The sequence below is a fragment of the Xenopus laevis genome, chromosome 5S (assembly GCF_017654675.1).
Source record: "Xenopus laevis strain J_2021 chromosome 5S, Xenopus_laevis_v10.1, whole genome shotgun sequence".
NCBI classification, from domain to species: domain Eukaryota; kingdom Metazoa; phylum Chordata; class Amphibia; order Anura; family Pipidae; genus Xenopus; species Xenopus laevis.
Window position 1 is genome coordinate 21,825,659 of NC_054380.1, and position 111,665 is coordinate 21,937,323.

Genomic DNA, 111,665 nt, shown 5'->3' on the forward strand with positions numbered 1-111,665 from the left:
CGAAGATCACATTAAGCCAAATAACACACACCTTGGGTGAACATATCGGGGGAAAGGTCCACTTGTTTGGAAACCTTACCAAATGAGCGGATCTTAGTCTACGGCCAGCTTCAGTCATTGTATTCAACAGCACACAAGGCGTCCTACAGGCAACTGTTTTCATATAGTTCAGTCATTTTCCTTATGTGTTGTACTACTGAGTGTTTCAGACGATCACTTAAATGAAACACTAGGTTGCACATTTAGCCTGTCAGCAAAAGTCAGATGCAGCAGGGGTTGTATTTCTATCTAGTGATCTTATTGGATTAGTCAAATCTGTCCACCTGCTGAACAGTGTCTAGTTATGTTACCCACATGCCAGTAAAGGTGGCCAAACACAAGAAGACTTTCTGGCTAGTTAGCAAAAAAAAAAAAATCAGACAGATATCTGTTTAAAAATCCTGTCTGACGGGGACCCCATTGGTATGTTAATGTGGTCCTCACCAGATGGGACCCAATTATGCATGGGATCCAATTATGGTCCAATCGTTGATGATCAGACCAACCCAATTTTGCGTAGAATATAGGTGGCCAAATCGGACAAAGATCAACTGGTTTAGCAACTGAAATTGCAGAGACTCAAGAAGATTTCTCCATGCACCAGGCTCATAAAACAAGTGTTTATTGGATAATCCAATAGGTCTGTGACTAAGTGCTTAATGAAAGCACAAAATGTGTCATGCTAAGCCACTGTAAATTCTGACTAACCTTGCTTTATGAGCCTGCTGAATAGAGAAGGCTTTTTGAGTTTCTGCAATTTGCAAGTGTTGGTGAATCCGTTCCCCTAGCTGAAGGCTTAGGGTGGTGCAAATGAGCCCTCAAATTACTATTGTAGGGTGGATCCCCCACATTTCTTTGTGTTGTGTATCATTCAAATCCAATGTATTGCAAAAACATCAGAAAAGCCTGCAATGTATTCATTTACATATGTCAATTTTTAATTGGCCTTATTTTTTCTTTTTTTGGAGCTTTTGAATTATTTACCTTCTTCACTTGACTCCAACTTTTAAATGGACACTGACCCCATCTACAAAACACAAATGCTCTGTAAAGCTACACGTTTATTGTCTGATCTCGGTCTGTGGATACTGGTGCAGGCAAAGAAAACAGCTAATGTCAGTGTTGGGGGTGGTTCTTGGCCTGCGCTTTTCCACAGGCCAAGACCAGCACAAGTCATACGACTGAGGGCACCTGAAAAGTTAAGAACATGTCTAGCTACAAAAAATGGTTTCTCTTTTGCAAAATGGATTTTAATTCAGGAATCTTCTGGAGGAGCTCTATTAACTGATGAATTTTATTACAATGTTTTCCAGTGACAGAATAGATAATATATCATCCAAATTGCACTGAAAATGCCTTTAATTGCAGAATGGTCACATCTAAAAGGTTGCTCTATAGGAAGCATTTTAATTACAGTTGGGGTGCTGTCTTCGTACAGAAAGTTTCTTTGGAAAGGACCAGTATATGAAGACAAGTAACAGTTTTAATGACCATTTACAGCTATGGGACCTGTTATCCAAAATGCTCGGGATCGGGGGCTTTCCAGATAAAGGATCTTTCCATAATTTGGATCTTCATACATTAAGGGGCACATTTACTAAGGGTCGAATATCGAGGGTTAATTAACCCTCGATATTTGACCCTTGAAGTAAAATCCTTCAACTTCGAATATCGTAGTCGAAGGATTTACCACAAATACTTTGATCAAACAAACAAAGGAAAAATCGTTCAATCGAATGATTAAATCCTTAGAATCGAACGATTCGAAGGATTTTAATCCATCGATCAAAGGATTTTCCGTCGATCAAAAAAAGCTTAGAAACCTTATGGGGAAGGTCCCCATAGGCTAACATTGAAGTTTTTATCAAAGAGACAGTACTTTGACTATCGAATGGTCGAATAGTCCAATGATTTTTAGTTTGAATTGTTCGAATCGAAGTCGTAGTCGAAGGTCGTAGTAGCCTACTCGATGGTCGAAGTACCAAAAAAAAAACTTCGAAATTCCAAGTTTTTTTTACTTCGAATCCTTCACTCGAGCTTAGTAGATGTGCCCCATAGTCTACTAGAAAATCATGTAAAAAGTAAATAACCCAATAGGCTGGTTTTGCTATTAATAATGATTAATTATATCTTAGTTGGGATCAAGTACAAGTTACTGTTTTGCAGAGAAAAAGGAAATCATTTTTCAAAATTTGGATTATTCGGATAAAATGGTGTCTATGGGAGACGGCCTTTCCGTAATTCAGATCTTTCAGGATAACGGGTTTTTGGATAACGGATCCCAAAATCTGCAGAATATGTTGTTCCTGCTGCTTTTTTTCTGCAGCTTTTCTCTCCTCTGTACTACTGTGTCCTGCAGAGCTGACACTCTATGTGCTGGTAGCAGCAGTTCTGGGGAAATAGATGGGGATCTGATATGGCTAGTGAAAACTAAAGCTGTAAAGACAAGAGAAGAGTCAGCAGCCAAGGTAAGTGCAATAATGATAATAATCATTTTTACAAATTCGGATTATTTGGATAAAATGGTGTCTATGGGAGACAGCCTTTCCATAATTCAGAGCTTTTTGGATAACAAGTTTCCAGATAACAGATTCTATAATTGTAAATAACCTTGATACCTCATATGTATCTGTTCAGGCTGAATATAATATCAATATAAATATTAAAATATTAATAAATATTAATATATGATATATAATATTAATATATTAATAAATATTATAAATATCCTACTGGTGCTAACTATGGAGCAAACATTTTCTCTGTTTCTCTGTCTGTGCTCTACTTGTGTGAAAAATAGCTTATCGCTTTAAAAAAATAAGTAAAAGTAAACTTGCCTAAAATAGAATATTTATCTTTAATTAATGTTATAAAGGACAGATACACACTGAAAGTCATACAATAGATTTCAAAAAAAGGAGAAGGAAGATATGATATAAAGTCAGGAAGTTACACAATGTGTTTGTTAGGCAACGAGATATCGAAATGAGAATTAAAAAAAGAGAACATTTTATTACACATATATATATATATATATATATATATATATATATATATATATATATATATATATATATATATATATATATATAATATCAGTAAAATAATAACATTCTCTAGTAATCATTATGGATGTTATACTGTATAGGTATGGGATACATTATCCAGAAACCCATAATCCAGAAAGCTCCGAATTACAGAAAGGCTGCCTCCCATAGACTCTATGTATAATCAAATAATCTAAATTTGTAAAAATTATTACATCCAAATTTTTGAGAATGATTTCCTTTTTCTCTGTAATATTAAAACAGTAGCTTGTACTTGATCCCAACTAAGATATAATTAATCCTTATTGGAAGCAAAACCAGCCTATTGGGTTTATTTCATGTTTCCATGATTTTCTAGTAGATTTAGGGGGTTATTTATCAAAGTCCGAATTCATCTCAATAGTTTCTGAAAAAAACTCTGCATGTTTTTTTAGGCTTATTTATTAATATACTTTTCCGAAAATTTTGCTTGTGGGAAAAAAAATCCCAAAAAATCCGATTTCATCAGATTTTCACAATTTTTCCGGATTTTTCAACCAAAAACTAAGAATTTTGCCATAAAACTTCGGGTTATTGCCAAAAACCCAGCACACTTCAAAAAATCATTCTCCCATTGACTTATATGCAACCTCGACAGGTCTGAGATGACGGATTTTCTGATTCTGACTTTTCCATCCTATGGGTTTAATAAATTCCAAAAAATTTGTGATTTTTTTAAAAGTCCAATTTTATATTAAAATCACAGTTTAATAAATAACCCCCTAAAGGATGAAAATCCATACGGAAAGATCCTTTATCCGGAAAACCTGGTCCCGAGTATTCTGGATAACAGGTCCTATACCTGTACAACTTTTATACCATTAGTATCAATTTAATTATCCTCCAGGTAAACATTTTTATGGCAAAATATGTTTTTCTGAGTAAACAAACACACAAACAAACAGAAACAAAACATTTCTACAATCATTTTGAAGGCATTACTGAGGTCAGAGTGAGAAAATAATTTGAGGTGAATTAGTACATTTGAAGAAAAAAAGAACAGCGGACACTTTTCTTGTTACAGATGGATTTGAAACAAAAGAATGAAGAAAGTTTAAGGATTTCTGTATCATTCAGCAATTTGTTTGAAAGTTCACTAAAGAACATTTGCTTTTTCATTTTCAGAACAATCTAGAATCCCTGGGGCAGCAACGTTACACAAATAACATATATTCAAACACATACTATAGATAAGCAGAATGTTACATGTTAATTGAAATAAATACTATTTTGTGGTCATTTCAGTTTAAACTTTGAAAGAAAAATGAGTTGAATATTTAGGAATGAGGTTCCTCCAGCTACCTTACCTGTCTGCCGAAACTGACCCTGGGGACGGGGAACCTGCTTTTGCCCCAAATCCTCAAAAATGTAAATTTGCTTTGTTTACAAAGTCTTTAATCTTGTTGTACCTTAATGTTTATCCACTCTGAGAATGAATGGACTGAAACCAATGTAAATGCCACAGTTTAGGGCAGAGACACACGCCGCTATTTCGGGAGATTAGTCGCCCATCGACATATCGCTTCTTCTTCTTCGGGCGACTAATCTCCCTGAACTGTCTTCCCGCCGGCAGGATGGCACTCAGAACACTCCCTACTATACATTTGAAAGCTGGAATGAGTCAGAAGAAAAAGGAGGCAAATACTAAATTTATATATACTAAAAATAAATAATGAAGACCAAATGAAAAGTTGCTTAGAATTGGCCAATTTAAAAAAATACTAAAAGTTCACTTAAAAGTGACCCCACCCTTTTTAGTAAACTTTTAGGGGCTGATTCATTAAGAGTCGAATATCGAGGGTTAATTAACCCTCGATATTCGACTAGGAATTGAAATCCTTCGACTTCGAATATCGAAGTCGAAGGATTTAGTGCAAATTCTGCGATCGTACGATCGAAGGATTATTCCTTCGATCGAACGATTAAATCCTTCGAATCGAACGATTCGAAGGATTTTAATCCAACGATCGAAGGAATATCCTTAGATCAAAAAAACTTAGGAAAGCCTATGGGGACCTTCCCCATAGGCTAACATTGACTTCGGTAGCTTTTAGCTGCCGAAGTAGGGGGTCGAAGTTTTTTTTAAAGAGACAGTACTTCGACTATCGAATGGTCGAATAGTCAACGATTTTAAGTTCGATTCGAAGTCATAGTCGTAGTCGAAGGTCGAAGTAGCCCATTCGATGGTCGAAGTAGCCCAAAAAATACTTCGAAATTCAAAGTTTTTTTACTTCGAATCCTTCACTCGAATTTAGTGAATCAGCCCCTTAGTATTTTTTTTTAAATGGCCAATTCTAAGCAACTTTTCAATTGGTCTTCATTGTTTATTTTTAGTATATATAAATTTAGTATTTGCCTTCTTCTTCTGACTCTTTCCAGCTTTCAAATAGGGGTCACTGACTCCATCTAAAAAAACAAATGCTCTGTAAGCCTACACATTTCGGGCCTTATTTATCTAAATCCAAATTTCTCTGAGTATTTAAATAAAAAAAGTCCAACCAAACTAAAATCCACGATTTAGTATTAAAAAAGCACAATTTAATCGGGGATTGGGGACAAACTCACTAAAATCGAGTGAAAAATCAGAATTGTATGTTTTGTTCTAGGTTTTTTCCCGAATCGCTAGATTTTTTTGGGCATATTGCTGAAAAGCACAAATTTTCGGATTGTGGCCCAAAATGTCCGAAATAGTCAGCTTTTCGGGCTAATTCTAGTGCAGACCACAGAAATTTCCAAATAAGAAAGGAACCTCTCCCATTAACTTATACAGGTATGGGACCTATTATCCAGAATGCTCGGGACCTGGGGCTTTCCGGATAATGGGTCTTTCTGTAATTTGGATCTTCACACCTTAGGAAAATGATGTAAACATTAAATAAACCCAATAGGCTGGTTTTGCTTCCAATAAGGATTAATTATAACTTAGCTTAGATCAAGTATAAGCTACTGCTTTATTACTATAGAGAAAAAGAAATTCGTTTTTAAAAATTTAAATTCTTTTATTATAATGGAGTCTATGGGAGACTGCCTTTCCGTAATTCGGAACTTTCTGGATAACGGGTTTCCGGATAATGGATCCCATACCTGTATACACAAACTCGGCAGGTCTGAGATGCTGGATATTCGGATTTGGACTTTTTCCAGATAAATAATAAATCTCGAAAATTTAAGGGGTTTTTTTTCACTAAAAATTTGGATCTTATCTTAAAAAACCCTGGAATTTTTCAAGTTTTTGACATTCAGATTCCTTCAGGGATAGTAACTCATAGTAACTAGTGTAAATACTAACTGCTATGCTAATTTGTTTCTATGGGTTACTAAACCTGGAGCAAAACCTTCTCCGGTTACTTCCTATGGCAGAAAAATGCAACTTGCTGGGGCAGTAAAAAGACAACAAAGGGATAATCTCCCTGATTTTTGCAGAGGGTTTACTATACCTGCTATCCCATAGTCACACTCCCTTCCCAGAGACTATTAACCACTGTTACTATAGACACCATCTTTCCCTACTATACCTGCTATCCCACAGTCACACTCCCTTCCCAGAGACTATTATCCCACTGTTACTATAGGCACCATCTCTCCCTACTATACCTGCTATCCCACAGTCACACTCCCTTCCCAGAGACTATTATCCACTGTTACTATAGGCACCATCTCTCCCTACTATACCTGCTATCCCACAGTCACACTCCCTTCCCAGAGACTATTATCCACTGTTACTATAGGCACCATCTCTCCCTACTATACCTGCTATCCCACAGTCACACTCCCTTCCCAGAGACTATTATCCCACTGTTACTATAGGCACCATCTCTCCCTACTATACCTGCTATCCCACAGTCACACTCCCTTCCCAGAGACTATTATCCCACTGTTACTATAGGCACCATCTCTCCCTACTATACCTGCTATCCCACAGTCACACTCCCTTCCCAGAGACTATTATCCACTGTTACTATAGGCACCATCTCTCCCTACTATACCTGCTATCCCACAGTCACACTCCCTTTGTATCAACTCACTGTGATATCCGTGACCCTACATACTCTAAAGAAGAAGCTTGAGCACATGATGGCAGCTACTACTCTCCCATTACAAATGCCATGCTTATTAAGAGGATCTCTGTGCCAGAATTACTTTGTTGTTATCTGAAAGGACAATTTGCAAGAGTTGCCGTCACATCTCTGATTTTGCTCACAGGAATAACCAGTTCTACCACTACTCCTGGATAAGGGATCAAGTAAACAATTTACCTACGTAGGAAGGTTTTGCATGTTATTTGGGATGGTATCTGATTACAATAATATATTAACCTTAAAACCATGGACAGTGGAAATTGATATTTATAAATACACCCAGAAGGAGAAATGTTTTCTTCATCGCAGCGAGTGAGCAGAATACGATCTGAGGCTTCTGACACTAAGAGCAAAGTCACCCAGGACAGTACAACATGCAGCGGCGCAGTTTTATTGTCTATGAAACCAGAACTGTTAGTCACATTTCCACTGAACTCACTTAAGTCTGAACCATCTGTACTGCAATGCAATGGGACTGGCCCATGTGTTACACCCTTCTGTATCTCCTTAAACAAAAGGCTTAATTCTGGATTTTAGCAGGAGCTAACATCCCCGGAATGGGATAATTAAACGGAAAGTGAACCAAGTAACTCCAGGGGACATTTGAGGCTTATGTCACATGAGAAGATCATGAGCTGTTACTTGTAACTGTCTTTTATTTATCCAGTTTGGGACAAAGCCTAGAAACCACAGTTATTAGCACAAGCACCAGCTACTTTAAACAGATATGCATTTTATTTAAAATATATAAAAATGAAAGTCTAAATTACTTATTAGCTATTAGTTGTTGCACATGGGTTAATAGATTTTTTTATAAAAAGGAACTGGGCTGGAAATAGTTGCAATCTCCTTTCCTTTTCATATTTCCCTGCATAATGAAATCTACTTTTATTGTGGCAGAAGGAGCATTTAGATATAGAAGGCTCATTGCACTGGAAGGAAGAGTAGGAATAAAGAATTCTCTTACCCAGTGGAGCCCAGTGTGAAAAGAGTTTCTGCCATGCTTCATAAAGGTTCTATTATCCAGAAGCCTTGGAACCTGGGTGCATGTTGTCACCCCACTGCCCAAAGGATTCCATGGACATGTATTTCAAGTAGGGATGCACCTAATCCAGGATTCGGTTCGGGATTTGGCCAGGATTAGCTCTTTTTCAGCAGGATTCGGCCGAATCCTTGTGCCTGGCCAAACCGAATCCAAATCCTAATTTCCATATGTCAATTAGGTAGGAAAATCACGTGACTTTTCATCACAAAAGAAGATTTTTTTTCCCCTTTTTCCTTTCATGCCCCTAATTTGCATATGCAAATTAGGATTCAGTTCGGTATACGGCCGAATCTTTCACCAATTATTCGCGGATTCGGCCCAATCCCAAATAATAGATTTGATGCATCCCTAATTTTAAGGCTGTAGGTCTAATATAGTGCACGAGTTGCCATGTGCTGGGTATTGCTTCCTGGGGTCAGCTCTGCAGAAATACTCATGTTGAATTTGTGGCAAAAAAAAAAAAAAAAAAACCTGCCCATTCCCTTGCTCCATAATCACTTACCTGCCATCCAGGCCCAGACTGGCAATCTGTGAGTTCTGGCAAATGCCAGAGGGGCTGCTATAAGGTCCCATAGAAAGTCAGTATTTAGTGGGCTGGTGGGGCTGTTTGGGCCTGTATGAGGGGTGATTGGGCCTCTGTGTACCTGAAATGCCAGGGCCTATTTTTATTCTCAGTCCGGACCTGCTGCCATCTGACGGTGAGCAAAAATGTCCCATCTGGCAAAAAATCCTGAAAAACCACTGGAAAATTTGTGAAATGACAAAAAATGTGCAAGACGTGTTGCACTCAATGGGAGGTTGTTTTACAACAACTGGCAACTTTACTTTGTGGCAGATCCATACCTGGCCTCCATACCTGGATCATAAGTAGCTCCAACCGTTAGAAACCTGGATTTCTTGCATTTTGCATGTTTTACATTATTTATTATTTCTTACAGTCATTTCATATTCTAAAGCATTTCACTGGGACACTGCCTGGATTTTAAGCAATTCATGTAATTTTCCTTAAAAACTCATCCCCCCTCCATGTCAATGTGACTTTTCTTGCATTTTTTTAAAATTGTTTTTATAGAAAAACCCATATTTTATGTTTTCTCAGATTTTATTTTTTTTTCCCTGTCCCTGGAAAATGAATAATTCTGGTCTGACTGTGTAACACTTGTAATTGGTAATGCAGCTCATGATTAGAACTAGCCAGATCATCAGGGGAGTAACTACAGAAGAAGCAGACCCAGCGGCTGCAGAGGGGCCCAGGCAGTATTGGGGCCCCATAAGGCCCTAATTAATGAGCAATTTCAATGTAAATATTGGTAAAACAGGTCAGCCTCTGGACATTTTGCAGCCCAAAACTTAATTTGCTGTGGAGCCCAGTAACATCTAGTTACACCCCTGCAGATCATAAGTGGAGGAAAGGCTTTCCATGCTGATATTATAGGTCTACTATGTTATATTTACAGGTATGGGACCTGTTACCCAGAACCTGGGGCTTTCTGGATAAAAGATCTTCTGTAATTTGGATCTTAATATCTTAAGTCTACTAGAACATCATGTAAACATTAAGTAAACCCAATAGGCTGGTCTTGCCAATAAGGATTAATTATATTTTAGTTGGGATCAAGTACAAGCTACTGTTTTATTATTATAGGGAAAAATGAAATCATTTTTAAAAATTTGAATTATTTGGATAAAATGGAGTCTATGGGAGAAGGCCTTTCCATAATTCAGATCTTTTTGTATAATGGGTTTTCGGATAATGGATCCCATACCTGTACACTGATTTGGGGGAAATCTAGCTATGATCCCTACTTTATTAGGTACAGCTGAGCTGCAGGCAGTGTAATGTGATTGACTCTGATTTCTGTGACTGTGGGCATTGTAGGTACAATATCTTTATTCCTAATTAAGTGCTTACAGTTCTCTTTAAAGTGATCATGTGGTTTAAGGTGGCCATCGGGCAGATAAAGCTGCCGATGTCAGTCGTTTAGACCAATTTGACAGCTTATCTGCCCGTGTATGGGGGCATCTAACGGGTCTTCCCGATCGATATCTGGCTACGATATCGATCGGGAAGGTTTGATTTTTACTTGACCGACCCATCGGAGCCACTTGGCGTATTGTAATTCGACCATACGCCCGAAAATCCGAATTACCCCCGATATAGCCATGCCGTTAGTGGCATATCGGGGAAAGATCCACTCGTTTGACGATGTCGCTAAACAAGAGGATCTTTGAGTCTATGGCCAGCTTTACTGTCACTACCCAGCAGCCTGTGGAGATTAACCCTGGGGCCACAAAAGGTTGACCCTTAGGGCCCCAGGAACACAACTCACTGAGACCCCAGATCCAGTGTTTTTCTCTAGTAAGGGAACTCATTTGTTTTGTTCCTGCACCAAAAAAAAATATCAAAATCTGCAGAATATGTTGTTGCTGCTGCTTTTTTTTCTGAAGCTTTTCTCTCCTCTGTACTACTGGGTGCCCAGAGCTGACACTCTATGTGCTGGTAGCAGCAGTTCTGGAGAAATAGATCGGGATCTGATATGGCTAGTGAAAACGAAAGGTGGCCATAGACGCACAGATAATATAGTAGGAAAATCTTTTTGCACAATATTCAGTGCGTGTATGGCGGGAAAAGAGCCGACTAATATCGGCAGAAGACTTGGATACCGGTCGGCTCATCGACTTTTGATTGGGTGCCTTTTAGTGATGGGCAAATTTGTCCCGTTTCACCATGAATTTCTCGAATTCCCCGTGAAATTCGCCAAACGATAATAAAACTAATGATCATGATAATAATAATGATAATAATTATGATGATAATCATAATTATGATTATCATAATAATAATAATAATAATAAAATAATAATAATAATAATAATAATAATAATGATAATAATAATAAAATAATAATAATAATGGTGATAATAATAATGATAATAATAATGATTATGATAATAATAATAATAATAATAATATATGTTAATATGTTAATAATAATATGTTACAATAATAATAATAATAATAATAATAATAATAATAATAATAATAATAATAATAATGCAATAATAATAATAATAATAATAGTGATGATAATAAAAATAATAACATAATAATTATATTAATAATGATAATAATGATGAAGATGGTGAAGGTGATGATGAGAGGCAGGTGAGGCTGTAGGAATGACAAAGTAAAGTCTGTAGGAAGAAGAAGAGCAGCAGCAGCAGCAGCAGAGAGTGAATAACATGTGACCCTGGAGGTCCCCAGACCCTGCTCCGCTGCACTGACCGGTCCGACTCTGATCAGAGCGAGAGGAGTCGCTGGTGTGGGCGGGGCGGCGGCTGGGGAGTCGGCGGAGGCCGCCAATGAGAGAGGCGCCAGATGCAGTTGTACCGACAGGACGAGCTGTAGGAAGGGACCCGGGGACTGAGACTCTCCCCCACCCGCCCGGACACCAGGGGAAGCTGCAGGAGCGCAACTCTGTTTTACCTTGTGTCCGACTGAGGATTCACTGCGCGACGGTCTCTGAGCGAACTTGTCTCCGACCAGCGCCCACCGAGCGGCTGTACAATCCTCAGCAGTGACCTGAGACTGTATTGCCTGCCCCGGGCTCTCCCACCGCTGCACTTGCCCCTCTGCTCCCCGGCTACCAACTCTGCGCCCCGGCTACCAACTCTGCTCCTCGGCTACCAACTCTGCTCCTCGGCTACCAACTCTGCTCCCCGACATTTGGACTCTCCCTCTGGGATTATCCAGCACCTCTCACCATGACGGCCGATAAAGAGAAGAAAAGGTAAGATCGCTGTGTCTGATCACCGCCTTGTCCTTTGATCGCCATCGGGATCACTTTGAGCTGTGTACGATCCCTTTTATGTACGATCCCTTTTATGTACGATCCCTTTTATGTACGATCCCTTTTATGTACGATCCCAGACTCATTTGGGTTGTGTACGATGACTGTAATAGACTCTGGCTTATGTGATCTCTATAACAGACTCACTTTGGGTTGTGTGTGATTTCTAGAATGAATAGACTTTGGCTTGTGTGATCGATGTGTCTTTAGACTTCACTTTGCCTTGTGTGCGACCACTATACTATCTATACAATCTTCCCATTGGGTTGTATCATTGTTACAATGTAAAATGGGCTGTGGATAATAAAATCTCTGCACCATCAGACTCAGTGTTGATAGAAAGGTCCTTGTCGGCTGACACTCACTGTGAGTTGGATGATTCCCTTCACATCACATTATCAACTTGCAAAGATTGTTCTTTTATCAGACTCACTTTCTGTTGTGTGATCCCTGTAATTGCCTCATTCTGTTCCAAGATCTCTGTCCTGTCAGACTGAGGGTTGTGACTGAGATCTCTGTCCCATCAGACTCCTATAAGATCCAGTCTGTATGTGGGAGACCAGGAGAGGAGACGGATATCTGCCTTGGATATCAGTTGTCTTGTCAGAATGGCAAAAAGAGGCGCCTGGAAATTGATATAAATGCTGAATTGTCAGCTTGAATTCTATCGTTTGTACCTGTGTGTCTCTTAACATCAGTAAAGAAAACAAAAGATTGTAATTGTAATGTGTATGGCCAACTGAATTGGGCAGTAATTGGGCAGTACAATCTCTGTGATCACTATGGGTTTTGTCGGCTTCACAATGTATATCGTGTAAAACTTAAAAACAAGGGCACACGCTAAGATTCGGGGAAATTTAGTCGTCCGAAGAAGAGCCGATTTATCACCGGGCGACTAAATCTCCCCGAAAAGCCTTCTCACAGCTATAATCTAAATCTCCGGCTGATTGGCACTCGGAGCGATTCGTTTTCCGAATTGGACCAAAGTTTCCTTATTCGTTTCAGAAAACGAATCACTCCGAGTGCTATCCCGCCGGCGATTTAGATTCTAAAGGCTTTTCGGGGAGATTAGTCGCGCGAAGAAGAGGCGATTTGTCACCGGGCGACTAAATCTTCCCGAATCTTAGCGTGTGTCTTTCTTTACCCTTAAAGTAGCAGCGCCAAAGACTTTTGCAGATAATAGGTAGAGAGTATAGCCGAGTGCATAGAGAATGTGCTGCACATGGACCTTAATCATAGGGGGGTTATTTATCAAAATCCAAATTGATCTCACTATTTTTGGAAAGCCTCTCTAACCAAAATCCACACGACTTCCCCCCCCCCCATTTATCATTAAAATTACCTGAAAAATTCTTGTGCGGAAAAAGTCTTGATAAGTTGGAAAAAAATCAGAATCCACAAGTTTTTCAGATTTGACACCCAAATACCGCGACTTTTTCGGAAACCCAGCACAGATCAGGAAATCTTCAGGACGTCTGCCATTGACTTCTACATGATCTCTGCAGATCTGGGTTGGCGTATTTTTTTATACAGACTTTAATAAATCACCAAAAAAAATCAAGGTTTGTTTTCCCTCAGACTTTAATAAATAAGAAACAAGACCTAGGGGGGGGGGGGGTGTTTTTCGGAGCTATTTGCAGTACAACATTGGGTGCTGGTACCTCAGCTTAGTGGTTAATAGTCTTTTATTTCATGATTTCAAATTTGTTGTTTTATGAATAATAAAAACCTCTATATTACATTGTGATTAGAAATGGAACTTGGTAATTAATACACCAGTCTGTATTGCCAAGTTGATTTGCTTTGTGCAGATAAAATAAAATAATTGTTTGTAACTGGAACATTTTAGTCAGTTTGGGGCGAAACTGCTGCCAATAGTTTTGTGAAACAATTTGTATAAATTTGACATTTAACATTGCAGATCACCCCAAACCTGTACCTATTATGTATCTCACTGAGTGAGACAAGAGGGGTTGGAAAAGCAATGAATTGGCCTTGAGCTGCTCAATGTCCTACTGTCTGAGACTTATTCATATTCATGAGCATCGCAAGTTCCTGGGCATTTTCTGCTTCTCCTGTTGCCTAGTGGAACATTTTCTATAACTGATATGGTGGCTCTGGAAACTGAGAACTGTTGCTAAGAGTCTTCTATGACATTGGAACCCAGAGACATTTGGGTTACCCTCTGGCCCTAGATAGCTGGATCCCATTGTTTGACACAATTATCAGACCTTGATCTGTTCTTTCAGGCAGGGAACCAAATCAATTAGATTGTCTGAGCCAGAGAGTAGCTTAAATACAAGGGTCTCACTCGCCCACCCAACAGGGTTTTCTAGTCTGGCTGATCAGTATCTAACCTAATCATAACCTAGCAACTGGAGGGCATCAGATAGTTCAATACAACAGCTAGTGGGTTGTCAGTTCAGTAAATGGTAACAGAGGAAATTTGCATTGCGGAAGGGACTGTGACTGTGGGATAGCAGGTATAGTAAGGAGAGATGGTGCCTATAGTAACAGTGGGATAATAGTCTCTGGGAAGGGAGTGTGACTGTGGGATAGCAGGTATAGTAGGGAGAGATGGTGCCTATAGTAACAGTGGGGATAATAGTCTCTGGGAAGGGAGTGTGACTGTGGGATAGCAGGTATAGTAGGGAGAGATGGTGCCTATAGTAACAGTGGGGATAATAGTCTCTGGGAAGGGAGTGTGACTGTGGGATAGCAGGTATAGTAGGGAGAGATGGTGCCTAGAGTAACAGTGGGATAATAGTCTAAGGCAGTGATCCCCAACCAGTAGCTTGCGAGCAACATGTTGCTCTCCAACCCCTTGGATTTTGCCCTCAGTGGCCTCAAAGCTGGTGCTTATTTTTGAATTCCAGGCTTGGAGGCAAGTTTTGGTTGCATAAAAACCAGGTTTACTGTCAAATAGAGTCTCCTGTAGGCTGCCAGTCCACATAGGGGCTACCAAATGGCCAATCACAGCCCTTATTTGGCACCCAAGGAACTTATTGAATGCCTGTGTTGCTCCCCAACTCTTTTTATTTTTGAATGTGGCTCACGGTTAAAAAAAGTTTGGGGACCCCTGGTCTAAGGGAAGGTACTGTGACTGTGGGATAGCAGGTATATTAAGGAGAGATGGTGCCTAGAGTAACAGTGGGATAATAGTCTAAGGCAGGGGTCCCCAACCTTTTTCATCTGTGGGCAACATTCAGAAATAAAAGGAGTTGGAGAGCAACACTAGCATGAAAAATGTTCTTGGGATGCTATATAAGGGCTGTGATTGGCCATTTTGTAGCCCCAATGTGAATTGTCATCCTACATTGAGTCTATGTTTGGCTGTGCACCTGGTTTTTATACAACCAAAACTTGCCACCAAGCCTCCAATTCAAAAATAAGCACTTGCTTTGAGGCCACTGGGAGCAACATCCAAGGGGTTGAAGAGCAACATGTTGCTCACAAGCTACTGGTCGGGGATCACTGGTCTAAGGGAAGGTACTGTGACTGTGGGATAGCAGGTGTTGTAAGGATGGTGCCTATAGTAACAGAGGAATAATAGTCTCTGGGAAGGGAGTGTGACTGTGGGATAGCAGGTATAGTAGGGAGAGATGGTGCCTATAGTAACAGTGGGATAATAGTCTCTGGGAAGGGAGTGTGACTGTGGGATAGCAGGTATAGTAGGGAGAGATGGTGTCTATTGTAACAGTTGGATAATAGTCTCTAGGAAGGGAGTGTGACTGTGGAATAGCAGGTATATTAGGGAGAGATGGTGCCTATAGTAACAGTGGGATAATAGTCTAAGGGAAGGTACTGTGACTGTGGGATAGCAGGTGTAGTAAGGATGGTGCCTATAGTAACAGTGGGATAATAGTCTCTGGGAAGGGAGTGTGACTGTGGGATAGCAGGTATAGTAGGGAGAGACAGTGTCTATAGTAACAGTGGGATAATAGTCTCTGGGAAGGGAGTGTGACTGTGGGATAGCAGGTATAGTAGGGAGAGACAGTGTCTATAGTAACAGTGGGATAATAGTCTCTGGGAAGGGAGTGTGACTGTGGGATAGCAGGTATAGTAGGGAGAGATGGTGCCTATAGTAACAGTGGATAATAGTCTCTGGGAAGGGAGTGTGACTGTGGGATAGCAGGTGTAGTAAGGATGGTACCTATAGTAGCAGTGGCTATGGGAGTGAATTAGGGCTGTGCGAGAGGAGGTGATTGGCTACAGCAGTGTGAGTTACAGCCATTCAATCACTAGAGACATTATCTACCTTTTTAGTAACTAATGTAGTTGGCAAATTACAATTAAGAAATTAATTTTTGATAAGAATTGCTCAGGTGCAATTAGCCTTACAGGTAAATGATAATTATACATAAACAAGCCCATAATATTTACCCACCTACCACAAAAGTTACACATTCGCCTCTCTCGCTGCTTTATTCATCCTGTTACCGAGCGTTCAGCCAGGATTTAATTTTTTCAAAAGACCCAGTTGCCAAATGCAGAGACTGAATATTAAAATTATTGAGAAACAAGTTCTTTAACAGGAATGTCCCTGTCAGCAGAGGCTGGAAAACACTTAAAGGGATACCGTCAGACTGATGCTCTGTATATGTGCAAAACAAGTGCAATACCGGTATAGGATCCGGATCTGGAAACCCATTATCCAGAAAGCTCCACATTATGGAAAGGCTGTCTTAAGAAGTGAAGATCCAAATTATGGAAAGATCCACTATCCAGAAAGCCCCAGGTCCCGAGCATTCTGGATAATAGGTCGCATTCCTGTATTTATTTTGACCGAGCTATAAAGGGATTGCTATGGAGCCGTGTTCAGGGTTGGACTGTCCGGCAGGACACCAGGCAAAAAGGCCCAGAAGGGAAATATGACCATGTGGTTTGAGTTTCTGTTTGTCACTTTGCTAAACCTTCTGCATTTTATTTGCAAACAAGCAAAAGTGATTGAATTTGTAAGATCAGCGGGGTCAGTGTCAAACGTCAGCAGTTAAAAAGATGAGAAATGTGACTATTGAATGGCAGGAATTTGTATAATAATTAACCAGAGAGGGTCGCTTGGTCCGTTATGTAGTTTCCCAGCTGATGGTGAACTACTGATCCCAGCATGCTCAGCTACACAGTACATGTTTAATACAAGTATGGGTCCTGTTATGCTCGGGACCTGGGGTTTTCCAGATAATGGCACTTTCCATAATTTGGAAAACCATGTAAACATTAAATAAACTCAATAGGCTGATTCTGCTTTAAATAAAGGTTAATTATATCTTAGTTGGGATCAAGTACAAGCTACTGTTTTATTATTACAGAGAAATCATAATTGAACATTTAGATTATTTGGATAAAATGGAGTCTACGGGAAGACGGCCTTTCTGTAATTTAGAGCTTTCTGGATAACGGATTCCCGGATACGGATCCCATACCTGTATATTATTAAATATACATGTATGGGACCTTTTATCCAGACTGTTTGGGACCTGGGGCTTTCTTGATCACTGATCTGTCCATAAATTTGTTTACTAGAAAATCATTTAAACATTAAAAAAAACCCAATAGGCTGGTTTTGCTTCCAATAAGGATTAATTATATCTTAGTTGGGATCAAGTACAAGTTACTGTTTTATTATTACAGAGAAACAGGAAATCATTTTTAAAAATTTGGATTATTTGGATAAAATGGAGTCTATGGGAGCCATTCCATAATTTGGAACTTTCTTGATAACGGGTTTCTGGATATATATATATATATATATATATATTTATTTATATATTTATATATATATAGGTATTGGATCCGTTATCCAGAAACCTATATATATATATATATATATATATATATATATATATATATATATATATATATATATATATATATATAGGTGTTGGATCTGTTATCCAGAAACCCGTTATCAAGAAAGTTCCAAATAGGCTGGTTTTGCTTCCAATAAGGATTAATTATATCTTAGTTGGGATCAAGTACAAGCTACTGTTTTATTATTACAGAGAAACAGGAAATCATTTTTAGTTTCTGGATATATATATATATATATATATATATATATATATATATATATATTTATATATATATAGGTATTGGATCCGTTATCCAGAAACCTATATATATATATATATATATATATATATATATATATATATATATATATATATATATATATATATATATATATATATATATATATATATATATATATATATATAGGTATTGGATCTGTTATCCAGAAACCCGTTATCAAGAAAGTTCCAAATAATTTTTTATTAGATTATATATATTTTTATATAGATTATATATATTTATTAGATTATTTCCTAGCACTGATCATAAATGCAAACTAATTTATAAGGGGGAATTTGGGGACGAAGCACATGGGTGATCATTAAAACTAATTACAGGAAATCCCATATCCTATACTTGTGTTTATTTATATATTTGGCCCTTTATGCACTTTGTGCCGTACAATCACCCGCTGAACCTCTCGGCTGCTCATGTTCCTGCGACGTCTGAACTTAATGGCTGTGCGGAGTTAATTGATGTTGTGCTACTTTGCTTCATAATGGATAACTGCTTAGTGTTTCATTTAGATTTGCCAAGTGTTTTCCAGGACATGTACTTAATTAAATCTGCTTGATTTTAATGGGATCCATTAATGGAGCAGCAGACTTGAAGCAGTGCAGGTGGCTACTTTATTCCTCCAACAGTGACAAATCCCAGCCTGTTCCTCTGCTGGTTATTCCTTACATCACACTGCTGCTCGCACTTCTAACTCATTAGTCAGCATCGAGGAATATTTTGTAGTTAGTTTCATGATATACAGGTATTGGACCCGTTATCCGGAAACCTGTTATCCAGAAAGCTCCAGATTACGGAAAGGGTGCCTCTCATAGACTCCATTATAATCAAATAATCCAAATCTTTAAAAATGATTTCCTTTTTCTCTGTAATATGAAAACAGTAGCTTGTACTTGATCCCAACTATAACAATTAATATAATTAATCCTTATTGGAAGCAAAGCCAGCCTATTAGGTTTATTTAATGTTTATATGATTTTCTAGTAGACTAAAGGTATGGAAGTCCAAATTACAGAAATATTCAGGGCCCAATCATTCTGGATAAGAGTTCCCATACCTGTACAAGGATATTATACAAAGTGCGCAAAGTTAAAATCAGTGTAAGCTGACATTTCTTGATTTAGCTCCTCCCATATTAGCCCAAAGCAGGCTGAGGTTTGTGTTTTATCAGTAGTCATAGTATGTAGGTTTCAGTGTTGCCACTTATATAAGGGTGGGGGGATGAACAATGACCTATAAACGTTTGCTGTATTATGCAAAATATCATGAATTTACCAACATTAACTGCTTTTGCCATATTTAGCAACAATACCACTAGTTTACAAATTAAAGGGTAATTCAGATGGATGCAAGGGTGTTTGTGTCATTTAAAATGCCCCACGGGCATTTTTTTGCACTCTGCCCACAGTGTGGGGTACAGTACTCTGTGCAAAGAACAACAGCCCAGGGTGCACAAGTGCTGGCAATTGAGCACACTAAGGGGTGCAAGAGATTGCGGCCTCCGGGGCAGTATATGACATCTTGTGACTCTACTCATTATAGGTACCTGCATTCAAAAACTCCCCTACTAAGGGGTAGATTTATAAAAGGCCGAAGTGAAAATTAGAGGTAAAAAAAATATAATCGAATTTCGAGCTACTTCGTACTTCGACTGTCAAATAGGCCAAAATTAGATTAGAATTTAAAAAAAAGTCGAAATTTATCATATACTAAAACCTATATCTAAAATCTGACGAATTGCTGTTTTAGCCTATGGCAGACCTCCTAGAACCTATTTGGAGTCATTTGGTGGTCTTTTAGTTATAGTTATAAATGCATTTAAAACTAGAAGATGCAGTCCTGGATTGTGGAGAAAATCAAACTTGACCGATCGATATCTGCCTGATTTTTGGTCTGATATCGATCAGGAGGACCTGTCGGGAACCTCAGCAGCTTTAATCTGCACGTGTATGGCCACCTTTACATAAAAACAAGATGTTGGCATGATCTAAAGCTTGTCTTTATTAACAGTTTCCACAAATTGATTGAAATAATTTATTTAGTGTAACTTGAGTTTATTTTACTTGGCTAACATCATAACATAGGATCTAGTGTCGGACTGGCCCACCGGGATACCAGGAAAACTCCCGGTGGGCCCAGGTGTCGGTGGGCCTCTTGCTTCTAATCATTTGGTCTATTTCATGGTCATTCCCTATTTATTCATGGGAAAAAGAGGCTTAATAATGGAAGAATAGATTATAGTATGTAGAGATAAAAGACTAGGAGAATAAAGAGGTTGAGTGAGAAGAGGAGGAATAATAGTTTGGAAAGTGGGCCCACGGTCTAAGGTTTTCTGGTGGGTCCCTGGCATCCCAGTCCGACACTGATAGGATCTGGCATTGTTTAATAAGGTGACAGGTCCCCTGTAACACCATGATCCCCATTCCAGCTGAAACGTGCTCCCAATTTACAAACAAATGCATCCGTTTTAACCTATCAGTCAGCACACTGCTGCTCTGGAAATGTTATAATGCCACGATTCTGCTGCAAATACCGGTATGTGGAAAACATTGCATTTCGGGTAACAAACACAGTCGTTTGCATCTGAAATTGTACTTTGCACACTTGTGTATGTTTTGTCCACTGGCGGAACTAGCTATTACTGGGCTCCAAAGCAAATTATTTTTCAGGCCTCCAAAATGTCTAGAGGTTGACCTGTTGTACCAATATTTATTGAAATTTTATATGAATTAGGACCTCATGGGGTCCCTATATCTCACATATTCCCAAGTTTCCATGTTTGCTTAATTCAATGTAACTGTACACAAACCGTTGCCTCGAGAGGAGCAATAAATCCAGAGTCTCATCTCCAATACAGTGAGGATCATGGGTTTTCATTGAGTTCTCCGGCCCGCGACATGACACAGCAAATCTTCTATAGACGCTCATCAGATGTTGCTTTAGTTGAATTTTTGTGTCTGATCTTCAGTCAAAGGGATGCCCTAACCTTGACCCGTCCTGTGTATGTGAATGTGCCCCGTCAGCAGTTTGTCCGGCCCGACCTCCCCGCTGTGATGTCTGCAACACAGTGTGTAAAGCGATGTGATTGGAATGTTATCTTTTTGAGTGACAAAAATGTACATGTATGTAAAATGTATGTGTTTAAAATTGTTGGGTGTAATTTGTGTAGAGTTATAGTTTAGTTGAAGTGTAATTTCTACCCCGGCCACCAGAGGCCAATGTAGGACACAGAAGGGCTATAAAAGGAGATCCCCCGCCCAAGGTCACCTGGCTGGTGAGTGAAGACCCCAACGGTAGACAGGAAAAGTTAGAGAAGGAAAGATCATAAGTTGAGCGAGCACTAGTTGCACGAGATAGTGAGGATATTTAGCAAGGGCAGTTGTGGCCCCATCAAGGAGGAAAGTGGAATTAGTTTCCTACGGGAACTCCGTAAGTGAGGGAACCAGTGATAGTTTAGGACTAGGTAGGAAGGACAACGAGGCTACAGGCCAGGATTTGGATAAAAAGGGCCTAACCTGGAAGAGTGGAGGGGTATCACCCTGAAGGTATTGGGCCACTATTGGAGAGTGGGGGTATACGGGTGGAGTATATACCGGACCACTAGTCGGTTAGGTGGGATCCAATGTCCCAAGGAAGTTGTGCCTACTTAAAGGAGAATTCAACCTGTTCGTAAAAAAACCTGTACCCCCCACCCCAGGTAGACCCCCTCCCTCCTCCCCCCAGGCTAACTACCCCCCTGGGGAGATCCCCCATACTCCATACTTACCCCTTGGCGCAGATTCTTCCAGCGGAGTTCCACGCGTCCATCTTCCACGATCTCTGTAAGCTGACGGAGAGATCGGTATTTCTGCTCATGCGCAGTTGGATCAGTTTGCCGGTTTGCAACATGCGCGAAATTACACAGAAATTGACGAATTACAAATAGGTTGAATTCCCCCTACAAGAGAAACTGGAAAGAAGAAAATTGTGTAACAACATGTTTAAAGGAGAACAAATGCTGGTGTGTATGTGTGCCTGATATGAAAAGCCTCTGGTGTGCCTGTAAATAAAAATCTTCTGTTCAACTTTTCCATTGAGTTCCGTGCGGTGAGTAACTGTTGGGTTTACTTCCCCTTTAAAATCTGGAAGCCCCTCCCACAAGCTGCCAGCGTCAGCACAAACAAACGAGCAATTCAATGTTTTAAGCAAACTGAAGATTTAAATAAAAATGTAAAAAGTGACAATGTATTTTTCATTGTTGGACTTGTGCTTTAGGAAGATTAGTGGGGAAAGCTCAGTAATCCTATAGACACAGCAGCATTTGTGTGAAAATATTCCCAATCCTTCCCTGATGCAACTTGTGCAGGAATCAGTAATTAGAAATGTAGACTGGAATGAATGAGCCTCTGGTCTGGTTGACCCTTAGTTTTAATGCCATTCCCTGGTGTTTCCCTGGCACTGCTCAGCGGAATATGTTGGTCCTTTATAAATAATAACAATACAATATGCAAAAGGGAGAGACATTATTAAAATGCATATATATATAGTGAATAAAGTACCCCCTCTTGTAAAATATAAGGATATTATAAGTTACCGAGGAGTTTCATGACCATATAAAAACACAAGGCCGAAGGTCGAGTGTTTTTATACAGGTCATGGAACTCCGAGGTAACTTCTAATATCCTCATATTTTACAACTGGGGTACTTTATTTATTATAATACACAAGTTTTAGTTAGTCATGTGACAGAAATGACATCAGAACTCGCCGTTTATAACTGATGACATCAGAACTCACCGTTTATAAGGATATAATTTACAGGATATTCATGGCTTTTGTGTATTATAAATGCATACGTTTCTTGTGTTCTGCCTATTTAATTTTGAATGGTAGCTATCATCCCAAATAGCAGGTCTTCTTCTGTGGTTGCAGACCTAGCAATTTGCCAGAGGCTGTGCTATGCACCCAGTTAGAGCCTCAGATGGGGGCAGGGAGAAAAAAACCCTTAACATTACAAGCCTTAGACTCTTTCATAGCATGCTGGCGGTATTTGAGCTGACATCTGTCTGTCAACAACAGTGACAGGCAGTTTCCATTAATCCTAACGACTGGTTCTTCAGCAGGATTTATGACACAGGTGTAGAACAATATTCCCCAAGCAACAAATTTGTCCCTCGTCCTCACACTCCTGTGGTAGCTGAAAAATGCCATTGGAGAATATGTTCCATGTGACACAAGCCTTACATTTTACTGGAACATACTGCACAATTCCAAGAGAACTAAACTCTACTCAACTCTATTCTCCTTAACTCAACTGTACTCAACTCTATCCATCTCAACTCAACTCTGTTCTACCTAACTGAATTCAACCCTATTCTTCTCTATGCTACTCAACTCTGTTCTACTTAACCCAGCTGTACTCAACTCTGTTCATCTCTACTCAACTCTATTCTATCTAACTGAACTGTACTCAACTCTATTCTAATTAACCCAGCTGTTCTCAACTCTATTCATCTCTACTCTACTCAACTCTATTCTGCTTAACTCAACTGTACTCAGCTGTATTCATCTCTACTCTACTCAGCTCTATTCTACCTAACTCAACTCTATTCATCTCTACGTGACTCAACTATATTTTACTTAACCCAACTGTACTCAACTCTATTCTACTTAACTCAGCTGTTCTCAACTCTATTCATCTCTACTCCACTCATCTCTATTCTACTTAACTCAACTGTACTCATCTCTGCTCTACCATATTTAATGTGCAACTGTTCTCACATATAAAACTCAGGGAATATTTTAAGGGTAGTCAACATGAGGTTTATTCTGGGTTTGTTAAGTACATTTCCTTATAACGACTGTATGTTCGCAAAATTTGTACTGTAAAAAGAAAGAAGAAAGGGAAAGTGAAAAGCAACAATAAGAGTCGGCTTGTTTGTTATAGCTAAGATGCCTCGTCACAAAGGAGTAATAAGTGTTCAAAGTGCATTCACCTTTAGCCCAGTTAAGACTGGATTGTCTGGTCTCCTAAATGCTATAGAGGATATGTTATAAAAGTCAATAGAGAATATGTTATAAGGCTTGTTTATTTGGGTGTGGATAAGAACCAGATTGGCTTTGGTCTTTTGAGTAGACACTGTAGAACTGTAGGTTGCAGATACACTGGATGCAGTCATGCAAGCGGGATCCATTGATGCATTGCATATCTATGAAAATCTGATTTTGTCTTCTGATGGAACAGGTGGCCGTTATAATTCATTACAAACTAAAGTGCCTGTTTATAGACTTATTTTAAACACTTACCCTTACCAGTGATATATACAATTTGCAATAAAAACAAAAATCCCAGCTGCATATATATTCTAGCTCCATGACAGATACATTATGGTGTCAGTTTACATTATGGAATCCGCATTGGTTCAGCTTCAGCCAAACCAGTGGCAGCACAAGACCTGCTAAATCAGTGATTGGGGTCTCATTATCCCACTGACAATGGCAATTAAGGAGAACTAAACCCTAAACATGAATATGGCTAAGAATGGCATATTTTATATACTAAACTTATTGCACCATCCTTAAGTTTCAGCTTGTCAATAGCAGCAATGTTTCAGGACTTAAACCTGTGACACTCACATGCTCAGTGGGCTCTGAGCAGCTGTTGAGAAGCTAAGCTTAGGGGTTGTCACTAATTATCCAGCAGAAAATGAGGTTGGTCTGTAATATAAGCTGGTGCTACAGGGCTGATTATTAAATTCTGATGCTTATTGCACTGGTTTATGTGCTGCCATGTAGTAATTATCTGTATTAATTACTAATCAGCCTTATATTGTGACATTTCTATTCTATGTGTACTGTATATTGTGAGTGGGTCCTTAAGCTCAGTAAATGACAACAGCACAAAGCATGTGCAGTGAATCAGCAGAAAAAAAGATGGGGAGCTACTGGGGCATCTTTGGAGACACAGATCTTTACTGCTAAAGGGCTGTGGTTGCCTTGGGCTGGTACAGAAGCACAAAACATAATGTACAACATTTCTAGCTACTTCTTTAGACTTTAGTTCTCCTTTAAAAGGAGAATGGGGAATTAATTCAGTTATACTCATAAATGGTACCATATAGTATATTTGTACAAAGGCTTTGCAGGAGTCTAAAGCAAAACCAACCTATTGGGTTTATTTTAGGTTTACATTATTTTCTAGTATGAAGATCCAAATTACGCAAAGATCCATGATCCGAAAAACCCCAGGTCACAAGCATTCTGGATAACAGGTCCCATACATGTATAACTATTGAACCCTTTCTAATAGATTTACTCACATTCAACCTTACTTGGCAGCTGAAGAAAGGCAAAGTTAAATTGGTTTCTGTTCTATCACTACTGTACTTTACTTGTATCCATTTTTGTTACAAGACTTTAAATACAAATATCACATGAGGTTTTGCTACTACTTGTTTTGTTTGCTAACTTTGGTATAAATAACATGAACTTTGTGCTTTGTAACGTTTTGCACAGTTGCACTGTGTTTGTAAAAACAATAACATTGTTTTGATTTGTTATACAATTCTGGTCAATCTCTAGGGAATCTTCCCGTGTCCCCAGGAAGGTGCAGGGCATGCGACTATATGGGACCCACCAATACACGTAGGTCACAGAGGTCACATGTTATAATTGCACAGAGCTTTAGCGGCAAAATTGGGTGAAAATTAGAGTGAATATTCCCAGTGCACCACTCTGAGAAATGAGATCTAATATTATTAAAGGCACACTCATAGTAACGGGTCTAGTAACCCATAGCAACCAACCAAAGGTTTCCCTTTAAACAATTGACCAGTAAATGCTACTTGCTGATTGGTTGCAACGGTGGGTTACTAAAATGAGCAGCTACAGCAGGGGTAGTGGGGCAGCAGGGATGTCCACCGTCTCCTCTTCTGTCTGCCACATCATGTCTGACACATGCTCGCGCAGCTTGTGTCACGCTTGGAGCCAATTTCAAATATTTAAAGGTACCACGTCCCTATTCACATTTTCCAATGTTGGTCTATTTTCTAATAGTTCCTGGGTTTGCTCATAGTTCTGATCTTTGTTATTGACCCTGGCCTGCCCTTGACTTCTACTAATTCTCATTCTTCGGATTCTGACTTTTTCTGCGCTACTGATTGGTATTGACCTCGACTATTTCTGTCTGGTTTGACCCCAACCTCTTTATACTGAATATCCTGATTGGTGCTGACCCGGCCTGTTCCATGACTACTCTCCCTGTTCCCTGTCCTTCCTGTACACGTTCGGTTCCCTAGTCTGCCCAGAACTCTCTCCCTGGTCCTCTCACTTAAAAGGTGGTCATAGATGCACCAATAATATTGTATGAAACTTTGTTTCATATGATATTCAGTGTGTCTATGGCGGGAGACAAGCCGACTGAAGACTTGGATATCAGCCGGCTCATCGATCGATCTGGCTGGAAAATTTTGATTGGGTGTCTTTGAAGGCTAGTGCTGAATCATCACATACATGTACAATTCTATTGTTTCTATATGTATATCTGAACTCTAACTCAGCTCTAGCAGTTAGTATTGAAAACAAATAATCTTTTGGTCGCAGGAAAGATCGTAATTGTAATGTTTATTGACACCTTAAAACCTGGAGGCATCTGAGTACTGGAGGGCTCCTCCCGAAGTGAAAGGTGGCTGTTACAGGCGGAACCATGAGCTGTGACCGGGACCTTGGTATTAGTTCTGGGTTTTGGGATACCTTATGTTACAAGTCCTTATGTTGGATAGCTCTGATTTATGAACACCCCCATTTATGGTGACCCCAAGAGTCATGCATAGCCAGGGGTCTAACACTGTCCAGTTTCAGGCATTACAGACCGTTCAAATGACCCAAATCAGTGTCGGACTGGCCCTCTGGGATACCAGGAAAACTCCCGGTGGGTCTAGGTGTCAGTGGGCCTCTTGCTTCTAACTTGCTTAATAATGGAAGAATATAGTATAAAGTAGATATAAATGACTAGGAGAATAAAGAGGCTGAGTGAGGAGACGGGGAATAATAGTTTGGAAAGTGGGCCCATGGTCTAAGGTTTTCTGGTGGGCCCCTGGCATCCTACACTGGCCCAAATCACCCCCGATAGAGAAAAGGGAAACAGAGATCATTGACGGAGATCATTTTGAATGAGAGTCAGGCATTTTCAAGTGATTAAAATAGGCTGCAATTCTAGTTCCCTTATGTTCTTTTTTGCCACAAAAGTTTCATTTTGCCATTTTTTATTGCTCTGCTGGTAAGAATGTTGTGAGCGACGACATGCAAATATATTCCTAGTAAATGATTCATTGAGCTCAGGGTTATATATATATATATATATAATAGCAGCAGTGGTGGCAGTGAGAGTTATATGTGAAAGGTAAGCAGCTGCGAGGAGCAGTGAAAGAGCCTCTGTTCTTTTATGTCATTGTTTGGATAGACAAACACATTGGCCGATGCTCAGCTTTCACTGGTTCAATGTGTAAAGGCTTCTCTGGCTTGGCAGGCTGCGCTTTGCTCAGATCGGGGCTGACGTTTCTGCTTCCTATTTACCAATGCAAAAACCATGACTAAAATGCAAGCTGTTCCTTTACTAAAGGGCCTCTGTAGCCAACATTTTCTTCTTAGGGAATAGTGTCCCTTTAAAAGAAAAAAAAACACTTCCCTGGTGGAGTTCTATAGTCTTTTTGTAGGTCTTTAGAAATTGTATGAAGTTGTCCTTGCTAGTGTTCCACTCACCACTCTATTCAGTTAGCCATGCCCCTTAATTTAAAGGGGTTGTTCACCTTTAAGTTAACTTTCAGTATGATGTAGAGAGGGATATTCTGAGACAATTTGCAATTGGTTTTCGTTTTGTATTATTTGTGGTTTTTGAGTTATTTATCTTTTTATTCAGAAGCTCTCCAGTTTGCAATTTCAGCCATCAGGCTCTTAATTACAATAGCAACCATGCACCAAATAAGAGACGGGACTGAGGGGCTGAAATAGCTAGCAATAACATTAAGTTTGTAGCCTTACAGCATTAAAAAACCATTAAAAAAAACGATGAAAGATATATAATGAAGATCAATTGAAAAGTTGCCATTCTATAACATACTAAAAGTTAACTTAAAGGTGAACCACCCTTTAATGGGAACCAACCCATTTAACTCATGACCATGGGAAGTGACATGAAAGAGACTTATCTGTTTATGCCCCATTTTGTTGTCGTGTGATTAGGTCCTCCTGGTTCATAGCAAGGTTACCGATGTATAAAAGCAAGGTAGTAAGTAAGCACCCACCCTCACATTTCACCCCTCTTGGCTTTCAGGCTGAGTTCACCCTTCCATTGAATTCAACTGTGGTCCCCAACCAGTAGCTCGTAAGCAACATGTTGCTCTCCAACCCCTTGGATGTTGCTCCCAGTGGCCTCAAAGCAGGTGCTTATTTTTGAATTCCAGACTTGGAGGGAAGTTTTGGTTGTATAAAAACCAGATGCACTGCCAAACAGAGCCTCAATGTTGGTTGACAATCAACATAATGGCCAGTCACAGCACTTGGCACCCCAAGAACAGTTTTCCTGCTAATGTTGCTCCCCAACTCCTTTTACTTCTGAATGTTGCTCACGGGTTCAAAAGGTTGGGGATCCCTGAACTAGACTAAAGGGACATTTTGGTCTGTAAATGTGACTCTCCAGTGCCTGGGGACAACTCAACTTCAGCGACCTGAAAAAAATGGATCACTGCTTTGTGTTGTCCTCCATGTGAATGGTCAATATCATGCAATAACTACCAGATAAAAGGTGTCAGCCCATTGCCCCGGGCACCTTTCCTCTGTTTTCTGCCACTTCATTTCTCATCTGTTGTCTTCTTACATTTATCTTCCCTTATCTACCCCTGCCGTAGGTCCCCTTTAAGTTTAGTTATCCCCAAATAAGGAAGGACCTGTGGCCACAGCCTGGGGGCTTATGGAGTTCACTTGAAAGCAGCCAATCATTCCAATACCGAACAGGGGCATGACCAGCCCCCTTATGTGCTCACATGTCAAACATGCATCAGTGTCTATGATGTCACTAGCAGTTGCATCAGAAACTCGTTTAGTGACATCAGATATGAATGAATAAATGTTTGCACCATATAATGATCAATAATCCTGTCCCAGTTCATTTGGGTGTAGTGCACTCCCTGCAATAGGAACTAAGTGTATGCACTAGATATGTCCATTGCTCACTCGCTGCCATGGCACAAGGAAATACTTCACTTCCTTTCTTGCACTGTTTACAGTTTTATTTCCTTTATTTAAGTGGAAAACATGTCGTCGATGTGGAGTCGCCTTGTTCAGTATGATGACTGCTTCATTTTTTTTTTTGGCAAGTCAAAATAATAATGATTATGCTTTAAATAGTGCTGAAATCAGATTTTTATTTTCTTAAAGGGGGCGTTTGCCGTAAAAAGAGAAATTTAATACAGTACTTTATATTCTTTCTCTCTGTTTCTTTTTGTTTACATTCTGTTGGTTCTGTATAGTTTTACTTTCTTGTTCAGCTGCTCTCCAGTTTGAAATTAAAACTGTTATCTGGTTGCTAGGGTGCCATGTTTGGTTTCAAAAAACCAAAACCAAAGACTGATCAATAATTGAAGGAAAGGTCCTGAATAGACAAATAAAACATAAAAAATATAAATAACAGAAACAATAATTCTAAAATTTCCAAATAAACCTGTTATAAGGTTGCAGGCATCACTGACCAGAGGCAAATACAAAGGCATATACAATAGGGATACACCAAATCCAGGATTCGGGTCGGGATTTGGCTTTTTTCAGCAAGATTCAGATTCGGCAGAATCCTTCTGCCTGGCCGAACCGAATCCAAATCCTAATTTACATATGCAAATTAGGGGTGGGGAGGGAGATTGCGTGAATTTTTGTCACAAAACAAGGAAGTAAAAAATGTTTTCCCCTTCCCACCCCTAATTTTTCATGGTCACTTTTTTTATTGGAAAAAATGAAACATATAAACACCTCCATAGGGTCTACCTGTTTCATGCCCAATTTTTTTATTGGAAACAATGAAAATATAAACATCTCCATAGGGCCTACGTGTTTCATGCCAAATTCTTTATTTGAAAAAAAAAATAAAAATATAAACATCTCCGTAGGGCTTACCCATTTCGTGCCCAATTTTTTATCGGAAAAAAAATTAAAATATAAACATTTCCATAGGGTCTATGTTTTCATGCCCAGCTCGTAGGCCCTATTGATATGTTTATATTTTCATTATTTACAACAAAAAATTGGGCACGAAACGCGTAGGCCCTATGGAGATGTTTATATTTAAATTTTTTTCAAATAAAAAATTGGGCACGAAACGCATAGGCCCTATGGAGATGTTTATATTGCCATTTTTTCCCAATAACAAAATGTACATAATAACTTTTTTTATTATTTGTAATCCTTCAGTGTGATAGATGGTTTTAAAAGAAGAGAAGGTTAATGATGAAAGGTGCATTCACTTGTCTAGGCTTTATCTTGCGACTATCAGGTACATGCCATTCTGAATTATAGAACATGGACACAAACATGTGCAGCGTTATCCCCCTGCAGTACTGGGAATGTTCTGTGATGAATTTGGCCTCGGTGACCGCGCACTGCTTGTTAGTTGAAGTTCACACAGACTTTTTGCCAGGGCCTGCCCAGAACCCTGTCTCCTCTGACTTCCTGTGGTCTTGGATACGGTTTCCTCGCTCCTTGAATAAGTGTGTATTTAGCCTGGTCACTACCCAGTTATAATTGAAGGAGGAGCAGAGAACATTTACTGGTTAAAGCCGGGCTATTGTTTGTGCTCTGCGCCTCTCAGGATGCACGTAGTGCACAGAATACAAGCGTCAGACAGGAATATGTTGCTTTTAGTAACTCCATACCCATCTGTTGGTGCAGCACCAAATTACATTAGTGCCCTGTGTGTGTTAGTGATGGATAGATTAAATGCAACCTCCACCCACATTTTGCACAGAGCAAAAGTCAGTTCTCCTCCGGGTCTGTGAATCATCAGGCTTCTACTACATTATTTCAGGAGTCACAGCCAGTGGTGCAGAAAATAGCAACAGCTTGACAGATGTTGCCTTCAGTTGCAGTTACCTTCAAAAATTTCTTTAAAGCCATTAAAAAGTGATGACTAAATGTAAAGTTTGTTTGGAATGAAATCTAAACCGAAAAAGTTCTCCAAAGTCCCAGATTATATCTCATATATTCGCTCCTGTGGCTCTGCCGCTAAGTGGTATGTTGCATAAGAAATATCCAGCAAAAATGAAAGCAATGGGTGCGTAAAATAAAATTTCTTTCTTGAAATTGTGTTGATGTAGGGAATTTTATTTCCTGGTGCTTCTGACACATTTGTGTCTATCAAAGGAGAACTAAAGCTAGAGATGCAATACAGGTATCGGACCTATTATCCAGAATGCTTGGGGCTTTGAGTTTTCTGTATAATGGATCTTTCTGTAATTTGGATCTTCATACCTTAAGGGTAGGGGCACACTAGGCGATTCAGGGAGATTTTGTTGGCTGGCGACTAAACGCCTCGTCTTTGCGGCAAACTCCCCGAACGCCTTCCCTCTGTCTTGCGCCGGTTATAATGAAAAGTCGCCTGCGCCCACGATAAGATCAGCAAGATATCGCCCACCTCAGTGTGGGCATATTGGGGAGAGATCCGCTTGTTTGACGACATCGCCAAACGAGTGGATTTCCCTGTGTATGGCCACCTTAAGAGTTACGTTTGGAAAAAATGCCTATTTTCTCATCTAGATACATCTCAAAGCCCAACTTGGAGCCAGAGGTGGTTTAGAAGAAACAAATTTGTTGTTCTGGAAACTAAGGCTGATACAGGTCCCATACCTGTATTTTAGCTTCAACATATTCCTGATGGGATCTCATAAAAACACAGTTAAGGTGGCCATACACTCTACAATTACGATCTTTCCCACTACCACTGGTTGTAAGATCTTTCATCCACTCTACTAGTTTAAAGCTGAATCGTCAAACATGCAGGTAAAAACAAAAATAGTTCTTTAGATCTTTCTGACGATTCAGCATTAACGTTTCAATGTTCAGGAACCTTCAAAGGTGCCCAATCAAAATCTTCAGTCCAGCCCAATGGACGAGACGACCGATAGCCAAGGCTTTTTACCAATATTGGTAGCCTTGTCTCCCGCCACACACGCATTAAAAGATCTTTTGTACAATAATCTTGGTGTGTGTAGGCCACCTTAAAGGATAAGTAAAGCTTTAAAATAAGTGAAATTGATGAGAGTGCTATTGAACTTTTGCTATTTACATTCATTATTATTCATATTTTATTTTTTTCCCAAGATATTACGGGAAATATGTACTTTTGAAATGAATGAATTTTGTTACAACTGCTGGTCAGTTTCCCACCAGTCTGACTACCAAGTAGTCAAGGAAGTTGTCAGGAGAAAGAAAGAAGCTGCTCTGATGTTCTTCTGCTTAGGAAAGATTTGAGAAAGGTTTTTAATTTTTTCCTAAGCAGAAGAACATCAGAGCAGCCTCTTTCTTTCTCCTGACAACTTCCTTGACTACTTGGCGGTCAGAAAGGTGGGAAATTGTTGTAACAAAATTAATTCATAGTAACAGTACATATTTCCCTTAATATCTTGGGAAAAAAAGAAAATAAAAAATGAATGTAAATGGCAAAAGTACTTAGAATAGCATTCTCATCAATTTTACCTTTAATTATTTTAAAGGTTTATTTATCCTCTAAGATTTACCCACAACAGATGTCAGGCTCAGTAACCAGTAACTGAACCATACACATTAAATCGTGACTAAAAATGAACAAAGCCCTGTGCTTGATATTACATTTATCTTCATAGTTATGGGCAGCAGAAAACTAGTTTACTAGTGCAACCATGTCCAACATGGGCATATACTTGGTACAGCGAACGCTGCTTTGCTACCCAAATTTTTAAGGACAATCTATTTATGTTATGCCTTGAGTACAACTACACAAACACTTGTCAATCGAATTCTGGAGAAGTTACTTGGCAAATATCTAATCAGAATACAATGTAACCAACATTGACAATTCTGCCCTTGAGGGATTAGTTTTACTCTGTTCAGCAATTTGTTCCACTTTTCCTCTTTGCTAACTTCGCAACATTTGTTTCAATCTTTTTTTGTGGATAAGGTACTTGCGGGTCTGGTAGCGGGTCCAAGTGGGTAAGAATGCGGGTTGCTGGTCCGGTTTGTGGATTGCAGGTTGCGGGTACGGGTCGCGTACGGGTTCCAGAAAATGGACCCGCGCAGGACTCTACGGGAGGGCTAGTTCTGAAGCCAAAGGCGGCTGTTATAGGCGGAAGGGTGAGCCACGACTGGGTCCTTGGAGTCTGTTGTGAGTTTGGGACACCCTGTCCTACACTGAATCAGCAGTAAAAGCACATGCAGCATAGTCCCTTCATAATATTCATAATATGGGGAAAAGGTCTAATAAATAATATAATTGGCAGGGTTATTATAAAAGGTAGAAGTGTTACCTTGCTGTGCCCTTAGTTGCTGGAGAAATAGGTTATGTCCCCTATAAGCCCACCAGCTACACAAGCTGCAATCATGATCATTATGCCTTTAATTGCACTGATAATCTTTCATTATGGTGTTTATAACCTCATCACCTGCTTGCTCCAGGCGCTCAGAATGTAACCACTTCATTGTGACGGGTTTTATCTGTATATAATGTTCATTTGCTTATAATCCGTAGAATGAACTGTACAATAAGCAGCCCCCTACAAGGATAACAGTTGGGCAGCAGTGGTCTATAGAACCAGATATTCCAAAAAACAGGTGCCTCTCCCATGCTACTATTCTTCGACAATCCTATAGAACAGTGAACCCCAACCAGTGGCTTGTAAACAACATGTTGCTCTCCAACCCCCTTGGATTTTGCTCCCAGTAGCCTCAAAGCAGGTGACAAGCTGGCCTTTAAATGACTACTATCATCCTGACATATAAAAACGGCACAATGAAGGCAACCCAAACTGTGAATTTTGTGCACAAATACAGGCCCCTGTCTCAAAACTGAGCTTCTTTCCCTGGTCTGATCTACAAGTGTGAACAATGAATACTGCTGATTGGTTCACTATGCCAAAATGAAGCCCAATGAAGCTCAGTTTTTCCTTTCTAGCCAATAAGATATGGCTTGCTCATAGGAACAGCCTACATCGGTGTTTGTCAGACATTTTTACATTTAAGCTCAGTCTCAGTTTATCTCCAAACCTAAACTGCCCACTCCCCCTTTGCGCACAACAAGGTTACATGTACTGGAATATATTGTATATCTTAGTTGGGATCAAGGACAAGCTACTGTTTTATTATTACACAGAAAAAGGAAATCATTTTTAAAATGTTGAATTATTTGGTTAAAATGGAGTCTATAGGTAGGGTTGCCACCTGGCTGGTATTTTTTTTCCAGAAAAGGTGGCAACCCTATCTATAGGAGATGGGCTTCCCCTAATTTGGAGCTTTCAGGAGAAAGGGTTTCTATTTATAGATATAGGTATGGGATCCGTTATCCAGAAAACTCCGAATTACGGAAAGGCCATCTCCCATAGACTCTATTTTATCCAAATAATCCACATTTTTAAAAATGATTTCCTTTTTTCTCTGCACTAATGAAACAGTAGCTTGTACTTGATCCCAACTAAGATATAATTAATCCTTATTGGAAGGAAAACCAGCCTGTTGGGTTTATTTAATGTTTAAATTATTTTCTAATAGACTTAAGTTATGAAGTTCCACATTACGGAAAGATCCGTTATCCAGAAAACCCCAGACCCCGAGCATTCTAGACAACAGGTCCCATACCTGTATATGTTTGCGTTATTGGCTGTTAAACCTTTGAGCCGAGCCCTCCAGTAACAACAATAAGGAGATGGGAGATGTCCTTATCCTATTTGGAAGTTTATGTGGTCTGCACTGGAATAAGCCCGAAAATCCGACTATCTCGGGCAAAAATCCGAATTTTTTTTGCCTTTTCAGAAAAAAAAGATTCTGGAAAAAAATTGAGTTTATTGAGTTTTAATGAAATCGTGCTTTTTTAATATTAAATAAGGTCCAATCATGGATTCTAGTTTGGTCTTACTTTTTTATTTTAAATAAGGCCCCAAACAAACCCAATAGGTTGATTTTGCTTCCAATAAGGATTAATTTTATCAAGTAAAAACTACTGTTTTATTATTACAGAGAAAAAGGAAATCATTTTTAAATACTTTAAATATTTTTCTCAAACCAAATGGGGTATATAAATTCCTTTGAATTGATAGACCTTGACTCTAGCCATATATCAGTTGGCATGTTAATCTGAAAATGTAAAGAGAAGAAAGTTAAAGTCATTCAAGCACAGGATACACAGTGGATAACAGATAAGCACTGCAGAATACAATTGTGTACTACAGGGCTTATCTGTTATCTACTGTGTATCGTGTGCTTGAATGGCTGCCCCATGGCTACACAGCAGCTTGTTTATATAAACTATAGTAGTACTTAACTGTTATCTACTGTGTATCCTGTGCTTGAATGGCTGCCCCATGGCTACACAGCAGCTTGTTTATATAAACTATAGTAGTACTTATCTGTTATCTACTGTGTATCCTGTGATTGAATGGCTGCCCCCATGGCTACACAGCAGCTTGTTTATATAAACTATAGTAGTACTTATCTGTTATCTACTGTGTATCCTGTGCTTGAATGGCTGCCCCTATGGCTACACAGCAGCTTGTTTATATAAATTATAGTAGTACTTATCTGTTATCTACTGTGTATCCTGTGCTTGAATGGCTGCCCCCATGGCTACACAGCAGCTTGTTTATATAAACTATAGTAGTACTTATCTGTTATCTACTGTGTATCCTGTGATTGAATGGCTGCCCCCATGGCTACACAGCAGCTTGTTTATATAAACTATAGTAGTACTTATCTGTTATCTACTGTGTATCCTGTGATTGAATGGCTGCCCCCATGGCTACACAGCAGCTTGTTTATATAAACTATAGTAGTACTTATCTGTTATCTACTGTGTATCCTGTGCTTGAATGGCTGCCCCCATGGCTACACAGCAGCATTTTCTGAAGCTAAAGCACCAGTTTATCTTAGTACATTATATTTTCATTACTTTAAAAACTTTTTTCATGTTATTGTTCCTTTAAATGTTCAGGAAGGTCCATTGCATTAGAAGAGGGAGAGGCTCCAGATCTCTGTTTTCCTGCTTACTATGTCACCGTGTTCAGAGCGCAATCTCCTATTCCCAAATCAGACATTTGCTAGGAAAAGATTGTACAGGGTGGGGAAACAGATCCCAGCAAAGCAAATAATAGATATTTTGACATCTTCTTAAAACGTGACCGAAATAACAAATCCTAATACTTTCCGAATAGAAAACAAATGTGAATTCTGTGCCGTGGCCGGCTTATCTGTTCCCAAGGCAGTTTGGAAGTGGGCCCGGGTTGTTCAGGCACCAAGCACTGGTGGGACCATCTCTGTGATATGAAACAGATGCTGATGCCCTGGTGGTACACGTGAAACTGTGACCTTTTGGTTTGGTAGCAGAGGCAACTTCGGGCAACTGTAGTGAACGCATCGCCGCGTGTGCAATAGCGATTAGTCGCCAGGCGACAAAATCTCCCCGAATCTCTTCGTGTAAACTAACCCTTAAGGTAAGACAATCCAAATTCCAGATAGCCCCAGATCCTGTGCATTCTGGATAACAAGTCCCATACCTGTACTAAACAATAATTAATTCTATTCAGAAGGGAATTGTTATAGCTCTAAACATGTACCCATGCTGTAACAGAACTGTAACATACTGGATTTTAATATGAATTTCACATAGTATTTGAGATATTAAATGTTATATTCATTTGGTAATGATTAGTTATCTGCTGCAATCAACCCTGACATGTGGCAGCTGGACATTGTAGATCACTCACTCCTGAAATCTGAATTTTAGATCTGAAAAAATAACCAATAAGCGTCCTGTTGCCCTGGTCATTTTATCCAACTAAATCCATTTACTCCTGCGGTGAGACTGCCACTTTAACTGAACTGTACAGCACGGCTTGCAGCAGGAAAATGCTGACAGGTTGAATGAACTTGCTTGCTTACCATTAAATATTTTTTAAAAACCAGAAGAATAGATAAAAAAGGAACCAGTGGATTCCCGGCATCTACATCAGTCCCATGTTGAGAATAACCAGCAGCACATGGGCGACGTTTGAAAGAAAAGCCTGTTTCAGTTGCTATTTGCAGCTGTAGTAAAATGTTATAAATCTTTGCATTCGAGCATTTATTTAAATGCGAAATTACCAGCGCAGCAGTTAAAGATGGAAAAATGCCTATTTCCCACAGTCTTCTCATAGGTTCAATTCTGTTTGCAAAGCCCTTGTTTACAACGGGACGGAACAGCTGAGGATCCTCACTAAGGGATTTGCTGGAGTTATTCTGACATCGCTGACTGGACTCTTCTTTACACAAATCGTTTATATTACATGAATATAGTATAGTTTATAGCTGTAATGCCTGTGGAGATACAGCCTGGAACCTGTTATCCAGAATGCTCGGGACCTGGGTTTTTCCAGATAATGTATCTTTCCTTAATTTGGATCTCTTTATATTAAGTCTACTAGAAAATCATATAAACATTAAATAAACCCACTAGGCTGGTTCTGCTTCCAATAAGGATTAATTATATCTTGGTTTGGATCAAGTACAAGATACAGGTATGGGACCTGTTATACAGAATGCCCAGGACCTGGGGTTTTCCTGTTAATGGATCTTTCCCTTAATTTGGATCTCTGTATCCTAAGTCTACTAGAAAATCTTGTAAACATTAAATAAACCCAATAGGCTGATTTTGCTTCCAATAAGGATTATTTATATCTTAGTTGAGATCAAGTATAAGGTACAGGTATGGGACTTGTTATCCAGAATGCCCTGGGGTTTTCTGGATAATGGATCTTTCCGTAATTTGTATCTCTGTATCCTAAGTCTAGTAGAAAATCATTTAAACATGAAATAAACCCAAAAGGCTGTTTTTTCCTCCAATAAGGATTAATTATATCTTAGTTGGGATCAAGTACAAGCGACTGTTTTATTATTACAGAGAAAAAGGAAATCAATTTTTAAAAATTTGGATAAAATGGGAGATGACCTTCCTGTAATTTGGAGCTTTCCAGATCCCAGATACCTGTATTTGGAGTGAGATGAGAAGCACCTACATTATTTAGCACTGCTTTCACCTTAAATGACGTAATTTATGTGAAATGTCACAGCAACGTGAACATGTTCTTCTTCTCCCTGATTGGTCATTTATGTTGGGAGTCTCACTGGCCCTTCCCCTGTCTGTTACTGTTCTGCTTAAAGAAATACTAACATCAAAAAATGAATGTGTTATAAGGTAATACAAATAAAATGCAGTGTTGCTCTGCTCCGGTAAAACTGCTGCGTTTACTTTAGAAACTCTACTATTGTTTTTATATAAATTAGTGTGTAGCAATTGGGGCAGCCATTCAAAGGAGAAAAGGCTCAGGTTACACAACAAAAACTCTGTGGAGTATAATGGTGTTATCTGTTATCCACTATTTAACCTGTGCCATATAAGCTTTTTTCAATTTCCGCCATTGCTACACAGCAGCTTGTTTATATGAACTATAGTAGTACTTATCTGTTATCTGCTGTGTATCCTGTGCTTGTATAGCTGCCCCCATGGCTACACAGCAGCTTGTTTATATAAACTATAGTAGTACTTATCTGTTATCTACTGTGTATCCTGTGCTTGAATGGCTGCCCCCATGGCTACACAGCAGCTTGTTTATATAAACTATAGTAGTACTTATCTGTTATCTACTGTGTATCCTGTGCTTGAATGGCTGCCTCCGTGGCTACACAGCAGCTTGTTTATATAAACTATAGTAGTACTTATCTGTTATCTACTGTGTATCCTGTGCTTGAATGGCTGCCCCCATGGCTACACAGCAACTTGTTTATATAAACTATAATAGTGTTTCTGAAACAAACAGATCAGTTTTACCAGTGTAGGGCAACACTACATTATATTGTCATTACTTTAAAACACTTTCTTTTTTGCTGTTAATTTTCCTTTATTAAATCCAAATAGGTCAGTTAAATTAGAGTGTTATCTGATAATCCCCAAGCCAACAAAATAAATTAAGCTTGGCTTCATTGGAACCACTTCAACTGGCGCCAGCTCTTTGTGTTCATAGGGGTGGCATGGTTACTTAAGGAATGGTGAAACTTTTAAAAATGAAATACAAAATTGTCCAGGTTGCTAAGATTGCGTCTTTGCCCAGACTGATCTGACTAGTGATGGGCGATTTTATTCGAATTAGCTGCGAATTTGTAAGTTTCGCCGCTGGCAAAATAAATTTGCGAGATTGCAGCAAAAATTCGCCAGTGAATTTTCGAAGGTGTCACATTTTTTGACGCTGGTGACAATTTAACTATAGAGGAAGCAGACCCTGTGGCTGCAGGAAGGCTCCATGAGGCCCTAATTCATATGCAATTTCAATAAATAATGGTAAAACAGGTCAACCTCTAGACATTTTGGGGCCTGAAAAATAATTTGCTGTGGGGCCCAGTAATATCTAGTTATGCCACTGCTAGAACAGAACTCTGCAGGTTCAGCATTCCCCTACTCTCACTATTAAAGTCATCCAGGTGAGAAATAGGTGTGTCTCCATTATGCAAACACACGAGTTATGCCCTTTTTGACTTTGTTGTTATCAGGAGCCGCAGTCCGTGTCAAAGTTTGTGTTGATGATGCAGCGTGGATACCTCCCGGCATGGGTGTTTGTTTGCACACGCCTCAGGGGGAAAGTTGCTACTTAATGAGAGGACAAGATGAAACATAAACATTGTGGCAGATTCCACACTTAGATGCAAATAGAACATTATCTGGGCTATTTATAAGCCACTTGGAGGAAATGGTTTTGCTTGTGTTTTTCTTTTTGTGCCCACAAGCGTAAATATTGCAACAGTCTCTATTTGTCGCACTTGTGTGTATTTAAAGGGGTACTCCGCACAAACATAACTTAAGCTTTTTGAAAGGTAAACATAATTTCAAGCAACTTTGCATTATACATCAATCAAAAAATATGCAGGGTTTTCATGATTTTTAATAGTTTTGAAACAGTTCCCTAAGCCTAGCCACCTGCTCTCTCTGTCTGACTACTTTGCTGAGCTGGCTGACTACTGTTACTTTGTATTAACAGCCATCTGTCAGCCATCTGTCAGCCTGCTTCCTCCAAACTGCACACATTCAATAAGGAATGGAACATCATAGTGCAATGCATTGTGGGTTATGTAGTTCCTGCATGCCGTCTTTAAGCTGTGGAGAAGTTGTTACAATTTGTAACATCAGTGTTTTTAGTCCCTCCTTCCCTGCCAGGATTTCAAATGATGTAGAAAGAGAAGAACTGTTAAACAGCTGGATTTCAGCATAGAAAATGGCATTTATTCCTACTTTTTGAAGAAACTGGTAACTGTGATGGGTATATGAGGGGTTTCTGTGTTATGTGGGGCTCTTTATCAAATTTTGGTTTGGAAGCTGGAGTTCCCCTTAAAAAAATCATCAGGCTCTTGTCTACGCATTTCACCGCCAGAAAAAGAAAAGCAACATTGTTTCATTTCTTAATACAATGGCTTCTATAGTGGCTTCGGCTTTACTGGATCTTTTCTTTTCAGCTCTTAAAGGGACACTTCATTTCCTTTTTTTCCCCCTTTTGTACAGTATTTGTTTAGTAGAAATAAGAGACAAGGACATTATGATGGTTCCTTTGGGGTGTTTGTGGGTCTGGTGGGAAGAACCAACAATTCAGAGGAATTCAAATGAAAGATAAATAGATTATATGTTACAGCATCGCTTCTGAACTGTGAAAGTGGAATTATTTTGATCATTTCAATCAGTACCATCTGTTGTTTAGGCTTTAGCTGTTTGTATTGATGGGTATGAGCAGACATGGGTGAGGGTGATCCCTGTATTTTCCTTAGTTCCATTAGGAACATTGAGAATAAGGAGCTTAGGCTAAACATCTAGCCAAGCCTACTTAAGGTGGCCATAGATGTTAAGATTTTTAAAAGATCTTTTCGTTGTCATAAGCTCAAGCATATCTTGAAACCATAGTTTAAAAGTCCATCAACTAAAAAGACCATTTCAAGAGATATTGACTACTTGAAGCCAAGAAAACTGTGGGTAGCCACCTGCTTGGCCCTGAAAACAATTGAACAATGAATAAATTTCACTATGACCAATTAAAATTTAATAACCTGCCCGATCGATTTTGGAGGCAAAATCGTTAGATGCACGATCGCTCTGTGCCCACTAACCTAACGATAATTTGATGGATTTGTTGGATCTTCAAGGAGAGACAAATCTTAATGTCTATGGTGACCTTTAGCTAGACAGAGCTGTTTGCTGTGATGCTTGCTTGATCAACCAATTATTTCTTTACTTTGATTTGTTTAACTGAATTAGACCAATGAAAGATAATTCATGATTGGCTGCTCTGATCTACTGTACTGATCCTGGTCCTCTCTATCTAAACAGTCCTATGGTAGAAATATAATAGAGGCCACCTCAGATCCGGGCATGTCAATTTGACCTTACCCACCATATCTACTTGTTATTTAGCCCTGATACGAAGCATATGATTGGCCCTTGTTTTTGTGACCTTTTACGTGCCGCTCTTGCTGTTGTGTGTGTTTGAGCTTTATGGAGTGATTTTACTTGCAATGGTTTAGCAGAAAAGACAGAATAAACGTGAGTAATGCCGCAGCTAATGATTAACATATGGGAGATGCTGTAACAGTAGGGTTTGGAATGAGTACAGTAGCAGAGGGTTTATGATCGGGAAGTGTTTATTCTCAGCCGGCAGCCATGACATCTTCAGTAAACTGTTATTGGAATGCAGACCTGATAAGAGCCTTGTTCCAAAGCCCACATGCCCTGACCTCCTCTCTTCTGCTTGTACTGAATACATAATTCCTTTACATATGCAGATCATCAGGTTCATTGAGTTTGTGTTCTGCAGCTGTATCCCTATACTGTTAGCCATGTTCTGCACTGGTTGTATGTTAGTGGCCTAACTAGAGTGCGCCGGGCCCCCTGCAAAAAATTCTTCCGAGGGGCCCAGCGCTCTCCGATCAACATCCTTCTGCCTACTTCCAACTTGTGTCCCCCCTAAGGGAGCGGCTGGGGAGGAAGGTTTTTCATTAGCTATAGATGAAGCAGACCCCACAGTTCCCTAGGCTTTTTCTATAGTAACACCACTGCTGTATATGAACTTATATAAGCTACTGATGTGGCCCCTCCACATTGAGTTGGCAGCTTATTACTGGCCCATGTATGGGGCATTCTCAATCAATATCTGGCTGAAAAACAGCTATATCTATTGGGCAGGATCAGAGAGGACTAAGTCTATAGATCTGCATAGGCAATGGCATTATGATATGATCGTTGGCAGGGGCCAAAGTATTGGTTCAGTCTAATTTAACCAGCAAGTGATTTATCAAATGTGTGCTAGGTGACACTCTGCCCAAATCTGTGGATGTGCCTGCTTTATACCCACCTCTGTTCCCACCTATTTTGCATGCAACGGGCAGCAGGAATCTCCTATCATTTTTTCCAATATAAAACATGGCGAGGCAGGTCTGTGAAGTTCAATACACTTTCAGCGGGCATTACATTACGTGACATTGGCATACACTCACAGCCTGTCCCTGCCTCAAAGCACATATTATGGCCATTATGGTTATACTAGATGTTGTAGGCAAATGGGGGAAAAAGCTGCTGCCCTTAAGAAGAGAACATTTCCCATGACCTCCTGGAGTTGTTGACATGGGCAAAGGGGCGTGATACTGACCAGTTTGGGGTTTATTAATGACTTATTGAACTCAATATGTAGGGGGTTATTTACTAAACTCCGAATGCAAAAATCACGAAAAATTCAGACTTTTTCTGAATTTATTAAACCCAGAGGATGGAAAAGTCAGAATTAGAAAATCCGGTATCTCAGACCTGTCGAGGTTGCATATAAGTCAATGGAAGAAGTCCCAATGATTTTGTGATGTGCACTGGGTTTCGTGTAATACCCCGAACAAAAATAAGAGTTTTCGGGTGAAAAATCCTGAAAAAATCCTGAAAACTGGATAAAATATCTGAAAAAATCATGAAAATCTAATTTTTATAGCAGAAAATATTTTCGGGAAAATGTAATAGTAAATAAAAAAATCCGATTTGATTGGAGTTTGTAGCAGAAAATATTGAGATAAATTCGGACTTTGATAAATAACCCCCATAAACTACCAAGTGTTGTTGCTTAACCACCAGAGGTCCCTGTTTTATTGGAGTCAGTGGATTATCTTCTATTCTTCCTCAGGAAGGAATTAATGTGGCAGCTCCCAGTCATGTTAATTAAAACATGAATATAAATAAGGCATTAATGGCCGTGTGCCCATAGCCTGTACCTAATGCAACTGCAAATAAATCATGCATTAAATGAGAAGGAAATGCTAAAATTAGGCAAGCTTTATCAGAAAGGTCTATATAAATACACCAGTAAACTCTCAAATTAATGCTGCGCTGAGGCCTCTGTCAAAGAAACACCACAGTTCTTTCCTTCTATTGTGTACTCATGGGCTTCTGTATCAGACTTCCTGTTTTCATCTTAAATCTCCAGGGCTTGGGCTTGAGCATGCTCAGTTTGCTCCTTCCTCTTTTCCTACCTGCTGTAATCTGAGCCCAGAGCTATGAGTGAGCAGGGAGAGACTCAGGCAGGAAGTGATGACACACTAAGCTAATATGGCAGCTGCTATCCTAAACAAACAGAGAGAGTTTCTAGAGCTGTTTACTCAGGTATGGTAACACATTCTGCAGAATAAATATAGTGTTACAGCTTTACTATTGTGGCTAATCTATTGGCAATAAACTGCTTCTGTAGCTTTCCTTCTCCTTTAATAATTGTATATTCCCTATAGTACATTACTTTAAAGGAGGCAAAGAGAATAAAAAGAATACAAGTGATAAACAGGTTGCATAAACATAAAGAAGGGGTCAGCCAGGGTCTGGGCATTTATTTCAGGTAGCAGAATAGGCAGCTATCATACATAACTGCTTGACTCTAATCTGCTTCTTATCTCCTGTCAAGTTCTATCTCTCTCGGCCTACAAGCTCAGCTCCCACTGATTACAGTGCAACACAGCCCAGCAATGGGAGAGAGTTGCCAAAACAAGCCATGGAAAGTGAGTGCTGTGCTGAGCTTGGCACGACTAGCGTGCATTAACCCCTTCACACCCATTTGCTTGCGCCTCTATCACAAAGTAAATATTTCTCTGGCTCCTGGACTTCTGATAAATTCACATTGTGGTAAAACGCCTGCAGTGCCAGGAAATCAACAGCCCCGGATGAGCTCTGTCATTGCAATGTTGTTCTGCACGTTTGCATATATATAAATATACATGTAGGTATTGGACCCATTATCTGGAATCCCGTTATCTAGAAAGCTTCGAATTATGGAGAGCCTGTCTCCCATAGACTCCATTATCAATCAAATAATCCAAATTTTTAAAAATGATTTCCTTTTTCTCTGTAATAATAAAATAGTAGCTTGTATCTGATCACAACTTCAAGGGGTAGTGATGAACCACACAGTGGCTTGTGTTTAGATGCTATTTTTACCTTGTTTTATCTAATGGAAATATCAGCAAATGTGTAGTTCATTTACTTTTAAAATTTCAGGACATGCCTAGCTTCTATAGGCTTCTATAAGGAACTTGATGTCACATTACGTGTGAAAAATCCATGGACTAGAGGTGGTGGGGAGCTGATTTAGGGAATTCCAGTGGTGGGGTCAATAAGTGGAAGCAAAAGTGGTGGCCAAGCAATGCAGTATCAGCTATCACTGCTATATAAGTGGATCTTTACCCAATTTTCACACTAACATACCCTGTTATCTGAATGTTTGGCCCCATCATAATGGGTGCTCAGGGTGATAAGGGGAAAATGCCGTGTGGTCTTTGCCCAATGGGATCTTCTAGCCACCTTGATAGATATTTGGACGGTTTCAGCCAGATATTTCTTGGGCAGGCCTTTAGGAGGACCCAGTTGACATGACAATAAGCTGAAATCTGTCTTAATAGGACAAGTTTTTATTGGCCCAAGCCAATCCACAGATATGCCATTATAGTCATCACAAGGTTGCACAGCTGGAGAACCTCAGGAGCGGCTTTATGCCCCAGTTTCCTCAAGGCTCCTCTTTACATCATATATTGTCTAACTGCCCAGCACTCATAAGGTTTATATTGAACCTCACTATTGTTACTGTGTCAAACCGACTTTAGATTGTAAGCTCTGCTGGGTGAGGGACTGATATGAATCAGTCACTGTGTAAAAGCATTGGAACCTTGTGAATAAACGATATAAATGGAATACAGCTGGGCACTATCTAAACATAATTTGGTAAATCAAAATTCTGCTGCATAGGAAATATAAATAGTTAGTTGCAGCACAAAGTCACTTTATTTTCCCAATATTCAGCTCTTAAACCAGTTACAGTAAGAGTAAGCGCGGGACTGTCAATTGGTGAGTCTAGACTGGGGCCACAGGGGTTTCTGGGAGCTGAGCATATGAATAGACTAGAAGAGGATGCACATACCTGCCCTTTACATTTCCGCTGTTCCGATTAATTTTATTGTGTTTGTGTTTCCTGGGGAGTCCTCCGGTACTCTTACTAGCGCACGTTCCTGGGATATTCCAGGCCGGTCACGCTGAGGACAGTCGGTGGCCCACCTATGCACACACTCACAACACTCACAACACTCACAACTGGAGATGGAGCCTAAATGTCTGCAGGTGCCAGTGCTAGAGAGAGGGGGCCCGGACTGAAGCAGTGAATATGGACCCAAGTAAAAAAAAAAGGGAAATCAAGTGTGCCCAAACATGCTATTATTGACCTGCTTCATCTTCCCTGAAAGGAACAATGGAGAGTCATTTGTTTACATGGGGCTGCTGTACATGGGAAATCTAAAATATAATTTATTGTCTAGAACCTTTAAATAATATTCAAAGAGTAGGAGTTGTCTCTACCTCTATGCATACGCCAGCAAATGAACATATAGCAATGCTGACTGTGTGCTCAGTGTGATGATGGTGGTAGTTGGGACAATAGTAACTTGTACTGAGTGTTTGCCAGAGGAACCCACCTGACCCCACCACTTGCAAATTTCAGGGATTTATTTATTAATGTCCAAATGCTAAAATGCTAAAAACTCGAAAGTTTGATTTTTTCCCACTAAAAATTCTAGTAAAAAAAACCTAGAAAATCCAAACAGGCCCAAAAGGCTACAAAGGCGTGGGCCTAGGATGGCAAAGTATTAGGGGTGGCATGGCGCCCAGCTGCTTTTTGGGGAGCACTGGGGACATGCAGCTCGCGCGGGGGGGGAGGTAGTGCGACCGGGCGCTAGGACCATGTGGCTTAGTGGCGCCTGTCCCTTGAAATTTGGCCCTTAATCTGAATTTTTAGTCGGAAAAAAACTTGAATTCGAAAAGTTTGAGATTTATTATATCCCAAGGCTGCAAAAATCAGAATCCAAAAATCTGGCATCTCAGACCTGCTGAGGTTGTATATAAGTCAATGGGAGAGGTCCCTATCCTATTTGAATGTTTCTGTGGTCTGCGCTGGAATTAGCCCGAAAATCCAACCATTTCGGGCTTTTTGGGCAAAAATCTGAAAAATTAGGGCATCGTCAGTGTTTGCCCTGGCTGTGCCGCCTTTCAGCATGTTGATTAAAGGGTAAACTCAACTTAAAATGCTGTGATATGCTAGGAAACATTGCATCTGCATCTTTTTAGATTTTATTTGGATGTTTTTGTCATTTTTATTTTTTTTAGCATTTACAGTAACTCTTTAACTTTCCAGTTTTTGATCTGGTGTCTGGTTGTTAGGGCCACGTTTACCATACCAAAATAGGAAGTGGTTAGATTGAAAGACTGCACAGTGAAAGTCATGAAGCTGCTTGTCTGGTTGCCACGGTGCGACCCTAGTAACATCACAGACATTGTTTGAGACAAATATAAATGTGCTTGAAGAGACGAGGCTTCATCCTGAGCTTAGTCCCATATGAACAGAACCGCTCTCTGTCGTCCAGACCATAAAAGTACAGAATTAATGGGCTTCATTTTAAATCATCTCACTTGACCTTTTCCTGAGACCCATCCCTTGCCAAGTTTAAAACAGTGAGCTACAGTGCTAATACGTCTCATTAGAGAGAGAGCACAGGAAACCTGTCAGCCTCCTGTTGTTAAGTATACTACAATTCCCATGAGCCTCAGCTGCACAGGGATACATATATCAAATAGGGCCCCCTGCCTTTCTGCACTCTACAACTCCAGATGTGATTGACCTGCTCCTTAGGGGTAATGTAATACCTTTAACCCCAGACTCACTGGTTGAAGAGGTTTCTCAGAAAGATTCGGTGATATTCCAAAATTCTATTCCAAGGGTTGAGTTTCATTAGCGCACAACTGGGTAACTTGGGTGGGGTTCAAATGTGCAAAGCCAAAGAGTCCGGCTGTATTTCTCTTTCACGTTTAAATGTCATGATGGGGAATTGGCTCTGCTCTCGGCATTCCCTCATTTCTACTCAACGCTTGGTAGAGCGATCGCTCATGGTGTTCGGGATAATCCATCAATTTGGTCTGAGGCTGGAAAGCGTCTGAATTTCTGAGGGAGTGTTTGCTGAAATCCTGACTTCACTATACTTTCCCTTAAATAGTCAGAAAAGTGTAAATGCCATAAAGCATGCAGTGGCCAAAATATAGAATGTGATCCACGAGGGGATCTGTACTGGTAACCAGATGATCTCAAGAACAGAGCACTGGAACAACCCCCTAGACCTTGTATAGAGAGATACCTGAAAACTATGGCCACAGTAGGTATTCACATTCCTGCAGGAACAGCCTCCAAGTTTGCTTGTAGCCTCACAGAGAGAGAGAGAAAGAGCCACCATTGGGTGTTGAGCACTCAGGGTTGCTGTAATGGGGACATGTCCCATGCAGAACAGAAGCTGGCACACACTGGAGCTTAAAAAGATTTATTTACAAAAAATGTTACATCTTATTGTGTTACAAACAGCCTGACGCGTTTGTGCCCCTCCTGAGCACTTAATCATAGGCTGATGTAATGGGCACCTTGTTTTTTAGATAAGATGTGATTATTCTTTTGTTTTGTTTCTTACTCATTATCTGGGCCCTTCCCAGGAAGCCAACGCAATATCTGTGGATATGGAACTTAGAAAGGACCTAGGACTATTTAACTGTATGGGCTTCCATGAATTTGCCAAACAGAGCGACACCATGACTCCATGCCATCATTTGGACAGAACTATTTAAAGCTATTGTGCCCTTTTTTATACAATTTGGTTCTTTTAATTGATTAATACGATAAAATAATAATGACTGTTAATTTAAGGAGCACTGCACCCCCTTTTCAACATGAGTGCAATGAATACGGCTTGTGCTGGACATACTTTTTTTCCTACTGTTTTAATCACATCAAATCTAGGGTTTTTTTGTGATTTCTTGAGCTAAACAGGGAAAAGAAGAAAACAGAGTCCATGTTTTGTCCTTGAGGTAGAGTACCGCTACCTTGCATCCTTTGTTGTGACTGTTTTGTTAGCAGGAATCCATTATGTTGAAAGATATCTTTGAACTGGTAATTCAATTATCTGCCTCACAAGGACCAGATATGGAGTACCCTAATTAACAAAAATAACAAGAACTACAAAACCCTATTCATTGAACTCCTGTATACTGCCCCTTTAATTTATCTCCATTATAATACACAAAAGCCATGAATATCCTGTAAATTATATCCTTATAAACGGTGAGTTCTGATGTCATCAGTTATAAACGGTGAGTTCTGATGTCATTTTTGTCATATGACTCACTGAAACTTGTGTATTATAATAAATAAAGTACCCCCAGTTGCAAAATATGAGGATATTAGAAGTTACCTCGGAGTTCCATGACCTGTATAAAAACACTCGGCCTTCGGCCTCGTGTTTTTATATGGTCATGAAACTCCTCGGTAACTTAGAATATCCTTATATTTTACAAGAGGGGGTACTTCATTCACTATATATTTAAACGCTGTCTTCTGACTGTGCCAATATATTACAGTTAGTAATTTGGTCATGTTTTGATGTTCAAGGGGTTGTGAACCCAAAAATGACATTTTAAGGAAGGAAAATGCAATCAGTGTTTATTATTTGCAACATTGTTTCCGTTGTATATGCAGAAGCGGCAGTGCAGGGGGTAGCAAAGCACAGACAGATATAGCAATTACATTTTAAAATCATATAAAAGTTGTGTAAGAATATATATATATATATATATATATATATATATATATATATATATATATATATATATTTATAAAGGTAAACTTTAATTTTTGGCTTTGCAACCCCTCGAATAGACCTCATGGAGACAATTTGCACACCCATAGATTGCGGTGGAATTATAATAGAAGATATAAAACATTACTAGAATGTCGAAAGCAAGTTTTCTACATCATAACTGGACCATTTGGGGCATTTTCTCATGACACGTTATTTTTCTTGGCTCAGGCAACCGTCCCCTGGTATTAGAGCTTTTGGCCGCGGCCTCCCTTCTTGCATTTCTCTGCGAGGAGAAACATCAAATCAATGAGTTGCAGGCCTTTCCTGCTCTTAAGCCTCCAAAAAATAGTCAGCTTCCTGCACTAAATTAAAACAAACATATTTCAATTATGCTTCGTGTTGTTGCTTATTGTTTAATATCTATGTTGTAAAGGGCGATGAAATCCCAGCTCCTTTTTCAGCCAAGGCCAGGGGGAGTCTGAAATAGGAGAACTCTCTTTGCACCTATTAAAATATATTTGTTTGTTCTGTGTCTGCGCGTAATTGACTATAGTCACACAGTCCACAGTTTTAAACTTAAAGAAGAAGGAGAGGTCTTTTTCCATACACTTCAATTAAGGTGCCAAGAGTTAGGCACCCCCAAATGATTGTATGTACCTACCTGAAACCCCGGGCCGATGCTCCTATAAGGAGAAAACTGCACCAGCCCGGGATTCTTCCAGTCAGCACCACAGAGCGGTCGTCTTCCGGCTTCTCCTTTCTTCCAATTTCCTGGGGCAGAGGCATGCGCAGTAGAATTAAATAGCAACTTAATTAAAGTTCAGCCCGGGGTTTCAAGTAAGTACATGCAATCACTTGGAGGTGCCTAACTTTTGACACCCCCAAGTTAAAAGACCTTTCCTTCTCCTTTAAAGGGCTCCTCCAACCGTAATGCAAGAAAATGCCATTCTAAGCAACCGTCCAATATACATTCATTATTAAACAATATTATTTGTAAGTGCTGTTGAAAGCAGTATCTAACCGATTTCTTATACAGTATTCCCAATGTTGCATGCTGTGCTGACTAAAAGACCTGGAGGAGAACTGGCCTCTGCTACATTGTTTCAAGGGACAGAACCGGAGACTAGAATAACAAGCACTGCTTCAATAGCAATTAAATTAAATTAAAATGTAGCATATAACTTCAAAAATGATTGATGTAACAAATGTATATTGGATGCTGAGAAGTATATTTTTATACATTCATTGTGCAGAAAGAGTTCCTCTTTAAAAGAATAATAGCAAAAACAAAATATAAATAAAAGGGGTGTCCAGGGTCAGACTGGGCCGCCAGCCCCACCATCCAGACCCGATCCCTGCCGACGCTACTCAAGGCTGCTGATCTCCCCCCCCACACCCTGCACCCACCTGTCTGATTCTGTTTTTTTTTTTACCATGTTGGTAGTTGCTATGTGGTTACTATGCTGGTAGTATAGGGCTGTCAAGTCAGTAGTGTGATTGGCTGCTGGATAGTACAGGTATGGGACCTGTTATCCAGAATGCTCAGGACCGGGGGTTTTCCAGATAATGGATCTTTCCGTAATTTGGGCCTTCATGCCTTAAGTCTACTAGAAATTCATTTAAACATTTAAAAAACCCAATAGGCTGGTTTTGCTTCCAATAAGGATTAATTATATCTTAGTTGGGATCAAGTACAATCTACTGTTTTAATATTACAGAGAAAGAGGAAATAATTTTAAAAAATTTGGATTATTTGGATAAAATGGAGTCTATGGGAGTTCCGTAATTCGGAGCTCTCTGGATATCAGGTTTCCCGATAAGGTATCCTATACCTGTACCATGGGTGTGCCACCGTGTGGGTGTGGCTGTTGACTTGATTACTTGCGTCTTCATCTCTCCTTTAGCTGAATATTGTGTGAACATTATGTGTAGCATGGTGCCTTGCAGTGCTGGGGTCTTAGGTTCTGTTCCATCTAGACATTTGTTTGTTCTTCCCATGTCTATTTTACAACATACAGGTAGATTAATTGGCTCCTGATAAAATTCATAGTGTGTGTATGTGGGAAAGTGATAGAGACCTTAGATTGTAAACTCCACTGGAGCAGGGACTGATATAAATAATCCATAATCTCTGAAAAATGCCAAAATATTCAATATAAATAAATACAAATAATAACATTATTTTGTCTGCATGTTTATACATACATTATTGCTTGCCAGACATACTACATAGACTTTACAAGACATTTCTGTCTGTTTACTGTTTAATTGAAGTGTATGGAAAATGCAAAAATCAGCTATTCCCACATACTTTACTGTTGCTTTAAACAACTATCTCCAAAGACCCCTCTTATAACAACTGCATTTCTCTTTAAATATGGCACATCCCTGGCACCATACTCCTTGCACAGACTGATCTTGGCATCAGGCCCCTTTTTTTGGTGAGGCCATAAAGGCCCGGCCTAGGGTGGCAAGATTTTAGTGGCGTCATGCCGCCCAGCTGCATTCCAAGGAGCACTGGTGACACTGTGGTCAAGATGTGCTGGTACTGACAAATGCCTACTGTAGCTATTGCAACCTTGGCATCTCATTCCAAATAAAATACATATAGCTTATTTAGCCATGTGTGCTTTACAGACAATTTATGGATTTTGGGTAATAGAAGGAGGAGGAGTAGCAACTTCACTCTAGTAATTTGTTTATTGTATTTGGGCCAAAAATCAGACCATTGTATGTTCCCTTGTTGGTGTAATACAAAAGCTCCAGTCCTGGAGATACCTGATTCCTAAAGTACTGCAGCTACAAAAGAATGTTTTAAACACTGCTGGGTGGAGTGTTTCTTGTTGCCTTTCCTTCTTATAGGGATATCTGTCCCCTGTTTATGTTGAACAAAACTATTGTCACCAACAGACGGTCCCCAGAGACCTCAGGAACAACAGCACCACCACAAAAAGGAAAAGCTCGGAAAACACTTCACACGTCCTCCCCTAAGGTTTCCATTTGAATTGGTAGAACTGTTGAAAGACACATTTTCCTAGATTGTGTTCTGTTCAAGTAATTAAGCAATGCTTTGAAATAATGAAATATTTACAAAAGGGCAACATTTTATGGATAACATTATATTTTTGTTACCTGGCTAGAGCTGTACTGGTATAGTTGGTAAAAAAAAAACAGTGCTGGATTAGAAAAAAGGGGCCCATAGCAATGTAAGAACAGATGTGGCCCCACCTGATGCTTACAGTGTGGACCAAAATGGGAAAGTACTTGTGAGATGCATTTAAAACAAATTATGAATGTGTGTTTTCTCTGTATTTAATTTCTAAGTTGTTATTAGCAGTCATGTGCTCCCTACCACTAATAATTGATCTGCTTTCCTTTGTTCTGCTCTGAGAAAAAAATAACAGAAATATTATACACTAGATAGTAGTGTGTTGGAGGCCTCCCTTATTAGAAAGGATTGGGGATTTCATTGGACAACAGACTGTGCAGCTTTAGGCAGTGTCATTCAGTTGCCTTGGGTTAATGCATAAAAAGATTGCATGAACTCAAAAGCATCATTTTGCCTCCCTAGTAATGCCTCGCCTTGTTTATTCAGTGCAGTCCCAGTCCTTAAAAATGATGGAACAATTCAATAGTGAGGAAAGAATGTCAAAGTTGGGGCTGTTTTCCCTGTAGAAAATTATCAGTACATAAGAGATGTTATAGATATAGTAGTGGGGGATCTTTTTTCACATAAAAAATTTGAAATAACCTGACACCCTGAACTTGTTTGGAAGGGTTGAACTGATTGACTGGGGGCAGCTGGGAAACTGACAATATGTCTAGCCCCATGTCAGATTTCAAAATTGAATATAAAAAAATCTGTTTGCATTTTGAAAAAAAACATGTTTTCCCATGACAGTATCCCTTTAATGGACTATTCCCTTTTTTCAACCCAGATTAACTAAATAACCATGTTCCTGTCACATGTCTGTGCTCTTCAGACAATTCAATTTCCATATAAACTTCCATCCTTGAAGAACTTGGTGCTATGCATCCCGTCCTTATAGAAGATTCCCTGATTTTCAGAGATAGACATTTACACCTATGTATAACTTTAATATATATATATTAATGTTTGATGGTTTAGAACTTTAGTTTAAAACTTACAACTCTCTAAGAATCCAGTATCACCTGATGCTGGAGGTATACAGATTAGATGCCCCTGGCCAAGTATTTCCCTATTAATTCCTACATCCCCTAGAAGACAAAGCCTGGAGATAGACCATTTGACCAAGACTAGACTCTCCAAATCATAAGATCCCCAGTATCCAGTCCTGCTCCAGCAGCTTCTCATCTACACACCATATATGAGGGAAGAATCAGGCTAGGAAAGTAAAAGTGATATACAAAATAGTTGCTGATTTTGGGACTATGGAGCAGAAGGGCCATAATAATGTTCTTCATAGTGGACAATGCTTGCATAATGCTATATTTGCCCCAGCCAGAACTTTTTCTTTCATGCTGTGAGGTACAATGAAACTGTCAAGACAACAGCTGATTTGTTGGCCTTTTAATTTAAAATTATGGAGAGATGTAAATAATATGAGTAGCACCCCCAACCCTCAGTTATATGGGGGGAAACATTTGCATTAACTTCATGGTGAAGTTTTGAAGATTACTGAATGGATGGAGAACACCAAATGTAATGAGCCACTATGCTCAGCCTTATAGATGCTGGAGAAATATGATTTACCCACCATGGAACTCTTTCGCTTTTGATCACAAAACTATTGACTCCTGAGTGGACACTGAATAGGGAAAAAGTGGTTCCTTTTCCAATCTAACTAGGCCATGTTTGGAAATTGATTAGGAAAATCTTATTGAATGAGGACTCCATCTGATCTGTAGTTCCATTAACATTTTTTTAAATTATCATACTCTGTCAGTTTTTGATTTCCGTCTTACAGGGTCTACTCTCGTTGTCTAGGTCCATATTTACTCAAGTCTTCTGGTTTGGTAAAACCAAGTTTGCAGATTTTCATAATAACGGGGGTTTACTGGATATTTAAGTATATTATACATTATGCAAGTAATGAATGTCATAGGGCTTAGTAGTAACTGATGCAGTTTTTCCAGGTGTAGTAAGCCAGGGCAACCAAATGCATTGATACACCCCAACTGCCGCTTTGCTGCCATGCCTTATGAAGTGGGTCAAATATTGCCCATGTTGCTGCCCCAGCCAGAAACAAGCTATATCCTCCAGAAAAAGAAGTGAATAGAAGAGATGCCCTTATTGATAAGTTATTGACATTAAACATGACAGATTTGGCTTAGTGGAACACGGTTCCTAAGAAGCATCGAGTGTGACTTATCTCTTTGACATAAACAGGAGTGAGTGGCTACTTGCACAAGCCATTAGACCAAGTTCCTTATGGATGCATGATTCATCTTCCCATTTTATGAAAACTAAATATAGTTTATAAATATTAAAATATGCATCTAAAATGTATCTCTACATACCACTTTTTGTCTCTCCTAAATCTATAGGCTTACGTTTGCAATCCCTCCACCATATCATAGACACCTGTCTTTCCTAAGTCTATAGACTTACGTTTTCAATCCGTTCACCATAACATAGACACCTGCTCTACTCCATAGCATAGACATCTACTCTACTCCATAGCATAGACACCTACTCTACTCCATAGCATAGACATCTATTCTACTACATAGCATAGAAATCTACTCTACTCCATAGCATAGACATCTACTCTACTCCATAGTATAGATACCTACTCTACTCCATAGCATAGACATCTACTCTACTCCATAGCATATAAACCTACTCTACTCCATGGCATATATACCTACTCTACTCCATAGCATATACACCTACTCTACTCCATAGCATATACACCTACTCTACTCCATGACATATATACCTACTTTACTCCATAGCATATATACCTACTTTACTCCATAGCATATACACCTACTCTACTCCATAGCATATATACCTACTCTACTCCATAGCATATACACATACTCTACTCCATAGCATAGACATCTACTCTAGACAGCACAGTTACATTGTCAGTGTTGGAGGCAGTGACTAAATGAAGCTCTGAGTGTGGTGCTTTCAGCTGATGTTTGTGGTATTCATTGTATGATATATATGTATGCTAATGGAAATTGGAGCTTCTTGGACTTTTCTGTTAGATGACCATAGAGAAGGCCCATAGCTACACATTCCTCAGTGTGCAAGGTGCCCACCATGCTATAATGCCACAGGGTTCTCAATGTATTCATCAGTGGCAGACAGGGTAGTCAGTCAACTCTTCAAATCAAATTCCTCGTTTCCCCACTAAACTTCTTCTTCTCCCCTTCTTCCCTTACCACTGCAACCCTCTCTTTAAAAATGTCTGGTTCCCTGTCTACTTCTCCTTTCTCCTTGTGATCTGTCTCATGTTTCTCCCATTTCAATTCTATCCCTCCTTTTCTTTGTTTCCTTCATTTTAATTTTGTTTCACTCTGTGGTTTTCTTACTCCTGCCTCCATTTCTCCTCTTATATCTCATATAGGAATGGGCAATGGTAATGATGCAAGCATTGAAAGACAAAGGGTTGGGTGAACAGGAAGGCCCATTGATGCCATTTTATTGTGACAGTGCATGTGTCCTTAATTGTACTTGGTATTTTTCAGGAACAGCTCAGAAAGAAGAAAGGAAAAGTCCAGAGATGCTGCAAGATGCCGGAGAAGCAAGGAGACCGAGGTCTTTTATGAACTGGCACATCAGCTACCACTGCCTCAAAGCATCAGCGCACACTTGGACAAGGCCTCCATAATGCGCCTGACAATAAGCTTTCTACGGACACACAAAGTCTTGTCATCAGGTATGGCATGGGATCCTATAACCTGTTGACTTTGCCCAGTCATTAAAACTATTTTGTGTCATCTGTGTTGGTGTAGTAGCTATCAATGCTATAAAAGGATCACCACCAAGATCCTCTGCAATAATGAAATAAAATGTGGATGTAAACATTTTATGGGCAGGCTAGATGGTTTTCTGCTTTTAGTTTCTCTGGGGATGTATGGAGGCAGTGGGATGTAATGAAAGCCAAGCCTGTTTCATCCAGAATGCATTGGCATGGCTTGTGCTCTACACTTGGCACTGCATTAAACCAAGAGATTTTGAGCCTCACTTGAGAAATGGGCAGAGCCATGTGATTTACTCCTTTATGTCCCTGTGGTCAACTGTACAACAAGAAAGGTTGGTGGTTTCTTTATAAGTCTCTGTTATAAATACAAAGGGTCTTTCACTAAGTCCAGGGTTGGTTGCAACGCTTTTTGCATTTTGCACTTTTCAAATTGGAGCCATTACAAAATAAGCCTTGCAGAGCACTTTAATGTATCAGGTAATAGTGCTGCTCCAGTAGACTTCTGCACTGAAAATCATTTTTATTGTGCAAAATCAATGTTTCAGTCACATAATCAGACCCTTATGAAGATTTGTATTCCCCCCATTCAATTTTGAAATCTGACATGGGGCTAGACATACAGTATTGTCATTTTCCCATGTGCGCCTAGTCATGTGACCTGTGCTCTTTACTTTACACTGTACTGCAAGTTGGAATGATATCACCTCCCCCAGCAGGCCATCAGCAGAACAATGGGAAGGTAACCAGTTAACAGCTCCCTGGTAAATATAAGAACAGCACTCAGTAAAAATCCATGTCTCAAAGCGACACCTTCAGTTACATTGAGTAGGAGAAACAACAGCCGGTCAGAAAGCAGTTCCATAGTGCAGCACTGGCTCTTTCTGAAAGCACATGACCAAGCAAACCTGAGATGCACCTACACACCAATATTACAACTAAAATAAAATACACTTGTTGGATTAGGAATGAAATTTTACATGTTAGATTGAATTATTTGCAGTATAATTCTTGTTTCAGCCAAATCTCTGATGTTTGTGTAAATTTGCTTGCTTATGTAGCCTCTGGACGAAGCCATGTTTGCTCTGCAGTTTTTAAATCCTCATCCCATGTTAGTAGTTGAATTTTGGCATTGGGGCAAAAAACTAAATTAAGCATAAATATTAATAATATTTTTGTTGTTTTCAGTGTTATTTATAAACGGCACTTTCATTGGGCCCTTGAAATGACGGCTAAAATGATGTGTACATGATCAGGATTCAGGTCGACCATATTGTATATTATCTATATTTAAACATTTCCATGGATACTTGGGTTGGGCAGCTCTCGTGCTTCAGTTTCCTCAAGTCCCACATGTGACTTTTCTCAGAGTAGTATCTTGTACCTATCCATCTTCATTTGTGTAAACTGTTTGCTCAGCCCTCAGAGCAAAACTGTGCAAAGCCCGAAGGAAAGAATGTTTGACGGAACTTCTATTTACAGAGTCTTCTGTAAACAATTTCCTGAGTAGAAAAGTTGGCTTGCAGAGGGATTTGCCCTGGTAAGCCTTGTAATGGTTGGAGATAGCAAGAGCCTAATCATGTTTAGCTAGCGCCCAGGCGAGATGTTTGGTGTTTGCATGGCATTTGTTGCCGCAGAAAACCTCTCTGGTTCATTTACGTGTGCCCCATGTGTAAGGGCACTACAGGGTGGAAAATCCAGTGCTTATTTACACAGTACTTGCGTACAGGGCATTGTTGCCAGATTAAGAACCCGACACAAGGTGCGGAGTGTAATGCAGTCAAGCACTCCCTAGGTGTAAATACATATTTTGTATCATGTCTTTTAACTGCAAAAGTAGCATGGAAAGTCTGCAAGGCCATTAACTGTCAGTTTTAACCCAGAACAGTCCTGAATTTCAAAGTATAAGGGGCGGGGCTTGATGCAAATTGTGTGGAAGCAGGTGGATCATCAGGAGCTTGGACAACGGTCCCCCAACTTGAATGGTCTATTTTATTTACATCTTTTTATGATTTTTTGCCTCCTGTACGTTTTCCAGCTTGGTGGGAGAGGGGACAAAAGGCCTACATTGACCTCGTTGATAATTGCCCCCTGGGGAAGCTGTGTTAAAGGGGTTTCTAAATTAACTTTTAGTATGATGTAGAGAGGGATACTTGAGACAATTTGCAATTGGTTTTCATTTTTTATTATTTGTGGTTTACCCTAGCAAACATGCATTGATTTGAATAGGCGAATGGAATATGAATAGAAGAGGCCTGAAAAGAAAGATGAGTAGAAAAAAAAGTTGCAATAACAATAAGGGGGTTATTTATCAAGGTCCGAATTTATCTCAGCATCGGCTGCTACAAACTCCGATCTAAGCCGCTCGGGTTTTTAACGCTTATTTATTATTAAATTTTCCCAAAAGTTACCTTTGCGGGAAAAGTTCAGATGTTCACTATTTTTTCAGGAATTTTCCCCAAAAACTCAGATTTTTTCTGGGTTTTCACCCAAAAGCCCAGAAAACATTGTGGAATTGCCCAAAACCCCAGACACAACCAAAAATTGATGGGACTGATCCCATTGACTTTTATGCAACCTCGACAGGTTTGAGATGCCGTGTTTTTATATTCTGGCTTTTTAGCCCTCGGGGTTTAATAAATTCCGAAAAATTCGTGATTTTTTTTAAAAGCCTATTGTAACACAAAAAATCACGAATTTTTCAGATTCTGGGTATTCGGAGTTTAGTAAATAACCCCCTATATGTGTAGCCTTACAGAGCATTTGTTTTTGTAGATGGGGTCAGTGACCCCTATTTGAAAGCTGGAAAGAGTCAAAAGAAGAAGAAGGCAAATAATTCAAAAACAAGAAAAAAATGAAGGCCAGTTGAGAAGTTGCTTGGAATTAGCCATTCTATAACGTAAAGATGAAGCACCCCTTTAAAACTGGTATGTTGTGGCTCTTGGAGACTACTGAATCAAATATTCCATGTTTGAGATATGAATTCTGTATTTAAAAAAGCAGAAAGAACCCCCCCCCCAGCACATAATGGCTTTCTATGAATTTCATGTGGTGCCTTTTCCACTGCCCTGAACCTTTTCAAATGGATGTTCCTCTGAATATTAGAGATTTGTTTTCCGTCGTTCTACATGTGCCCCAGACTTTTCCGAGCAGCGGTTTTACAAAAGATTAATTAGGTTTGGTTAGAAAATCTAATGGATTCAAATTAGGAGCACACAATTTAGATGGGAGATAGCCAGTAGCTATTTATCTTTGATTTTTCCCAGAGGCTCACTGTCACATAAGAGCCGAGCATGGTTCAAATCAAAGCTAACCCAGAATACATTTACTGTGGTGCAACATGTCTTTGAATATGGGCCTCTCCATATTCAGAACTACTCTGTGTGATTTCATACATACAGTATCTAAATGTATGCTGTACAGACCTGCACAATAAATATGTGTTAATACAGAAACGTAACTAGAGGAGGGCGGGCCCTGGAGCAGGGCGCGCAGCCGGGCCCCCCGCCCCCCTTCGTATTTAGGCAAGTGGTACCCAACCAGTGGCTCAGGAGCAACATGTTACTCACCAACCCTTTGGATGTTGCTCCCAGTGGCCTCAAAGGAGGTTCTTATTTTTGAATTTCTGGCTTGGAGGCAAGTTTTGGTTGTATAAAAACCATGTGTTCTGCCAAATAGAGCCAACGGTAGATTGTCAGTCCACATAGGGGCTACCAAATAGCCAATCAGAATCCATACCTGGCATCCCCAGAGACTTTTTTCATGATTGTGTTGCTCCCCAACACTTTTTTAGATTTGAATGTGGCTCACAGGTACAAAAAGTTGGGGACCCCTGATTTAGGCAAATATTTGGTATTTGTTCAAATCCAAAAATGACTGATTCATTACATCTCTGTTATAAAATTATGTTAAAATAGTTTTTCTATGAAATCTACATGGCATGCACAGTAGGAAGCTGTATACAGGGCATGTCCGGGCAATCTCATGTGTATAGCATTGTCATAAGAGCAGAGTTGGAGTTTTCCTGCTGTAATGGCCTAATACAAACCAGCCCCCCCCCTCCAGCAGGCTAATTGGGGGTGACCAAGAGGTGGCGCAATCTGTTCCTGTTAACTGTAACTGTATGTACAAGACATTATTCATGAACATTTCATTTTTATGGATTGTGAATGGAAGATTACATTACTGTTTAGGTAACAACGGATGTGTTCTTTTTGCGCGGTCAGTTTGGTTAACCTTCCAACCCACGCAGAGGTAAAAGCCCCGGCTCAGCAGCTTACGAGGCCTTTAGCACTTGGTGTTTGTGTTACTCCTGCTCCTCATAAATCCATCATAAATCCTTTCTGCCCTCCCTTTTTGGACAGTGATGATCTTTATATAGCCTTTGTCTATTTTAAGGTATTGACTTCCAATGGCCTAAGGGACAAAAAGTGGGTTTTTTTCATGTTATGCAATGGGTCTAGTAGCCTACAGCACCCAAATACATGTTTGCTTTCATATAGGCAGCTAGGAAGACAATTCAGTAGTACTATACATGGGCATTTGGCCAGATTTTTTTTCAATCATATAATAGCTCTATATTATAACTCATATGGTGCAATCACAGGTATTTAATGTACAGTAAAGTCTAAAGTCATGTTAATGTCTCCATAGACCAGAGCTTCTTTGGACAATACCTGTGCTTCACCATATCGGTGCTCAAACAGCAAGTTTATAGCTAATGTTACACAAGTTCTATTTTGTGTAATAGTTGGGTAACAGTGGGCAGTCAACGTGCCAGCAGCAGGCCTAGTGGAGCTTTTGTGAGCCTTTCTACCTCAGAGATGTCATTTTATAACTGTTTATAGAATTCAGCACAATAGCATGAAGAACTGGAGAATTTTACAGAATCGAATGTCTAATAAAACCTCAGCCCAGCTTGATTGTTTGGATAATTCTAGTGCTACACTTGTCATGTTTCAGTGGAGGATCTGGAGTAAGACTAATGAGTAAATATTGACTTATCTGACTATTGTGTCCAAGCCCAGCTTTATTGGAAACTGAACTCCAAAATAAACATTTCATTTTTATGGATTGTGAATGGAAGATTACATTACTGTTTAGGTAACAACGGATGTGTTCTTTTTGCGCGGTCAGTTTGGTTAACCTTCCAACCCACGCAGAGGTAAAAGACCAGGCTCAGCAGCTTACGAGGCCTTTAGCACTTGGTGTTTATGTTACTCCTGCTCCTCTGCATTGGTCGGGAGCCTCTACCAGTTCAAAGATGAATTCATCACATTGTCCTTTTATGTCCCTTGTCCTGAAATAGTCCTCCTTTTGATTTTCACAGTGGGCAGTTGTGTGTGAAAACTCCAAAAAGGAAATCTTTAACATTCAGACATTTTCTCTGATTGAGATCAGTGGTTCAGGAAGCCGTCAGAACAATGGCACAGCCTCTTTTTTCATGTTGCGCTTCTGTGTTAAAGGCAATGACTTGCTGCAAACAAGAGTATTTCCAAGAATGTGAAATACTCAGAAATTGCTCGGTAGGTGGAGAATAATGAAGGTTTAGAGAGGCTTGGGGTGGTGGCAGACTCTAGTCGCCCAGCAACAAATTGCCTCTTCTTCAGGTGACTAATCTCCCCTAAATGCCTTCTCAGAAAGGATTAATTTTCCGAAGTTGCCTCACGAGGAAACCTTGGGCAACTTTGGAAAGCCGAAGCAATCCGAGTGCCATCCCGCCGTCAATTTACATTGTAGCTAATGGGAAGGCATTTAAAGGAAGATACGATTTATCGCTGGGGGACTAATCTCCCCCAGTAGCCATGTCTGCCACTACCCTTAACCTCCCCAATAAGAAACCAACTGCCATGTATAAGTATATACTTCTAACTCTACCATGAAAAGCATTTAATTGGTAGCCTCCTTAGACAACAATTTCTCCCTCGTCCCTACACTCAACCATACAGGGTTAGATTCGCTCTTTTGGCAGTGTCGCCAAGTGAGATGATCTTTGCCGTCCAAGCTGCTAAGCCAACGATTATATCTTATAGGACCAGTGCAGGCCCATTGGAGGATTTCTTCCAAAATCCAATTTATTTCCTTGTCTGGTGGGATTGTCTATCTTTTTCCGTCTATATATGACTAAGCCCTGATCAGCTATCAGTTAGAGACGTCATTCTTCCACTTGAGGTATCCATTGTATTCAGGCCTATGATATTATTTAGGATCTCTGATAGATTTATTAGAGTAGGCAGCTGTAGTCAGTTCAAATTACTACAGACAAGTATGCAGATAAATAATAGTACAGGTGTCAGATCTGGTCCCACCGGTATCCTCACCACAAAACAGTCTTGAGTGGGAAGCAGACCAGCTGCAATGGGGCCTGATAGGAATGAGGTTCACTTGGATTTAGTGCATGAACAAACCAGTCCAACCCTGGATGTGGAATAGTGTTAAGCTGAGATCAAAGGAAGGTTCAAGGAAATTGGTTGCACTCATGTCATGTATTGCAGTCCAGCAAAAAACTCTTATGATGGACATTAAGATGTTGCCTAAGTGACTGGACAGTGATACTGAGCAAATGTCACTGGAGACACTCCCCCATCTGACTAAAGCACAGTTGCAGCCATGGGGCAATGAGATTTGCCCTTAGCTCTTAAGTCTGTTGTGTGGCCTTGACTATATAGGTGGGAGCTCTGGCTGCATTGCTTGACTTAGTTAAACCATTCTCCACTGTCATAGCAAGAGTACCATGTACATATGACCAATAGTGATGCTGTTGTGTTGTTGTCTTGTATGCAGAATTCCTTAACTATAATTTCCAGGTGTTAATGGTAAAACTTATGAACCCAGCCTTAGCATAGTGTGACCCATGCTAGCCCTGCTCTGAGAGGTAATAATGAGTTGATGAGGCCATGCTCTTCAACTGGAGCTCAGCACATATCCTGACACAGGAGATTCATGGAACTAGAATTATTTTTAGCTTGAACCTAAGTATTGTGCTGAGAGGCTCTCCAGTCATTCCCAGTTAATTTGCCAACTGAGAACAAAGATAGGCAGAAGGAAGTGAATTGTTCAATTTTGTTTTGTTAAGGAAAACTTTATACAATTTATAAACGGTTGTTAATTACACTATAATAATCAATTGCTCCTATCCAGAGTGATTAATCTAGAAAATATAGCGTAAGGGAACTAATACCACAAGGTGGATTTATTATGCTGCAAAAGGTGTTGGGCACCCCCTAATGACGATTTTAGCTGATTATCTGTTCTCACGGGTTGGAGCACCACCATCTTGCTCCAGTTACCCAGGCATCCCTTGCGCTATAAAGCGCATGACTTCACCCAGGGTAGTTCAGGGATCCCTGGAACACCGAACAACAGTACATCTGAACCAATGGATTAAACGTTTACTATGGATTTTTAATAAAAAGACATCTGATTAAAAATATCTTTTTTTGACCCACAATGGAGCTTGAGGCTGCATGTGACCAACTGCAAAGCTTGCTTTCAAACCACAACTTCCGTTAGAACATAACACTGTATGGATGATATTCTTTAAGTATAGTCCCAATATATATATATATATATATATATATATATATATATATATATATATATATATATATATATAGCAAATAACTCTAATAATAAAAACAAACAGAAAATAATTTCCCTTTTAAGCACGAGAGAAAGAAGAAGTTGAGAGAAAAACAAGTCTGTGTGCTATGGGAAGCAGGATGCAGAGTCCATACACAAGGTCAGAGTATTGACCCCGGGCCACTCGCTCTGTTATTTTCTTCTGGAAAAGTAAACGTCCTTGGAAGTTTTGTAAGAGCAATTACTGCAAATCCCTTGATAGACATGAGGCCAAGCTCATGACTCTGCAGATCTCACAGTGAAACATCCACACAGCTACAACCAAAGCCTCAAGCACTGACCCTTTTTCAAGTGTCCTTGTGCCTGAACACAAACTGTCCATAGGTAGATTCATCCTGAGTCACTTGTTTCCCAATAGCCACAGATTTGTATTGTTGGTGTAAGCAGGCTTGCAGCATCTAAAGGTGGCCATAGACACACAGATCCTATTGTATGAATCAAGGATCTTTCGTCCGGCGGAGATCGGTCGTTTGGTCGATTGGTCAGGGTTGATTTTGACCCGACCGATCCTGCCGGAGCCCATTGCGCATCGTAATCGGCTATATCAGATTACACCCAATATAGCCATGCTCGTTAATGGCATATCGGGGAAAGATCAGCTCGTTTGACGATGTTGTCAAACGAGCGGATCTTTGCGTCTATGGCCACCTTAAGCATTTCCAGATGCATCATTTCTATACTATATGCTGGAAGTGTAGATTTGTCATTGCGCTGAAGGACTTCTATAAAAATCTGAACTTTCAACAAAGCAACAGTGGCACAAAGGCTTGTGGGTTTAGATCAGGGGAACAATTGTGAAAATTTAATTTTTATATTAGCTTCAGCATACTGAAATAAGAAACTTTCTAAATACAATCAATTAAAAATACTGTACCGTTTCAGAAATAATCAAGTTTATGGTCACGGTCCCTCTATCAGCATCTGTTTCTCTTCATTCTGTCTTCATTCAGGAGTTGGATGTCAGATGAATGATCCAATATATCCTATAGGGGGCTCCTTTTGCCTAGAAGATATATTAGAGCTCATTCTATTAAAATCTCCAGAAATCCTGCCTCTCTACATGCAGAATTTGTGCAAAAGGCAGTTATTTTGTTAGATTTTTGTTTGTACTGGAATCAATTATTTGAATGAGCTCTAATTGTATTGTGTATTGTATTGGATCTACAGTAACTGCCATCTGACACCCAACTGCTGTATGAAGACAGAATGAAGAGAAACAGAAACTTGATTTATTCAGAAACAATGCAGATTTTTTAAATTGATTGTATTTAGAAAGTTTCTTACTTCAGTATGAGGAAGCTTATATTAAATTTTCATTTTCACGATCGATCGTTCCCCTTTAAGAAACATCAACAAGCAGTTCCACTGAGTGTATCCGACCATTTATTGTTCTTTATCCGTTATGTTGCAGTGTGTGTAGACCGGAACATTGACACAGATTCAGAGAAAGAGATGGATAACTTGTACCTGAAAGCTCTGGAAGGTTTTGTGGCGGTGGTGACCCAAGACGGTGACATGATCTTTCTGTCGGAAAATGTCAATAAGTACTTGGGTTTAACACAGGTAAGAAGTTGCTGTAATTGCCTTTTCTTTTGGTGCTTTTCTTTACATTATCCAAATGGATACTAACATGCTTATACATGGAGAAGTTGCATATTCACCGACTGTCAACCATGGAGAAGTCACAGATTCACCGACTGTCATTTATATACATCAACCCAACTGAACTCCTCTTGGATGAAATATCAATGCAAGCCAGGCCTGACTGCCCAATCTGTTCTGCATGAATAGAAGAAAATCCCAGCAACTATGTTCCAGCCTTTAGGGTAGAGGCACACGCTCAGATTCGGGAAGATTAGTCGTCAAGCGACAAATCGCCTCTTCTTCGGGGGTGACTAATCTCCCAGAACTGCCTCCTGCCGGTTAGAATGTAAATCACCGGCGGGATTGCAGTCGGTGCGAATCGTTTTCCGAAGTTGCCTCACGAGGAAACTTCGGGCAACTTCGGAAAATGAAGAGCTCCGAGTGCAATCCTCAAGGGATTTCGATTCTAGCTGGCGGGAGGCACACCGAAGAAGAGGCGATTTATCGCCGGACGACTAAATCTCCTCGATTCTTCAAAACCCTTAGTAGAAAGCCTTCCTAGAAAAGGGTAACTGCTGTTCTAACATAGAACCTTTGGTTTTTGAATGTTGGACAAACAATGTGCCGTATAGTGTGTATCCACAATTCCATGCGCCCAGTGAAAGAACCTTACCAAGAGGAAGCACGATCTCCATTATATTTTGAAAGCCTGTTGTATGCGTGCTCTACATCTGGGTCATTTAGCCAACCAGGTCCATCAACATGATTTTTGAGCTAGTTTTACAGTTCTATGCAAATGCTTACAGATTTGGAAGTAAATCTTTCACATCTTGTCCATGCATTTTAATCTTAAAAAAAAAGAAAAAACTAAAAACTTTTGTGATATTGTAGGTGGAGCTGACAGGACTCAGCATCTTTGACTTCACCCATCCATGTGATCATGATGAGATTAGAGAAAATCTAAGCATGAAAACAGGTATGCACTTTTATTTTAGTTTTTGATGCCATTAATCCTTATCACATCACATCATAGAATCTGTATAACAAATTGGATATAACTCTTAATAATTAGATTGCTATTTAAAAATGTCTTCACTCCCAACTCTACACTTAACCTGCTATTAAACCAGTGGATCAGCTCATCCAATGTAATTGAATGTCCAGCCAGCCTACAAACAGCTTTAATCAAGAGCAATTCTATATCTTCACATATCCCTATATATTTTATATGAAATATGTACACAGGTATGGGATCTGTTATCTAGAACCCCTTATCCAGAAAGCTCAGTATTACAGAAAGGCCATCTCCCATAGACTCCACTTTATCCAAATAATACAAATTTTAAAAAATAATTTCCTTTTTCTCTGTAATAATAAAACAGTACCTTGTACTTGATCCCAACTAAGATATAATTAATCCTTATTGGAATCAAAACCAGCCTATTGGGTTTATTTAATGTTTAAATGATTTTCTAGTAGACCTAAGAGATGAAGATCCAAATTATGGAAAGATCTTTCATTCGGAAAACCCCAGGTCCCCAGCATTCTAGATAACAGGTCCCATACCTGTTTTTGATTTCCTTGTATGTCCTAGCTAGTGGAAGGTGAATTAAATATACAAATTGTAAGCTAGGGCTTCAGTTTGCTGTTTGTTGTGTCATCAGAGCACTAGGCGAATGCTCAAAAATAGATGAAACGGAAATAGTCTTTTACCCTTGGTATTAGTATAGTCAGCCAGTAGCTTTTGAAGCTGTACAAGAATTTTATGCAATTGCGTTGTTTAAGTAATAATTCACTTGTCAAGATAATGGTGGGTGATCAGTGGCAGGTGTTTTGACCCTTCCTAAACACGTGACTCCCATTTCACTTAATGCCACCACCCAATGAAGATAGGAATGCTCGATGTCTATACACCATACATTGTACTTATGGTTCCATGTGATGTTGCAACAATAGAACTTTTTTTATGTAATTTTAGGCTCTGGTAAGAAGAACAAGGAAGCAAATACAGAACATGATTTCTTCATGAGGATGAAATGTACAGTTACCAACAGAGGAAGGACCGTGAATCTAAAGTCTGCCACGTGGAAGGTAAGGGCTTTGTCTATGGAATGGGAATCCTTGTTCTGTTATCTCATGGAATTCAGGATTGGTTCAACTATAAGGCATGCCGGCGATTTACATTCTAGCCGGTGGGATCGCACTCGGATTGCTACGTCCTTCTAAAGTCGCCTGAAGATTCCTGGTGAGGCAACTTTGGGTGACTTCGGAAAATGAAGCGATCCGAGTGCCATCCTGCCTGCGATTTACATTCTAGCCGGCGGGAAGGCATTTCAGAGAGATTAGTTGCCCGAAGAAGAGGTGATTTGTCGCTGGGTGACTAATCTCCCCAAGTAGCCATGTGTGCCACCACCCTAAGGGTTAGGGCACACCCAGAGATTCGGGGAGGTTTAGTTGCATTGGTGCAGGCGTTTTTTTCATTAAAGCTGGCGGAAGCCACGGGGAAGCAGTTCAGGGAGATTAGTTGCCCCAAAGAAGAGGTGATTAGTCGCCGAGGGATTTAATCTCCCCAAATCTGCAGGTGTGTCCTTATCCTAAAGGGTAAGAGGGAGCAGCCTGAGAAATAAGATGAGATTCTGGGTACCATCAATGCTGCTCATATTGGGACAACCAGTGGTACAGGGATAAAGAATGGTCACCAGGGCATAGAGTACTGAGTCGTATAACTGTACATTACAGTTGTTTGCAATCTGGGTTAGCAACACCTTCACAGAATTTAGAAACGGGAACAATTTTATATTTTCATGCATGGGAACAATTGAAAAAAAATGTACAATGTAGGTTTCACTTGATTTACTGTAGTTTCATCTGTATCCCTTGCAAGGTTCTACACTGCACTGGCCACGTGAAGGCATACAACTCCTACCATCCACATTCTCTTTGTGGGTACAAAGAACCCATACTCAGCTGCCTCATCATGATGTGTCAGCCTATCCAGCACCCATCCAACATTGACATCCCACTGGACAGTAAGACCTTCTTGAGCCGCCACAGCATGGACATGAAGTTCTCTTACTGCGATGACAGGTGAGAGAACTTGGGTGTTAATAGTCTTTTGCTTCGCACTGGGGAATTATTCTGCTTCTAACTGTGCTTGAATGTGAGGGAACGTTCTACAAAAAAAGCTAAATCAAATATAAAGGGCTTTTCATTGCCAAAATGGTCATTATTTTGCATTTTTCTCATGAAATATTGTCCTTTATCCTTTTTATTTTCTTTCCCTTGGGTAACTAACAACTTGATTGATATGGTCTGCTTTCAGCAGTACATAAATACAAATAAGGTTAGGTGCACCTCGATACAAATTCAGATGGATGAATGAATTGCCTGATTTGGGACAATCATTTCAGAATCCCCCCCCCAACAAAAACAATGCTTAACCCAACATGAATGGGGTGTTGTAATTGGTGGCAACTAAATCAGATGATTAGAGACTTAATCAAGCATATAGTGGGCATTATGCATTAAATTTGCCTAATCTGTATGTAAATTTCTGACCACACCAAAGATCTTCAGTTAAATCCATAACACCACCCATACAGAGGGGTCTTTAAGTCACGAGGGCCAGCTTGAATCACAGTACAGCAAAGCAACAATTCATGTTGTACTCGGTAAAACAGCATCCTCTAATGGGGTGTTTTATAGCATGCAGAAAGGCTTTCAGTAATTATCTTACCACTAAGCAGATAATCTATGGCATTTTACTGCAGGTGGTAAAGGTCAGTAAGCAGATATGTGAACAAGAATGGGCATGTAGGTAATAGTGTAATCTGAATCTCACATCTCATCAAGTTGACATGTCCAAGTATTTACATGTTCTTCTATAATCGTCTCCATATTAAGCTTTGGCTCCAGTCACTGGGGCAGATTTACTAAAGGGCGAAGTGGCTAATGCTAGAAATTACATCCGCAGGGACATCAGCAATTTACTAAAAGGCGCAGATGACAATTCACTAGCGAAAGAGACCGTTGCTAGTGTTTGTTTCGCACTCTATCGCAATGCGACTTTTCACTCTGGAATGGTCGTTGCTCCGAAAATTCACTAAAGTGCGGATTTTACGGAACGTTACCTCTTTCGCCAGAGTTGACTTCACCACCTCAGACCAGACGAACTGTTAAAATGAAGCTACATCTTCCTCAATCTTATGTCGCTTACATCATATCTTGTCTGACGAAAATGCATTAAAGTTGAAAAAACACTGTTCACTTTTCCTTTTTTTAAGCGGGATTGCCTGCAAAAGTGTTAAATTAAACTTTTTTGGGTTAAGATTTTTCCCCAGACATTTGAGGGCCATTGTTTGAGGGCTATTGTCTCATGTCTAGGGCATTAGACAATCTCTTTTGTCTTTATTTCGCTTTCTTGGACGTTTGTAATAAAAAGTGGCCACTTCAAGAATTTGCACCAACATCTCTAATAAAGACGTCCATACAACTTTAATGTACCCGCCCTATTCAAATTGACCTAAGCATAAGATCAGTAGAGACTTTTCGCTAGGCATAAACAAGTGCCAGCGTTCGGCGCCCAGGACGCAACTTCGAATTTTAGTGAATCAGCATAGTGGTAACAAATTTGTGCCTGGTCGCTGGTGACAATTCGCCCTTTAGTAAATCTGCCCCTGACTTGAGGTCAGGTTTATCGTAGTTGTGCTGGGGCCTTGGCGAAACAGGCATTGTAGGGCCCTGTAATTAATATAAAGTAGCCTTAAGCTCAATATGGGTTGCTGTAAGTTCTATTTCACCATCAAATAAAGGACTGAAGATTGTTTATCATTGACATATAGTGCTACTGTTACCATGCCCTTTTTACCATCATGAACTATCACCATCTTACTAAACCTGCCTTGTCCCACTCTTTCCACTATGGGGGCCCAGGGAAGGCATCCCGGTAAGTAAAGTCAGCTGTGACTGAGGTATAGGGAATGATCCCCTATGGCTGATATGCACAACCATAAACGTGTCTGTTACTGTATGTAACTCACTTATGACAATTAATAACTATTTCCTTTATTAACTTCTTTTTAATTGGGTTGTCCATGTCACTTTGCTGTAATTCATGCCTGCGGTTGAGCAGCTGCTCTTTGGCTAGACCATTCGTGTTCATAATTGTGAGGCAGCCACAGAGCAGTATTTACAATTCACAGGTCTATGTCGTCCAGCCCTGATTTTACCCTCTCCTAATTCTGTTACCCTTCACAACATGGTGCTCATTATTATCTATAGTATTACTTGCCTACCCCTATCCAACCAGGAAATATTTAGGGCCCTTATTTGTAGAAGTTATTGTCAGAGTATGTTATAATCCAATCCTGAACTTGGACACAGTTCATTAAAGTGGAACTTGTGGATCCAAAATGCTGCCTTTTTGATTTTTATATATGCAGCTTATATTATCTGTTTAACAAATATTATGAAAGATGGTACTGTGTTTACCACCAGATATAGGGGTAATGAAATCCAATACGGGTTACTAGACCTTGGCAAGCCAATCATCTACTCGGGTTTTTATTCTAGAGCTTAGTCCAAACCATTCATTCATAGGTAACGTATTGATTGCTGCCTCCACAACTTTTTGATCACCACCTCCACTCAACAGGCAAACGGGTATTCCTTATGTGGAAATACAAAATGTATTTGGATCAGTGAGTGATCCCCAACCAGTGGCTTGGATGTTGCTCCCAGTGGCCTCAAAGCAGGTGCTTATTTTTCAATTCCTGTCTTGGAGGCAAGTTTTGGTTGTATAAAGAGACTCCTGTGGGCTGTCAGTGCACATAGGGACTATCAAATGGCCAATCACAGCCCTTATTTGGCATCTCCAGGAACGTTTTTATGCTCATGTTGCTCCCCAACTCTTTTTACATTTGAATGTAGCTCACGGATAAAAAAAAAAAGGTTGGGGACCCCTGGTGTAGATCATACTGTGGCCCACATGGGACTATCTTGTATCATTGTGTTCATTCTCAAAAATGTACATTTAAATGCTGCTCATTGTATATAAAGGATTGTGTATCTCAATACCTTGGTACATACCTACCTGCTAATAGTAGTATTAGTAGTACTACAACACCTAGCCTAAGGTTGTCAGTGAGTGCTGGGAGATGGTTGGCAGCACACTGTCATTGCCTGGTTCTAAAGCCAATTCTAAGAGTCAGTTTTATTTAAATAAAGGCTTGTGCTCTATTGAAGTACAGCTGTACTGAATTCAGTTAAATCTTTGATTTAACCCATTTTCCTAGAGAAAAAGGACATGGAGTTTCATATTTGATCTAAGAGAAAAAAAAATGGTTTGTTTATGCTGTTATTTTGGTCCCTGCTGTTGGGCTGAATTTGTTGATGAGCTATCATGTGACAAAAGCTATTTTAATGAGTCAATAATTAACACATTTTAGTTAACAAAACACGATGGCCCTGAACAAAGAGCCTTGTTTTTTTTATGATTTTTGCCTGGGTGCACCCTCTTACTGTAAACTTCATTAGGACACAAGAAAATTCTGCAGATTTTCAGCCAATGGATTGCCTGTATTGTTCCACACCACCCATGTAAAATTCCCACCCGTTTGTGAGATGAAGATCACGGGACTTTTATATTTCAAGGGGCTTTGTGTAAATTGTTTAAATTATTTAACATTTATAAAAAGCAGCATATTTATCTAGCCCCAAAATTATTAAATAATGAGAAAATTCTAATTACATTAAAAGAAGTTAGAATGAAGTCTGGGTTGAATGTCTTCAAACCCATCATGAAGGTGAAACTAGGGTCTTCATAATTTATAGACTTTTATAGGTCTGTAACAATATTATTAGAACAGTCTGAGTATTGGTATTTGTTTCCCTTTTTAGAATAACTGAATTGATTGGATACCATCCAGAGGAACTGCTTGGACGGTCTGCGTACGAGTTTTATCACGCTTTGGATTCCGAGAGCATGACTAAGAGCCACCAGAACTGTAAGTTGCAACAAATATTCCTTTGTATCTCTTATTTCTCTTTTCCAAAACTTAGATGGACCCAGGCCCAGATATTAGCAACTCATCCACAGATTTCTGGGGACAACTTAAATGCAGTCATTATCACTGATCTGAGACACGTTGTAACACATGTTATTGCTTCACAATTAGTGTGTCGGCTTTGATACCGGGAAGCATCACACCTCATTTCATTTACATAATGCTCAAATGTTTCATCATCATATTAGGCTATATTTGTGTTACTATGGTTTCAATAGGTTAAGCACTTTATGGAGCTGAGGTTGATACTTCTTTTGGCATAAGGTTTGCTTGTATGTCATCAATGTATCTATTCATAACTATCCATAACAGTGATTTTCAGATTTTCCAACCAGCTTTGTTGGCTCCATTGGCTGCAAGCATCAATAGTGCTTTCTAAATTGTGGGGCCTTGGAGTGGAGGAAGGCTTAGCCTGAATGCTAGTTACTATGTTTTATTTGCGTGTTTAGATACACCTGAAAGCCCAGGTTAAAGGGAGATTAGAGTGACATAGTAACATAGTAAATTACGTTGAAAAAAGATACAGGTCCATCAAGTTCAACCTTTTATGTTTATATATAACCTGCCTAACTGCTAGTTGATCCAGAGGAAGGCAAAAACCCCAATTATAAGCCTCTCCAATTTCCCTCGGGGGAGGGGGAAACATACTTGACTCCAAGATGGCAATCGGGCCAGTCCCTGGATAAACTTGTACTATGAGCTATCTTCCATAACCCTGTATTCCCTCCCTTGCTAAAAAGCCATCCAACCCCTTCTTAAAGCTATCTAATGTATCAGCCTGTACCACTGATTCAAAGAGAGAATTCCACATCTTCAAAGCTCTCACTGTAAAAAAAACCCTTCCGAATATTTAGCCGGAACCTCCTTTCTTCTTATAGGAATGGGTGACCTCTTGTCAGCTGGAAGGACCTACTGGTAAATAAAGCATTAGAGAGACTATTATATGATCCCCTTATATATTTATACATAGTTATCATATCACCCCTTAAGCTCCTCTTCTCCAGCATGAAGATATGAGGAGAAAGGCTAATTGTTCATGCTATGCTTCACATTATGAAAGACCCCATACGTTCATTGTGGATAATACTGTATATCCCATAGCTGTTTCCTTTTGGTTAGGCAATGCACATATACAGCAACCATCTTATCCACAGTTGTCTTCTTACTGCCTTCACCAACAGTCTCCATTGAATGTGCCTACTTAATACAAGAACTTAGCTGAAAGGGCACCAAAGATTGTTCCATATAATGAATTTAACATGAAGCAAAGCAGCAGATATCAAACACTGATAACTAATGCAGAGTTGCAGAAGGGTCTGTGTTGTTTATGTTGCTCCATGAGAACATTGTGTACTTTTTAAAGAAAAAAAAAAGTGAGAGATGAAAGAGGTAAAAGCCATTATGTAATCCACCAGAAGGCCCCCTTGCTAATGACTGACGCTGACACCGTGCTTATTAGAAGGACAATTATGTGCCATAAAACAGAACAGAGCATGGTTGCTCCATGGATTCTAGATATACTGAATCACAGAGGTCCAAGTTTAACCCGTCATTAGATGGAATAACAGCTTATTACCAAAAAAGAAATCAAAACATTTGAAAGAGTTTTAGTTCATTGTGTCCGTGATTGTGTTATTTTGAGAATTAGTATTATGAATTCTGTTGGAAACTCTAGGAGGACTTTGTTATTCTTTCTTTTGTTTTGTTTCTATTTTGCTGGCACATAGAATACCTGTAGTTAGGAGATTAATAGGGGAGGGTCTAATGACTGAGTAGAGGATTACATGCATTTAAAGTAATTAATTCTGTTTGTTATACATGAGTAATGCAAGGAGAAGTATTACATCTGCGCTGTTAATTGTTGGCTTGCAATAGTTTCAACTACACATTGGAAGTCATCAAAGTATATTAAAGTGGCTTTTACCTCCTCCTTAATATCCCAGGTACAGCATGCTGGGCTTTTATGTTTTCAGCTTCTGTACCACCCGAAGACCAAAAGTTCTTTAGCAGTGAATATCTGTACCTCTCAGCTTCCCAACAGCTGCCCAGAGTCCACTGAGCAAGTGCAATGCCAGTGACACTCAAGAAATGGGTTTACTAGATCCAAGATGGAAGCTGCTGGAAAATTTGAAGGCACTGGTCATTTTTTACCTGCCCAAGACCAAAAGATCTGTGTTTCTTAGCTTCCCAACAGCTGCCCAGAGCCCACTGAGCATGTGCAGTGTCACTGACTCTCAAGAGATGGGTTTACAAGATTCATAATGGGGAGTTGCTGTTAAATTTGAATGCATTTGTCAGCCCAAGACAAACAAACCCTTTAGCAGTGAAGATCTGTGGCTTGTAGCTTCCATACAGCTGCCCAGAGCATGTGCAGTGCCACTGACTCTCAAGAGATGGGGTTACAAGAGCCAAGATGGGGAGCTGCTTCCACATTGGAAGGCTTTGGCCATTACTGTTATAGGGATACTGAATCTATGAGCTGGTACAGCAAGTTCAATGTGTAAAATACAGCTTTTGTAGCCATATTTCCTTTTTGGTTCTACAGGTACTTTAACAAAAAATTAATTTGGGCACAAAAGCCCCTACTTATATTTGGTAATAAATGGGTGATGTTTCCTACTCAACCCCAACCTTTTCTTGATATGTTTGTTAATATAACTCATACAAATGTGATGTAAGCTATTTTTGTTCTCATGTGGGTGGGGGCATAACAATAAAAATTACTCTGATTTTGTCAATATGGTTGCTTCGGCAACAGCTAAATCTTATTTGCTTGGTTAATCTGTTTATCTGTTATTTTTTCCCTGGCCTCCTTGCAGAATAAACCAGAGACAAGTATTTAGGTCTTGCATAGAGAATGTGTGCCTTAGGTAGGCAGTATTATATAGATTATAGAGCAAACTCCCTTTACCTATTGCTGGACTAACAGTCCTGGCATTTTAAGCGAAGAAGAACAAGCTGAAGGAGATAAAGTGTGTAATTTATCTATGGAATTGCCAAGCTTACTATTCTGATAAGTAGTAAAAAATAGACTCCTGTGCCTTTATTTCAGTGGTAGAGCCTAAAAAAGACAGTGGACCATTGACTGCTGCATTGGAACACTGTGTAGAGAAAGGCAGACAATTTACAATTACATTCATAATCTATGGGCTCACAATCTGCCTGCAGATATCTCAGAAATATCCTTACTAGATCAATAGTGATCACATCATCATGGAATAATATTAGCAAATACATTATCTTGTGTTATCTTTGAATATCTACACAAAGCTGACTGTAGACATCCCTGTCTCTCTGTATATTTTTCATAGTTTTTACCTAAACTGCCTCTTCAGAATTACAAATAAATACATTTATATGTTAAGGTGGCCCGACAAAAAAAAATGCCTACTTGGCCCCAACAAACCAAGTCTGGCCTTTATGTATTGATATGGAGGACAGCTCGTTGCTTGATGAGTCCCTGTAAGCCTATAGTACCCAACCAATGATATAATCAGACAAACTGGACAGCCCAGGTGTGGGTGTCACCTGTGGGTGAATATTTCAGTGTATGTTCATCTTAATTATAAGGTTTCTTTTATAACACATGTGGCTCATTTTGTTGTTTTTTGTATTTATTTTAGTTTGTGTATTTTCATTGCCTTCTCAATGTATTTTATTAGTGTGTACCAAAGGCCAAGTGGTCACTGGCCAGTATCGGATGCTTGCAAAACATGGAGGCTACTTATGGGTGGAAACTCAAGGTACAGTTATATACAACACACGCAACTCTCAACCGCAGTGCATCGTGTGTGTCAACTACGTTCTCAGGTAAGACAGCAGTCAGTATAGGGCATGTCTGAAGCTCATATCTGTAGCTAATAAAGAATGCTTCTTTATGAAAGAGTATACCATTTGGGTAGTAGAGAGACACCTTTGGGCTTCCCTACTGCCACCCAAGTGTATTTTATTTGCTAACAAAGGTGCAAAACCTTACCCAATGAAAACAATAGAATTTGCTTTGACGTAGTAGTCTGATTTCAACGGATTGTTCCAAAGGGACAACTTCAACAAAACTTCTTAGACACGGTGTAATCACTGGTGTTCTCTGTGGGTTCACAGATATAACAGGAATGTTTGTTTTATCTGTGTGTTTAAGATATTTGCAGGTGTTCATTTTAAGACATTTGTAGCCTAATAGGTATATACACAATTTTCCAACAGTGAAATTGAGAAGAATGATGTTGTGTTCTCCATGGACCAAACTGAATCCTTGTTCAAGCCCCATTTTATGACCATGAACTCCATCTTCAGCAGCTCCGTTGAAGAAAAGAGTGACTTCCTGTTCACTAAACTTAAAGAGGAGCCTGAGGACCTTGCCCAGCTGGCACCCACACCCGGGGATGAAATTGTTTCATTGGACTTTGGTGAGTCTGAGACTTAATCAGTTAATTTGATGATTATGACACATCTGTTCTAAGTGAAACTATGCTTAGTGCCACATCTTAAGCTGCTGATAATCATTATGACTTGGTCTTGTATATTTGTATTATTTTGGTATTCCAATAAAAAATGATCTTCTATCTTTCCAGGTTCACAGCCATTTGATGAATCAGCTAGCTTTAACAGTGTCCAGACAAGTCCAAGCAAGCAATGGCCTTTGGAAGTCAAGAACCTAAATACCCAGGTTGACATAATAAATCTTCCGTGCTTCAAAGCACCTCAAGTAGCCCCAGGAAACAGCACCCCCAGTGCTAGCAGCAACAGCACATGTTCTACGGTGAGATCGCTTACGTTCTATATCTTTTAGACCAACAACCAGTCTTCAGATATAGCCATAATTACTGTACATTCCAAATCATTTAACATTGTTTTCACTCTATTGCAGGTTGGTTGGTTTTGATTTATATAGAACCACCATGTTTTGCCGTAATTTAGAATTCCAAAATAGGGACAGATCTGCCCCATTGTTACAGTTGAAACATTATAATATAAAAGCATGGCATTTAACATCCTTGACCAATAGATTTTTAGCAGTGACTATGATGATGGGGGGGGCACTTTTTGGAGGAACAGTTGACGATTGTTTTTTCAATCCCGAATCTGAACTGAAACATTATTCACGCACCATTTCTGTTTATTTATTTGGAGTTGTAAGTCTCATAATCTAAAATCTAGGTCTTGGCTGCAAATAATTGTCTAATGTGTAATAATCATGTTGACCTAGTTATATTGTAAAGGCTTCACTGTAATGGGATTTATCTCTGAATTTAGGAAATAGGCTTAACAGCTGAGTTTGTTGGGCGGTTCTAAAGTACACAAATAGCAAGCCTTTCATAGAGAAAAGCCATAGATTCACTGTGCATATTAAAACTCAGAAGGGGTCACATTATTAGCCCTGATATTTATTCACTGTTGTTCCGGATCATGGCTCGATACATAGTAATGAGCAGATGTCCACCAGAAAAACTTTCTATGTCTGGGGACCTTCAACTTTGCAACGGCTAGAAGTGGAGCAGATAAACATTTCTGCCTCTAATTATGTACCTAAGCCCCAGTTTTGCTTGTTGATATAATACAGAACAATTATTTAACTAAGTAGGTCACTCATTCCAAAGGTCTGTCCATATCTCCTCAATAAACCTCCAACAATTTCCTTATACATCATTCTTGTCGTATAATCAAAGGGAAAACCCCCAGCAACAAATGGGAAGCACTTTACGTCATGACCAGTCTTATATTTTCTCTTGCATTTCTAAATCATAGATTGTGCTTCTCTTTATAACACAGACTCTTTTCAATTTTAGCCAAGCAGTCCAGAAGCATATTACTCGTCTTTGGATGAAGATCTCAAGATTGAATTGATTGAGAAACTTTTTGCTATGGATACTGAGGCAAAGAATCAGTGTAACACCACTCAGGTAGAACCATAGTAGCATATTTTGTCTCTGTATTAACTTTACCAAAAGGAAGCTGAAAAACTGCCCAGAATGGGACGATTGAGCTGAACCTGGTTTTATGGATCTTCTACGTAATAAAAAAGGCAGACTGACACAACAAAGCCATAAACAGTCTATTATGTGATGCGTATATGAGCAGCCAATCAAAAAAAAACCTGATTAAATTTAAATGTCCAAATTAGATCATTGGGTCTCAGTTTCCCCCCAAAGCTACTGATCCGCATTTAACTTCAAAAAGCTTAGGTTTGACATTATCATAAAACATTTTGGGTTGCTGCTGTCATACTCATGCTGTTGGGTTGATCAGTCTTTTTATTGATTCCTCTAGAATGACTTTAAAGACCTGGACCTGGAAACCCTCGCTCCATACATTCCCATGGATGGTGAAGACTTCCAACTAAATCCTATCTGTCAAGAAGAAAGCACAATCAATGACACCCCTCAAATCACCCAGCAGAATTTAAGTAGCATAAGCTCGCTCTTCCAGCCAAGCACCCGATCTCCCCAGAATCAGTTCCTTCAACAGAAGATTTGTCAACCTTCAACAGCTAAAAGCAATAATGGTAGCCCAGACCCACTCCCTCCCATACTTTTCAACAATGAAAAAAAGGCATTGCCCCTAACAACATACCATAGTGGTGCTAGTACACTATTACCTCCAATGGGCGGGAGGCCTAGTGTTCAATGGCCTCCGGACCCGCCTGTTAGTTATATGTCTAACAAGTGGCGGTTTGTGGAGCAGTATAATGGATCTTTAACCAGCTTGCCTACTGGACCACCAATTCATTTGCACAATGTGCCCTTATACAAACAAAGGTAAATATGCGTTAAAAAACATTATCAGTTGAGTGCCCCATATGCAGTATAGATCCTATAAGAAAAAATGGAATTGTGTATCCTACCTATTTGCAGCAGAAGAGAAAGAGAGGAAGGTAGATGAGGAACAATCGTGGAGGTGATTAATGGATTAGGAGTATAGTAGTAACATATTCAGTATGATTCCCACACTTTGTCCATTGAAAGAAGCCTAACATTACATTTCATAGATCGATGGCCTTAGTTGAGGGCATCTAAATTTATTTCTCTTTGGCTTGTTGTAAACTGAAGCCTGCAGGGCCCAAAGCACATAGAACCGAGTAAAAGGAGCTTATATGTTAGCTGAGCTTGACACTGAAAGGATCTTTCCAAATATAAATCTATCAGTATTAAAAGCAATGTTGATGACAGGTCCCTGGAGAGTTTTGGGCAGCGTGGCAAAGACTTACACCCTGCAGAGATTCCTTTCTGCAACAGTATGAAACGGAAGCGGCCACTCGATTATGGAGAACATGGATATCCACAGATCGATGTGGTAAGTCCTAGAATCATTTGTTTCTTGCAAATTGTTCTAGTGAAGTTAGAGATCACCACAGTCCTTTAGCGTGAAATTCATTCATTGATAAATACTTTAAGATCCAATAGAAATTAATAGAGAGTAGTGGAATTTCACTCTATAGGACTGTGGCGATCTCAAACTTTGATAAATATACTCCATTGTCTAATGAAAGCAAATGGAAAACATAGTACTGCAGATTAGTTCTTGTTCTGCAATGTCCGAGCTGTAGATGACTTATGAGAGTGTTGTTTCAATTAAGGTACAGCAAAAGTGTCTAGAAAATGTTGAGAGCGCACCAACATGGGGCAGTTGAAGACAGGGAAGGGCAGCACTAGGCAGGGAGCAAGTGTTGAGAACAGCAAGAGGAGGAAGTATTAGAATACAACAGTGATATTGGGGAGAAACACAACATTAAATAATGCAAGATAAAGTAGCAGCAATGTATATGTGCATGGCAGGGTACATTTACTTTAGTGCAGAGCAACACTTGTTTTTCTCTAGATTTGTGTATGAGCATACAGGTTGTGCACTAAAGCAGCTTAAATCTTGTTAATTATGGTCTCACAGTGCAATGTGGATTGTATATTTACAGGGGGAATTGCGAGAAGGCAGCAATGCTCTGTTAATGTGGAAACGAATGAAAGCACTCAAGTCAGGGAGCTGTCCGCTGGTTGCAGAAAGAAAGTCCCTCAGTACAAGTGTCCTTAATGGTGAGTCTAATCACTTTCATCCAAAGGTGCAGCAATGGTTAGTGCTTTGGAGTACCACGCCTAAATAACACTGGTAAAATTCACACATATTTATGAATAAATACTCTTTCTGGGGTCAAGTCTGCTCCTGAGAAGCTCAACAAGATCTGGAAATTCTAGACACAGAATTTGCCTTTTACCCTACTTCTGATAAACCAAATGTAAAAACTTCATGGATCACCTTTACCATCTCTCTAGATGGAAAAATATGATGAAAATATCCTAGCTGTCCTTACTGTAACTCATTCAGTGCTTATGGTTGAAACCTCCTTTTTTTATCTTTCTTCAAGCCCCAAGGAATGGCCTCCTGGAAAAAAAAGTCTTATTAGCAAAATTATTGTTTAACTGTGTATATATTTGTGCATCTTGCTGAATTCTTCTACAGCCAGATATATAGTCACTCTGATTACATGGTCGGACATACCGGACATGGTCGGGGCAAATATTTAGTCTGAAGCAAGGAAAAATCAGTTACATGGAGTAATGTATTAGTAATGTATAGAATCCTTGACAAAGAATACAACTTTATGCAACTACATGTTTACTGTTTTCAGATGGGTTCATATGTAACCGTCACAGAGAGCTAAACCAACCAATCAATCAACAGCAACAGCAGCAATGTGTAGCGCCACCCAGAGACGGCCGGAAACCTGCTTATTCAAATCCATTCTTCAACTGCAGTTACCATGACTACAATGTGCAGCAAACTGAAAAAATGAAAGGTATATTTTTTAAGTAACTGTTCTTTTATCACAGCAGATGACCTTGACAGTTGGTAGAACAAGTCATACCCCGGTGCCCCACAACTTGCAATAGACTTAGATTAGGTATGAATACATTTAATCTGTTTTGAAGCAGATATCGTCACCATTTGGTATATATCTGTATATTTTAGGCATTGGTCTTAACCTGTAAATATGTCACTAGTCATCAACCAACCATTTATAATTTTAAGACAGTTTGGCAACTTGGGTCACCAGTTTATTGAAGTTGATACTGCCTCTTCTTATTGGGATCTAGGAGGCCCATAACATTTTTCGTAGCCCTGCAACACCTCACTCCATAACTTTGACGAGAACTTAGCTGAGGCATATATAAGCTTTGTTTCCCCCAGTACCATAATCACATAACAGTTAGCTTTGATTGTGTAAAGCAGTAAAATGGCAGTGAAATGTCACAAAACCGGGTCAAATAACCCAAAGCAACCAATCAAATTTTTGCTTTTAACTGCTGATTAGTTGCTATGCAAACTTCATGCCTTTTATTATAATACTCCACTGGAGTGAAGAAAGCAAGTAACCGGTTACCATGGCTTACTGTATGGGGCAAACATCATGTACGGGGCATAAGCTCCACTGGATTTTCAGTATAGTATAACCTAATACAGCTAATTATTATACAGACAGTTTTTTTTAATAGTTCTACTATTTTCTTACCCATCTGCAGGTCTGACCTCGTGTCTCATTGGTCCATCTTTCGAATCATATCTGTTGCCGGAATTGACGCGATATGACTGTGAGGTTAATGTCCCAGTTCTGGGCAACTCAAGGCTTCTTCAAGGCAGCGATCTGCTCAGAGCTCTCGACCAGACAACTTGAACAGCGCCAAGACCGTCATTGGGTTGTTGCCATTACAAGCCGCTTCACTTTCTAAATCCTATTTTATTTTTTTCGAGTAGAAAGTTTCTGTCACTGATAACACTTTTACAAGATTTACTTACTCAATGAACTTGTTCACCGTACCAAATAGTGGCCTTCTTCTTGGAATGACGTGATATTAAAAGATGCTCCTGTATGTTTTTACCTGCTGTATTTTTCCTTCTTTGTTTTTAAAGGAAGTGTATAGTTTAGATTTTTTTTTAAAGACCCTTCTCGATGTAAAAGTAATTTATATTTTTGAAATGGCCACAGACAATCTTTTCTGTATGTGTGGGTTTCTTATGCAAGGTTACAAGCCTTAACAACCTGAAAGGAAAGTTCTTATTGTGCCTTTAATGAGGTGTTTGTTAGGCAGGGTCGGGCAAGGAGACACCATCACTTGAAAAAGGACAAGGAAAGGTGCAATTTTTTTATGAACCCCCACACCAGTGATTGTATTTGGCTGGTGCACCTCTTCTCTCACTATGCTGCCATCTTGCTTCTGGTCTCTGCAATCCTCACTGCTGCCCTGGGCACTGCACATGCTCAGTAGAGCAAAAGCAGGACTTAGAAACAGAAAGCCACAGTTTTTGCTCTATTGTGCACAACCCAGAGCTACAGCAAGAAGAAGCAAGATGGGGGAGCAGCACCACCTACAATCATACCCAGAGCTAATGCATTTTCAATGAGGAGGATCACCAACCCAGGGTCTGAGATTAGTGATTATAATCAGTGGAGAGTGCCTTGCAAATGTCATTTTCCTTTAAAATGCAAGACCAGACAATAGACAGCAATATAAGTGTTGTTCTCAGGTCTTTAAAACACTGTGGGGTGATACCTCATCATCTGGTATATCCTAACCAAATGTATTGATTGCTTTGACTAGAACCGCCATATCCCAGGCTAAAATAATTGCTTATTTAGGCCAAATTCACTTTGTTTTTATCTCACATCATCTGCACAATGAACTAAAATTCTACTCCATCGTTTTTCCTTTATTCCCCCACCCCCCTTAGCTCTAGTGATCACCAACTCTATCCCCAGAGCTTTCAGGGGAATAATGACTGACAATAGTAATATTCCTGTGGATTATTGCACTGATGATATTATGAGGTCATGAGGTTGGTTCTAGATCTGATTCCAGGTTCGCATGATTGTTGGTGTTCCTCTATTTAACCTACTGAGTTATACTTAAGGACGGTGCTGAGGATCTAAAATTATTTGGCTTCTCCTAAAATGATTATTTAACATAACTTTTAGATTACTTTTGGAAGTGGGCACCTTCAAGATCTGTGTTTATTTCTTGCCACCCCCAAACATAGTTGGCCATATCTGAGTATGTTTTATCGGTTTTATGGAAACCTGAGCCAAATACCAACCTGTTTAATGCACTCAATTAGCAAACTATCCCTTCTTCTTTTTATATCTCGGTGCTCTCATTATGTTGTTACTAATAAAGTGGATCACAAAGCAATATATGGAATATGATTGTTAAGTTGCACAGAATGTTGCCTAACACTGCTTGATGCTGCCTATGTAGCCTCCTATTGGCTGTAATTATGCCTGAAAATGCTTTTCTTACTGAAAAAACTGTTTAGTTGTATTTTTATTACTGGCACTTTCAGGCGGTTCACATTATGGTCAGTTGCGGCAAGAACCATTTCCAGTGATTCTCCGCTCATGTGCCTTCAGCCTTAAAGCTTTGAACCATTATTTCTTTTGGTGGTACTTGTTTTTCAAAGTTAAAGAAACATATGGCATTTATGTCTCTAGTGGCACTAGTAATACTTTTTACCCATTCTCCATACTACAAGTGTATTAAAAAACAATAGAAAAACCATTTGTACTAACCATACAAAGCACCAAACCTTCATCCAGCTATGAAATAAAAGGGGCCACCATGCAGGACCCATGTTTAGATCAAGTTACTTTGACATTGGAAATCTGTTTTTTGTTTATACATATGAATTGTGACTGTTTATTTGTATAGCCTGCATTGTCTGTCGACAGCTCTTCAAGTGCAAAAAAAAAAACCGACGTAAAAAAGGTTACCGGTATAATCCATGGAAGGGCATTCCGATTGATCGACCTTTGAGTTGAGGTTTCTAGAGAAGGGCCACCAAAAGCAATATTGTATATGGCTGCCCATTGTAGCAATAGGAAACGGGCAGATTCCTTACAGACAGAATTCAGATCAATTATATTATTTTGCACTTTGGATAAAACTTTAGGACCAGTCTTTCGGGGAGGAGTGTTTGTACATATGTATATTTTATCTTCTGATTCCTCCCCACACCCTCCTCTACCCTTTTCCCTATGTTTTTGACTACCTTCCAACAGCTTCATGTGCAATCTTTTTGATAGAGAAGAGCCAAAGTTTCTTGAAGGCGAGATTACATGATTATGTTAGATGCACGATCACAGGGTAAATTCTTATTGAGTTAAAAGGAAGGTTCTCTCATTCCGTTATCAGTTATATGGAGATAATCACCAATTTGCTTTGTTCCCTGCTTTAGCACTAAATATTCGGTTGGGATAAAACCCAAATGTGTCTAAAGCAGTTAACATCCAACATTTAACTTGAATACCTGTAATGCCAAACGGGGCTGAAATCCACAGGCCAATCTCAGGCCCTGACCAAAGTCAGTGTTTCATTTTTTTGCTTCCGGAAGCCTTGTGTAGGCTTTGGCATGAACACACTCACAAGAAGTCTTGTGTTTCTTCACTGAAATCTGAGTGTGTTTGTGATGGACACTAGGCTTCTGGAGGAGAAACAAGAAGAGGACACTGCTGGTGGCCGTGGACTGAAATCAGCCTAAATTTCAACCCCAGTCTGGCTCTAGCCAAAGGGCTAGTAAAGCTTAAACAAGATAATGTATGTGTTGTTGGTTAAAAGCAGACATATTAGTCATTAGAGTGGGACAGTAGGGCAGATCCTCTGAGATGAATCCAGCCTCATGGTAATTCGGGGTGATTATTTCTGTACTGGTTACTATGAACCATTGCAGGGTTACAGCTGGCTCTCATGAATACATCTCTACCAAACACAGGGTGCTCTGTATTCATAGGGCACACACACGGGTCTCTTAAACCCATGTTTAGAGTTGAAAAACCTGCAGCAATTCATTGAGGGGCAGTACAAGGAGCAAAGTGAAAAACATGGTGGTTTGTCCACAGTTGCACTTGTAAATGACCGTAAATGCGACTTCCAGCAACTCTACAGACAGGTCTGTCTTGGAGTGCCTGGCATTTATATAACCCATGAAATTGCCCCCTAAAAAACATATATATTTCAGTCTTTCTTAAACCTATTGTGATGCTCTCCATTGTGTTTCGTTCAGAAAAGCAAATCAAAGACATCTTTGCACTTGTGTTCTATATATATATTAATAACCATATAACATACATAACTGTCTGTGATTATGTGTACTCATTAGTGTTCTGCTCATTTTAGTGAGTTCCTGTTTGCACACACCCACAATTCCACACTGTCTTGTACTCTGTGCACTCGGTTTTATAGCAGTGCGCAGAAAACTGACAGTTTGTGCACACAGCCTGCAAGAAATGAATGGGAACCCTGTTGCCTTTAACCCACAAAAAAACTGCATTTTAGGTTTGAATGTCTCCATCATTACACAGGTGTACAAGAGAAATGTCTCAGTGGAACAAATTATACTTTTAATTTTGCAAATTATTTTGCGGAGAAATGTCACATCAGGCCGACAGTTAAAGGGACATTATCACTTTGTATTTAAGTGCTTTATAATGTATCCTTCATTTAGCATAAACAAAAGTATATATAGGAAAATAAAACGAGATTATTCTGATTAAAAAGCTGTATTTTTGTATTTTCTCTTTCTTGCTTGGGCAGGGTGGGCGTCTGTTTGTCTGTAAACACTGCACCTGGTTCTATATCTGAATGCTCTAGACTCATTCATGTTTTACATGGACCTTAAAGGGAACATTTACCCACTCATATGAATTTAAATTGGCCATTGTGCTCTTCTCAGCACTTTTGCAGTTTATTTCCCCCTGGATGCTTCTCTCCTTGTTTCCATTGTTCCAATGTTACAGAACTGATCCGAGAAGCAGCAGGAGAGACTTCCTGCATCAGTAAATGAATATTTCCCTCTATATCTCCCTCCCAGACAGAGCAAAAGAGGTGTAGCTGTTAGACACTCGACAACTGCTAATATCTTGAAATCTGGAAGAAAAAAATATCTAGGTTGCAAAAGTCCCCAGAAAACTAATTTTATTATATGGCAATGGTACATGAGGCAGTTTTTGGGAACTTTGTCCCTCGGATTATATATAGCCCGGGAGTGGAGAACCAAATACCCATCAATGTCCTGTGTGAGAATTGACTGCAACCCTTAGAAACAAGTAACCTTTGTAGGAGCGGGTGATTTGGCTGCTCCTCTTCTGAAAAACGGAGCAGCCAAAAAAGCCCAAAATCATCTTCCGTGTTATTGCCATAAAAAGTCTATGGAGCCGATTGGCTCCAAGTTTTTCTAAGGGGAATAATGCTGAAAGGCCTAATTTCCATGTCTGCTCCGATTTCTATTTTCTGGGGATTTTAGCCAAGAATTTTATCTGCTGTCAGTTTTGCCTGCATGCTCCCCCTTAATAAATATTAATAGGTATATGTTTGGGGTTGGGTAACAGTGACAAAAATCTCAAGTCATAGGGGCATATTTATCAAGGGTCGAAATTCGAATTTAAAAAACTTCAAAATTCGAATTTTAAAAAACATTACAATTCGAATTAAAAAAGACCAACCGAAATGTATTTATTTTTTTTAAAAAGGGTGAATAGTCCGTATTTGTTCGAAAAGAGACAGTACATGATAAATTTTGATATTTGAATTTTCGAATTTTTTTCAAATTCGAATCGAATTTGGACTATTCTCTAGTTGAAGTACACAAAAATGAGTTTGAAATTCAAATTTTTTTAATTCGAATTTTCACTTCAACCTGTGATAAGTCTGCCCCATAGTGTCCTTTCAACAAATATGGCTGAGCTTTGGAAAGCTGAACACAGACAGCAAATAAACGTTCAATAGGGACTGTAGTTAGATAACTACAATGGTACCTTCGTGCCTTACCCTGGCTCTGTATTGCCCACCATGCCAGCCAAGATGCCCACGGTATCAACAATCCTGATGAGCCCTAGTAGCTGTATGTACTAGGGGATTAGCACAGTGGCTGGAGGGAGAAATAACTCATTAATCATTTTTAATGCATTATATTTGGAAAATTATTTAAATAAGCCAATTGACAACATAAAAACATAATTTGAGTTAGTTCCCCTCTAATTCTGTCTGCCAGCATTTTGTACAATGTACACACAGATCATTTGTAACCTTTGGCCATGTACTCTAAAGGGTTATTTATAAAATTCTGAATTTATCTCAATATTTTCTGAAAAAAAACTCTGACCAAATCTGCATGGTTTTTTTGGGCTTATTTATTAATACACTTTATCGAAAATTTTGTTTGCGGGAAAAAATCAGGAAAAATCTCCAAAAACTTCGGGGTATTGCAAAAAACCCATCACACATCAAAAAATCATTGGGACTTCTCCCATTGACTTATATGCAACCGCGACAGGTCTGAGATGCCGGATTTTCAGATACAAACTTTTACATCCTCTGAGTTTAATAAATTCAAAAAATTTGTGATTTTTTTTTTAAAAAGTCCGATTTTGTAAAAAAAAAAAAAAATCACAAATTTTTCGTGATTTTTGCATTCGGAGGTTAGTAAATAACCCCCCAAAAGTCATAAAGCTTGCTCGGGGTCTAGAAACCCATAGCAACCAATTAGCTGCTCACTTTTGCTGGTCACTAAGGTAAACATCTGATTGATTGCTATAGGTTACTAGACCATGTGCAATGTTTATTTTATTTTTTATAAATTAATGACAACTAACAAAAATGCTAGCGATCACTGGGTGCTGGGGGAGATTAGTACACCTGTTAACTCAGTATGGCACCTTATACCTAGAAGGAAGGGTGACCTGGTTGTTGTTTTTTTGCCTCCCTATACATAATACTGATAATTGACAAGGAAAAGTAGAAAAGTTACTAAAAAGTGTGTTCTCCTTTAAGGGTCTGGCCACACAGGCAGATTCTGGGAGATTATTCGCCAGGCGAATGCTCTCCTCGATCCAACAGAAAAATCAAGCCTGCCCAATCTGGACAACTTTTGGCCAAATATCAATCTAGGAGACCTGTTGGAGGGCCCTATACATGGGCAGGTAAGCTGCCAAATCAGTTTAAAGTAGAAGTAAACCCTAAAAATGAATATGGCTACAAATGACATATTTTATATGCTGAACTTAATGCACCAGCCTAAAGTTTCAGCTTGTCAATAGCAGCAATGATCCAGGACTTCAAACTTGTCACAGGGGGTCACCATCTTGGAAAGTGTCTGTGGCTCTGAGCAGCTGAGCTTAGGGGTCGTTACAAATTATCCAGCAGAAAGTGAGATTGGCCTGTAATATAAAATGATGCTACAGGGCTGATTATTAAATTCTGATGTTAATTGTCCTGGTTTATGTGGTGCCATGTAGTAATAATCTGTATTAATTACTAATCAGCCTTATATTGTGACATTTCTATTCTATGTGTACTGTATATTGTGAGTGGGTCCCTAAGCTCAGTAAGTGACAGCAGCACAGAGCATGTGCAGTGAATCAGCAGAAAAGAAGATGGGGAGCTACTGGGGCATCTTTGGAGACACAGATCTTTACTGCTAAAGGGCTGTGGTTGCCTTGGGCTGGTACAGAAGCACAAAACATAATGTACAACATTTCTAGCTACTTCTTTAGTTAGGCTTTAGTTCTCCTTTAAAGGACCCAAATCTGCCCATTATGGAGACAACTCCTGACTTAACCAAATTGATATTTTGCTTTGTTGGAGTGTTTTCGTGTAAGGTGGGTGTCTATAGCAAAAGACTGGGGGTTTGGGTGCTGTGCTGCTGATAAAGATGGAATACATGAGGAAATACATTCACTGGGGCTTCTGGCAGCCATTAGCATGCACATAGTGACCTTATCTCCATCACTGCAAGAGAAACAATCAAGCCCTGTGTTCCCTGCCAATTCCTCCTCTGTGACGTTCCAGGCAGATCGTGGCTCAGAACACGAAGCACTAAATGAACAAGTGTCCGTGTGAGGCCGGCCAGGAGCCTTCGCCATTCTAGGAGCCCATCCAAGGCCTGATGCCATGAGATGTATAGGAAATACACTGCTCGCTTGTTGGGATTTATCAGGTCCAGCAAATATTTGTGGTTCGTTTGTCAGCGCAGATAACGGAACAGAAGTGTTTCAAAATAAGCTTGTTTCTTCTTTTTCTGAAAGGCCATTTTAGTTGAATGCTGCGCATGGAAAGGGACTTCATGCGAGAAGCTAACGAGGAAACTAGAGATGCCCCAAAATCAGAGTTGGACGATTATCCAATGCTCCAAATAAGATTCAGCTGAATCCTGGACCCACTCTGAACCTTTACTTTCATATTGAAATAAGAGGGGAATAAATGTGTGAATAATAAAGTGCCAAGTTTGTTCTCCCGGAGCATGAAATTCACTTGACTTCAGTGGTTTGGATTCCGCCTAAACTTTGTATTTTCCATTGAATTTCAAACAGAATCCAGTGAATTCCTATTAAAAACAGGTGGACACTTTGTTCCTAGTATCTAATAGCAACTAAGAGAGATGGAAAGGTCCAATCCATTGGGGGGGGGGCATCAAGTGTTAGGGCACCCCTCAAGGATTGTTATCACTTAACTGATAACCTGAGCTGGGCACCTGCCTGGGGTATTTGCAAACGAGCGATCTTTCCTTCCTTCTTGATCCAGCGACCAATGCATGTGAAGTAGAGCAAAGAAAGCCAGGTTATTTAAAGGATAAGTAAACCTTTAAAATAAGGTTGATAAGAGTGTTATTCTAAGAACTTTTGCAATTTACATTCATTATTTATTTTCATTTTTCCCAAGATATTAAGGGATACATGTACTTTTAATATGAATGAATTTTGTTACAACAGCGCCACCTGCTGGTCAGTTTCCCCCCAGTCTGACCACCAAGTAGTCAAGGAAATTGTCTGGAGAAAGAAAGAGGCTGCTCTGATGTTCTTCTGCTTAGGAAAGATTTGAGAAATGTATCTAATTTTTTTCCTAAGCAGAAGAACATCAGAGCAGCCTCTTTTTTCTCCTGACAACTTCCTTGACTAATTGGTGGTCAAACTGGTGGGAAACTGACCAGCAGGTGGCGCTGTTGTAACAAAATTCATTCACATTAACTGTACATATTTCCCTTAATATCTTGGGGAAAAAACAAAATAAATAATGGATGTAAATTGCAAAAGTTCTTAGAATAGTCCTCTGAGAGCCTGGTGACATCATATTTAAATCATTAAAGGTAAAATTCTGTTATCCTTCTAGTTCACTTATGCCCAGCACTTGAGTGCACTAACCCATCATAGTGGTTGTGGTGCACCCGGACCCAGTCAATAAAACAGTGTGCAGGACCCTCCTACAGCAATCCGATTGGCTGAATGGGATGTTCTGCTCCACAAAGTGTGACGGGTTTGTCTAAATCAATATTTCCCCAAAACACACAAATTTGCTTAATTACAAATTGATTTTAGGAGCAGGAATACATTTTTCCCCTGCTGATTATTAACAATTCAGATACAGGAATTTATTTCAAACACTGGATACAATGTCACATTAGTGATAACAACACTAAATCTGTATTGCAAGTTCAGTAAACTCAATATGGGCAAAAGTATGTGGTTGTCTGCCTGTTCAGCATCTCATTCCAAACCCAAGAGGATTAACGGGGTTGTTCACCTTTAAATTAACTGTTAGTATGACATAGAGAGTGATATTCTGAGACAATTTGCAATTGGTTTTAATTCTTTATTATTTGCGGTTTTTGAGTTATTTAGCTTTTTATTAAGCAGCTCTCCAATGAAATTTTAGCTATCTGTTTGGTAGGGTCCAAATTACCCCAGCAACCATGCACTGATTTGAATGCGAAACTGGAATATGAATAGTAGAAGCCCTGAATAGAGAGATGAGTAATACAAAGTAGCAATAACAATACATTTGTAGCCTTACAGAGCATTTGTTTTTAAATGGGGTCAGTGACCCCCCATGTCAAAGCTGAAAATTTAGGAGAAGGCAAATAATTTAAAAAAACTATAAAAAAAATGAAGACCAATTGAAAAGCTGCTTTGAATTGGCCATTTAATAATATACTAAACGTTTACAACCCCTTTAATATGAAGCTGGTCCTCATTTTGCTGCAAAAACCATTTATAATCTTTTGAAAAGGATTTTCACTATATGTTGAAACATTTCTGGTGGGATTTCCTTCCATTCATATGTTAGAGGTTGGTCACCAGCCTGTTCCAATTGGTCCCACAGGGGCTCATTTGGGTTGGGGTCAGGGCTCTGGGGTCAAGTTCTTCCACCTCTACAAACCCATTCTGCAGGGACTGGACTGGAAAAACCAGGTGGGTTTCGGTCCTGATGGGCCCTGGCGGCCCAGGTCCTCTACCCCGATTGGCCACTCCCTGAAGAAAAGGAGACAATGATGTACATGATGGGTGTAATGTGGCGCAACGGCACGTGGGATCGAGTTTGGAAGTTGGAAGGGGGACTCCGGTGACTGCCAGAAGGGCCCTTGGTGACGCAGCCCTGGTGGGCCTCCAGTGCTCCAGTCCGACACTGACCATTATTGATATCTATACCTAAATCTTTAATGTGGCTGGAAAATAAGCAAACGTGTCTTCCATTTAATTCCTGACTTTCCAAGCATTTGCTCCTCTATCTAAATGGTTAAGCCTGTCACAATGGAAATATTCTCCTTTTCATGCCCTTTTCTCCTATGCATAGATTAGAACCACCAGAACAGCATCGGATCTGCTTGTAATAGTCCATAGTAGTGAAGACATATTTGTAGCTGAGTCATTGACTGCAGAGTAAATGATAAGAGATAGGATAATACCTTCTTAGGGCTGGTCAGACCACTGAGGACTAAAGAAGCCCATGAGCCTCTGAGATACAGGACACTATGCCTGCCACCCATGAATTGCTTAAAGAAATTAATAAAGCCTGGCAAACCAAAAGAAAAAAAAATAATAATTTATATAATGTGCCATTTTGGACAAATCCGCAATGACAAAATAAAAAAGCCTTTCTTTAAGATCTGGGAGGTTGGCCAGCCTTCAGTGCATGAATAACCTGATGAACTCTTTTAGAAAATCCAAGATTATATACATTTCCAAAAACAACTTACATTGTTCACTCACACAAACAAATGTATAAAGTCATTTACAACACTAAACCCACAACAACCAAACTGACAACAAGAGGAGCTTCTTTAAATTTGTCCCACTCCACAAAAAATATTGATAATATCTAGTAATTACCAGAATGTGACCTTTAATTTATTATACGGTATGAAAATACTACCGTGTTGAGCTTCCAAAGGAAACTAACAGACATAATGAAGCCTCCTGATCATATCAACTCTACCAAAGTCCATAACCCACATACAAATGTACAGAACAAAAATATGGGCCTGATAACACAACTGAGAGTAATGGAAGAAATCAGAAACAAACAAAATTCAGAAACCAACCACGTGTTCTTCAGCCTTTAACAACCAACTGTCTCTTTGGGTTCCAAGTTCAAGGAATGATACTAGGACTTTGGCATAGACTCAGATGCTTCCCTTAGGTTCAGTAAAACTGCAAAGTCTTATTGGGGCTGAAGGAAGCAATAAGTAGAGTGTAGGCAGTCATTGCAATAGGTCAAGGGTTGGAGAGGGCAGTACAATGGGGTTCAGGTTAAAAGTCATAGCAGGCTGCACACAACAGTACATGCATTCATTGGGCACAGAAGGAAGATGAAGTCAGAAATGTGGGCATGATCAAGACCATACAGGAATTCTATTCCAAGGATGAAAGGTTAGACTGAGGCTGGCCAAGGAACCAGATAGGTGTAGACGCTATCAAGATGTGCATGATGATATTTTGCCCAGATCTGGAGAATAGAGTGTGTTGTAACAGAACATTACTTGCTGGGATGACTTCTGCTGGCCAAAAGGGATTGGGTGGCTGTAACTCTGTAGGTACTTCTTGTTTCTTGTCCTAAATTAGTAAATGAGTGCTAATTGGCAGATCCCCTCAATCAACATCTGCAAATGGCTGTGGAACCAACTGTTCCTACTTCACCAGGAGGAGGTCTGCTAGATGAATCTCAGGCCATTGATCCTCTTACTTCTTTATAGTACACAGGAAACAAGAGTAAGTTTTCCCAAGCGCAGCCACTGTTTCCAATCAACAATAATCATTTTTGTTTAGAACCTCTCTTCCACCTCAAGGCAAGGGAATAGCTGTTTTCCTGGTTATCCAGGCACACATCCTGGGAATCAGAGGCTACATGAGGACACCTCTAAATGCAGTAACCTTTCTGGGAAACATTTGTTTTATGTTGACACTTTTAATACAAATATAAATAAATTGGTGCAAGTCCAACAAGACTTGCAAATTTCCAGTATTTTCTATGGATGGGGTAGGTGGCCATATTTCCCCTTATTGTTAAAATGAAAATGCTGATGCCTACTCTCTCACCGTACTAAAGCTATACAGACATCTTTTTTAAAGTATATAACCATCATTTCCTACCCTGTGGAACAATAGAAGTGACTGGCTAATGGAATCCCTGTATCGTTATTGGTGGTGCTATGGCACATTTGCCACACTCTAAAATAAACTCTAAAAATAAACATGTTGCAGGCTCTCACTTTCTAAAATGCAATTTTCTTGCATACTGTCCAGGTATGTTAGTATAGATACACCAAGGAATGAGTGAAAAACTTCAATATTTGGATAAATACATTTTCCGACCTGCCCTGACTGGTACAAAAGCCCCAGTATAATTAGCCCCAAATCATTGTACCATATAAATATAATAAGTGCTTCTCTGCTAATCTAAAGGTATAGCAGCCCTTTGGCACTAAGACAGAGACTGCAGGGAGAAACTTACAATGGAAAGCAACAAATTGATGGTCCTGGTTTGGAAAACAATTGGAGGTTGACTCTCAATAGGTATTTGTAACTGTTAGTACAAAGGCCATTATGGTTTCAGTTTGTTATAAGCTAAGGAAGGTGATGAACAAATGTTGCATCAAAAAGAAGGATCTTGATCCAACGATTCCCCCTTGTCCCCAAGGGGGAATTGCATTGGTCAAATGGCTCCCCCACCAGCATCTGTTTCCTGTTCCATTGTCTTCCAGGTCTAGATATTTAGATGGGATAATCCAGATTTGCAGAGCTAAAAATGTTCAGAATTTACCAGAAAGTGGCTGAGCCCAACATGGTGATCTAAAATGTCCTGTTTTAGCAGCAACTGGGAATGGGCCACACTGCTTTGCAAGATGTTATTATCTTCCAGAACCTAGATGACCACACTGGTTAAAGTTAAGACATTCAGACCCTGTCCCCAAGCAATCTCTAGATTTACCAGGGCACCCCCAGATCTGTCCATATACCCTCCAACTTTCTTGAAACAACCTGAAAATCCTGACGAGCAAATGGCAGTTTGAAGTATGCAAATGATTATTTTTAGAAATAAACAGTGTTGAAAGCTTCCTGGTACTGATGGGCCTCTACAAGTTATTCCATTGGTGCACAATTATGTTATTAAAGCAGCCTCATATTTCTATACATAAAAAAGCCTGATTAGTTATCGTCACATATGTTCAAGCCTCTGTGTATACGTGATTTGCCGAGGACAGAGGGGGCATTCATGGTACTTGGCACTGGAGCAAGGCAGGTGTTCTCTGAAGCAGCAGACACTATAATTGCCCAGGAGAAGAAGATTGTTAATGGCTCCGTAAAGTGATGTTGGCACCTTCTGAAAAACAAGTATGTTAAAATATAGAGTAACAAGATTCTTTTGGTAGCGAGCGTCAATCAGTAAAAAGCACACCGAAAGCAGGCTCTTATCCATAGAAAGGAATCTAGAAAGTGGGTAGAAAAACAGCCCCTGGGCATCTTTCCATGACTCACAGTTGGCATATAAAGCACATGGGTGAGCCAATTGGTTCTGCAGCAGGTTAATCTCCACTGGATTGTGGGAGATGAACCTAAAGGCTTGTTTCACTTTATTGGCAGAAGATAATATCTTGCTTCCCCAGCTGGCAAACATTTCGCCAGCCTTTTTCAATACATTAAAGCTATTAGTCTAAGTTAGTCTAGTTGCAGACCTGCTTATTAAAGGTTGAGCTATACCAAGATGTCTGTGCAACTGTATCACAGCCTATAAGACAAGGCAACCTACCTTAACCTGTTTTTATCAAGTAGAAGTTACTTGGATCTGTAGCAAAATTATTTTCGGGGTCCACCACAACCCTTGGCAGATGTTCACTATCACAAACATATACTAAAAGTGGCCATCTTTTAGGGCCTTCACTCATGGGATCCCCCAATAAATGGTTGCAGGGTTTTCTGCTGTTGATCATCTTCATGCAAGAATATACATTTAACAAAATGTTGTTTGATTTTACCCTATGAGTAGGGCCAAAAGTACAGGCTGAACAAGGTCCTGCTAATTGCCCTAACGTATATCATACTTTTGTAGTAAAGTTTCAGAAGAATGGAATAATACTTTTTTTGCTCTAAAACTATTTTATTATCTACCAAGCATGTGATGTCACTCGGGAGCTGATTATGATGGTGTCCTATACACACATTCAATTTGGATTGCTGTTTTAATCCTTGCTTGAGAACATCACTCAGAGACAAGAACCTCTTCTGTTGTGTTCACTTCATTTTGCAGTTGTCAACATTTCCCCTAACTACATAACACAAACAATGCTAAATTCATACATGCAATAATAGTTCAACATGTTCTGACCAGCTTTTTTTAAATTTGAAATGCAAAAATACATTAAAATTTTTACACAACATACCTACTTCTAAAATAAGGCACCACCAATACTGAATAATTAGTCTCAAGGTATGTGGTTGCTTGTAGGTTGCACAGAGACAAAGGAAGAGTTTAGATGTCAGGCTATTGGCCTGGATGAATAGAACAATGCTCTTTGGTCATCTTCTTAAAGGTGGCCATACATGGGCCGATAAAAGCTGCCGACAGAATGAGTAGGCAGCTTATTGGCCCGTGTATGGGGCCCTCCGATGGGCTTCCTTAATCGATATATGGGCGAAAGTCGGGCAGATGTCGATCGAATGGGACTATAATCCCGTCAGTCCAGCAATCCGACCGCCTGTTTACCCATCATTATGATCCGATCGTTGGGCTTTAGGCCCACGATCGGATAAGCCTGATATCACCCACCTCAAGGTGGGCATATCGGGGAGAGATCCGCTCATCTGGCAACATTGCTTAATGAGCGGATCTCTCCGAGTATGGCCAGCTTAACCTAATGACCACTGTCCCATCAGTTGGATAAATGTTATGGTGCCCAGTGTTATATGGTTGCCTTTAAAGGTTTCAAAATGTTACCTTAGGCCAGGTGTTCTACAGTATATCAAGGGTTTAAAGAATATTTATTTCCCTCTGCATTGCTATAATAATGGGTAAAACAATTAAAGTTCATTATCTCCTTTAACAGGAACAGCTGTGTAATCATATTTAGAAAGTTATTAAACCAACAAGTGTTGGAAAATATCAAGTAATTACCTGTTATAAAGTGAGCTGGCAGCCAAGCCTGAATCATCTCCTAGTGTATTTAATAGGAAGCTAAAGACTTAAGTCCTGCCAATGCTGAATATAATTACACACCCACATCCAAGTAATCCCGGCAGAAGGTTCGTTAAAATAAACATATTGCTAAACACCTTGATGGCGGTGAAATATGTACAATTGTGTTGAACCCCTGAACTTGGTTTTGGGAACATTGTGTAACAATCACATTGCACCAGCAAATTTAATACTTATAGAATCATTCTTAAGAATTTCAACTGAATGATAAACAAAGAGAAAATAGAGGTGGCGTCTGTTGTCTCAATTAAAGCTTTGCCACAGTTACACCATTACAAAATCATTTGTAAGCTAACTGAGCGGCCCCGTTGCCCTACACTAGTGGCTGTACCCCAATTTGTGCTCCGGATGAAACCTATATTCCTCAGGGGTGAACCCTTGCAACGGTGTGGAGGCAGGGTGCAATACAACTGTAACAGTAAAAGAATGGGCAACACTGGTTCTTGAACAATAACTGAACTGGATTATTAACAGAAATCCACATGGGAGAGTAGCAATGCATATATATATATATATATTGTATGGTCAATACATACTCACAATAGAGACCAATAGCAGAGTCTTTCTTCTGGTACTGCTTGAGAGTCAACTCAGAGTTCCTCCTGTTACCTCTGGGACACTAATCATGTGGAAACCCGGGTGGGAAATGAAGTCCCTATTACCTGTCTCTGACGCCCATTGACTTTGGACAAAATAGTCGCGCGTATATAAATTGTTAGGGGCGTCGAAATTGACACGAGTCAAAATAATTTTGACGCCCATTGACTTCAATTCGTTTCGCAAATTTCTCGCCCTTCGTGAATTTTCCGGCGAATCGAAACGTGACAAATTCGCCCATCAATACTGTTTCCCCTTTGGAGAGTCCTTGAAAGAAGCATATGGCTAAAGCCCCTAGAGCAACATGGCTCACCCTTTATATATTAGAGCCAGGGTTGGAATGGTGAGTGCAGGGCCCACCGGAGCTGCCGCCCTAGGGGCCCATGAACCCACAAAGGGGCTCCCGCCGTGACTCTACACCCCACTACAGGGGCCTTCTTCTTCTTCTTCTCAGCTTTGACTCTCTCCAATTTTCTAATGGGGGTCACTGACCCTGGCAGCCCATAAATTATTGCTCTCTAAGGCTACATTATTATTCTTTTTTTATTATTGATCTTTCTATTCAGACCCTCTCCTATTCATATTTGAGTATTGAAACCACTGCCTGGTTGCTGGGGTAATTATGACTCTAGCATCAAGATATCTCCAATTTTTTATTTTCCTTTCCTGACTTCCAACTGGTTTATGCACCAAGGGAACAGACTCCTTTCTGTGGTTAAAGACCCTCTTAGAAGTAAACGCATTGGTCAAGCCTCCCTTAGCTCATAAGAATGTTACAGATATAGGAATGCATTGGTATAAGAATCGTTCAGCCATAGCCAGCCAAGTAGCTCTGTTACAGTTACCAAATCCCCCCCCCCCAATTAAACTTCTTGCTGGAAATTAAGGGATATGTAGCAAAGGAAACTAAACCCAAATCCCATCTTAATTGGCCTTCTGACTGAGCCCTTATGGGTTCTAGGACCCCCAGGGGCCAGTCTCACAGTTTGTGAACCACTACTTTAGGACAAGGTCTTCACTTTAATAATCAGGGCAAGTTGAATATGGGAGCATTTTCACGAAGGTCCTTAGAGGTCAATGCTCCTTTGTTTGAGGCTGCTTCACGCCTTCCACTAAGTTCAAGGCAACTTAACAGGCCAACACTAAGTTATTATGTGATCAGCTGCTAGTACAGGCATTTAACCCCAAAAATGTGAAAACTTCCAACATAGGGAAACATGCACTACCATATACACAAGGTCTGATACACTGGACTCTAGATTAGGGCTGGAAACACATGACATAGTGTGTCCTACTGCACAGACCAAATAATGTAGTTAGCACAGGAAAGTTGTGAAACCCCCTTATGTAGTTAATACGAGGAACTGCCAAAAAGCATTATCACAGCACAAAAGTATTTGTTAGCTAAACAGTAAACCTCATTAGTCCGATTAAGCAGACTGAAAATGAAGCACAACAAAATATTGACATTGACAGGAATTTGTGGAAATAAATTAACCATCATCGTGTGTAGACATTACAAGGATTAACACACTCAGTTCCAAGGAGCCAGTTAAAACACATCAAACATTGAGAAGCAAGTTAGGTAAATGTAGTCTATGGACATTCAGCAGGTATACATGTATATACTCTCAACAGAAATACGTTTTCAGGCCTGGGCTGTATTAATGCAACAAATAAGCTTTGTGTCATATTGATGACATCATTCTCTTCTTCCTTGGAAACCTACAGTTGACGTATATATATCACCTTTTAATGCATTGATGTTCACTGACTCTGATGCAATACTGCTGTAGGTTTCCATAGGGATTAATTTCCCCTATGTTCTGGAAATCCCTTATAGGTTGGAATTCCTTGCAGCTAAGAGGTGGGCTAAATTGGATATTCGAGGGGGGGGTGATTCCTTTTTCACCAGTGAAGTGTGCCCTTGCAGTTCCAGATTTGGCCAGCAGAATTAAGTGGGGGAATTTCTGGGGAGCAGGTCTGGGCCAGTGGGGAACCATGATGGCCATGGCCCACCGGGTTTTTTCCTGGTGTCCCACTGGCCCAGTCTGACCCTGTCAATGGTCTCAGTCGGTAAAATATCAATCGCTTTTATAATATGGCTCTTTTTGTACCTAAAATCGAAGTCACAGAGCTGGTAGAACCTGCGGGAAAGTGGGCAGGGTAAATGGTAGAAATCGGCAGACAAAGGCATGGTCTGAATAGATTGGAAAACGCTAAAAATATTTGTTCCTCTGTAAAGTTAAGAAATGTTATAACATGATCTGGTTATGGTGACGATTTGGGGGTTCCCTATGAACTTTTTTCAGTGGCTAAGGTTACCAGTTCATGTGAAAATCAGGGTAGCCTCAAACAATCACCAGTTTGCAAGGTTACAGAGCTGAGAGCTCAATGTAACTGTGCAGACTGGATTTTCTAGAACTGTGCCAGATTTTGTTGTAGCATCTTGTAGCATTAAACTACACAAACATCTGCAAAACTCTGCAACAAGGGAGAACCAGACAAAAGGGCAAAGAACTCCTCAACCTGTTCACTGTTCAGAGGGCTTGATAAGGTCCATGGCTATGCCTGTACTGAGGCCTGGAACCTGTGGGTTGGGATGCAAACCTCCCTAAATAGGTGGTCACCAGACTTAATACCTTTTTGAGGTCCAACATTTGACCAGGAAGTTGGAACCCACTAGATTCATACATCTTTAGCATTTTTCATTAATATATAGGACATATAGGAGTAAACACCCAAAATCATTCTCTGTTTGACCATCATGGTGGACCCCCAGGACTTTCTTCTTCGGTATCTTGTTATTCATTCGCTAAAGGACCACCATTTGCACACATGTGCAGTTGGAGCTGTTTGCTATATGCGTCTACTGCACATACACTGGAACGTTTCACAAACAGCCATAGGGAAGAAGAGGATGCAAAGATACTGAAGATGGTGCCAGTAAGTTCAGCTGCTCTACTCTGCATGGGAAGTTCTGTGCAACTATCAGTGCCAATTTTTTAAATAGTGGACTATGCAGGGAGGAAGCAGAGAGGGGGTGAAGGGGGCTATTAAATGGGGACTCATTTTTAGAGTGGTGTTTAGTTCTCCTTTTTGAGTTTTGAGTTCATTGACTTCTTCACTTTGCAGTTCGATCTGTATCCAGTGGGATAACAGTGTGCTGAGACTGTTGTGGGTGAGGATTACTTTGCCTTGGGCTCAATAAGCTACTGGGTAATAACAAAACATCATCAAAAAGGTAAATGTACAAAATGCAGTGAACAATTATAAAAGAAACATCCATGGAACCTTTAAAGAAGTAGCAATTATGTGAAAATTAAAATCCGATTTTACAGGCATCTCCTATATAATATGAAGATTAAGGCTATTGTTTCACAACACGTCTATGGGGTTCACTAGTTAGTTCAGAGGCCACAGGTTGAATTGTATCTAGTCACTGTTACACAATCTCCCTCAGCAGATACACTGTATATATGACACATTGCTGCTCTTTGATAAAAAACAGATACAAATATTTGGAAATGAAATGACTCGGTAGAAATCATGCTGGGAAATGATAAAGCAACTTGTGACCTTTATCAGCCAGCACCGTGTAACTGGCTTTAGCTGGAAATCATTTCAGAACTGAATCAAGGCGATTCAACTTTTAAAAATATATCATCATATTGTTGATGTCATCAAGGTTGTATCGGCTGCTTAGTGATGTCATGCACGTGTCACTGAGATGTGTGTTAAAAAGTGTTCCTTGCCCTGTATATAAACACATGCGTCATGCTGGTAGGACTCCACATTATGTAAAATATAATTATATCCTTATATTATAAATATTTAAATATATTAGAATATTAGAATTGAGTACGGATATAACATACATGGGGTATCCTGCAAAATATTCTGAAATATTCCGAAATATTGGAACTGGGAGGGGCGTATCTGTGATGGAAGGAGCGGGGCCATGACACAAATGGGGTGGATTCAGGCTATCACCAGCTGGATCACAGGGGACTTTCATGAGTTAAGTTGGCCATAGACGCAAGGATCTAGTTGTACGAATCAAAGTTTCGACAGTATATGGATCATACCAACATTTTGACCATATCAGTGGGTGACTGTCACTTCTATTTGTCAGATATAACTTTCATATTTCATCAGACTAAAATCTGCAGGTCTATGGCCAGCTTCGGCAGGTGGGCTAGAGGGGAACTGGGAGAGGAAACTGGGGGCAGATAGGAGCAGCGCCGGATTTCTTTTCCGGCCGCCCTTAGGCCGCGTGGTCCGACCAGGCGGCTGCACGGTCCTAGCGCCCGTCTTCCCAGCGCGCCGGTGTAGTTGAACGGGGACGCGAACGTCCCCATAATGCGGCTGGGCGGCATTCCGCTCCTATTTTTTGCCGCCATAGGCCCGGGCCTATGCGGCCTTGCCGCAAATCCGGGCCTGGATAGGAGGCATGGCCAGGGCAGAGCACTAGTTATTACACATTTAGCAGTGAGTACTTTTCCGGTAAATTCATTTGCATTACTGGCCTGGCATTTTACCTGCCTGGCAGGTGAAATACCCATAAGTGCTTAGTGATGTCACTTTTTTTTTCACTTGAAAAAAAGTATGCGCCCCCTGTTGTAAAATATGAGGATGTTAATTTAAATCACCTTAGAATTCCACAAGCTGTAGAAATACACTTTGGCAGATTAGCTTTATGTTTAATACCAGTAATCCCCAACCAGTGGCTCGTGCTAGTCAGAGTAGTTTTGCATCTGCAAAAATATTCATTTGTATTTAGTTTTCTCAATACAGGTTTTAGTAGTTTAGTAGTAGGTACTGTTTGCTAATATCACAAATGTGTAAATAAAAAAAGGCACCTCGTGCTGTTCTGCCCAGGCTGTAAAATCTTAATTTACTGATGTGAGAAGCCGCTTCTGATGTTTTATTGCTCAGTTCAATCTGTTATCAATGTGCCATGAGCAGCAGCAGCAGAAGACAATTCCTGCATCAGTAACTTAAAAAGGTGGCTCATCTTTAATGGGAGTGCTGTCGCAGGCAAAATACTTCAGTTAATAGTGCAGCAGGATTCTGGCAAGGTGCTAGACATATTGTCAGTTCTTAGGTGCCCCCAGCCATGTGACTTGTGCTCTGATAAACTTCAATCACTCTGCACTGCAAGGTGAAGTGATATCACACCCATTTTTTCCTCCCACCAGCAGCCTATCAACATATCAGTGGGTAGCTAACCAGATAGCAGCTCTCTAACACCTCTGCCGAAGGATTTGTTTGCATTGCTAAAGGTGCAGTACAGTACTTAACACAGGATGGAATTGCTTTGAGGCAGCTTTTGTTTTTCCCCTTCTCATTGTACTACAATACAATTCCTCGTGAGGCAACTTGGGGCGACTTCAGAAAACGAACCGCCGCGTGTGATTAGCGCTGGCGTTTTCTCATTTTAGCCTGCGCAGAGTGAGGGAAGGCGTTTGGGGAGATTGGTCGCCGCAAAGATGAGGCGATCACCTTACCTACCTTACCCTAAAGCAATTCCAATCTGTGCCAAGTGGTAGCTCCTTCTCAAAGCTCAGAATCAGGCACAATGCACTGCGATGGCTCTTCAACACCAATATTACAACTAAAAAAAAAAAAAGAATAATATTTTAAATGGTAGAGTGAACTATTTGCAGTGTAAACAGTGTCATTTTGAAATAGAAAAATAAACCATAAAAATCATGACAGAATCCATTTAAGTCAACTTTCAGCATGTTATAGAATGGCCAGTTATAAGTAACTTTTCAATTGGTCATCAATATTTATATTTTATTGTGTTTTAAATATTTACCTTTTACTGACTCTTTCTAGCTTACAAATGGGCTCACAGACCCTAACTAAAAAAACAAATATTCTGTAAGGCTACACATATATTGTTACTGCTACTTTTTATTCCTTATATTTCTTTTCAGGCCTTTCCTATTCATATTCCGGTCATATTTGAACCCTAGCAACGAGATGGCTGAAGTTGCAAACTGCTGAATAAAAAGCTAAATAACTGAAAAACCACAAATGAAAACCAATTGCAAATTGTCTCAGAATATCCCTTTCTACATCCTACTAAACGTTAACTGAGAGGTGAACAACCCGTTTAAGCTTTCCTTTCCATCTGAACATAACAGCAGGGGGTGATCCTGTTATTTATTCATGATATCAGCAGTAAAAAATTCTAATGAAAATGTCAGTCATTACCCCCACCTGCATTTGATTTTTGACAGAAATGTGATATTTCTGCCCCTAGCCCAAAAAACCGACACTTGGAACCTACAGGACTGGAGAGGTGCAGTTACAGGTTTTTGGTTGGCTGCTATAATCTGACCTACAAGTGACCTCTGCAGTCTGGGTCAAAAGGTCATGATCTCAGTGACATGAACTTGTACCAGTGTCCTTTTGTGTGAGTTTGGGTTTTGGTTCATGTGCCGGCAGTGGCAGGATATTACGCCAGTTTGTCTAAAGTTGCTCAAGCCTGTTTCCCCCACTAACCACAAGAAGAGAGAGGGAAAATATGAATTTTGCATAAAAACTGACAGAAACACAAAGCTCATCTCACTTATAATGCCAGCGAAGATTTTGTTGAGCAGAAGCAGTTGAACAAATAATATCACATTATTTGGCACACATTCCAGTCCTCTAATGGATCCAGTCCCCCAGTACCAACCAGAGCATGTTGGGCTGAACCGTACTTGGTATGTAAGAGTGACAAAACCCATGTACAAGGTTCCAACATGCAGGTCTGTCCTTAGTCTTAGGACCTTATTAATTATATGAATTTAGGCCCTCGTCCTCAATCCTTCAGTTCTACAATGTCTGCAGCCATTCCAATCCCACATTCTTCCTACTGACAACTGCTACTCACTGTCACAACAGTCTGGAATCTCATACTATTATCCCACGGTTAGTATAGGCACCTGCTATCCCACAGTCACAATCCCTTCCCAGAGACTATTATCCCACTGTTACTATAGGCACCATCTCTCACTACTATACCTGCTATCCCACAGTCACAGTCCCTTCCCAGAGACTATTATCCCACTGTTACTATAGGCACCATCTCTCCCTACTATACCTGCTATCCCACAGCCACAGTCCCTTCCCAGAGACTATTATCCCACTGTTACTATAGGCACCATCTCTCCCTAATATACCTGCTATCCCACAGTCACACTCCCTTCCCAGAGACTATTATCCACTGTTACTATAGACACCATCTCTCCCTACTATACCTGCTATCCCACAGTCACACTCCCTTCCCAGAGACTATTATCCCACTGTTACTATAGGCACCATCTCTCCATATTATACCTGCTATCCCACAGTCACACTCCCTTCCCAGAGACTATTATCCACTGTTACTATAGACACCATCTCTCCCTACTATACCTGCTATCCCACAGTCACACTCCCTTCCCAGAGACTATTATCCACTGTTACTATAGACACCATCTCTCCCTACTATACCTGCTATCCCACAGTCACACTCCCTTCCCAGAGACTATTATCCACTGTTACTATAGACACCATCTCTCCCTACTATACCTGCTATCCCACAGTCACACTCCCTTCCCAGAGACTATTATCCCACTGTTACTATAGGCACCATCTCTCCCTACTATACCTGCTATCCCACAGTCACACTCCCTTCCCAGAGACTATTATCCACTGTTACTATAGACACCATCTCTCCCTACTATACCTGCTATCCCACAGTGACACTCCCTTCCCAGAGACTATTATCCCACTGTTACTATAGGCACCATCTCTCCCTACTATACCTGCTATCCCACAGTCACACTCCCTTCTCAGAGGCCATTTTCTTATCACTACTGCTATTGTGAGAATGTGTTTTGAGAGCTCTGTGGAGTTGTGACTTTTTTCCAGGCCAGTTTGGGTCTGGGGGTTTTATTGCCTCTCCCCACTCCATGGGGAAGAAGGTGATTATGCCTGCAAGTCGTGCAGTAAAGACCCATTTGGGCGGCAGCAGGAGGGCTACTGGTCCTGATATAGTGGTGACCAGTGGAATGCACAGCAAATGGCAATGTTTCCTGCTCCATTAAAGGAAATAAAAAGAAAAGTAAAAGTTGTTCCAGAAGCTGCATGGAGAATGACTCTGTGGAGTGACTGCAGGGAGCTGTGGAGCTACAGCACTTGAGAAAGGAGGCTGTGCCTCCGAAACTTTGTGGGGATCTCAAATAAAACTACAACCTATTTAGCATGAATGCTTTTGTGTGTGCCATCTGATTTTCTATGAATATATGGACTAAGGATACCAAGGATTGCAACAAGGATCCCAGATAGAGCACCACCCAATAAAGTGAGCAGATTCTGCAATATTATATACATTATGTGGAGCTACAACACCATACCTCCCAACAATTTGGAAATAAAAAGAGGGATAAAAAAGTTGGCGCACATAGTGCGGCACTTGTTTTTGGCCAAGCCCATTTTTGTGGCCACACCCCCTAATTACCATGTTCATTTTACAAAATTTGGCAGGTTATGAAAGTTTGAACATATTTCTGTGGTTATTTTCAGTTACTCTAATGAAGGTGAATTTCCCTTTAAGCTGTGTGTCTAACTTTTCCCAAGGGACCTGTTATCTTAGATTGTTACAATTACTTATTTCCTTATCTCAAAATTGAAACAAAAGTATATTATCTGCTGCTGTAGCTGTTCTTGGCTCTCTTCCAAAAGCCAATTAAGTTAGAAACTTTGTTTCTTTTTCTGGCTGTTCAGTGCAGAGAAAAACAGGAGTTCCACTACAAACGAAGGACTGCAGGTTGAGCTGTCAAAAGCAGGACAGTTGGGAGGTATGACAACAGAGGCAAGCCAGGAGGAGAGAGCAGAGACTGATGGCTGCTGACAGTGAGGAGCCTGGGAGCCTAGGAGCAGTGTGGCCCTGGAAGTTGTAGAAAGTGCTCTGACCAACCAGGAGATGGCTCCAGACAGCGAGGAGCCTGGGAGTTGTGTGGCCCTGGAGGTTGCAGAAAGTGACCTGGAAATGGCTGCTGCCAGTGAGGAACATGGAAGTGGCCAAGGAGACTGAGCAGGTAATGGCCCCCAAGGGGAAGGCAGAAGTGAGTGAAGTGTTCACAAAGTGACTGAGACTGTGATTCTGTATGACACTATTATTAATGCACTGAAGGAGTTGAGGAGTTTGGAGGAGAAATAGAACCATTTAAATAGAGACATTGATAAACTGATAAATGAACTGAAGCTGCTGAGAGGAGAAAGGAGAACCAAGTATATCAGGGAGTTGACTTTCCTCAATAAGGAGTTGGAGGAGACAGAGACTTACATTAAAGACATTCTGGCTGTTATTGAGCCATGGAAGAAGCTGTATGGCACCCGGCAAAGGTTTAAGGAGATGAAGGAGATAAAAGTGACTGCTGAGAGACTGCTAAAAGTTGCTGAACTGCTTAAAGACACTTCAGAGTTTTCAAAAACTGTTGCTGAATGTAGCAGTGCTGCAGACATTACACAAAGTAACAGTGTTGAAAATAATACTGATAACCATACTGATAATGTGAGTGCTGGGGGCAGTGAGGTGCAGGTGAGTGCAATTAATGCAATGCATGTGAGTGATGGGGCTGCTCTGGCTGAGGGGGAGGGGGAGTGAGTGTAATGAATGCTGTGAGTGCAGGGGGCAGTGTGGAGCAAGTTGCAGAGAGAGGTGCAGCTGAGGTGCATGTGGTTGATGCAATACAAGTGAGTGGGGGAGGGAAAAATGGTGTTTATTCTGCTGGGGAGAGCAATGTGCAAAATGGGAGTGAGAGGGTTGCTGGAGGTAATGTTTGGGAAGGGAGGAGGTTCTTTGCATGTGAGAGAGATGATGAATCTGATGATCAGTTTGATAAGAGAATAAATGTAGTTAAAATTAAGTGGGTCAATGACCGAGAGGATTTCCCAGGGCACAGGTTTGTTGCCAGAAACATAATTAAACAGTTGCTGGATTTCACCCAACAAGATATTTATGTATTAACGAGTGTCACAGAATTTGACGTCAGTTTTAAATTATCTCAAGGGTTAGAGGAGTTCTGGAAGAGATATACTCTGAATAAAGAGGCCAAGGACTAAGGGGTTTAGGGTAATACCTGTCTCCAAACCTGAAACTACAGTTGTCACTATAATGATGAAGAATGAGACATGCATGAGCAGGACTCCCTATTTCCCATCTTCATTGGGAAAACAAGGGGTGTCTGCATCTATGTGGATCAGCCCACACAATGCTATAAATGTAGGTTCAACAGGCATTATGCCATTAAGTGTAATGTAGAGAAATGTGCTTTGTATGGGAGACTGGGCACCCGAGCAAAGAATGTGTCCAAGCAATAAAGTGTAACCCGTGCATGAAGTCAGGCCATGCTTATAGATTATGCCCTGAAGCCTGGCATAACATTCAGCGAGCTTGTCCGAATTTGGCACAGGAGATGAGCACCCCAATGCCAGGGGAGAACCTGCCACAAACGAAGACAAGGGGGGAAGAGAGGGCAGAAGGGGTAAGAGAAACAACTAGGAGGCGCCAAGCAGAGGTGAGAGGGAAGGAAGAGTGACAAGGGGAGGAATGAAGGGAATAAAAAGACAAAGGTACTGATTTCCCATGAGAAGGGGAGAGAAAGGGATGACTGGAAAGTGGTGGGCAGCAAATCAAAGAAGAAAGTTAAGGAAGATAAATGCCCTGGTGTAATTACCATTGAAACTGAAAATAGGTTTGTTTTGCCAGGAGGGAAATGATGGGGGGAATTGGCAGAGGAAGAAGAGGCAGAATTGGAGAGAATAGAGGAAGAACACGAGAAAAGGAAAAGTCCCTCTTCTGTTATCTCTAGTAGGAAAAAGAGTAAGAGGGAAGAGGTGTCTGGATCCCAGGAGGCAAATTGGGAGTCAGTGGAGGATACGGTTGCCACCTTTTCTTTTTTCCCCTATTAATAACATTGGGATCAACCATCATTGTTACCGGCTAGGCCAGTAAAATACCGGCCAGGTGCAATCCTACTGGAGGAGGAGGAGGAGGAAGGAGGGATGGTGAGCCATGAGGCAGGTGCAAGGATTCAGATAAAAACATCAGGTGGTACAAGTTCAGACAAGTCTTTAAATAGGAAACATTAAGATGGCTCTTGATATGCATTTTTGACCATAAATATGTGCAGTATTTTTAATGGTGATAAGGTATCACCTCTGGCACATGAGATGCAAATGGACTCTTGAACAGACAAAAGATTCCACAGAACATGTTGCAAACGTTTTTGTGAATGAACTGCTTTTCATTAAAACAATGGAAACTGAGAAATCTGTGGGAAACATGATGCTTTGGAGAAATGTTAATTTTCCTTTTGATGTATTATTGATTTATTGCTTACTTCTGATTATGATTGAAATTGTATTTGTATTTCTGTTATTGCTTAATATTTTAATAAAATTCTCTCCCTACTATACCTGCTATCCCACAGTCACTGTGCCCATGTATACTTTATGAAATAAAAGTAGGGATTGTTGTACCCAGAAGCCATAATTGCATTCAGAATACCGAGCAGAAAGCCTGAATGGAAGCGGTTGTGTTGCTCACTGCATATAGTCATTGTAGCTAAGTCAGTATATAATGTTTTCCTCTCTAGGGACTCCCAGAGCTTTACATACTAAAATGAGAACACAGGAAAAAAAACAAGTTGTAAAGTACAAACAAAGGAAGGTAATGTCCAAGATGATATGTCTGTGGCAAATGTTTGATTAAACAGGAAAGTCTTTAATTTGTCTTTAAAGGAGAAGGAAAGTCGTTAACCACATGGTGGGGCCAAATGTTAGGCACCCCCAAGTGAATGTATTTACTTAACTGAAACCCCTGGGCCGGTGCTCCTATCAGCAGAAAACTGCAACGGCCCAGGGTTAAAGGGATACTGTCATGGGAATCAGTTAATGAATCAGTTAATAGTGCTGCTCCATTAGAATTCTGCACTGAAATCCATTTCTCAAAAGAGCAGACAGATTTTTTTATATTCAATTTTGAAATCTGACATGGGGCTAGACATATTGTCAATTTCCTAGCTGCCCCAAGTCATGTGACTTGTGCTCTGATAAACTTCAATCACTCTTTACTGCTGTACTGCAAGTTGGAGTGATATCACCCCCCTCCCCTTTTCCCCCCAGCAGCCAAACAAAAGAACAATGGGAAGGTAACCAGATAACAGCTCCCTAACACAAGATAACAGCTGCCTGGTAGATCTAAGAACAACACTCAATAGTAAAAACCCATGTCCCACTGAGACACATTCAGTTACATTGAGAAGGAAAAACAGCAGCCTGCCAGAAAGCATTTCTCTCCTAAAGTGCAGGCACAAGTCACGTGACCAGGGGCAGCTGGGAAATTGACAAAATGTCTAGCTCTTGTCAGATTTCAAAATTGAATATAAAAAAAATCTGTTTGCTCTTTTGAGAAATGTATTTCAGTGCAGAATTCTGCTGGAGCAGCACTGTTAACTGATACATTTTGAAAAAATTTTTTTTCCCATGACAGTATCCCTTTAAGGTGGCCATACACGGAGAGATCCGCTCGAATGGTGATGTCGCCAAATGATCGGATCTCTCTCCGATATGCCCACCTTGAGGTGGGCAATATCAGGCTGATCCGATCGTGGGCCCTAGGGCCCAACGATCGGATCCTAACGAATGTGAATGGGCGGTCGGATCATGGGACCGCATCAACGAACAGATGCGGCCGCGATCCGACGGGATTTTTTGTCCCATCCGATCGAGATCTGGCTGACTTTTGGCCAGATCTCGATCGGGGAAGCCCGTCGGGGGGCCCCATACACGGGCCAATAAACTGCCGACTCGGTCTGTCGGCAGCTTTTATCGGCCCGTGTATGGCCACCTTAACTCCAGTGAGCACCACGGAGAGATCCTCTTCTGGCTTTTTCTTGCTTCAAATTTCCCGGGGCAGACACATGCGCAGTAGAATGAAAAAGCCAATCACACGCGCAGCTGCGTGAAGAAAGAAGAAGCCGGAAGAGGATCGCTCCTTGGTCCTCACTGGAATAACCCCGGGCAGTTTTCTGCAGAAAGGAGCACTGGCCCGGGGTTGCAGATAAGTAAATACATTCACTTGGGGGTGCCTAACATTTGGCACCCACAAGTGCTGAATAACTTTCCTTCTCCTTTAAAAAGACACTGTCATAACAAGTGGCCAGCATAGTGTTTCAATCTGATTATATTCGCAGCTAATATTTTGAAATGTATAAAAAAAAAATAGGTAAATTGCATAAGTGCTCAGGAGAGCAATCTTACTTTGATTTGTAAATGTTTTACATTTTATTAAATAGCCATTCAGATAAACAAATAATATATTCTGATGACAGTATCACATAGCAACAGATGCTAAGTAAGCCACTTGTATTTTCTGTTTTAGGAAGTCCGATTGCACCATTCAGTGAAACAGAAAGAGAAAATTGTAGTTCATTTAATCCGCCTACGTTATTTGCTGTGCCATAAATTGCACTCCATGATTTATGTGGTCAAACCATCAACGCAATCATCCTTGGTAGTTTCAAAATGTTTAGTGGTTATCAGAGGTTTCTCCTTTGCTGTTTTATTCAGACTCACTCACAACAAGCTGCATAGGGATTTCCATGGTACGCACTCGGTTCTCTTCCTCCTGATATAGTAATGCAGCCAGTCTTTAAGATGATGTGGCTGTACAGTTTGTTAC

At 40.0% G+C, this 111,665-nt stretch overlaps 1 protein-coding gene across 3 annotated transcripts; it reads left to right on the forward strand.

The window, feature by feature from the left end:
* Positions 1–11,546: 11,546 nt before the first annotated feature.
* Positions 11,547–86,376, forward strand: epas1.S (endothelial PAS domain protein 1 S homeolog). 3 transcript variants are annotated; one of them, XM_041564004.1, is made up of 17 exons: positions 11,547–11,910; positions 11,951–12,040; positions 56,321–56,511; positions 65,606–65,757; positions 66,670–66,755; positions 67,752–67,869; positions 68,663–68,865; positions 72,676–72,782; positions 76,505–76,652; positions 77,046–77,248; positions 77,414–77,601; positions 78,629–78,742; positions 79,110–79,597; positions 80,009–80,132; positions 80,749–80,866; positions 81,460–81,627; positions 82,352–82,761. In XM_041564004.1, the coding sequence occupies exons 2-17, from the start codon at positions 12,015–12,017 to the stop codon at positions 82,501–82,503; spliced, it is 2,586 nt and encodes an 861-aa protein (XP_041419938.1). In that variant the 5' UTR covers positions 11,547–11,910; positions 11,951–12,014; the 3' UTR covers positions 82,504–82,761.
* Positions 86,377–111,665: the final 25,289 nt, after the last annotated feature.

Excerpts from the sequence above, each read along its gene's own strand:
- epas1.S (XM_041564004.1), top strand. The coding sequence starts at position 12,015 with ATGACGGCCGATAAAGAGAAGAAAAG. Across the intron at positions 12,041-56,320 it reads GCCGATAAAGAGAAGAAAAG|GAACAGCTCAGAAAGAAGAA; the intron begins GTAAGATCGCTG and ends GGTATTTTTCAG. Across the intron at positions 80,867-81,459 it reads CAGTACAAGTGTCCTTAATG|ATGGGTTCATATGTAACCGT; the intron begins GTGAGTCTAATC and ends TACTGTTTTCAG.